The sequence below is a fragment of the Mytilus edulis genome, chromosome 3 (genome assembly GCF_963676685.1).
Source record: "Mytilus edulis chromosome 3, xbMytEdul2.2, whole genome shotgun sequence".
NCBI classification, from domain to species: domain Eukaryota; kingdom Metazoa; phylum Mollusca; class Bivalvia; order Mytilida; family Mytilidae; genus Mytilus; species Mytilus edulis.
Genome location: NC_092346.1, coordinates 73689376 through 73809356, shown reverse-complemented (window position 1 = coordinate 73809356; position 119981 = coordinate 73689376). Strand labels below are relative to the sequence as shown.

Sequence of the window (119981 nt, the reverse complement as noted above, 5' to 3'; positions counted from 1 at the left end):
CAAACCGCAGAACAACAACAAACATATTCATCAACGATAAACACCACAGAAAATCAAAAACAGTGACGCGATTACGTAACTAACGTGCAATCTCGAACTTTATATAATTATTCAACAATATTTACCCAAACAATTTCACATGACTTGACAATGATATGGAAATGCAATTTTATAATTATTTGAACTACAAACGATAAGACATAACAGATTATCCAATCGAAACCATGAATGTACAAAACACCGAGACGCGACGCACAGCAATGCAAAGCATAAAAGAACTAATAACAAAAGCCATGTGAAAGGAGAATTTTGTATAAATACACATGTAGTAGAAACGAAGAGAAAAAAGGCGTCATGAGAAAGTGTGGAATTACTCGAACATTTTAAGAAGAACATAGACCCTCTACGAATGAATTGAGTAATACCTCAGATTAACCGAAGAAACTTCACAAAAATAAAATAAATACTCCTATCTAGACCAAACGTTAGTGTACTTGATATTCAGAATGTAAAATCCAGTTGATTGTCAATGAACAAAAAACAATTATAAGGTCATGTTGCCATCTAATAGTGAAAGGTTATACAAATTGGCTATTGTAGAAATCGCAAAGTTTGTGTTGACAGCACAATTTACGATCATGCTGTATCACTCAAACAAATCAACAAAGTAAATAATCCATTTTCCATTCACGATTTGCACATTTTCTGAACTTTATCATCAGATTATATTGTAAAATATCATTAACCTTTCAATTTATTGAACAGATATATCATGTTAAGGAGGGGTATTTGCGAAAAATACCAGTCGAGAGAATGTTAAATTTCACGAGCCGTAAGGCGAGGGAAATTCATTCTCAAGACTGGTATTTTTCGCAAATACCCCTCAATAACATGATATATCTGTTTAATTACACCGAATGTTATTGTACTAAAACGCATTGATGATCGTGACGTTACAAGCGTCCAGTCGGATAGAGTATTTTTTGGCAAATACCACGACAGAGAGGGTAAAAAAGGCATATCCTTTTAGCAAATACCCCGGCGGCGTTAAAAATGAACGATATTCATTTGATAACAGTAAATTGGTGAAAAATACACTGGCTATTAACCAATCAAAACCCCGGATTCTTACATAAGGTGTAATTAAGTCTGATATTCTTCACTATTCAAAACTACCAATAAATATCTAAACTAAACATTATGCAGCCAGAATTTCCCTTTGGTTTTAATCAGTTCGCGTGTTTCTGGAATATTATATCTTTGGCGTATCGATTAAGGTCAAAGGTTTTGGAAGTAAAAACCAAAGATATAAGAACATATACACTTGCAATGAATAAAACAAAAACAGGTCTGTCTAGGGTAATTGTATTCGTATTTTAGTACAATGATATTATTTATAAAACAGATTACTTACAATTGCGAGGCATTTTAAATTTTGAAATTTTGTTCACCCTGACCTAGATACATACATATATAATACATAAATGTCGTTTTGTACAAATCAATTACTACGATCCATCCGCGCGTTTTGTATACAAAAGAATCACCAGTGAATTTCGTAAATTCGTAGAAGTTCGATGCAACAGATGAATGCAACATAGTCACATACTTTAACGTTACGTGTATCTAGTAAAATACATCATCCATATGCGGGAGCAAAGAGGATAATGATAGCTTCTATTCATTTATCCTTAGAAGCTCCAGCATAAAGGATGTCTCATATGAATAAAGGAACAAGTAACTAAGAAAAGGAACACAAGTGCTTCTCATGGGAATGTCGATACTTTGATTGCATGTTTAAAACAAGATTTCCAATTGTAAATAATATAATCGCAAAAATGCTAAACCTCCGAGGAAAATTTAAAAAAAAATCCCTCATCAAATGGAAAAGTCTCAAACACATCAAACGAATAGATAACAACTGTCATATTACTGACTTGGTACAGACGTTTTCTTATGTAGAAAATAGGGGATTAAACCTGGCTTTTAAGCTGGCTAAACCTCTCACATTTATGAAAAAGGGTCAAAAGATACCAGAGGGACAGTCAAACTCATAAGTCGAAAATAAACTGACAACGCCATTGCTAACAAAGAAAAAGACAAACAGACAAATAATAGTACACAAGAAACAACATAGAAAACTTAAGACTAAGCAACATGAACCCCACCAAAAACTTGGGTGATCTCAGATGCTCCAGAAGGGTAAGCAGATTCTGCTTAACGTGTGGCACTTGTTGTGTTGCTCATGTTATTACAAACCCGGTAAATAGTTTAGTTTGGTAGGTCACATTCGTGAAAAGGGAAGGGGATTGTAGTTATGACATAAGGAACACATCCGATTGTCATCTGTGAAATGGTTATTCTATAACAAATAACCAACTCGTGATGGCGTCTGTTAAATTTACGAAGTGATAATTTCAACTTCACCATTTGGAACTCTTGGTTTAATAGCTTCCCTGTGGACAACAACACTCTATCAAGGAAATCATGATAGGAAATACCAGCCCGGGAATGTCGTATTAATTAAGAGATATATACTCCGTACGCAGGCCTTGCTGGAATGTTCTACATAGAAATGGAAAACTTATTGTTGGGAAGCAAAAGTCGTAAAGTGAAAGTCGTAAAGTGTTGTTATTTACCGACCCTCATTGTCTATAACTAGATGTCAGTCAAGATATAAGGCAGACTTAACTGGATATGTTGCATCCTTTATCTCTAGTTCGATGGGATAGATGTGTTAAACATAGTCACCAAAATTTGAATTATTTAATGAGAGAAAATGAACTACCGGTATATAGCGGAAAGTAAAGTTACAGGATAATTACACCTTCTTATCTTTCTTCCTAAGAAGTTCCTGTATGAAGTCAGCCTCATAATAATAAAGTCGGCAAGAAGAGGGGTCCAATTGGTTCCAATTGGAATGCCGAAAGTCTGTAGTGTTGTTGAAAAGCACGTTACAAATATGTTGTAAATCAAGAAATCAGGTATCAAGATAATGTCAGTTTTGGAGAATTTTAGTTTGAATCAGAGTGATTATTTACAAAGTAGGATTTATCCCTCCCTAAAACAAGATACTTGTATGACAGTCGCTTCAAACTTCGTTATATTGACAACGATGTGTGAACAAAACTAACAGACATAAAAGGTAAAAATGTCAAAAATAGGGGTACAGCAGTCAACATTGTGTTATAATCTTAATCACTACAAAAAAACCAAACAAATATGTATCAAATAAACACAAAAAGGCATAAAACAAAGCATGATTGCTATTTGCAAAAATTCAAGATCAGAATACACAAATTTAACATATCATAATAATGCAATGACGTGTAAGTACAGAGCCACGTCATATTTGTATCAAAGAAACATAAAAAGGCATATCGAAAAAGCACATTGGCAAATATGAAAGGCAATATTACAAAAATGTTTTACCGACAATAGCACAATGACAGGATGGTACCTTCAGATGAACTGTTTTAGAAAAATGACGAGACGTTCTTTGACATACCCCTGGTTTATTAACTAAAGCAATTGTGATTGTATATACATAGAAACGGATCTAATGATACTCCATTCTTAATGGTGACCATAACAACGTTTATAGTGACCTTAAATTATTTTCTATAATGTTTGGAAAGATTGGTAATATTTTGTATACATACAGCTTAATTTTCAATTTAAAGCTTAGTATATAATGTATACATTTATAGAATTGGTTTCTTTCTATACGTTATAATTAAGGTCTTTCCTCTCCGCGAGGAAAGACCTTATTGTTTTTCTAATGTTTTTTAAGGTCTTTCCTCTACAAAGGAAAGACCTTATTGTTAAGGTCTTTCCCCTACATGGGAAAGACCTTATTGTTTTTCTAATGTTTTTTAAGGTCTTTCCTCTCCGCGAGGAAAGACCTTATTGTTTTTCTCCTGTTTTTTTTTTTTTTTTTTTTCATCCAGCATTTGTTTAACATGGCCTCTCCTTGTTTCTATTGGAGTTATCAAGACCAAATATGGACCATCGGTAGACCTCATCATGAAGTATTACCAGATGAGGCTGTGTAGGATTTCATCATCCCCTTTAGAAGTTATCTCCCTTTTATTGGTTTTTTTCGACATGGCCCCCCCTCGTTGTTTTTGAAGATATCATGACCTTATTTGGACAATAGTTAGATCTCATCATGATGTGTTACCATATGAGGCTGCTAAGGATTTCATCATTCCCTATGAGAGTTATGTCCCCTTGAAGCAATTTCTTTCTTTTACATTTTTCTCAAAAAGTATTCAAGATAGAATCGATTTGAAAACGGCAACATGTACAGGGCCAGAGGGCAATGTTAATTAACATATACAATTATTTTGTTGTTAACCCTTATAAGGAGTTATTTCCCTTGAAAAAATATAAACAATTTTTGAAAAATTGTATCTCGAGAACCGGAAGTCGTAAAGACTTGGGACCTACACCAATAATCTTAAGTTCATGTGACCTTTAATTTGCACCCAAGGTCAAAGGTCACCGAGTGCAAAAAAAAAAATTACGCTGCAATTTCAAGCTTTCATATTAAGAAAACGATAAGAGCTTGCTGTATACTTACAGCGTATAAAATGTTCCTCTCGACGAGCTCTACATTTTATACACTGACCTCAAAAGAATCCGACTGTCTGTTCAAAAGTTACGACGGGATGATTCTTAAAAGTATAGTATTGTGTGTATATCTTTTTAAAGGTAACAGATATCAACCTACTATAAACTGCAAAGATGATCAGTAGTTCAAGACCTTCAATTTGAGTTCAATGTCAGGTCATGATGAAATTTCACCTTGACCTTCACATTTTACTATGACCTTGACCTTGTGATATTTGAAAGGTCAAGTGGTCCTGAATTGAATGGTGATAGTCCCAAGTCTCTACGACTTCCGGTTCTCAAGTTTTGTATTGCATCATATATTTGATGATTAATTGTGACCTTGGTGAACTTCGAAATTGTCCCAATTCTTTTTTTATAATGTTGTCCTTCAACTGTAGATCATTTTTCATTTCACAGATTTGAGATATCTATTGTCGTTTTAGAGATAATGCAGTTTGAAGTTTTTCGAGCGGAGGCATGTATTTCTGAATCATCAAGAGCTTACCACTTAAAATGTTTTAGAAATTGAAGAGGTTGACATAGTTATATGTTTGACCAAATACCAAAAACATTCCATGGAAAAAAACACCAAAAAATCAATTTGAAATTTTCAAGTTTTGCATTGACTTTGTAAGTTTCATAACTTCTATTTATAAAATTGATATTGCATCATTATTTGCACTTTGTCAAATGGGGTCATCTGATATATCAAATTGAAGGTCTTAATAAACTCTACTTAAAAATGAAAATTTTAAACCCCCTTTTCATCCCAGGGGGACGGGTGGGGTCATTTAGTGCAAACATTCAAATATCTCAGATGGTAAGGTTGTCGCATATCAAATGAAAGAACATAAAGCGTACATTTCAAATTTCAAATTGACGTCTCCCAAAAATGGGTTGGATGGGGTCATTGAGTGCAAAAAATAAATGTTCTTTTAAGGTAGGGTTGTTGTATATCAAATGAAAGGTCATGATGTGTACATTTGAAATATCAAATTCCCGACCTCCAAAAAATTTGTTGGATAGGGTAATTAAGTGCAAAAATCAAACTTTCAAGAACATGGTGTTGTCGCGTATCAAACGAAAGCTCATCTACTCTGTTCCATATATCATAATTCCGATCTCAAAAATGTAGACGGATGGGGTCATTAAGTGTAAAAAGCGAAAAGTTTCAGAAGGTGTGCTTGTCGTATATGAAACGAAAGGTCGTACAAAGTACAATACGAAAGCATCACTTTTACAGGAAAGACCTTTCAATTGTTTTACAAACAATTGAGATACTAGTTCTCCTGGTTTTTTTTTTTTTAAGGTCTTTCCCCTTTTTTTTTTTTTTTTTTTTTTTTTTTTCATCCAGCATTTGTTTAACATGGCCTCCCCTTGTTTCTATTGAAGTTATCAAGACCAAATATGGACCATCGGTAGCCCTCATCATGAAGTATTACCAGATGAGGCTGTGTAGGATTTCATCATCTCCTTTAGAAGTTATCTCCCTTTTATTGTTTTTTTTCGACATGGCCCCCCTCGTTGTTTTTAAAGATATCATGACTTTATTTGGACAAAAGTTAGATCTCATCATGATGTGTTACCATATGAGGCTGCTAAGGATTTCATCATTCTCTATGAGAGTTACGTCCCCTTGAAGCAATTTCATTCTTTTACATTTTTCTCAAAAAGTATTCAAGATAGAATCGATTTGAAAACGGCAACATGTACAGGACCAGATGGCAATGTTAATTAACATATGCAATCATTTTGTTGTTAACCCTTATAAGGAGTTATTTCCCTTGAAAAAATATAAACAATTTTTGAAAAATTGTATCTCGAGAACCGGAAGTCGTAAAGACTTGGGACCTACACCAATAATCTTTAATTCATGTGACCTTCAATTTGCACCCAAGGTCAAAGGTCACCGAGTGCAAAAAAAATTACGCTGCAATTTCAAGCTTTCATATTAAGAAAACGATCAGAGTTTGCTGCATACTTACAGCGTATAAAATGTTCCTCTCGACGAGCTCTACATTTTATACTCTGACCTCAAAAGAGTCCGACTGTCTGTTCAAAAGTTACGCCGGGATGATTCTTAAAAGTATAGTATTGTGTGTATATCTTTTTAAAGGTAACAGATATCAACCTACTATAAACTGCAAAGATGATCAGTAGTTCAAGACCTTCAATTTGAGGTCAATGTCAAGGCATGATGAAATTTCACCTTGACCTTCATATTTTACTATGACCTTGACCTTGTGATATTTGAAAGGTCAAGTGGTCCTGAGTTGAATAGTGGTAGTCCCATGTCTCTACGACTTCCGGTTCTTAAGTTTGGTATTGCATCATATATTTGATGATTAATTGTGACCTTGGTGAACTTTGAAAATGTCCCAATTCTTTTCCTATAATGTTGTCCTTCAACTGTAGATCATTTATCATTTAACAGATTTGAGATATCTATTGTCGTTTTAGAGATAATGCAGTTTGAAGTTTTTCGAGCGGAGGCATGTATTTCTGAATCATCAAGAGCTTACCACTTAAAATGTTTTAGAAATTGAAGAGGTTGACATAGTTATATGTTTGACCAAATACCAAAAACATTCCATGGAAAAAAAACACCAAAAAATCAATTTGAAATTTTCAAGTTTTGCATTGACTTTGTAAGTTTCATAACGTCTATTTATATAATTGATATTGCATCATTATTTGCACTTTGTCAAATGGGGTCATCTGATATATCAAATTGAAGGTCTTAATAAACTCTACTTAAAAATGAAAATTTAAAACCCCCTTTTTATCCCAGGAGGACGGGTGGGGTCATTTAGTGCAAACATTCAAATTTCTCGGATGGTAAGGTTGTCGCATATCAAATGAAAGAACATAAAGCGTACATTTCAAATTTAAAATTGACGTCTCCCAAAAATGGGTTGGATGGGGTCATTGAGTGCAAAAATTTTTTTTTTTTTAAGATGGGGTTGTTGTATTTTAAATGAAAGGTCACGATGTGTACATTGGAAATATCAAATCCCGACCTCCAAAAATTAGTTGGATAGGGTTATTAAGTGCAAAAATCAAACTTTCTAGAACATAGAGTTGTTGCATATCAAATGAAAACTCGTGTACTCTATGTTATATATATCATCATTCCGATCTCAAAAATGTAGGCGGATGAGGTCATTAAGTGTTAAAAGTGGAAAGTTTCAGAAGGTATGCTTGTCGTATATCAAACCAAAGGTCGTACAATCCAGCATTTGTTTAACATGGCCTCCCCTTGTTTCTATTGAAGTTATCAAGACCAAATATGGACCATCGGTAGCCCTCATCATGAAGTATTACCAGATGAGGCTGTGTAGGATTTCATCATCTCCTTTAGAAGTTATCTCCCTTTTATTGTTTTTTTTCGACATGGCCCCCCCTCGTTGTTTTTAAAGATATCATGACTTTATTTGGACAAAAGTTAGATCTCATCATGATGTGTTACCATATGAGGCTGCTAAGGATTTCATCATTCTCTATGAGAGTTACGTCCCCTTGAAGCAATTTCATTCTTTTACATTTTTCTCAAAAAGTATTCAAGATAGAATCGATTTGAAAACGGCAACATGTACAGGACCAGATGGCAATGTTAATTAACATATGCAATCATTTTGTTGTTAACCCTTATAAGGAGTTATTTCCCTTGAAAAAATATAAACAATTTTTGAAAAATTGTATCTCGAGAACCGGAAGTCGCAAAGACTTGGGACGTACACCAATAATCTTAAGTTCATGTGACCTTTAATATGCACCCAAGGTCAAAGGTCACCGAGTGCAAAAAAATAATTACGCTGCAATTTCAAGCTTACATATTAGGAAAACGATAAGACTTTGTTGTATACATACAGTGTATAAAATGTTCTTCTCGACGAGCTCTACATTTTATACAATAAGCCCAAAAATGTCCGACCGTTTGTTCAAAAGTTACAACGGGATGATTCTTAAAAGTATAGTATTGTGTGTATATCTTTTTAAAGGTAACAGATATCAACCTACTATAAACTGCAAAGATGATCAGTAATTCAAGACCTTCAATTTGAGGTCAATGTCAGGTCATGATGAAATTTCACCTTGACCTTCACAGTATACAATGACCTTGACCTTGTGATATTTGCAAGGTCAAGTGGTTCTGATTTGAATGGTGATAGTCCCATGTCTCTACGACTTCAGGTTCTCAAGTTTTGTATTGCATCATATATTTGATGATTAATTGTGACCTTGGTGAACTTTGAAATTGTCCCAATTCTTTTTCTATAATGTTGTCCTTCAACTGTAGATCATTTATCATTTAACAGATTTGAGATATCTATTGTCTTTTTAGAGATAATGCAGTTTGAAGTTTTGCGAGCGGAGGCATGTATTTCTGAATCATCAAAAGCTTACCACTTAAAATGTTTTAGAAATTGAAGAGGTTGACATAGTTATATGTTTGACCAAATACCAAAAACATTCCATGGAAAAAAACACCAAAAAATCAATTTGAAATTTTCATGTTTTGCATTGACTTTGTAAGTTTCATAACTTCTATTTATATAGTTGATATTGCATCATTATTTGCACTTTGTCAAATGGGGTCATCTGATATATCAAATTGAAGGTCTTAATAAACTCTACTAAAAAATAAATTTTTTTAGCCCCCTTTTCATCCCAGGGGGACGGGTGGGGTCATTAAGTGCAAACATTCAAATTTTTTAGATGGTAAGGTTGTCGCATATCAAATGAAAGAACATAAAGCGTACATTTCAAATTTCAAATTGACGTCTCCCAAAAATGGGTTGGATGGGGTCATTGAGTGCAAAAAATGAATTTTCTTTTAAGATAGGGTTGTTGTATATCAAATGAAAGGTCATGATGTGTACATTTGAAATATCAAATTCCCAACCTCCAAAAATTAGTTGGATGGGGTTATTAAGTGTAAAAATCCAACTTTCTAGAACATGGCGTTGTCGCATATCAAATGAAAGCTCATCTACTCTATGTTACATATATCATAATTCCGATCTCAAAAATGTAGGCGGATAAGGTCATTAAGTGTTAAAAGCGAAAAGTTTCAGAAGGTATGCTTGTCGTATATCAAACGAAAGGTCGTACAAAGTACATTACGAAAACATCACTTTTACAGGAAAGACCTTTCAATTGTTTTACAAACAATTGAGATACTAGTTTGTAGTTTATTTTATTAACGGTAGGGAGTATTTTCATTTTCATCTAATTGTACATTTGATGATATTTTTTCTCCAACAATTATTATCTTTTTTAGGCCATAACAATTAAACAATCCTATCAACCATATCATGAAATCCATACAAAGGAATATTTGATTTTGAAGTTTATCAATTCATCATTTCATTATTACCAGAGGGTTTGCCGCAATGTATTTCTTCATCACGTTACAAACAATTCTATAAATATATATATAGATCGAATGTGATGAAATTTTGTTTGGTACCGAAGGTAGCAATTTTCCCTCATAGCTTCATCTTTTCTACAACATATATGGACATAAACGTGACCTGTTGTAAGAGTTCAATTGTGGAGGAGAAATACTTTATTAGCATTATTCGTATCAACAGAAAATCTAAAAATAGCAAATACATAATTTTATCAAATAAGTTCACATCACTTGCTCCCCGACACACGGCGACATATAAAAAATATAAGAGCAAGTGATGTGCACACACGGCGACATATAAAAAATCGAGGAGCAAGTTAAGTGACGTGAACTTATTTTGATAAGATTGGCAAATCCGCAGACGATATATGTTACCATGTATCATATATATATATTTTTTAATTAATCTTTTATTCTGACTTACTGGCATGCATTGGGGGACAAGGTCAGGAGTTTTGTCTCGAGAAATAACTTCACTATTGAAAGTAAATACCAGAAAATTTTATCAGTGTTAGTGCATGTCATATCTTTCATGTATATGTTTATTTTCAATTTTAACTTTCTGACTTTTGTTTATTTCATTGTACCCCTTCTGTGTAAGTATAGAACACAAAATATCGGGTTTAATGAATAACAATTATTATGTTTTTAATGAACAATACATGCACATAATTTCAGGAAATGAACCCTAATTTTCACAGGACATTTACTCAAATATATGAAAAATTGTATTTAATCTTACAACGTATCAATAAAACTAACCGTTTACTTACATTTTATATACGTCATTACACCTCTATTGATTTAACACTTTTAATGAAAGTAAAGATGATTTAACAATTTACAGAGAATAACTCTACATGATATTTTTATTGTCATGTACGCGACATATATCCTTGGGGTGGTTATCTAAAAATTAATCTATAACCTTTATTTTAAACATGGATTTAGGACGTTTCGCCATATGTATTGACATATCGGTTTGTTAAAGGCAAAAATTCAATAAAGAAATTTGTTAAAAATCCCATTCGTTACTTTTTATCTATCATGTATACAATTGTAATATTTGGAGAGCACAAGACAGAAAGTTTCGTCTTAAGGTAATGTTTTGTAACTATTTAATTATATTCAAGAATTAAACAAGATTTACAGTCTTAATTTTTAAGGAGTTTTAAAATCCGGAAAATGTTTGTCGGTGCAGGTTCAATTTATTTGACAGCATAAATGGGTTTTTTTTTCATTAGTGTTTGCATAACATGTAAGGCGAAGAATAACTAGAGAGTGTTGAAGTATTGATTGTCTTTGGGTGATTTCATTGGGCCTATAAGTATTCTGATGATTTCATTGGGTCTATAAGTATTCTGATGATTTCATCGGGCCTATAAGTCTTTTGATGATTTCATCGGGCCTATAAGTATTCTGATGATTTCATCGGGCCTATAAGTCTTCTGATGATTTCATCGGGCCTATAAGTCTTATGATGATTTCATCTGGCCTATAAGTCTTCTGATGATTTCATCGGGCCTATAAGTCTTTTGATGATTTCATCGGGCCTATAAGTCTTCTGATGATTTCATCGGGCCTATAAGTCTTTGAATGATTTCATCGGGCCTATAAGTCTTCTGATGATTTCATTGGGCCTATAAGTCTTAGGATGGTTTCATCGGACCTTTAAACCTTTGAACAATTTAATGAAGATAAAGTGGACTAGTGGACTAGGAAAAGTGACCCATATTAATAGTAGATACTTAAATAAGAATCGGCGCAATATGCACCAATTTTTTTAATTTTTTTTGTTTTATGGCAGACTAGTTTTACAATACAACAGTCTTGATAATTAGAGTTCTACCAGTATAAGTAGCAATGGGCTGTCATGTTCAAACGTAAATATACAAAGAAAATTTTAAACAAAAAAACAGTCTTAATTGTTAAAATTTACTTTCTTTGTAGTTTAAGTTTATTAAGAAAGTAAATTAAGCGCAAACTGAGCAAAAGTGTTAGCTTTTCTTTATTTTAAGTGATATATTATATAGGTCGACATTCACCTGTATATTTTCTTTTGAAGAAGGTTTAAAGCTTTTGTAATGTCCGTTAAAGGCATTGTATAAATATTCATAATATCAAGATTTTATTGAGTTCAAATTTTTAACACGGACCTTTTACAGACTTAAACATTGGAATTCGAAATTCATTTTCATTTGTGTTGAATTTAAAGATTTTGATACACTGAAAGATTACTATTCAAAACTTTCTAAACATAATAGTCCCCCATAATAAAGGTATGAAATTTCATTCCAAAATTGCATAGAGTAACAGTACAAAATTGAAATTTTCCTCGGACGCTTATTCTAGTTTAGTATGGTGCGTAGAATAATAATCGTGTAAAGTGCAGCTGGGAACACTTATAAAAGGTATGCTAATTAGGTTAGGTTTATAGGCAACCGGAAAATCGTCAAACTTTAAAATACTCTTATGTAAGAATGTAGATTTTCAACTGAAAAGAAATGCATTCATGTATTTCTTTTTCGGTTGATATTTCATGCTGAATATATAATCAAATCATACCTGCATTTAATTCAATTAAATAATTTTAGACTTTCTTTTTAACTGAGAACATTTAATTATCACTTTCAAAAGATTAATACCTTGACAGTTCAAGAAAAGTACAAATGTCTTTTGGATTCAATTATTAATAGAAAAGACTAACAGACTCGGAACAACAAGTTTTCCATAAGAATCAAAGTGCGCTTTTATAAACTTGAAGGCATTAAATGCAATTTCAAAAATAGGACTCTTCATAAAAGATAAAATCAGCTAAATAATTTAATTCAAATGACGTTTAAATTTCTTTAACAGACATGTAAATCTTGTCATTTAGATACGTACAAACGTGTATTTGGCATAATACTGTGTACTTTCGTCCTCTTAAATGTAGTGGATAAAAGAAAATTCAATTTATAATACTCAACATACAAGTAAGCGGTAAGTTTCCTTCTTTAATGTATTGAGACACTTTAATTAGAAAAACAAAGATTTCAAATGAATTGATAATTTTGTACATTTTTATTCATCAAAATCTACTACTTATAATTTTCCTATCACTGAATAACTGAAAAATGTATTGTGTTAATGTTATTTGAACAAATATACTTTTATTAGACTGATATACTATAGAACAAACTTATTTCATGCCATCTTATATAATCTAACATTGCATTCTTCTGACCAGAGACATATAATATATACAAATATTTGTATTATATGGCTCTGTTCTGACTATGAGTCTCTTACGAAATGCATATATTGCTTTGTACCAAGCATTGACTAGACCAGTTAGTACATCTAACCTACGACACCTTTTCTTGAGCCCGCTACAACGAGACTTTCGAGGCAATCAACTGAAGGATAGTATGACAACTGACTTCTGTGTGATAAACTATTATTTCTCAATGTTCTGCATATACTGATCATTTCTGCACTTTGTACACCGTCCGTATTATAGGGTTTAATGTTTCTGTGTGTACCTGTTTTACACCACAAATAGTATGACAGATCAATTGACATTAATTTTCCTGTAATTGGTTACGTAAATAATTTATTAGATACTAATATCCATATTGATCATTCTTTATACATTTGTATTTTAAATCGTATACTTTGGTCTTGAACACTGTTTGCATAAATTTTTGTTCAAACAATTTTTTTCTTTTGTACACGGCCGACACTCGGCTAACCGAGCGTTTGGTCGGTTAATCTATATTGAGTATGCGGCTATATCGGCGGTTGGTCTGTTAATCGGGTTGGCTAAAGTCTGTTAATCAGGTGTTATCGAGAAAATCATTGAAAGTTCAGCATGTTTCATTGTATAACTTTTTAAATATATTTTTATCATAAAAAATATTCATGTCTAACAAAACAATTCAATGTACTGAATCCAGTGGTGTAATTATTATTTTTCTAGCTTCAATGTACGATCTATATTAAAAAAGGAAAAGGCGGGTTACTCATCAATAAATTTATACACATTTTACACACACAAACTGTACACAAAATGACACGTGCATGCAATTTACGTGCATGCAATATTTTGAACATCGAAAAAAGACAGGCATTATGTTTGTTAACCATACTGAAATCATTGTGTGAAAAATCTTCACGAAAATCTGTATTTTGGTGACATAAATCAATCTTTATTTAAAACCTGGTCTGTTAATGGGTCGGATGTATAAAACCCGGTCTGTTAATTGGTCTGTTAAGAGTTATAAATGGCAATAAAAGTATAATTTTATTGCTATATGGGGTGTTATCGGATCAAATGGGTAGACTCAAGACGAGCGGCTAAAATATACCGAAACAACACATGAGCAATGAAACATGAAATATACGGAAACAACACATGAACAATGAACAATTTAAACAATGGAAATTGAAAATTGATAATAACGGTATCAAAAAGTGTAATATTAAAGTAATGTTAATTTCATCCAAGATTGGTCGCATATGTCATGTGGATTCTGTTTAATTGTCATGAATGACACCAATTTGTCATCTACATTGGTAACCAGTATATAAATCAGAGATAAACGTCGTAATGTACCTAAACATCAGTAAGTAAAATATATTAGGATGCTAAAATATAAAGAATAGAGAAAGAATAATGAGTAAGATAAATAAAAGGTAAAAGGAAAAAAAGTCACGGAAGAAACGTGACATAACAATTTAAAGAATACAGAAATAAACAACACCCCCAATCCGAACCCTCATGGTATACACGATAATCTGGATGGAGTAGCAGAATATAGAATAAAAGATAAGGACAGTAGAGAGTGATGCATTGCTAAAAAAGAGAGAAAAAATAATAATTGTTTAAGAATACAGACATGAAACACCCCTGGGTGTTGAAACAGTAACGGATTGCGATGTACTCATATTGGTGACAAATGCTAGATGTTTACATGCGGACAGCTGCCGTTCTCCTCTACACTGATGAAGAAAGGAACTAAACGGAATAAAATGTATTAAAACTTAAGATGACCAAATGTAGCTGCATTCGCTCCTTTCCATTTACTTCTTGAGAATGATTTGTAAACAACATATGATTAAGTAATAGAAATAAAGAACCAATTGGATGATGCTTACGAATTAGGGTTTAACGTCCAGTGTCAAATATCATGTGCATATGAGAATGACAACATGTTATATGTACCCTGTGTTGTATAAGAAAGACACTTTCAGGCAGATTTTAGAACGTGCTACTTTGAACAGACGCAAAAATTGAGGCTGATTGAAAACGTTAATAAATTCATGCATATTCCAGCCGCCAATCCATATCACGCTATATTGAAGTGACACACCCTTCAATAAAATGCAAAGAAAACTGCTCTTACTAGTAAATCACAACCGAAATGAATGACAGACGGACATTTTTACAAAACTTAATGAACAATTGAAATCAAGATATTTGAGGTTTGCGTTATTTCGCAAAGGTTTGCGTTACAACGCAAAGGTCTGCGTTCTATCGCAAAGGTTTGCGTTATAACGCAAATATAAGAAGATTTTTTTTTTAAATGTGTTGCGCTAATTCGCTTCCGTAGGATACTGTTGTACCGTATTATCAATTTTTTTTACTCAGGAACATCTCATTCTTAACTTTTTCTATGGGAAAATTTAAAGGTAGCAAAAATAACTGTGGCTAAATAACTCTTAACTGACACAATTTCAATTGTCCAACCCATTCACAGACTTTGTTCCCATAATTTTCACTAAACCGTGGTAATATTCACGTTATATTACAATTATGAAATATTTACCAATGCAAATTTATTTTTTAGAACCAAAGTACTATTTTGTGTCCTTTAAATGATATGTAAAATTGTTTGTTTCGACTTTTATTAAAAAAATTGCTATGCGTATAAGCATAAATACTACATACTTGCGCGACGCCTTTTAAATTTACTGAAGACTGCATAGACTATTAAATGTTTTTACAAGTGGAAAATGTTCTATGATAGATATCCTTTTGTCAGACACTTTTCTTTTTTTGATTTGGTTCTCATAAAATGCCAAAAATCTGTATATTTAATAGAGTTTAACATTAAATTGTGCGTTTTACTCTTAACAGACGTATAACCAACCCGATTAACAGACCAATCTCCCATATAGCCGCATACTCAATATAAATTAACCGACCAATCTCTCGGTTAGCCGAGTGTCGGCCGTGTTGTAGAAATATCATTTATTTTGATACTCATTTATTTTCAGCTCTTTATGTTAAATCAAAAAAGTACATAAAATAGTCAGTGTGTGAGATTGGACAAATCGAAGGCTCAATAAATACGTGCTCAATATTGTCTTTTCTTCATTAAACCAAAATAAAAGATTTATTCCTTCAATGAAATATTTTATATGAAAATTATGTTAACTGAACATGAATCTAAAGGTACAAAAATAGAAAACTTGAAAGTACGTTCAAAATGGTTTTATATCAGCAAAAGTATTGAGTTTCTAAATTTAAAGCTTATTGTCTTAGTTTCTAAATGTTTATTGTTTCTTTCAACTGAAATATTTTAAATACTTTATTTTAAATATAGGTAACTACAAATGCATACAATAGTCTACAAGCTGTCAAATCTTAAGGAAATCTAAATTTACAAAATAGGATGGAACTTTATATTTGACACAATACAAAAACTGCGTTGTAAATAACTGTCATGACAACAGAACCGGAAGTAACACAAACACCACCACCATCAGAAGCCAGTAGTCAGTGTAAGGAATCGGATATTGATACGGATGTACACGATGAAGACGAAGATTGGGATACGGATCTGGAAGAAGAGAGTGAGTTCGCAATATTTTTGTTCTACCTTATTTTAAAACTTTTTGATCCTCAAAAGTAATCAATATTAAAACAAAGATGGAGATACCAAGGGGACATTCAAAACTCATTTGTTGAGTAACAAGGCAATGGAAAAACCCGTATAACAAAAAAAAGACAAACATGTTCACCAAAAATAACTACACAGGAAACAAAAATGTGGGTTGACTCTGGAAGGGTTGGACAATCCTGCTCTATAAGTGGCACTCGTCGTATTACTCACGGTAGGTTATGGTGATGCCACACGTTTGACAGTTAATTTACGGAATGTCTGTTTCATAAATTGTTAACTGTCTCTGTACCACTTACTAGCATTAAAAACATCTTGACTTATTGTCCTTTGATTGTCTAAATCTGTGTTTTACGTGAGATTATCGGGCTGATAATCAAGAACAGTTTTTGTCCGTTATAGGTAAATCTTTATCGAAGCCACCTATAATTTCTTATAGGTCGCTACAATTCATATATCTATCTGTTCGAATTATGTTAAATAGTGGCAACCTTTTGAATGTGATAATGATTAAAACTTGACTTTATATAGTTGGTTGTGTTATATATTTGTGACCATGTAGAAGTTGAGTTAAACATTAAAACATACCATGTTTCTTCAACTCTTCGCTAAATGATGTGGCCGTGGCTGAGCATATGCATGAGTTAAGAAAAAAGAAGAAGCTATGAATGCTTTGAAGTGCAAAGCTCGTCACAGAAAATAGTTTTTCAAAGCAATCCATAGCATTAACTTTTCGTTAACAAATTGTACAATATATGCAGATAATTTCATTATACAATTTAAGTTTTATGTGTGTCAATGTTATACACTTTGCAGACAGTCAATGTAATTGTAAATGAAATAATATAATAGCTGTAAGCAATATGTAAACAGCTTTTGTATAGATCTTTTTCGAATGCTTACTTAGGTACCTTGTGTATAGAAATAGAAAATGAATGCGGTTGACAATAGACACTTCACTTTAAATGCATATAATTATCATGATACGACCTGCAGTATTATATATTATAGCTACAGAAGTTCACCGTTTTACAAATCTCATGAATCGCCGATTGAGAAGAAAGTTCAAGAATACAAATTAAAAAGCATGAAATTCCAAAAGGATCTACTGTGAAACCATTTGGACGAAACTATTCTTAATGTTATTGTAAAATGAACTTTAAATAGAAAAAAAGGAGATTGACTTTTAGTAGCATCTTGCCACATAGGCTTAACGCATTGCATTTAGAAAACCAAACAAATATATCTACCGTTCTAAACTTCGTACCTCCCTTTTTTTGGTAACATAGAGACACCGCCCATCTATAAATTCGTATTCGTGCCAAAAAACTTATAGAATTAATTTTATTACACGTCAGTTAGTTTAAACATATTTATTCATCATCAATACAAATATATCATCATACAAAATACACAATAATAATAGGATTCGGAAACAAGCAATATATAGCTTATATTAATCCGTTTCCTTGAAATACCAACTCAAGTTAACTATTACATAAATATAGCATGCAATGTTACTATGATATGGAACAAGTATAAACTAAGTAACTATATAACAAAAAAGATGTATAAACAAGAATGTGTCCCCAGTACACGGATGCCCCACTCGCACTATCATTTTCTATGTTCAGTGGACCGTGAAATGGGGGTCATAACTCTAATTTGACATTAAAATTAGAAAGATCATATAATAAGGAACATATATACTAAGTTTCAAGTTGATTGGACTTCAACTTCATCAAAAACTACCTCGACCAAAAACTTTAACCTGAAGCGGGACGAACGAACGAACGGAGCCACAGACCAGAAAACATAATGCCCCTCTACTATCGTAGGTGGGGCATAAAAATAATGTGCTCATTTCTAGCATTAGAAGTAAACTTCGAATACTCGCTACGAAGTCTGTTCTTACCGTCCGAGACAACATTGTGGTTGTGGTAAGACGTAAATATTCTTCAACTGAACTTTATCACAAGTTCATTTAAACTTCCCATGGTCATAGGGGTTGACCTATTACAAAAGATTGAATATGCTGTTAAAATTTGATTTTACTTTGTTCCTTGAAAGTGAATCGAAAATACTCCATTAATAACTAGCTGAGGCTGTTAAATATTCGTCCATGAAACGTGATTATATATAACGTTAGTTTATGGGAGGTATGTAGTTTTATTGGTTTTATAAAGCTTTATAAAGCTTTTTGGATTTCTAAAGAAGTAGCATATCACAAAATAATGTATTCAAAACCCCAACAAAATAAGTTTTTTTTTTAAATGAAATAACTCAAACTTGTAATGCTAAATTTGAAAAAAACCTGTGTTCATAGTACATGGATGCCCCATCCACACTATCATTTTCTATGTTCAAAGGACTGTGAAAATGGGGGAAAATCTCTAACTTGGCATTAAAATTAGAAAGATCATAGAGTCAATGGGATAATTTAGGTCGTCAATCAATGGCCACAGCTACACTATTTTGAAAATGATTCTATCATAGGGAACATGTGTACTAAGTTTCAAGTTGATTGAGCTTCAACTTCATCAAAAACTACCTCGACCAAAAACTTTAACCTGAAGCGGGACAGACGGACGGAAGCACAGACCAGAAAACATAATGCCCATAAATGGGGCATATATGCAAACTATATAATTATATAAGGAGCTTATTTTTATAAATCTGATTAGAATTATCCAATTTGATTTAAAAAAAAAAAAACAAAGGATAAATGTTTTGCTAAAACTAGAGAGAGAAAATGTCTAAACACTAAAAGACCAAGAACATATCAATTCCAAATAAAAGGCGAATGATTTTGAAAAGAAATGTGACGCTGTAAAATCTTCTTCACAAAAAAACAAAATTTTGGGGACCTGAGACGTGAAAGACTAAGACGGAAAACCGACTGCAAAGTAAAACTATTACACGGATTACTAAAAACAAACCGAACAAACATTAATTAAGGCCATCTGCAAACGTAAAAGTATTACGCGGAATGCTGAAAACAGACCGAACAAACATTAAGGCCATCTGCAAACGTACAAGTATTACGCGGAATGCTGAAAACAGACCGAACAAACATTAAGGCCATCTGCAAACGTAAAAGTATTACGCGGAATGCTGAAAACAGACCGAACAAACATTAAGGCCATCTGCAAACGTACAAGTATTACACATAAAGCTGAAAACAAACCCAAAGACAAAATATAGAACAAAAGTTCAAAAACGAAAGACCCGTTTAAATAAAAGGTGAAAGACATAAATGACAAAATATATTGAATATAAAAGTCACCACATAAACGTCGAGAAATGAGCATTATGTTATATTTGTGTATTTATTATGCAGAATTTCCACAACGAGAAGCTATTCCAGAGAAAGAGAAATCGGTAGTGGTGTATGAAAAAGCTTGCAAGAAGTATGGTATCATTATTTCTTCAAGTTTTCTTAGAGGTCTAAAAAAGGGAAAAGTTAATGTCAACAACCAAGGACTTGGTCCATTGGGTGCCAAAGCAGTAGCTTTAAGTTTAGTTGTAAGTTTATTTCACTTCTTTCTCGATGCATAAAACATGAATTGTATCTCCTTTAGACCATTATGTTTTACGTTATTTATGAATCAATGCTATTTCTATTCTGAAGTTTTACTAAATTTGTAGTTTAAGTTAGGATAACAAAAGAAATGTGGTATCTTTGGAACAAAAACTATGATCCCAGGACTTCTCTAGAAAAAAATGCTTACGGTTTAGCTGCATGGATGTATAAATGCTCAGTAATGTCCGTTTGAAATACGGTCTTATAATCTGCATGGAAAGTACCACGATTTGTGCACGTTTGAAAACACTTGCAACAATTTTTCAAACAGTTCATACATTACGAATGCAATTGCATGCAGAAAATCCATGTCCCATTCCAATCGGATGTGGCTGTGTATCTATAGACGGGGAAACTGGAGACAATTTCTATACTCTGGGTTATTCTCCAGGGCGAAACATGTATGGAGGAAATGATACATAACTGAAGCCAATTTGTTATATTGGACATGGGACAAGGAGAATCAGTTTGTAAAATTTAATGTACAGAGAATATTATGTTATTTTTACAGTTTGACAGTACTGTCACTCAACTTGCCATTTCTGGGAACTTCATTGGACGATCTGGAATAAAACTTATTACAGATATGTTAAAAGAAAACGATACCATTACCAGTGTGGTATGTTGGCTTGTATTAATTTTGAACAGTAGAAAGAAAAAACAACTGTATAGGAATCTTTTTTTTTAAGGACAAAATATTTTACACAAATGAGATCAAATATCAGTGAATGGTGTTAGTGGGTAAAAGTGTGAATGAAACTGGGGAAAGTGTAACAGAGACAACAACCCGACCAAAGAGCACAAAACAGCCGGAAGGCCACCAATGGGTCTTCAATACAGCGAGGAAATCGTAAAATATATAGTGAAACGTAGGCTTGGTGACTATACTGTGATTACAAAGGCACATTCAATATAACATCCTGATGAATGATCAGGTTTGCTATCTGTTTGAACATACTTTCTCTTGCCTTGTTTCTCTTCAATTGAAATTCGTTTGTTTAAAAGCCTTCTGTATTGTAACGGACGAAATTACATTTGAATATTAAAATATATAAAAAAAAAAAGAGTAATGAAATAAAATATTTTTCTTTTGTAAATTCATTCACTACGAAGTTTGTTCATACTTTCAGGATATCTCAGAAAATGCACTAGGATCATATGGAGCCGAACTCTTGTCACGGTTGTTAGAAGACAACGCCAACATCATTACTGTAAACATTTCAGGTATTCGTGTTATTTACTAGTACATAAATATTCAGTGAAAAGAAGTAAAAAAAAACGTTATAAAAAGAATTATAAATACTAATGCAAAGCAAATGGTCTTTCACTTATGTTTATCAGGAATTCGTAGTATATGAATATTGTTTTGATTTCACTGCATTGAATATGAAATAAGAAGATTTGGTATGATTGCCAACAAAACAACTATCTGCAAGCGACTGAATGACACATATTTCAGCAACTATATATATATTTATAGATCAATGTGTAGCAAAAATCTGCTATAGAAGGCCTCAGACTTATAAATTATTTAGTTATGTGTTAGCTAAGATTCTTACTTGTACCGATAAACATCTGGGTTTCAATGAAAGATTTTAAAATCTAAAAACAAATCACTACATACACAAATCAAATCGTACAAGCACAAGACAGATCATACTACAGACACAATACAAATCGCTACAGGCACAGGCATAGTCAAGAGCGAACGAGTTATAAATATACAATCTGGAAAGGGGGTCAAAAAGAACATCGCCGTCAAGAAAAGAAAACATAGTAGTAGCGCATTATGTTTTCATTTTATTTTATAGGCAATGGCTTCAACGAGTATGATGCTTGTTTTTTTGGGACCATTTTATCGAATTACGTATGTATACACATATTCGGAAAATACTAATATTCTGTCATGTCAATTTATTTAATGAATTTATAACAGAACTGTTAATGAACTACGTACTTTGCTAAAACATTATTACCTGACCCAATATTATGTTTTACAACAATATTTTCTAATCAGAATCATAGGTTCGATTTTATAGGTGAGATTGTCTTAAAACTGTGAACAATGTCTTTTGAAACTACGTTGAGAAAAGTCCGAGTAGAGGTTTCCATTCCAGCATAATCTAGTTAAGGGCATATTCACAGAATGATTTAAAAAAAAATACCTGAACATTTTCTAATTTGAGATTAAGATTGGATTGATATACCACGTGATCTCAGAGGATACGAGTTAAGAAGAAACTAATTCCCAACCTACAATCCTTTGAGCAATGACAATATTTGGTCCCCATGTGTAATCGGAAATTTAGGATACATTTGAAAAATGGAGTTTTGGTTTAAGCTAAAATTTCAAAAGACTTTCTGCGGTATGATTTAAAACAATACAAAAGGATGAAAGCTGTTTTTAATTTCGCAAAATCTGCAAAAAAAGTTGTTTTATATTTATAAACATACAAATGTAACTAGCCAACAGCAAATTTAACCTCTAACAATACTTACTGAGTTTCAGTTACACCGTCACAATATATTACATGAACTGACTCAGTTCTATAAGTTATATGTTTATTTTTCCTTCGTACAACAGACACATTTTAAGATAAGGAGCTAATTTAACTTATTGGTTTTCTTAAAAAAAAAAAAAGTCCAATACTTTCACTATACTTTGATTATTTCCAGAATTGCTTCTTATAAACGTTATTGTTTCTTTTCGATATTTTTTATAATAGAAATCTGGTTTGAAAACCTTAGATTTGAGCCACAATCAGCTGAGTGACCAGGGCGGTATTATCTTAGGAAAAGCTTTGGGTAAGTGTACAGAAAATATTGAGCAACAGGCTTTTTTTTTATATTTCTGTTAAGATTTAGATAAGTTTCAAAATTAATCTAGTCCTTTAAAGATGATCATAAACTTGTTGAATTGATTTACAAGAAGGTATTACAAAGGCTTATTAGAACAAAACAAATAGAGAACAAGTGTCAACTGTTTAGGTTGAAGTGCGAATCGAGAGAAAGCACATAGTATAAACATCAAAATTAAAGTTTGGTTAAATATAAGCATCCCTCTCTCTACTATAACATATCATAACGGGATTATGCCATTTTGCATCGACTCGTTAGAAAGAAATCACCAATTATTTAAACGTATCTACGCAGAGATATCTACTGGTGGTTAACAGTTGTAAATCCGTTTATATATTGTTAAGGTACAAATATCCATATCGTAGATCTCAGTTCTAGTTACGTTCCAATTACAATCAGGAATAAAATGAACAAGCTTCTGTGTAAGGAGAATCTTTGAAGATTTCCAATTTGTTTGTTTATGTCACTTTAGATTGATAGGGAATATGTTATTATACTTCTAAAAAGCAAAAATCTGATTGCTAAAAAATATAGTAAATCGTAAATAAATGAACAAACAGAGATATAGACATTCAATTTAGGATGTTTCAAATTGGATGGCTTTATTAACACCACGAAATGAAGTTGTATACATTTAATAATAAAGATTTTGCTAACATTAAAACAATATATAGAGTGGAGTTATATTTCTTTCAGTTAACTGGCTCTCCTCTGGCAAATTTTTCATCGATTTAACTATATAAGGTATTTATGTGTTTTCACTTTTAGCCAGCAACGAAACACTGCAAGTTTTAAACCTGAGTTGGAATAATATCAGACAACCAGGAATAAAAAGTCTTTTCGTTGGGTTAAAGGTAAGTAGTATCCTAGTACTAGTATCACAATTCTAAAATGTTTTTTAGGTCGTTTTGAAAATTCGCGAAACTTTTCGTTCCGATTCACTACCATGCACTATGCCGATGCCACTCAATGAGTGAGCGCTGTCAGTCATCTAGGGTATGCTCACCAAGCGGTCAGTGCCGAAGTACTGGCCATGGTAAATTTGTTAACATTTAGAATTGAATAATTTGTCAAATGTATGGTTCTTATGTCATTAAACAAAAACCTATACGGGCTTGACATGCATTTTAAGGTAAATCAGTTCCATACATTCAACCGGTTCATTTTTTACATGCAATTTATTCGACATACTAAATTCTATCGATGATGGTATCTTATCTAAGTTTATATCATTAATGGTTCTTCGATTAAGTAGGATTCATAAGATTTATCATTTTCGTGATAATTCAGTCCACACAGCATGAACAGAAAACAAACGAATCTTGTCCGTATTAAAATCGTTCTACCATTTCCAATCCATTTTTTTAAGGAATAAATTTGCATAATCAAGCGATAATCTTTTATTAATTGATTGTTTATCATTTTAGGATAACACCACTTTACAAGAGTTAGATCTATCATATAATGGGATCGGCGACAAAGGAGTAGAAAGTATTGCTGAACGGTTACACGAATTAGAATCATTGGTTCACCTTGACCTTAGTTCCAACAGAATAGGTCAGCTTGGCATTGGAAAACTGATGAAAAGTGTTGGTCATAACAAATCTTTAATCGAATTGAAGGTAAGATAAACAGATAAGTTGGTATTCCATCTTGTTGAAGACTTTACATTTTCATTATATCAGATTTTTATGATAGAAGAATATTTGCTAAAACAGTTACTTGTAACTGAAATTAGTTTTATGATATATAAATCAGATCAGTACTATATATTATAGAATACGAATTTTTCGTTTAACAAGCAACAAATTAAGTTTATTATTTATAATCAGAGATCAAAGACTAAAATAATTGTATGATTCAGATTTTACTAATAATTTGACAGAATGCTTACTTCAATAAGCATATATATTTTTGCAGTTGTCAAAAAACCCAATTACTGCGGAAGGTGTATGCCTAGCTATTGGTATTCTCAAAGAACATCCAGAATGTGGATTACAGATTTTAGAAATTAAGGTCAGTATCAAAATACAAAAACAAATTATGATCAAAGTCCAATTGCACAATAAAAAAAAGCAAAGACATTAAGAATAACTTATTATCTTGGTAGACTTTTAGTTTGTTACAAAGAAAGCCTTTTAGAATTGAAAAATACCAAAACAAATTCTGTTTCAATTTTTTTGAGGTTGGCCACATTTTTCATCTATTTTGACTAGACTATATGCAAATATTACGTGTGTGTTTGGTGTGAGGGTAAATAAGACCAGTTATACATGACAATATTTAGCAAATTTTTGTTTGAATGAATTTCTGAATCTAAATTCATTTAAAATATTTGATCATACTTATTTTGATAACAAATGTGTAAATTGGTCATTTTTTTTTTCAAAAGCGTCATAAATGAAATGTAGTCAAAGCGCGATAACTCTATGGCTATGATGAACTTTTAAGTTAAAAATTTCAAGTCGGAGTCAAAATCTATTGTGCGCTCCAAGAAAAGTCGTTTGCAGTACAAATTTAAAATCCATATGTTTTTTTCTTTTCAATATTGTTATTTATATTAAACTAATTTACATCTCAACGAACGAAAATTCAAAATTATCATTTAAATAATTTAGTGCGGTGACAGAAGTGTAAAAAGTCGTCTAGATCGAAAGTTTAATCTCCCCAAATAACACACGGCTGAAAATGGTCTTAACTTAAAGACAAATATGTCTTCATTAGTTTTTGCCCTGTCGTCAGAATTTCGTACGGTCACTTTTTTCTAAAAAGGTGTTTTAATGACTGGTAGTATATTGGAGAGTTTCAACCCCCCTTTTTCATAATGAAAAAATGTGTATGTTTGCTTACATTTAATTGAAATAGTTTTTCCTGAAGCTATTTTTTTATGTCAAAATATTCCATTCAGTATTTTATTTTCTTCTAATCTATAAAATTTGCGAAGTTTGGACTATTTGAAATTGAGGTAATTTTAATTGCAAATTCAGACTCAAACTTTAGTTTCCTCTTCATAGTAGTAATAAAAATTATCCCATAATATTTTAAGCATATAATATTTAATAAAACTAATTAGTGATAAAAATTTCGGAACCAAAATATGAAAAAAACCTTAAGAAATCAATGGAAAAAGAATGGAGTAAATATCTTCAATTTCAACACGGAACTCAATCACTTGCCTTCCGTCACATTTTGTGTATTAGTCAATAATTTGCTCTCAAATGATATATGAAATTACTACCTTTTTCGCTATTATATACACACATTTTCAATTACAGTGCACTGATATATGCCACATACTTTGTTTGTATATGTTTATATTCTATGTTTTTTCGTTATAAAACATCAAATATACTTTGTCAGAAAAGTCTTATTGTAAAATCAAAATAATTGACGGATAGTTTCAGTAAATACTCCGTGATATGTCAAGTCCTTTGCAACTTGCTCCATTAAGTTCAAAGAAAAAACAAAAGTCGTTGCATTTTATGCAGTGCATAATATGCCAAATAAAAAAACCTCGATTGAAATTTTGAGTCAATTTACCAGTTTAGGGAAGTCGATTTTTGTATCTGCATTGCATAAAAGATTGGATGAGGTGAACATCAAGCTGTTTCATGCAATAGCTGTTAATTTGAAAAACTCCGTGCAGGCAGTTATTCATCGTTCATGCTACAAAACTTACACAAGTAAACATAAATGTTCCCCCTTTTAGAGCGAGGAAGCTTCTTGTCTAATATTTAATGACGACATACAATTATCTGACTGTTGTCCCTCAGTTTCGGGTATTTGTAAAATTGAGAATGGAAATGGGGAATGTGTCAAAGAGACAACAACCCGACCAAATAAAAAACAACAGCAGAGGGTCACCAACAGGTCTTAAATGTAACGAGAACTTCCCGCACCCGGAATTTGTACACGTTCTAGAATGCAGTCGTTCAACTGGAGCGCTTATATATTTTGTTGCAACAAAACATTTTAGAAAGTAGAAAATTACTCAAGTTTGAATCAGATGAGCGTATTAAAAATGTTTTATCCGTGTCAGATAAAGTTAAAGTTGAAATAGTTTCCCGTCCATCTTTTAAACTTCAATCACTCTGTCATTTTGGTTGCATTACAAATTATTTGCTTAAAACGTAAAAAAAAATCCAAACCCGTGGAAGCAGATATCTCAAAACACGATACTGCTTTTAGTAATTTTATTTTGGCTTTTAATTGGCAACGATTCCTCATTGGTCATTCCTCATGACACCGTTACTCGATAAATATAGATCATTTCTTCCGGCTGATTCTAATTTAAAATATTCTACATGTAAAATGCAGTCTAAACTAATTTATTTCTATAGAAATTCAGTTGTCAAACAACTTCAACAAGTTCAAGGCAAATGTAACATAATATTTAATAGCAAAATAACTAGTATTTAAGATGCCATATAAGCTTCTAGTCAATTGAAAACTTACCTTAAAATCTCAATTTCAACTGTAATAGACACAAATAACGGACAGATATTTCATTCCGCTGCAAGTTTACTTAGAAAAGACATCGAAACTCTAAAGAAGACTATCCAATTTCGGATGAATTGTCTCTTCGTTCTTAATTCAGCCAATGCCTTCGTATTTATTGCAATTCATTCTATGGTTACTCAATGAAAATGCATACAGCCAAGACTATTTTCAGGAAATGGCACCAGAGAAATTGTGGAAATGCTAAGCAATTGTAGAGGCAATCGTTTTTGTTTTACTCCTTTTCATTTAGGATTGCCTTTACAAATGTACCATGAGTTTGGTTCAAAACATCTTTGACGCTATCTAATGTGTTGCCAACCATGAAATTGAGCGAATTCAAGATAGTGCGTACGTCTCGTATAATGTTTCCCCAGCATCTTTGCAGACAAGCATATGGATGTCATCACACCTTCCTAAACCCCCTTTTAGATCTCTTTTAAAATCTTGGATGAATTGATAGGGATGGTTTGAAGCTGGTATTTTTTTTAGAAACAAATGTGTTCGGACTTCCTACAATACCTTGTCTGTACTTGTAAAGAAAAACTCAAAATAAAGTGTTTGCTTTGAGCAGAACCTTTCATGTGCAGACCTGTGGCCATGAGTGAAATGTGTAGAAATATTAAAACATGTATTGTGACGGTTGATGAAAATGAAGATGATGGAGATAATGGTTGGTTTGGTATAAAGCTTGTTGCACTGGTACACACGGTTCCAGTCCGAGGTTAGGGGAGTGTTGACGTGCCCTTAAAAAGTTAAACCCCGCCAGTATCTGTATGTGTCTGTTTCAAGTCACGAGACGGTAATGCAGTGTTTCTATATACTATATTTGTTTCTTTCTTATTTATTTTGTACATTAATCAGGTCGTTAGAATTTTTGTTTGTTTTACATTATTCATTTGGGGAATTGAAGACTATGCAGTATGAATTTTACTCATTGTTGAAGCCCGTACGGGACCTATAATTTTTTTATGTCTCATTTGGTCTCATTTGGAGAGTTGTCTCATTTGCAATCATATCACATCTTCTTTTTTTTTTTATATGGAATACTTTTGAAGTTTGGGGTACGTTGCAAGGGATAAAAGGGGGGATATAGTTACAAAACCTATAATGTAATAGATATTAACCAGAGTTAAATACACAACAAAAGATAATACTATGGTAGCAGTAATAATTGTGAAAAAAAAACCAAAAGCAACGAGTAGTCCATAAAAAAAACCTGAAGTATCCGCAAATTCAATTTGAGGTCATATTTGACTGTAGTGTTCTATGGCTTTGTTTTGATGACTCACCCACTATGATAGTTTAAAAAATAATTTTAAAGTATTGTCCTGCATGACACTTGATTTTTACCTGAAATTGATATTTTTCATAAGGTTAAGGTGCTTTAAACATTTTATAGGTTGAAAACTTGATTTTTGAAGTTTTGTTTATAAAACGTCGTTTTAGGATTTTTTTTGATAAAAAAAATCTCAATGATTAAGGTTTATGTATAAAAACAAACATTACTAAAGCCAAAACAGTATCATTTATATATAGGTAGAGTTTAGAAATAGAAAAAAATGTCAAAATTGAAACCCTCCCAAACTTTCACAGATTTTTACATATGACCTTTGACCTCAATTTTAAAAAAATGTGACCACATCAAGTCCTGACGACAGGCATATTATTATAGTACATGATTTCCTCTTTCCAATGATATATTATGTAGGTGTGTGTTCGGTGGGGAGATTAAATTCCAAAAAATCTGCCTTCAGTCACCGCACTATAGCATGATCGTACAATATAAGGCCTTGATTTAGAATTTGACGACATGAGAAATCCTACAATATTTTTTTTTCTATGAAAAATTGTGGTAAACAACATTTTTTTCAAAACGACATTTCTTCTGCAAAAGCATCAGAATTTGTCTTAGTTTGGTTGAAAATATATAATACAAATGTACTTTTATTATTTTCAGGACATATCCGTACCGAGTGCATTTTCTACATTATTGGAAGAGTTATTAAAATTGAAACCACGTTTTCGATGCAAGCACGGTGGTTTTAGAAACCAAAATGACATATTCAAATTTGCAATAAAACAAAGAGAAGAAAATCTCTTGAACGATCCTTTCATGCAATTAATGGATTATGTTCATCAGAAGAAGTTAAGATGGGTCGATTTATTTTATCGGCTTGATACAGATAAGAATCTATCGATAAGTGAAGACGAATTCCGCAATGGAATAAAGGTAAAATTTCGTTCATGAAAATTTGAAGACATAACATAATTCAAATGTAAATTTTTTATGTAAGCTAATCAATTCTTCGCATGAAATGTTATACATTCGCGATAATTATAACTTGAACTAAACGAAAAAGAAATACGAAAAAAATCAATTATATACATTTTTTTTATGAATAAACTAACATAAGTTTGATTTTGAGGTATACGTTTTTCTGTATGCTTTCAAAGACAAATAGATGGAAATATCAAATATACAATTCAGAATTCAAATTTTTCTATACCTCCAGCGTCAATGACTATTAATTGTTGAAATGCGCATCTGGTACAGTAACAAATTGATACGGTTTATGCTTTTAACTTAATTTGGTCGATACCTCTGTTGTTGGACTGTTAGTCACCGAAGTTATTACCATTTCATTAACAAGTACTTCAGTATTGGTCAACATCCGGATATGTCTTTATTGAAATTTGCTGTTGTGAACTTTTGGAAATCTTTTTTGATTGAACAATATTACCCTCGTGAAAATCTCAGATTCCTTGCGCAGGTTTTGGCTATACTTTTCATCTATTTTTTTGTTATATCAGTTCTTCATTTGTAAGTGGTTGCGTATTTTCATATATTCAAGTTGGTCTCTAACGTCCCTGAAAAGACTTAATTTGTCGAAATGTGCATCAGGTGAAGTAACATTGGTACCGTTAATGTTATTTTAGTTTTAAACTCTAACAAATCTTTCAGAGCGCTGGTATACCAGTAACAGATCTCCAAATAGATCAACTAATAGAAAGATTGGATGCAAACGAAGATGGAGAAATAGACTTCAAGTAAGTAATAGTATTTTGCAGACAATCGGAAAACGAAGCAAAGAAGCAGAACTATGTACTTACAAAAGGATAATGGTCGTCACTCTCTGTATATAGATCTTTCTTTGACCGACCGCAAACGATGTAATGTGTTGGTCCATATTTCTCCCAATGAAAGCCCTCAAGTACAGATATATCACTAAAATGTGTTGGCTCTGAAAAATAGAATCTTTTCATACTTCACCAAAAGTCAGTTGTCAAAAGGCATTATGTTATTGTTAAGCTGGGGGGTGAATCAGGTGTGGATACACGAAAGGGTTAATTAAAATTCAAACAAACTCTCCATGATAGATTAGTGTCGGGAAGGAAGGGCGATATCTTTTTGCGCCAAAAATGAACTCATTTGCGCCAATTCTTCTACTGCGCCACTTTAATTTAAAAAAAATATGACTATTAGGTATCATTTGCGCCAATAAAAAAATCATCTAATTGCGCAAATTTTATGAATATATTTATTTTTACTTTTTATTTGGTATCTCGGTGGCAATAAAGTTGCTATTGTCCTCCTAGTCAGTAAATAAGATTTTTGTTAAACAGAAAGTACGAAAAATGTTCGCCTTTATGTAAGTAGTTCACACCCAGTAAATAGTTTTTGAAAACTACTAAGTGGTAAACAGTCCCTTTTGCCACACATTCCTAAAAGAGGTTAATACATTCTAAAATTTGATAAAGAATTAAATACTGAGGTAGCCTCTATAGTGAAATCTAATACTAGTATATGACAAAAAATAACAAGTCGAAATCGAGAAATGTGTAAGGACTAACAGGTTAAAGAAAACAATTCTTTATAGAAATTATTAAAATATCGATAAAAATAATTCTAATCACATAGTATATAGACATATTACCTATAATTTTCTATATTGTCATTTTATTTTCAAGACCAAATTTAAACACTGAAGGGTAAAATCATCGTATTTCATGTTAATTTCTATAGTGAATTGCTCGAAGGACAGAAAAGGTATGTCAGAAGATTGGAGAAAATATTTGGATCATCTCCGGTTGAACCTGGACAAGCAGGTCGAAGACCTCAAAGTGGCTCCACCAAATCACGCCCATCTTCGTCAAACAAGTCCCGACCATCATCATCGAACAAATCTCGACCTGTTTCGAGAATATTAAATAGACCGTCTTCAAGGTAAATTTAGTTTAGTGGTAAAAAAACAAAAAAAGCCAAAAATTACAAGAGTTCAATAAGAATGATTTGATGCAACAGGCTTATTCGGATGCATGCAGCGTCGACTATTGTTTCTTTTAAAGCGTCAACTGTAGAATTTAAAAGTACTAAGTTGATATTTAAATCTGTATAAAAAGAAGGTTTGTCATGGACCAAAAAAAAAACGACGAAGAGACGAACCTGTCACCGTAACACTTTATAGTAAACTAGAGACCGAGTAACACGAACATTACCAAAAAATATAAGGAGTAACTCAATTGCCCCCAGAACGTTGTATAATTTAAGATAAATGAAGTAAAAGATATATTTGATGTTCACAAAAAATCTGCCTGGCAGGTATTATATTACCTTCGGTCACTTATTCATCATCCGACATAACTTGATGTTATCTGATGTTCAGTACTTCAGTACTTTGATTTGTTATAATGCTAGTGCACTACATGTGATCCTTTCAATAAACAGGCAGCCTTATGTAGATTTTAAAATGAGTGTATACAAGTTATATTGTTTCAAGAAATACCCATGTGAGGTACGAACATAGGAAGTATATGACAATCATGTGCACAAGTTCTGAGCAATTATGGAAAAGTCATTCTGATGTGTTTCACGTTGATGCAAAGGGCCAAAATAGTGGCGTAGCCGAAGTTATAGAAGTGGTGTATTTTTTAATCCAGTCCGTAACAGGTTGTCATTGCGATCTGATACGCAATAAGATTTTGGATTGGTAATGGTAACGTTCGTTGTATGTAAAACTGTCTGTCCAAAGCCAGACTTCTGAGTTAATTGTTGTATTTGCATTGGAAAACTTTTAATAAAAGGACCGACAGTGGGTCATTAGCAGCAATACATTAAAACTCATCAAATACATTTAGAATTCAACATACCATCCTCACTATATTAGTCGCTAAAGATTTCGTACGAGACTTAGTCACTAGTCACTGATTTAGAAGTGTTTTTGTTACTTGAAAAGACCTGTGTCTATGGGAAATATTTGATGTCTCTATCGTTTGTCAATCTCTATTGGACATGTTGACTGACTGTTTTGTTTTTGTTGTGAGATGTGCTGTATTGTTGGTGTTATAATTTGAAGAATTCTATCAACATATAGTTTGTTTGATATTGTTTTTTATTATACTAAGGGACGGTTTCCATTTAGAAGAAAAATTAGTTAAACTTATAAATAAATTTATTTAATACATGTCATACTAATATATTATCAAATTCAAAACAATCACAATCATTAGACCAAGCACTACAGTTAAAATAATCAAATGCAAATCAAGCACTAAAGTTACAAATGGCTATAGTTTATAGTGTCTATCTGTGGTAAAAACTAAGAAATTCTTCATGAACTGATTCCATTAAAAGTGGAAGTCTCTTTGGTATAAGTTGTCGTAGATCTTTGGGAACCTTCTGGTTCAACTTGATGCGAAGGTCTTTTGGTCCAGTCTGTTTCTTCTTGTTCAAGAATGTACGCAAATCTTGTACAGAGTTGGAACTGTGTCTAGTTGATCTCTTCTTAGTGTGCTTTCTGTATTTAGAGTTGCATGGTCTACTGGTTCTGGATGAGTAGTTGTCTTGTTGTTGTAGTTGTTCTGCTTGTCTTTGACCCAGTCTAGAGAACACACTGTCACCAGTCTGGATTGCTGGTGTAAGGGTTGATGTTCCAATCTCTTCTTTGATGTCTATTTCCTGTTTGATGTTTTGTAGTATTGGCTTTACATCCATTGGTTCGTCTTTAACTGTTACTTGGTTTAAAGTAGTAGTGGTGCTAACTGGTTCCTGTTTGATGTTTGTAGTACTGTCCATTGGCTCCTCTTTGGTGACTTGTGAAGTAAGACCACTACCAAAGTGTAAAATAAGGAATTGACCAGTAGGTGCTGTTCTAGTATGGTAGGTGTGTTGTAGTCCCTCTGGTAGTGAGGTCAGATAGTCCTGGACAGAAGCTTGAACTGACTGGTAGTGTGACATCTTGTTGGAGTGCTGATAGAAACTGTTTGATACTTTTGCCAGGGGAACATGGGGTTTTTATCATAAAGTGTTGTAAAAACAAACAATGTGATTGGTTGATAAAATAAGCTTGTTCACTTTCAATTACTAAAATTAATATAAAAATTATCTTTATTGTCTTATAAATGAACACTGTTCACACTAATAAATTTTATAAGCTTGGATAATTTATCAGTTATTTTTTATAACACAAATTATAAGCTTTGATTATTTTAAAAAACACATTAATTACTGGTAATTACTGTGTTTGTTTAATCATTTTATAATCATTAGCAAATGGCTTTTTGAAATATATTACATATTGCATATTGTGCTTTTTATAAATTAAATGTCCTAAATTTCAATTTTGAAAGGCATTTTTTTAAGCTCACAATGCATAATATACATGAATATATATAAACAGAGACACATAATACTCTCTAATATAAATTATCCTTTACAGTGCAGATAATTCAATGTCAAATAATAATTAACAATTCTTAAGTACGTGATAAACCTCGGAAAATTAGGCCAGAGAAATAAATCTCCTGCTCCATCTAATGAATCGTTTACAATATGCCCCCCTTTGTCAAACCATCATTTTCTATTTTAATTTCTTATTTGACCATGAAGGCATATTACTTTTAAAACAAATTTTCCCTGTGCATTCAATATCTAAAGCAATAATTTCTTTTCAGGCACTTACAAAATCTTTCCAAAAATGATTTTTGCATATATATTTAGATATATACTATTTTCAATGTGTTGGCACGTGCTTTTTCTTGTTACTCAAAATCATTCCCGTGGAAAGCAAGATATTTATTTTATTTTTTAATATTGACCAACCTCCTACCTCATGTAGATTTATGGAACTTTTGAAATGTTGAAAGTTGCGTTAAGTATGGTAAAAGGCAACATTGTTGTACATTTTAAAATTATGCCGTTAGTTTTCTCGTTTGAATTGTTAAATACATATGTGATTTCGGAATCTTTTATATCTCACTATATGCGATATGGATTTCGCCGTACGGTAACCTAAAGCTGTTAATTTCTTGTGAAATGTTGTCTCATTGGCCATCATACCACATCTTTTTTTATGATAACTTTTGTGAATTTTTCTAACTAATCAATATAGACATATTAAAACGCAACTAAGCTAAGAAAAAAGAGGGTTGCTTATATTATGCAATATGTAGTATTTATATAGTGTACATGTAAAATATATTTGTTAAATTTGGCATCCACAGACATCCTCAGACCATCCTTGAAAATATGTAAAAACACATCTGTATACATATAGTTCCTATAACTTACGTGAAAATAGAATGACAAATCAACTTTAAATACAAAATACTTAAGTAAAAATGTAAAAGAAAACCATTTCGGTGCCAGTTGTGTTGCTGGCAATAAATACACCGACATTTGTTTGATCCACTGTTTCTGGTGTCTCCTTTACCATTTGAAAAAATCACGAAAAAAAAACAACCTGTAAAACACACGGTCAAATTATATTTCTGATGAGCATGATAATTATGCATAAAGTTTTAGTAGTTTTGACTATTTTTAAGTCTGTTTATTTGGTTTATTTCAGGTCAGATCACCATACAGCTGGTTGATGGAAAATATCAGTTGATAAAAATACAATTCCATTTATAAACAAGATTGCGTCGAAGCAAACGTCGTCTTTCATTTCTTTTACTTTGATATATTCATTCAGGCATATGTGTAATTACAAGCCTGATATGCCTTATTGTTGTATTCATTTTGTTGATTTTTAATGGGAAATATGTTCATTGTTTTCCCTTGTCCTCTACTCTACTTATATTGCTGGTCCATTTAAAAACGAATAACCAAGATTTGTCTGTAGTTTCTCATGAATTTCAAATACACTGAGCAAATATTTATTTACTTAACGAAGAGAAGTTTGCAAATTAGCATTATTTAAATGAATTAAAAACAATATTTCGGTCCATGAATTGAATTCAGGAGAACTACTTGATATGGTTTGGTCATGACAATTTACCATAATAAAAAAAAAAACAGAAGGGAAATACCATACTGACAAAATAAACAGAACTGCATGTTTATCTGCATATAAACTTTATCTTGTTTATTGTATTATAAGTTTATATGCAAGCTACTTTGGTATGTATTCGCATTACTTGCAATGAATTAACTCCACAGTTTCTTCAACCAACTGTCTCTTGAGTTGTTAGTATACTATTGCCCAACCGTTAACCAACTTTAAACAAACTATTGACGACAAAGCAAATATAGCTTTTAATAGAATTTTATTAAATCCATTGGATGTGTACCGATAGATATTTTAGTCTGATTTGATCTGATTTTCTGTGTTTCAACGTCACTTTTAAGCACTAATTTTAGGCTAATTCGTCGCGACCAGTTTTTATTGACAGAGGAAGCCTGAGTGGCCGGAGAAAACCACCAACCTTCGAAACGAAAACTGACAATCCTAGTCAATTAAGATTGGAGTCAAATGCACCCACACAAGCGGGATTCGAACTCACAACCTCAGTGTTTACTGACTAGTGAATGCAGTAGTAACTTCTTGGACCACTCGGCAACAGATGCCCCTTTTTGAGTCGGAGAAAAAGTGTTTAATTCATATTTTGTAATTGACTTTGAACTAATTTTCAGTTATTGCGAGCACACTTAGATCTGACCTATGTGACGTTTGTTTTGTTTTTTTGTTACATTTAGTTGAAAAGGCTATGTAAGCTTGTGCCACCACTTGTCATCTGTCGTCGTCGTCCACCGTTTGTCCGTCGTAAACTTTCGAAAAAATAACATGGCCAAATGTTATTCAACTTTATCTGAATATTTTTTATGTAATGTATTTTAAAAGTTGTATCCAGGAATTTCATCAATCTACATGACTCCTGTTTCTTAAAATCGATCATAGGTGTAGAAGCAGTTTTGGCTGTTTTCTCAAAAACTAAAGCAGCCAAATTTACATTCTTTGGCTTGTATCTGAAAAAAAATATAACAACAAAAAAATGATGGCAAAAAATGATCAGCTGGTCAAGATAATAAGAAAGAAGATGAGACATGATAGAAATGAGTCAACTCTCCACCAGGAACCAAATGACATAGAAGATAACAACTATGTCTATAGATTACAGTACGCCAACGATACGACCTTCAACAATGAGCAAAACCCATACCGTATAGTAAGTTATAAAAGGCACCGTAAAACAAAATGTAAAACGCAAAAACTAATTGCTTGATTTGTGTGAAAAACTAATATGATATACAGAAACAAATTTAACCCCTGAGTTACAAACTACTGGCAAAGTAAAAGTAATTTGTTTATTCTTTTATTTTTTATTTTGGTAAAGATATTGTATGCAAATAGAACTGTCTAACTGTATCCGAACATAACAAAAATGACATGTGTAGCATTTACAATATTTTGAAATGTGTATGACGTCTTTACACTAAATCCATTGGATGTGTACTGATTGATAATGTGGTGTTAGATGCATGATTTATTTTGGTATTCATTGTTACTTAACTTACTTAATCCTCTTCGTGCGTACTTGCACATGAGGCCACTGACAACGCCCTCCACTGTCGCCTGTCGTGTGCCTTTCTTTCGGCTTCTCCCCATGTCATTCCCATGATCTTAGTTCGCTCTCTATTATACGTCGCCATGTTTCTTTCGGTCTCCCTCTCGTTCTTTTTCCCTCTGCTGGTGTCCAACGAAGAGCTTTCCTTTTCGTAGAACATGGCCAATCCATTTCCATCGCCTTTCTTTAATTTCTGCTCTGATGTCTCGTTGTAAAATTAGGGTGTATAGTTCTTTATTACTGATGGTTTTTGTCCAGAAGATCTTGCAAATTTTCGGAAGACATGTATTGTGGAAAGATGACAGTTTGTTGAAGTCAGATTTTATAACCCTCCATGATTTTACATTGCTATTATAGATTTTGATTTTTGTGGACCTGGATATTGATGTTGTTTTCCATATTGTTCGTAATCTGCAGAAAGAAGTTCTGGCTTTGTTGATCCTCGCCATTATATCTTTGCTAGTGCCGTTGTCCTGGCAGATATTAGTACCTAGATAAGTAAAATTTTCACTTCTTCTATGTTGTCTCCTTTAAATGTTATTGGTTTATGGTTGTTTTCTAGTTTTGTCATTAAGGCTAATTATCTTTGTCTTTTGTGCATTTATCTTTAAACCTACAGATAGAGCAGTCTCGTGTAGTCTTGATGTTTTGTTCTGCATGTTTGCTCTAGTTGTTGATAATAGGCATATGTCGTCTGCAAAATCTATATCTTCTAAGATTGTGTTCATCGACTATCTTATTCCAGTTACTATATTGCCAAGTGTTCTTCTCATGCACCAGTCGATGACAATGATGAAAAGAAGGGGAGATATGATTCATTCTTGTCTAACTCCAGATTGTACATTGAACCAGGTGGATTGTGTGCCGTTGTGTAGGACACAGCATCTGTAGTTGTTGTAAACTAATTTGATCATGTTAATTATTTTCTCAGGTATGCCGTACGTTTTTATTATTTCCCACATGCTGTCTCTGTCCAAGCTATCAAAAGCCTTTTCAAAGTCCACAAAGTTTATGACGATGTTGTGTTGCCATTCTATGCACTGCTCAATGATGTTTCTAACTAGTGTGAATATGTGGTCACTGCACCCTTTATTGGCTCGAAAACCTGCTTGTTCTTCCCGCAGGGTGTCATCTAAAGCATCTACTATTCGCTTGGCAATAACTCTAAGGAAAACTTTTGCAGGTACAGATAGCAGAGATATAACTCTCCAGTTGTTGCAATTTTTCATGTCACCTTTCTTGGCAAGTTTAACTAGTAGTCCTTCTTCCCAGTCTACAGGTATAACTTCTTCCTCCCATATTCTGCTAAATACTAGTAGTGTTTGTAGTATTGCTGCTGTTGTTTCTACATCTGCCTTAAGGAGTTCTACACTGATGTTGTATACTCAAGCTAATTTACTATTTTTGAGCTTGCATAATGCTTTCTTAATTTTACAAAGTTCATTTTTTTCTTCTGAGTGATATATCTATTTCACTTTTCTCTTCGGTGTTATCGAATTGAGCTGGTTTGTCTGGTGGTTCTCTGTTTAAAACTTCCAGAAATTGCTCTGCCCATCTTTCAAATTTCTGTGATTCTGATGTTAGTACCTTTCCATTCTTGCTTAAAACTGGTGTGCCATTGTTGCTACTTTTCCCACATAGAGCTGTTTAGTGATCTTATATACAGTACTTAGTTTTCCCTGTTTGCATGCCTCTTCTGCTTCATTTGCCAATCCTTCAATGTATTGTAATTTTTCTTCTCTACCTTTTTTCTTAACTTCTTTATTAAGTTCTGAGTATTCTTTTTGTAGCTTTTCTTTCAACCTTTCTGATCTTGCATGATTGCACTTACTTTTTGTATCTGAAATCCACCTTTTCCTTGTTTTGTCTCTAATTCCAAGTAACATAGTTTTTACTTTGTTCCAATGTTCATTTAGATCAGGACCAATGTTGTCATTGTTTTCCCTGATATTTTGTAGTGTTTGATGTTGGTTTCTTGTGCTGATGTTAAATTTTTGTGTTATCAGGTTGTCTTTAAGGCGGTTGATGTTTTTTCTGTTATGCTGTGGTCTGACTACCTTTCTCAGTTTAAGTTTAATTTTCCCAAGTGGAAGATGGTGGTGGTCACTTCCACAATCGGCTCCCCTTTTGACACAGACATCCATCAGAGACTTTCTCCATCTTCCATTTCTATCTGGTTTTAGTCCTTGCCATTTGGTGAGTTCAATGTAAGCTTGTGAATGTCCTTGTGTGGAAATAAGGAACCGCCAATAACTAGATCATTCAAGCCGCATAAATCTACTAATAATCCACCATTTTCATTGCATTCTCCACATCCATGTCTGCCCATTATTCTTTCCTTACATGAGTTATCTGCCCCAATCTTCGCATTTAGATCACCAATTACAAGACATAAATCATGTGCTTATACAAGGGATTGTAATTTGTCGTAAAATTTATTCTTGTACTTAATACTAGCTTCGTTGGTAGGTGCATAGCATTGAATCACGGACAGTTTTGAGTAAAACCTTGCCAAAATAAGCGTTTCATCCACTGGTTGCCATTCTAGAAGAGATCTTTTTGCTTCCTTGCTTAGTACTAAAGCAACTCCCTCAAAGTGTTTGTTGTCTGTTCGTCCTGAGTACAGTATGGTCTCACTTGTGTCAGTTGTGATCGATCCGTTGTTTAACCATCTACATTCACTGACACCTAGTATACTGATGTTATACCTTCTCATCTCATTGACAACTTGTGCTGTTTTCCCGTCTCATACATGGTCCACATTCCATGCCCCTATGCTGAGAACATTTTTTGGCGTTAAGAGTCAACACTTCTTGTCCCTAGCTGTAATCAGCTTATTTTTACTCTGCCTGGTGATTAGCCATGCGAGAAACCTACTACCTGCAGGATGGAGTTTTGCTGTCTGGGTTTTCTTTCCCATTGACGATTGCCTGCCATGGCTGATGAGTTCCATCTTCCCAGGTTTTCGTTCTGTCTGCTCCGAGGCCTTTGATCTTCCAAGATCAAACCACAAGGCAGTGGTACTATTTACCCATAGTTGGGACAAGGTTGATGAGTACAAGGGCGTGTCCATGCGCCGATGGGCCTATATACTGCATCTCTGGGGACCTTTATGCTCCGATACCCTCTACAACAATTCCTAGAATGCTACATCCTATTTACCATGTGCTGTCGCGAGGAGGCATTGTAGATGTCTTAAATAGTGTAGAGGCTATGTACTGGTAGAAAGACTTACACACTCGGCTTTCTTTTCACCTGCAATGTAGGCTAGCCAGCGGTGATAGAGAGCCTATAGCTCTAACCACACTAGACGCTTACACAATCCTGTAGAACAAACCACCAGCACACGTATTCATCGTGTTTGCCTTTTACTAGCTGTCAATAACTGCAAGTGCTCTCAGATCTGTACTTCGTGTTTTTTTGTTGTTATGATGTACAATTACCCGGCCACGTCCACTCTGTGTTTCTGTTAGATGTATTTCTATTTGTATTAATTTGATGAGTTAAGCCTTTTTCAACTGATTTGTATATATAAAAAAGAAGATGTGGTATGATTACCAATGAGACAAATCTCCACAAGAGATCAAATTACATAGAAATTAACAACTATAGGTCACCGTATGGCCTTCAACAATGAACAAAGCCCATACTACATAGCTATAAAAGGCTCTGAAATGACATTATAAAACCATTTAAACAAGAAAATTAACGGCCTAATTTATGTACAAAAAATGAACGAATTTCAAAAACAAATAAATAACACACGACAATCACTGAATTACAGGCTCCTGACTTGGAACAGACACATTCACACAGAATAAGAAAGGGTTAAACATGTTAGCGGGATCCAAATCCTCCCCCTAACATGGGACAGTGGTGTAACAGTACGACATAAGAACATAAGTATAACATAGTTCGTTCTTGTATTGTATTGTCACATCACTGTCCCAGGTTAGGGGAGGGTTGGGATCCGCTAACAAGTTTAACCCCGTCACATTCTGAATGTTTGTATATATGTGCCTGTCCTAAGTCGGGCGGCCTGCAATTCAGTGGTTTTCGTATGTTGGCTAACAATTTTAACCCCGCCACATTCTATATGTATGTGCCTATCCCAAATCAGGGGCCTTTGATTCAGTGGTTGTCGTTTGTTGCTTTGTTTGCTTCGCATCACGGTGCGGAGATATTAGTTTCAGTCGGCATACACGCCATATTGAAATATTTCAATATGAAATATAGATTCTGATTGGTTGCTTTATGATGCGACTGATATACAGCAACAGCTATTGGCTTAAATGAGATAAAAAATTACAGATAAAGAATAATCCCTTCGTTAATTTTACGGACGCCATCACAAGTTGGTTGATCGTTACGGAATAACCGTTCCACAGATGATATCAGATATGTTCCTTATGTCGAACTACAATACCCTCTCTTTTCACGAATTTAACCTACCGAATTAGATTTTTTACCGGATTTGTAATAACTTGAACATAAGCAACACGACGGATACCACGTGTGGAGCAAGATCTGCTTACCCTTCCGGAGCACCTGAGATCACCCCCAGTTTTTGGTGGGGTTCGTGTTGCTTAGTCTTTAGTTTTCAATGTTGTGTCTTCTGTACTATTATTTGTCTGCTCGTCTTTTTATTTTTAGCCATGGCGTTGTCAGTTTATTTTTAATCTATGAGTTTGACTGGTATCTTTCGTCCCTCTTTTACAGACTTTTCTCGTCTCAGGATAACACATTTAATGCCGGAAAATGTGTATTTCAGTTCCGATCAACTGTCATTAATTCATGTTCGTTTTATTATGCATATATTGCAAACAGAAATTCAATATTGAAATATCAATTGTTTATACGAGTTTATTTGCCTTGTTAATCTGCAATATGCACAATTATTTTTGCTAAACAATGTTCCTATACAATGTTTACAAATATTTTATAAATTCTGCCAATCTAAGCACACCTCCACAGTAGTGTCTATTAGTAGAGTGAACACAATTAAATCATATGTGATATTATTCCTCAGTCATAAGTAACCTTCCATCGTTACTGAACAGCCAGTTTAAAATTTCAAAAAAATAATCTTTATAAATACAAGAATTGATGTAACAAGTCTAAGATATCCGTTTTGTTTCAATCAATATCTAAAAATACCACATTGACCAATATAAATTAACAACCACATGTACACATGTTACCTTAAATCAGAATAGAACGAAGCAGTCCCTAGCTTTTTAGAAAGCTCGAACTTGTACATATTTGTTTTTCGTTCATATGTTTTGTACATAAGTAAGGCCGTTAGTTTTCTCGTTTGAATTGTTTTACGTTGTCATTTCGGGGATTGTATGGTCGACTATGCGGTCTGGGCTTTGTTCATAGTTGAAGGCCGTACGGTGACCTTTAGTTGTTAATTTCTGTGTCATTTGATTTCTTGTGAAGAATTGTCCCATTGGCAATCATTCTACATCTTCTTTTTTACAACTACTTTCTTTCATGATCTTTTGGCTTTTTCGGATTAATACACTTTCATAAATTTGTAGGCTGAAATTTCATTGGCTGGTATAATAATTAAAAATCAGAAGGTAATACAGAGTGTTGTCAGGTCATAGACTGGGCTTCTGGTTCCCTATTCGACTGATATCAAGGAAGTATGTTATTGGGGAGGATGCCAGGCTAGTCAGATCCTTGTAGGCAAAGCTTTGACACGGGTCTGCATTTCAATCAGATTGGTTACAAATCTTATTCACAAAAGTGGATCATGAGGCTTTTTTTTTATACTAGGATGCTTTAAAGTATGTCCTTGTGTGTGTTTTCTTTTGTGTACGTTGGTTTATTTTTTATATTGGGGGCTGGGAAGGTATAGGAGCGCGGGTTAACTTATCATACACATATTTGACCGCTAATATGATCATAGACTGAGTACTATTCATAAAAATAAGGTTAATGAAAGTGAGACGAACACAAGTTCAATATGTTAATATTTATAATCTTCAACAATAAGTAACGACATGTACAAAATACTATTTTACAAAATAATAATGTATGTTATCTATAAATTATAATTTAATTTTTACTAACTGTTATAACTGAGTAAAGTTAGAGGGTTGCATCTGATTAGACCATGCCACTGAGGAGGTAGGGGCATAATATGGGTTATTTAAAGCTGATATTGGCAAAGCTTGGAACACACTTTGTTCTTCTGGGTATCCCGATTGCGGTAACATGTGGTGTCTAAATGATTCTGAATGTCTGAGAGTTGAAAGAAGTAAAGGCTGTTCGGCGATGAATGGCAATGGATAGAAACGATTCAAGCCATATGGCATAGTTAGAGATCCTTGATTGTCACAAGTGATTTGTCTGTTTGGCTGTCCCGACCGTGGCGAAGTATTTGAGTTAATAAGAGTATCATCTGTTCGAGATTCAAGTCCCGTCTTGAACGAGAGTAAGTCAGATAACACTGGTAAGTCACATCCAGAATGAACTGGTCCTAGGCCAGAATGACCTGACATTGGAAATGGTGGTTGGTTCGGATTTCCATGTAAACTATAATGTTCCAAGAATGTTGAAACTGATGTTGGATACTTTAATGCCTGTGATTCTTTGGGAGATTCGAATGCTGATGATCTTAATGAATGGTTAAGTTTATTCGTGGTTCTGTTCACAACACCGTTAGGAATAACTTGATTCGGAGGAGAGATCATATCGTATGAACTATGTAAAAGAGCACTGGATATATTTTTCTTTATCTGTTTCTGTTTCATAGATTTTGATTTTTTCTTCTTTTTTCCTTTCGGTGCTTCTTTTTCGTAACGTTTTAATTCACCGATAATACCTTTCATCACAACTGTTGGAACCATGTTTCCTTCTTTTGATGATGGGTCATCCTCAGAAATACTTTCACAGTCACTTAAACTTTTACTTATATCACTACTTTCATCTTCACTTTTATTTTTATTTTTATCTTCATCGTCCGACTTTTTGTCTTTGCCAACAACATCCTTTCGTCTACGATTTTGAAACCAAATCTGAAATAAGTTCCCAAAAATTAAATGATTTGTTTCATAAGAAGAGAATGCTCAAGGGGTTAACTTTCTGTTAAACTTACAGGGTTGGTTGTTTCGTAATTACTATCTACCCTTTGTATCCTAGTGGATAAGTCTAAGTTTGTCTATTAAAGAAAACAATCTGAACAGTCTAGAAATTCTTCGTCTTGTAAAGTGAATCATGTTTTCATATATTATCTGCTGTTAAAATGTAAAAATAACTTCAAATGATTTTCCGTATAGATTTATAGTAAGCTTTATCTTATGTCGGGGTTGTTTTTTTTTTTTGCTTTTTCGTCATGGCATTGTCATTTTTTTTTTTTTTTACTTATAAGATTTATTATGCCCATGATATCTTTCGCATATCTCGGAGAGAAGGTGGCTTAAACTAAACATAGCTGGCTACCTAGCGATTCTGATTATTTTCTTCATTTTATGTGCTTCATTTTAGATACTTTGGAAGTAGTATCAGTGCATGGTCCAAGGTTTCAAGTATGTTTTTATTTTTAGCTCCTTTTTAAATATCATCAATTCAAAATGAGCTAAATTTGCATACATGATACAAGTGTGTTACACTATAATATAGTCATAAACAGTATAACCTACCTTCACTTGTTCTCTTGTGATGCCCACACGTTTTGCTATCAGCTGTTTCTGTGAACTGTTAGGGTAGCGAACTTTTGCGTAGATACCATTCAGTAATTCTAACTGATATCTGGTGTAACTCAGTCTCTCTCTTGGTGGTGGAGGCGTAAATGGTCGGTATTCTACAAAAGAAAAAGACAAATATATATTATATCAATTATACCAAGGAATTGTATATTTAAATATACAATTCCTTGCTTATACACACAAAACGCCTGAAATCTTAAACGTTTTTTTTTCTTTTGGCGGGAAAGTAAGGGAATCATGAATGATACTAACTTTTCTTCAAATCTTATTTTGATTTAAAAATAAGTTTGTCAATTATTAAAGATTTCAGCAAAATATAGGAAATATATATGAATTTAAGAAAACTAAATGCTAGTGTATTTTTCCTTATAATATTATTTGTTTTATTTCGAAAGAGAATTATTCTTGTTTAAACTCATTAAATTGTCTATTTCTTTTAAACCGGTGAATTGAAATTTTTTTTTTATTATAATTTTATTACGTGTTCATTTCCGGATTTCATTTCTTTTCAATCCTATCTTTTTTCATGGGAAAATTATACTATTTTATTATAAAGTTTTTAAGGAGATTTACTGGTGTTAACATTGGCCACAGACAACAATGCATGTCCTATTTAATCTATTTGTGTCCAGTAGTCGCCACTGAGAGCGATGATAATGGTTCTTATGTCAACACGTTTACAGATTTGTTGTATTAGGGGGGAAATTATCGTTTGGTTATTTTGTTTCTGAGCAACGTTTGCTCTATAATGCAAATAGATTAACGAACAGCAATAAAGATTAAAGAATTGTCATCTCAAGTTGTCTTACAAAAAATAATGAAAGGGTCCGCATTAGATAGTGACAAATATGGTTGGAATTTCCGCTCTAGGCCAGTCCTTTTGTCTTGTTCCTAAATTATTCAGACAAGTTGGTGGTAATAAATTATGAAGAAATTATATATTTAATAAACAATTTCTTGAAAATTATATAGATTGAAAAAAAAGTGTTCCTTTTAAATTTCATTTCAATATAAATAAATAAATTATTTAACAAAAATAAAAGGCGTTACAATAAATAAATATACAACCTACTAATTCAGATAAATAAATAACTGGAATGAAAATAAAAAACGGCAAGTTATATAGTAAAATAGACTCGTACCTTCGTCTTCGTCCTCGCCATCAGATTTCGACTCCACTGACATTGCTGGTGGTGATACAGTTCTCTTCCCCCAGTCTATGAATGGGTTGGCTTTGTCTGGTCTTGTGGCTGTAGGGTAATAGAGCATTCCACCGCTATGGTCTTGGTTAAAGTCGGAACTTCCATGAAACAAGCCTAAAATTTAAAAAAAAAACGACTGTTAATATGTCTGGCATTTTACATTGTAGTAGTAATTTTACGCCACTCATCTATTTTTTATAAAAATCATTAAATTTTGTTTATCTATTATTTGTCATGTCACATTTTTTTAAGTATAAAAAAATGAGAGGTCGTTAAATATTCATGAATTTTTAGAAGTTAGATAATTTGTCTAGTCTAATTTATTAGAATTATTCTCGAAACTCTTCTGTAGAAAAATTATTAAGCAATTAGATTTATACATTTATATTTAATAATAATTGTATCTCATTGCGTTATTTACTTTTGACTCCTTACGAAATTTACAAGTCACAAATTTTTAAGTTTTAGAAAATGCCGCTGTTAAATTATCAACATTCAAATTGTATTTGTTTTATATCCGATCGTCCATTTATAGTGAGACAGTGAGGGTGTCCATTGACTAAAAAGTGAGAAATCTTGTCACCATTTGTTTCCTCACCCATTGATCAAATTTATTCAAATTATCTGTGTCGTCTTGACTTATCTGTTTGAAAGGAGGCATACAAATGACAATCTCTCGTCTCCGAGCAAAAATATAACAATTTCGAAAACAAAAATATGTTAATTTTTGCGAAATATTTTAGTCAGAATCTTGACTACATTGTATCACCAATATCTCCAGACTACTCATTAATATAATAAAGTGCTTTAAGAGTATTATTAAGATTTATTAAAACTGTATTGTGTGTTTAAGTGCAAAATACAATTAATTTCTCGATTATAATTAATTTAATTGACAATTCAATTGTCTCTCTTTGGGAAACATATTTGCAGAGTATTTAGATTAATATTATTGATAATATTATTCATGCAATAATAAAACAAAAGTATAAACTTTCACTTAAAGTAATAATAAAAAACAAAAAATCCATATTTTTGATAATTGCGTCTATAACTATTCTGAACAAATACAAATTACTTTTACTGAAATAATTATTTGTTTGCAACTTTATAATTGATATGAATTAACTAGAACTAACATATGAATTAATGAAATAACGAATAAGCAATTAAATAAGTAAACTTGTGCAAAAATAAAATAAAAATGTATTTATATAATAAGTAACTTATGTTTTTGTGTTTAATAAGTAAAAAGAAATAAAATGATAAGTAATTTACCAGAAGGATGCACCATTCTCCTGAAATTCTCAACCTCCAACATCATGTCAGCTTATGACAACATCTACGTCTGAGGAGTATCTTGAAGGTCCACTTGTAGGAATAATAGTTTTGTTTGTTACACGTTTCTGTAGCTCTTGGTGAAATATAGTTCTCTCCAACGGTGAAAATAAACAGATAATTTTCCTACTGTTTTTCTCTATTATTCCGCACTTCGCACTTAAACGATTCCCGTCCCTTTCTTGAATGATGGTAGAAAACAGTAAATAACATAAACAAATTATGACTTTATGACTCTGTTGATAAATACTGACACGCGTTATGATAGGTGTTGAAATGAAAATTATTCCCAAATTTGATTTTTTAATGGTCCCAAAATATGGACCGACGCTGATTTGAAGGATTGGTTTTTATCAGTGCTATTCCTAGTTGATTATAAACTTTGCTGATAGTGAGCTATCAACTCATTGGTCAGTTAAGTTATGATTGACCAAAACTACCATTGACCATTTTATATATTGTTGAATTGACAGTTCTGTTTTAATTGCATATAGGTTTACTAATACTTTAACGGGTTGTTTTCACTTGTAATTATCAATACAAGCAATTGAATCTTTTGTAATAATTAATCCTCACAACAATACATCAATGGCCTTTTAAGACCAGTTAACTCATTAACAGAATAAAGTTTTCATATCCCTATTGTATTTTAATCCCACCTTTTACAACCAATTTTGCCCATAGGGTAAATATGTATTTCAAATTTTATATTTCCTTCCATATTTATATACCCATAATGATGTGAAAACATGATTTTTAACAAGTTAAATAAATGAAGTGAATTGATCCGTTGGCTAAATTGAAATTTATCACATAATTGCATTAAGAACATGTGAAAATATGTGTTTATTATGAATTAATTAAGTCGGAACACACGATCGGAAAGGGTATGATAAAGAAAGATAGACCCAGAGAGATATATACACATTACAATTCTAAACTTACATATATATGCCATGAAACATTACATTAACACCGACCAGGCTCTAGTATTATAATTATGTCTCTGTTATAATATATGGAAATTGGAATATTTTATAAATAAACTTTAAAATCATATCGATCATAATTGTTTATATATGAGGCTTAAATCTTCTATATAGTTTTGATATCATTTGTGAATTTTAATGTTTGAGTTATTTTAAATAATAGTATTTTTAAAAAAATAAGGATTTTCTCTAATTTGATGTTAAGTGAAAAATTTTCAAGTGTTGATTTGGAAATATATTTTATAGTGACTTTTTACAGGAACATATTATTCATTTTATTTATTTTGTTCAATACTGTTTTTAAGAATATATAAATTTAACTTCCAAAGTGGTTATTTTTAACGAAAAAAATAATTAAAAATAATTCATGTAAGTCATGAACAATTGGCATAAAATATGGTCTTGTTTATTAGAATTAAGTATTCCGTCAAATATTGTATATACCAATAAACAGGGACATATATATAGTACTATCAGTCTCTGGTACTATGTATGTCTCTTCAATAAACAAAGTGAAATTTTTATAATCGCCATGATACCTGTGTGTATAATATTATCCATAATAAACAAGCATAAAGAGATAGTACAATAAAGAAATATTATCAGTTTTAATCTCATAATATATATAATTTACTTCTTAATTCCTTTACAAATCTCTATAATCCATCTTGTCACATTTTAGATCCCCTATATTTGATAAGATCTCGTTTTACAATTTTACAGATTTTTGACAAACCGATTGGGACTACTGGCGGTTTACAAGACCCTTAATAATGAATTATTATCTTCTTTTTTTTTTTACTTTTTCGTAAACATTTGCCATTTACTTGAAAATAGCGATCCTGAAGTATTTTCCGCGATGTTTTCTAATGGGGGCATATAATTGTATATGCCTCTGATAATATGAACCATTTGATAAAAAAACCTTTTCTTTAACATTTTAGGCCTTTACTTTTATAACTTAATATTTTCAAATTTTTCCATTGACCACGGATTTTAGTAGTGTTATACTATAAACATTTTTTTTTTTGCCGAAAACTGGGAATAGAACAGAACCAATTTTCTTTTCATTTTCTCATCGGAGATCTAATGAAAATTAATACAAAACATAAAAATTATTTATGGCTGCCAAGAAATGACTTAAAAAAGATTTTTTTTATAAAAAAAATATTGTATGAGATATATAGCGAAATTTCAAATAGTGCTGCAACACGCTTGACTTCTTCAGTTGACCACACAGCTACCTACCTCGTATGGGTAGACTATTTGACACTAAATGAGCAATGATATATCACGGATTTAAAAGAGGACAAAAGAAGAAGAAATGGGCAAAGTACAGCAACGCTTTATTCCGTAAAATAAAGACACACATTTTGTATATTTTCTCATGCTATACAATATCCAATAAATACGTACACATAGACAATCTTATTAATTCGATTAAGCGTAATTCTCTCAACAAAACAAAACAAAGAAAACAAAGAAATAAACTCTGTAAATTTTTGTAGAGAATACAAAGCCTTTCAATGTTTTGGGAATCAGCGATGGAAAATACTTGCGGCTACAGACGAACAGACACCAAACGGGCAATGGAAAACCAGTCGCCCAAGAAGGACACACAATACAGTGATAACAAAACCAGAAAGGATAGATATTTAAAATTGCTGCCGACAAAATAGATTCCAGACGAAAAACCAATTATTTTGGTTAAAGAGAACACTAAAATAAACCCTGTTTCTCTAAAGTGGCAGAAGACATGTAAAAATGTGAAGATAAGACGCATGCATTTGACGATGTCATATAGACAGGGTGAAAAGGACCACATTGTGATTACAGGAAATATCCGTGGAAAATTGTCAAACATAAACATAATATATGTCTTCAGCTAGATTAGCCGAAGAAGGCAAAAAATCTCATGCAGGAAATGTCAATGTATACATCTAATTTTATTTCTCTGTTTAGTGATTTATTCCTCTGTACAAGAGCTTCTCATGTAGAATGACATGATGCTATATAGATGATGTCCTCATTTTAGTAATTCAGCTTGGTCGTTATGTTAAGCGTAGCCTATATATATAACGTGTATAACATCGAAACGGAAACACGGATACCAAAGATAGAGTTAATTCTGCCGAAAAATTTCGGACTTTATTATGAATTGGTTAATATAAATATGGAATATATATGTCACAGATGGTCACGGATATGTTCCAAATTTTTGTAGCCACAACTATTTTCCTCAAATGTGATATCACCGGATGAGACTTATCACCAAATTTGTAACACGACGGGAGCCACTTAAGGAACAGGATCTGCAACTCATCTTGAGCATCTTAGATCTTTACCAGTTTTTGTTTGTGTTCGTGTTGCTTATATAAAAAAAAAGAAGATGTGGTACCGGTATATGATTGCAAGTGTGACAACTCTCCACAAGAGACCAAAATGACACAGAAATTCAACAATGAGCAAAGCCCATATCCCATTGTCAGCTATAAAGGCCTCGAAATGATAAATGTAAAACAATTCAAACGAGAAAACTAAAGGCCTAATTTATGCACAAAAAAATAAACGAAAAACAAATATGTAACACACCAACAAACGACAACCACTGAATTACAGCCTCCTGACTTGGGACAGGCACATACATACAGAATGTGGCGGGGTTTAAAATGTAAGCGGGATCCCAACCCTCCCCTTAACCTGGGACAGTGGCGTCACAGCAAACATAAGAACGAACTATAAAAATCAGTTGGAAAAGGCTTAACTCATCAGATGGATAAAATAGTTATAATTCTAACAAAAACACAGAGTGGACGAGGCTGGGTACTTGTATATCCCAACAACAATAAGACTAAGTACAGATCTGAGAGTACTCGCAGTTACTGACAGGTAGTCCAAGCCACTAACAACTCATAAAGAAAATCATCCATCTAAGACTAAATTATCAATCAGTACACATCCAACATCCAATGGATTTAGGATAAAAGATGTAATAAACAGTTAGTGAAAAAGATGACCTTATGAAGTCTTTATTTTTGTATGCAGTGGTGTAGACTTGTTTGGTCTTTGATTTTTTAATGGATCTTTTCGTGGTATATATAATTGTCGGTTATCTTCGGATTAAGACTTTTGATTGTACCTTTATGAATCTTCTCCCTTTTTCTTTCTTGTAATTATATTTTTTCCCCACATCGAAAACTATATCGCAAACCTTAGAAAAAAATTTCCTCGTAGGCTCTATATTCTGATTTTGTAAATAAGATTTAAATATCAGCATGGATGCAAATGTTGATAATGTCATAAAGCAAATTCCATATTTTAAGTTGGAAATATACTTTGTAATACCACAAGTGATCAATGCAGCAACTTGCAAATAAAACATGCAGATACTATATATGTATACCAAATATTTTTTACGAAGCAGTATCACGTTGTTGCCGCTGAGCTATATGCATGAGCATAGCAACGAAATCAAAGAAAACGAAGTGAACAAAAAAGAAAGACAAAAAAAACCCCGAAAAAACGGACAAAATAGAGTATAATCAACCACGAGACTTACAGAGCACGCTGACACTTCTATAATACTAAAATTACGAGGTCCAATTTGTCAGCCGTCATCGGGTAAAAACGACAAATCAAAGAATTTAACTCTATATATAACTAATATAGGACAATGGTGTAGATTAAAAATTACACCACTCCAGACCCTTTTGTTTTCAGCATAATTAATATTGCCAATAATTAACAAGTTCCGGTTGAATCCGATACCGATACAAATAGTATATTCAGCTATTACCTTACCTGTACGTTCCGCATTTGACAGGCGCACCATCAAACGGTGTATTTAGGATTTTGCTATATACACGGGTCATAATCAAAGGACTGACACTTCTAAATTCAATCATTGTCAAATTGTTCCCTATTGTAGTTTTATTCAGCAAGACTTTCTAAGATAACTAATATAGGACAATGCTGTTGATTAAAAAATACTCCATTCCTGGATAGGCAGGACCTTTTGTTTTCCAAATAATTAATATTTCCAATAATTGATAAGTTCCAGGTCGACGGGTTCAAACAGAAAGATTTGAAAGCAGAGAAAACTGTGTATCTTATAATCGACATGACTTATCAGATGACAATACCAATTACTAAAATAAGGCTTAGGCATAGTTATATACTTTAATTCAGTCACGGACCCGCGATATCACGGGTGTGTACTTGTATCATTTTATTTTTGGAGGGGAAAATCTCGGTAATTTAAACCTTGGACACAGACAAAAACATAAACACGCATTTACCGGACTTTTAGTTTTATCTGTAATCTTTTCTTTCTACGCCAGCATCAAAGCCACTTCCTTATAGATGGAGATTTGCGAATACAATTCCCGTATCGTTCGTATCTCTTCACTATCCACTTAGTCTGTCTTTATACATTTGTATATGTTATAATCCAATAGTTTGCCAAAACGCAATATGTATCTCTCAACAATTGTATATAAAATAAAAGTCTTTGAGATACGATTTTATTCATTTTTCGCAGCAACACAAAATTTAGCTTAACTCCTAATATAATGATATCTCTGTTTTATCAGTTCTAAAATGTAACTCGAAACAGATCACTTTTAGGCCTTTGTCTGTCTCTCTCTGAAAATCATAATAAAGTGTGTTAAGTATTGCATTTTAGTTCAGATTTAGTTGTTACTAGTAACTACAGACATATAGACTGTTAGTAGCTTTGAACTAGCTGTCAGTAATTGCGAGTACTCTCAGATCAGTACTTATTGTCTTTTTGATGTTGGGATATACAAGTACCCGGTCACATCCACTATGTTTTTTTGTTAGATTTATTTCTATTTGTATCCATCTGATTAGTTAAGCCTGTTTCAAATGATTTTTATAGTTTGTTCTTATGTTGTACTGTTACACTGGTCACTGTCCCATATTAGGGGGAGGGTTAGGATTCCCCACTAACATGTTTAACCCCGCCACATTCTATGTGCCTGTCCAAAGTCATGAACCTGAAATTCAGTGGTTGTCGTTTGTTGATGAGTTTCATACTTGTTTTTTCCTATTTTTTGTACATATATTAGGTCAATAGAGTTCTCGTTTGAATTGTTTTTAATTTGTCATTTCGGGGCTTTTTATAGCTGACTATACGGTATGAGCTTAATCTTTGTTGAAGGCCGTACGGTGACCTATTGTTGTTAATTTCTGTGTCATTTGGTCTCTTTGTGGAGAGATGTCTCATTTGCTATCGTACCACATCATCGTTTTTATATGAAAAACAGAGCTGTTATTTTCTTTTTGCTTAAGATATACAGTTTACTCTAGACAGTCAATTTTATACACTGATTTCAGATTAACAGCATTGCTACGAAGAGGTTCGCGTATTTCAGTGTGGAATCTGAAAAGTGGTGTGAACAGAAGTTTTGAGAAATAGCTATAGGATGTGGTTTGGTCTTAGAGTACTTTCAGTTACTGAAATCTAATTCAATGCCAATTTCAACTAATAAACCATGTTTTCCCAGGCTAGATTATCAATCAGCACACATAAATCAGATTGAGAGAAAAGGACGTCATATTTTTTTTTTAAAAGCACGAAATTGTGCTAAAATATAAGATATAAGCAGACAGAAATTTTAAAAACACACAAATGCTCTTTAAGATGTTTTTTGATGTTCAACAATAGCGATTTTTTAATTTTTTTTATTACCAAAATGTTGATACTGACATTTTTTTCTTTCTTTAAAAACAAATATTCAGAAAATAATATCAACATTCTCGTAAATTACCCTGAAATCTCGTTCTTGATATTTTATTCATACAAAAAGATTTTTTGCAATATGTTTTAGCATGTTTGGATAAAAATATAATATGAAGGTCCGTGTATCCCGGAGTAACAATCTCAAAAGTAAGAACATAAGAAACTGAAAATATTTTTTATAAAACTTAAACTTTCATGAACCTATGAGGAATACTCTAAAATGTCTTCAAATAAAAAAAAAATGATATTATTAGCATACCCATGGACAATGATTTTGAAGGGAATGTTTCCTTCATCATTTTACTTTCTTGCATCTAAGTTAACTATTTGTTAATTCTTCGCCTCTTATACATTTTTAAGACACAATTTATACAAAACGTATATTTAGTCAGCATTATGCATAAATTGGCTGGATAAAGAACAAAAATAAATAAAGGCCGAGAAACACCCTCCTTTTAATAGTACTTAAAAAAATATTTCAAGGACCGTGATCGATTATTATATTTTACGCAACTTTAATATTTTTGAAAGTATGTTTTAATACGTATTTTTGTTAGTTTCAAATGTTATAATAATATAAGTTTATAAAGTGTTAAATCCATAACAAAAAACGTTTTTATTCCTTTAGAAATATGGGCGTGTCATATTGCCAAATTGCCATATACCGTCGCCAATTTATTTACCTATCACTTAGTTTGCAACAATTTAAAACTTATTTTATCATGTTGACAGGGAAATACGATGATAAATTTACTTGCTAATATTAAAATCAGTTGTAAGAAATCACAAGCCTTTGTTGATATGTTTAAAAGTGATAGTTTTAATTATTAACATGAAATATCTACATCGTTATGGACTTAAACTTATCTTCACAGCTTATTCAAAGCTGATTGCAAAAGTCGTTTGACAGATTGGGTAAATGTCTGTATTATTTTGGGAGTAACTAAAAAAATACACACAAAACATCTTTATTATGTTTGCAAATATCTTAGTTACCAGAAGTTAGGATGAATAACACAACAATGGAACAATAAAGAAAACAAGAGGATGCAACTTTGAGCATTTATTTTCCTATATCAAGCATTATGAATGCACCCACTTGGTCCTACTCCTGGGATGACGGATGGGAAAGGACTGCTACTAGAAAAGAATATGCTGTCACGAAACTATAGCAGACAACATTCTCCTTTCCCTTCGTGTTTATGATGTTCATATACTCTTCATTTAAGAATTGAATGCTCCTTTTTGTAACTTCATTGGGGTGTAAAAGCGTTGACCGAAGTACATTTTGTATGAAGCGCGCGCGGAAAATGTGCGCACGGTCAACTCTTTTACAACCCTATGAAGTTACAAAAAGAAGCATTCAATACTCATAATTACATTTTTTAGCTATGATCATGAAAACACGATTTTTTATCAAGTTTTTATTTAATTCACCTGTGCACTTTATTGTGGGACCTCGTGTCATCATGACTGATAAATATTGTGTAATGAAGTTGGTTAAGGAATAACGCGAAATTGTAGAGTAGCCAATCAGGATCACGTATTATAATGAAACATACTAATGTAATTATAAATAAATACAATTTTATATCATTGTATTCTTACTTCTAATACGCAACACGAAGGGTGCTACTAGTTGAACAAGAACTCATCACTCTTCTCGAATCAAGTTATTTATCTCAACCATATGTTTGTTCCTAAAAGGGTTCGTGTTACTTCAGTTTCCGGTGCTGTTCGGTAACGAACTTGTCTATCCTTTTACATGAAACTGGAATTTCCTTTCAGATTTTCTTAGTAGGTCCTGTACTTCACCGCTGTAACGAATAACATCCTATACATGGTTTGAATCTCACCAACGGATTTTATTTTTATTGGCCAAAGCATTGTCTGACTTATTGTTTTAATTGCACCATTTGTATTTTTCGGAAGAGTCAGGAACTTTACCATACAATAGGTCGCCTACGGACCTTGCAAAGACTAATACGAATGTATACTACTAGCAACATTTCCATGAGCTTAATTGGGGTCAACTTTGAGTGCTCATATCTTTGTAGAAAATTGTTAAAATTGAGACTTACCCTACTCCTCTTCTATCAAAGTTTACAAACAGTGTAATTGTCTGAAGTTTGACATTCTTAACTGAATAGTACTTTTGAATACATAAATGATTGAAGAGTAAGAAAACACAAACTTGAAAGATAAATCGCGATTTTGTTTAACTTTTGATTTTGGTCGAATGTTGTGTTGCTAATGTTTATGATGTTCATAGATGCATGTCTTATTTATTTAGCATATCTTTAGCTCTCTCTCTAAATGCATTAACAGTCACTGTGATGTCAAGTCATCCACTTTTGTATGATGAAAAATAAGAAGTAAAGGATATAATTACAAAACCAAAAAAAATCGTTTTGGAGACCAAATAAAGATAAATTTCATAATAATAGTTCATATTCATTTTTATCATATATGATATATTGACAAAAACAAGTCATTGAATGCTCTGATATCTGACGGTCTCTTTAGGACTTGATTGGGGCCGTAGAACGCAAGATCGCAGTTCATATAAAAGTATGGAAAACGCCGACCAATTAAAACTATGGCGGCATGTATCTGCTTCGAAATCGTCAAGTTCAGCTGCCCTAACAAAGTAATAAAAAACACGTCAGACTTCAGAGCAACCTCGGAATAACCAAAAACTAGTCCAGATGGGACATTAATATAAGGCTACGTCTTTTTTTAGAGAATGCTAAATCTTTTTGCTAAGTCTATATTTATAGAGGCTCCACAAAAATTACAGACTTAACACTTTTCCGCTCGTTATAAGATTAACTTCCACAAGATTGCGCGAAGATAGATTTACTTAATCCTGTAACGAGTTCTTAATCCAACACCAATTTTACGCCAATTTGAACGTCTATGAAAAACTTGATATCATATAAACAGGCGAAGTAATATTTAATTGTATATTTTTAATTTGAATGTGTTTTAAGAGGATAAAACCATACTTGTGGAAAACATGATTACAATTTTCTTCCTCCAATACACAAATATCTTTTAAATTGAATCTTATAAATACGAATTGGTTTTAATCTGAGATTTAAAGTATTGTGTCATTAAGTCCGTACAATTACACTTAAATTCAAAATTCATAACTGATAATCTATAGATTAACTTTTTAAGATGTATTAATTCCAATTACTTTAATTTGAGGTGTTTTAGCTACTTGTGGTTCGATACACTCAAGTCGAGTAGGCCAAAATCATGTCAAAAAGACTTCATTGATCGTATAAACTACCAGCAGGCAACTTATTTTCGCTTCCATCATGTTTTTCATTTTATTTAAAACAATCTCAGTGGTCTTGTGGCAGAGAGGTCATATTGACTTCTTGCGGTCATTGATTATCAAACAAAATAATTTAAGATGTAAGCAGTTTCTTCGCTGAACACACATCATTAAGAAGTAAGAGCCGAACGACTGGTCAGTTTGTGATTGGGAGACATAAACATGTTATCAAATATATGCATGTATAGGCCATGATGTCAAGCATTAAAAAACAATTTCTACAGTTCAATCTTGGTTGAACACATCTATAAGCACTGGTTTAGTTTAAGCTCTGTTTGCATGGTAAACATGCAATTGACGTAGCACATTTTATGGATTACAGATAAAGATGCATTGAATGATATATAGGATGAATCCCAAGTCATTATCCTCATCCTCTATTATTTGAGAATTTGAGAATGTTCAATATCTTGAAAATGATTGAGACCCAGAACGAAGGAACGATAAGATAGGATAAAACAGACGGTGCTACTGACGATACCGACTGCACAAAGTAAACTATAGACATTCAGTTAACTCTAGACGTTGTATTTTGAGATGCATGGTTAAACGATCTTTAACACAGAGAACCACAGTACTTATTTCATGTTTGCTCAACACATGTTTCTGAGTCAGCTTTAATTGAGTATGCTCGGTTTCAAAATTTGGAAAGTCAGAAAAAAGATAAGTTTGAGAGCATTCAAACCATTTGGACCTGAATAGAATAGCCAAAACATTGTAGGAGGAACTTTGCCTATGATTGACATGTTTATTATGTTATTCTTGATAATGTTTTCTTTTTGAAGTCTAGGTCCATGATATCAAATGTGAGATGTTATCACCATTAGATCTTACAAATTAGTTGGTAATGAAACTAGCAGTAAATAAATAGCCCTTGGTGATATTATTCCCAAAAGTAACATAATAAAAATACCGAATAACAAGGAAATTCAATTGAAAGTGCATTATCAAATGGCACTGAAAATCAAAAGCTCAGTTAAACATGTTGAACAAGTAGAGAATAGCTGTAATATTTCTGATTTGGTACAGGTGCTCCGTAAGTAGAAAATGATGGATTAAACCTGGTTTTACAGCTAGCTAAACCCCTCACTTTATGGCAGTCGCATAAATTTGCATTATATTGACAACGATGTGTAAAGAAAACAAACAAACATTACAGGTAAAAATGTTAAAGTAGGAATACAGCAGTAAACATAGGGTTATAATTGGGGGGAAAAAAACGTTCAAGAGCATAACAAAATAAATAACAAATATAAACGGAGAAGCATAAACCTTCCACGATCAACTGATACGTTTACTATAGCTGTGATATGCCATTGTTGTTTTACTTTTGGAAGATCAATAGATGTGGAATCTAAAGAGGAAGAAGCTCTTGGTCATAAGGAATGAATGAATACATCTCTAATTAGAAATTCAGTGGAAATAATTTGAATCAAAGGAAGACTAGAAAGAAATAAAATAAAAATTGAAACAAAATTCAAAGAACCATGTACCATGTTTGATAATGTTTTGCCAAGAAAAACACTCGGCAAAGACAGAGGAGGTGACACTCTTTTTGGGATGTGGGATACAGGGTGTTAAAAAGGGGGATATGGAAAAAAAGAAGGAAGTGGGATATGACCATAATGGGGGATGTGATGAAAACAAAGAAAAAAGAAGAAAAAAGACTTGATTTAGAGGTTATTTTAAAAGTGAATACCTAAAGGATGTCAAAAGCAAATAATATCGAGTTTATCAAGAAAAATAAAGTAATGCAAATGGCAATAGCAAACACTCTATGTGTATTTGAACTAAAGAAATGCATCACAGAAGTGTTGATGTCAAGAAAACCAAAAGAAGATGTTATTGATTCAGACATCGACGCCAACCATCGAACATCTGTAGTAGCAGTTTCAAGCAACTTGCTATTCTTTGCTGATCTTTCGAAAGAGGCTTTTTTGTGTACTTTTCGCATCATTGTAAATATAACGGAATTGGATGACACTGTCGTACAAAGTGAGAGGTTAAGCGCTATAAAACCAGGTTTAATCAACCATTTTCTACATTTGAAAATGCCTGTACCAAGTCAGGAATATAACAGTTGTTGTCCATTTGTTTTTTATGTATTTTGTCGTTTGATTTTGCCATGATTAGGGACTTTCCTATTTGTTTTTCCTTTGAGTTCAGTATTTTTGTGATTTTATTTTTTACTATTGGACCAAATAAGTTGAAGGAACTTTACACAGGGAAATCACTAGCTCTGAAACTTGATATACTAGTAATAGTCAGCAACATGATGATACACGAGGACGTTCTGATGATGATGAGAGTGGTAGAAATGGAGGGATATCTAACATCAACTTGCAGACTTTTGAAAGCGATGTCATTGTTATCAAATTAGACACATGTAGTACACATTAATTTTACTTCGATAAGGCTGCATATATTTATTGATATAAAGTCCAGGCAATTGAAATGTATTGATGAAAAAAACAGAAATTTCTGTTGTTGCAGGATCTGGTCAAACTGGTCGGAAATATGGACCCTGTTTGGCATTATCCTTTACTCAACCATCCTTTATTGTTGCAGAAGGTAAAACATGTTTGTGATTCTGTTGACACCAACAAAGGTATGGTTAAGTTGGTGATTTATATGACTGTTTAACGTGCAGTGGGATGTACAGTGCCTGAAAGTTTGAATAAATTGAAGAATGATTATTGGTTGCCTACAGTCCTTAATTGGAAACTATCCCGTATTGTTCGTGAAATTAAGCATAAAGTTATATCAACAAAGATAGTCGAAGATTTTTTTTTGTGACGCGAGACATAGTCGTTACTCCAGATACACTCGAATTTGCTGTTTCGTTCTCTTCAGTTTGTACAGAACTTATGAAAAAAACACATCTTTTCCGTATCTATACTTCACGAATCCTGATTCTTTCATTGAACGCCCTAACGGATTGGTGCGTTTTCCGGCAATTTTTTGTCAAAATGCCAAAAATCAAGGAAATCAAAACCACTCAAGCTGATAGAACACTCTTGGATGATTCTGGAAGAAATATGCGCAAAGCGCAGAACACCTCTCTTTACAGACAACATAACACCAAATGCAAAGCAGGAACGCTTCCATAGTATGCATATATATCAGAAAGAGACACACACTTTGAAAACTGATTGATTGAAGAAAAAGAAACTGGTGAACAAGCATCACTTATAATGTTTCCAACTTGAACATCGTTATTTCTGTCTGTTGAAGTTTGGAATACAATCAACAACAAAAAAAAGGTTACGCGACTTCATATATGCATACAAAACTACGTTAGAAACACCTGTTGGATCCGACGATGTACGTGGGGATATGTTTGTAAATTCTCCAGGACACCCCTTTACTTGTAAAGTAAGTAATAGGTAAGTAAGTAAGTAAGTAAGTAAGTAATTATTTATTTTAGTGACATGTGTATCATAACATACATTTATACAATTATCTACATAGCAATTTGAAATTTACACCCGGCTCCTTGGACCTAATATCACTTTAGCAATATTTTTCATATTCGAAAACGTAAAAATACAGAATTAGACGTAATTTTTTTTTTCTATGAAGGAATGATGAATTTACAATTTTGACTGTATGACAATGAGCATAGATCACGTGGAGATGGATTCTGGAACTATATCTGATTCCATTGATAAATGTTCAATCCAATCTAATAAGTATATCTGAACTTCATTATGAGGAAATTATTGGAAAACCCCAGAACAAAAACAGAAGTGGAGACAAACAGGATAAAGAAATCAAAGCAGTTATGGGGATACTAGTAATACAATAATCTGGGACACGACAAAGACGGACACCAAGTTATTTAAAACACTATTTAGCCTAAAAAGAAATCAATAATCATCAATCAATGATTTTTTAAAATTATTATTTGCCATTTCAGATCACTTTATATATTATCTTGTCCCATAAGATTGTTATATCTCCATATCTTTGTTGCTGTCTTCATCGTGTTTGAATTTACTGGGTTTTTTTGTACAGGGCTTTTCCAATAAGTGTAAAAAAGTTCCCTGTAAAGAATTTTAGAAAAAAAGTGTTTCATTTGAATTCACATTTAGCTTCGCATTCAGAGATAATTTCTCCATCACATGGTCTATGCTAATTGTCATAAATCTAGCGTTACAAACAGAGGGGTTTCCAGGAGAATTCATAAACTTCGTCCGATCTAAAAGGTGTTTGTTCCATGGTTTTGCATATATTTAGATGGCATTTTCTATGTATCTTTTATTGTTGATTTTATTCCACACTTCAAACAGACAGTAGTATCAACGTACCAATTGGACTCATTATTTGTCATGAATTGTACATCAGTAATTCTTGTTCATCAATTAACAATTGCTTGTTAATTGTATCACACATTGTGTCTGATATGAAGATTCCCTGCTTTGGTTTTTGTGTTCCGTTAACTAAATGGGAGTTGCTTTAAGCCTTGAATGCATTTATTTTCATTGTCATCCAGGTGTCATCACATATTATTTTTTTTTCGAATATTTTTTTCTCTCACAAAAACCTTAAATGATATTGTTTCTTTAGGTTGTAGTGAGACACTGAACCAGTAAAATTTAGGTAAGGCAAATATGTGTTTATTCATAAGTTCTGTACATACTGAAGAATAAACAAGGCAAGAAGACCGCTTTGGATTACTCTGAATAGAGCCTTATTGAAAACCAAAATCTGGGATTTGGAGATTTGGAAAAAAAGTGGGAAGTGGGCAAAACTGTGAGAAAAGTTTCCACCATACGAACAAGGTGTGGGAAATGAACAGCCCTTTGTCAACCCTTCAAGATAAATGTTAATTTGTCCAAAAGTTGGATAAGCAGCAAATGAATAAATTATGTATATATGCTTACATATAAGAATGAACGGAGTTGAAGATAGCAAGATAAAGAAATAACAACCTATCAACACTAACAACTATAAAGACACCTAGACGACATGACAATATTATCAATTTTCATTGTTAAACCCATATTAAATATATAGCAAGCTATATATGAAATGCATCCAACTGACAAATGAAAAACAATTCAAAAGAGATTTATATGTAAAAACCAATAAACGACAAGCAAATATAATATAGAGCAACAAACGACAACCGCTGAATTACAGACTCCTGACTTGGAACATAAACATACAGTTTATTAATACTAGTAGTCCCCAAACCCTCTCTTTAACTTAGACAATGTCGCAACAACACATTAACAAATTAAAATTAACTAACTAAACAAAATAATAAACAGAGAAAATATGACAAACAGAAGCAAACGACATGCACTCAAGTACAGGCTCCAGCGGCTCTGTCCACAAAACAATAAGAGTAAAATCAATTGTTAGTTATAAAAGAGCAGCTGATTTGGAACAGCACATCATAAAAACCTACAATAGATCTCAGTTGAAAGGACATTAACTCATCAGATCGATGCAAAGCTATATAAACACTTATGACACAAAGTGCAGATCTGAGAGTACTCGCAGTTAACATTTAAAGCCAGCTTCACTGATTACGACTGAATTTTGAGTACAAAGTCTCCAAGATGATGATCTCAGCATTACTACAGGTATAATGATACATGAAAATAGGATCACGATCATATAAACCCTGTCAGACGGACTTGTAACAACCATTCTATACTGCAAATATACTAGTATTTGATCTATTACTAACAAATCTGAGAACCAGATAAATTGTTTTATTCCTCATAATAACTGTAACAAGAATATGAGTCCACGGGACACCATGCCCCTGTTTATACACATACATTTCCTTTTTTAGTTTACAGCGAAAATAGAATACCCTGATTAGACATATATTTCAAGCAACTCGCATCATAATTAACATGTGTACTGAGTTTTGAGCTGATTTGATGAAGACTACAAGGAGACAAAATTATTACGTGCTTTCAGGCAACCAAACTAACATGATCAGTGAGCATCTTCATTTAGGCCATTACTCAAATATGGATATATCATTAAAAAGTCACATTGTAATGAATATGTGTACTATATTTCGATCTATATGACCAAAGCTATGGTAACATTAAATCTTAATCGAGACGGACGGATGCAGACCGGAAGAAAAATGCACCTTTACTATTGTAAGAGGAGCATAAAAGGATGTGATAATGATACCAGAACTATACAGCATGCATAAGTGATCAATGGAGCATAAAAATGAGGTCAGAGAACGAACATGTGCTCGTCCTAAATATGCATGAAATGTTCGCCACTTGACAGAAATTTTGCAGCAAAAGATCAACCAATCAGACAATAAGACAACTGTTTACAAAAAAAATAATTATCCAGATCTACTGAAATATGAAGATTTATTGAAAGAGCTGATGGCCACAGCCTACATCACCAGGTTTTATTTCTTGCACATAATGTCGCAGGGTAAAAAATAAAACATGAAATCTTTAAGCTTACATACGGTCTAACTAAAACTATGTTTTTGATAATGCAGAAAACAAGAAAACAGAATATGTATTGATGCTAGTCATGCCATTAGTTATTATACTGGACTAGGTATAAGTGCAGGTCGTGTTAAAAAGTAAAATCACAAAAATACTTAATTCAGAGAAAAATTCAAAACAGAAAGTCCCAAATCAAATGGCAAAATCCATCAAATGAATGGACAACTGTCATATTTCTCAATCTGAATTGTTATGTTATGATGGATCAAACAGTAAAGTTATTGTTGATAGAAGACATACTGGTACTTGTTGCATAACCACTGTTATATTCTGAAGTTTGTGAATTGTAATTTCTTCCTATAAATTTGTGACATAAACCTTACCATTTGATCCCTCACTGGAACTTCCTGGAAATATCTGTGAGTGTCTGATCGCAAACTTTGGTGGAAACTTTTTGTTTTACTGAATCAAATTTTACAACAGAAATCTATTCTTAATCCTCCTTGCAACATGATATAAATCTCCTGTTAACTTATTGTCATAAGACACTTTCTTATGAGGAAAGGGATACAACTCTAGTTCACTGATAATCTTTAATGTATTGAAAGTATTATGTTAAGATATTTGTGAAAATTTCATAATCTGTACAATAGAAACATAGGATCATTGAATTAAAACAATAAGAAATGGTTAAATTCGTAGGAAAATAATTATTTCATAACAAATTTTTACCTAAGCCGTATTTGGCACAATTTTTTTGGAATTTTGGATTGTCAATGCTCTTCAACTTTGTACTTATTTGGCTTTATAAATGTTTTGATATGAGCATCACTGATGAGTTTTATGTAGACGAAATGAGCGTCTGGCGTACTAAATTATAATCCTGGTACCTTTGATAACTAATTAAGAGAGGTCATTTAAAATTTTGTGAGTGAGAATTGAGCTGTTTGTATTTATTTTCAGTGTACAAATAACAAATTGTAAAATCAGTTCGCATTAGAATCAGATAATGGGGAATTAAATTTGTCATGTGAAATACAAAATGACTGTAAACTTGTTTTCATTATTCAACTACATGTTTAAATAATCTCATTTTTACTTCACTATGTATTTTGATAACTAATTGAACTTGGACATTTTACCTTGCCTACTTCAAATAAGATAATAAACTCTTGAAATGCATTATCAAAATACAATAATTTTAATTAATTAGGTTGGAAGTATGTGTTTTAGGAAGGAATATGAGACATGAGATGACTACTGATGTCGAACAAACAACATACGATTTGTTCTTATATATTTGAGTGCTAAAAATTTTAGTCTTCCTAATAAAAATATATAACAAAATAATTGTATTTGATATTTTATTACTGGATTGGTGACATTGCACCACACATATCATTAAAACATTATAATAGTTATCACATGAGCATGATTTAATTTTCATACGTTAAGTTGAACAATCAACAATACATACTCGTCTTTGACCATTATAACTGTATTACCTTCAAAACAACCAATACAATGTAAGATCAATCCCTGGATGCACCAATTTATAGGAATGATATACAATGCAATCTTTTACTGAGACATCCACTTATTATGGACAATATATGTAAGACATAGATGCCCTTCCCCTCAAATATATGACACACTATTTCCCTTAGTAATCATTGTGATTTTAAACAGCATAAATATACATGGGGACAGCTGTAGAAAAATACCAGTGATACATCATAATGATTGCTGTGAAATAGACCTTAAACCATCACTCAAGCATGAAATGTAAGTTAAAGTGACCTAAATCCTGTCAAATGACAATTTACTATAAGAAGACTTAAATAGTGAAATATCACTGATATACTACCCTAGCTTTTGGAGTTAAATCAAATGAACTCAAATATGAAATGCCACCATTGTACTAATTAAGAAGACTTTAATTATGCATTTTGTTTGATTTATACCCAGCCAAGTAACATGTATGTGATATTTACTAATAAGATTCTGAGCTGCAATGTATTCAAGATTGTGGTATGTATCACCATAGATTTATGAGAAATGGACCTAAGCATAAAACTATGAGCAAACAAATGTATAGATGGACATGAGTAAACCTCTATTCCCATTGCACAACAGAGGAAGGGGTACCATAGTTATCCCATGTAAAATAAAATAGTGATTTTTTTTATGCTCTGATATCTCAATTCATTAGAATTGTCACATAAAATTATATTTGTTAGATTCAGACAAACATATAAAGTAAATCTTCAACAAATAATCCCTATAATAAATCACACAGTATGAATATATGGTGATAGGTAAACAATGTTATCATACACCTACATTGTTTGTAAATAATGCAGAGTACTTATACAAGGACCAAGGTTCATTAAATTTACAAAATACAAATTGAAGGTCTGATGCCGGTTGGTGTTTTTTTTTACCATGCTTCCAGAACTTCAACACTGAAACAATTTTCAAGAATTTTGTAACAGATGCTTTTACAAAACTAGTCTAGAATCATAACTTTGGAATCTTCTGTATATGTATCCAATGTAAACCAATGCTAATTGATCTGTATACCTGCTCACATAAACTGTAGGTTTGTGATGACTTTGCATTTAAATACCTTATTCCAACCCAACAACATTTTACAGTTATAATTCAATATTATCAAATTAATGAGAAATTGCACAATTCTTTCATTCCTTAATGTAAGGTACCAGTCAACTGATAATAAAGGATATTTATAATATATAATAGTACTTTAAAAAATCAACAGTGAAAGGTAATCTAAAATCTAAAACTGAAACTAGGAAACTGTGCAAAATAGGAAATTGAAAGATAGAGAAATACTTGCTTAAAGTAAACCATGAATATCTGAATTTCTCAAAAAAATATTTTAAATCAAATTCAATGTATGTATGGAATACCAATTAATGTAATGAAAAATAAATATATGAATGATCAACATTATAAATACAATAATAGAAAGTAAAACAAGAGTAAACAACTCCAATGTTGGTGGTCCCTGGTGAATGGCATGATAATACCCAATGATCTACAGAATTATATTTTACAGTACATACGTGGAAAAGAAGTACAGAAATGAAGTCAATACTTTTAGGTACATATCAGTCTTGTTGAATTTTTGGTCTCTAAAAATAGCAATATTTTAAGCATGTACATAATTCAGTTTTAATAATGATTGTCAAAGTAAGCATTTATAGGGCATAAAAAAATAAGTCATATTTTTCCTTATACTGTTTCCAATTATGGTCTGCACGCTTTAAATCTAGGTAATTATATGACATGTATGAGGTGATACATGTATAAAACTATCCCAAGTTTGTATCTGTAAATCAAATGCATTCAGAAACTTCTGTCATTCATGTTTGGTGTTCGATAAAGGCACTTTAAAAATGTAATAAAAGATAAAAGTAAAAGCTCAAAAGCATTCTGACAAACTAGATATTTCAAAGTACTTATCAAGGGGGCAATGTATGTTTATATAGCATTTTCCATTCAAATGTTAGTTATTGCTTTAAAAAATAAGAGTATATTTGATACTACAATTATGCCTGTGACAGTGTGTGGTAAAATTACATATTCCTGTCCAGTTCAGTTGAAATAAACTCAATTTCTTATCACCTCATAGGGTCAGAAGGGATGCTAAATATGGTTCCCTTTTTTGAAGTGTGTCATGATCATTGCACTTTACAAACCCTTGCAATAGTTCGTTAAGAGATTTTATGGGGGCCTGTTGTGAGAATTTGTTTTTGCTCCCACTGTAATAAACACTTTTTATTTCAATGAAAGTCCATTTTACATCTCACCACCTCAGTAAGTTAACTTTACAGAACCTAGCACTATTTTTTTTTAATTGTCCTTTATACAAATCATATATTTGCCACAGGACATTCTTATGTATATAAAACAAGAGGCTCTCAAGAGCCTGAATCGCTCACCTGAATTTTTTTGGTTTAATCTCTCATCAATGATTATTTTGGCTTTTCAATTTATTTAAATGTTCTTTGAATCGTCCTATTTTCTTCAAAAGCAAAAAAAAATCATTTTCTCCTATGTTCTATTTTAGCCATAGGAGCTATGTTTCTTGACATACAAGGAAATGAAATATAAAATTTATACTAGATACTCTGAAACTCTGAAACTCATTTAGCCTAAGTTTGGCTGAAATTGATACAGCAGTTTCAGAAGAGAAGATTTTTTAAAGTAAGTCAACATGATGAACAAATTGTGAAAAAAGTCTTTAAAGGACAATAACTCCTTAAGGGGTCAATTGACAATTTTGGTCAAATTGACTTATTTGTAGATCTTACTTTGCTGATCATATTTGCTGTTTACAGTTTATCTTTATCTATAATAATATTCAAGATAATGACCAAAAACTGCAAAATTTCCTTAAAATTACCAATTAAGTGGCAGCAACCCAACAATTGGATGTTTGATTCATCTGAAAATTTCAGGGCTGATAGATATTGACCTAATGAACATTTTTACTCCATGTCAGATTTGCTCTTAATGCTTTCGTTTTGAGATATAAGCCAAAAACTGCATTTGACCCCTATGTTCTATTTTAAGTAACGGCGGCCATGTTTTTAAACGGATCAAAAATCAAAGCACACACTTTGTGCAGGATAATCTAAGGAACAACCATGCTAAGTTTTAACCAAATCCATTCAGTAGTTTCAGAGGAGAAGATTTTTTAAAGTTAGCAAATATGATGAACAAATTGTGAAAAATTGTCATTAAAGGACAATAACCCCTTAAGGGGTCAATTGACAATTTTGGTCATATTAACTTATTTGTAGATCTTACTTTGCTGATCTTTTTTGCTGTTTACAGTTTATCTTTATCTATAATAATATTCAAGATAATGACCAAAAACTGCAAAATTTCCTTAAAATTACCAATTAAGTGGCAGCAACCCAACAATTGGATGTTTGATTCATCTGAAAATTTCAGGGCTGATAGATCTTGACCTAATGAACATTTTTACCCCATGTCAGATTTGCTCTAAATGCTTTCGTTTTTGAGATATAAGCCAAAAACTGCATTTGACCCCTATGTTCTATTTTAAGTAACGGCGGCCATGTTTTTTGACGGATCAAAAATCGAAGCGCACATTTTGTGCAGGATATACTAAGGAACAATCATGTTAAGTTTCATTCAAATCCATTCAGTAGTTTCAGAGGAGAAGATGTTTGAAAAATTGTTAACGACGACAGACGACGACGACGACGTCGACAGACGACGACGACGACGTCGACGACGACGATGACGACGTCGACGTCGACGACGACGATGGACGCCAAGTGATGAGAAAAGCTCACATGGCCTTTTAGGCCAGGTGAGCTAAAAATGGAAATTTTGTTTAAATCAAAAGTTACTACTATGTTAACCTTATGGTACGGATGACTTGAATCAAATTGAAGAGTGAAAGTTTGTAAATTCAAAATTTGTTACTAAGATTTTTACTTTACCAATATTCATATGAAATCTACAGAGAAAAAACATCATTATCAGCATTCTCAATGTATAGAGATGAATAATAAATGAATGGCTACACAATTTTTTTTTTTCAAATTTGAAAAATATATGATGGTTTATATATTAAGGAAAATAATACCAATTTATGATAGAAAATATCACTTCAATTGCACTTGATAAGTATGTGTAGTGTTCAAGACTGATAAAACTGAAATGGTCACCTAAAATATTCTAAACAGACTCATTTTACATAATAAACCCATTCAATAAAGTTCATTTAAGCTGCATAAATCTCTTTGGAGACAAATAACATGTAACATGTATAACAAAAACATGGTAACTGATAAATATTAGTACATTATTTGCTTCAACAAGTGTTGATAAAATAGTGGAGAATAATTAGTGAACAAAATTTAGATTGATTATTCACTTCATATTGAAATTAATTTTGTCCAATTTTATATAAAAATAAAAGATGTTACATTTTCATCTGACCAGATATAAAGCACAGATGGTCCCAGTCAAGACTTCACTATGTATCACATTCTTCCTCACTATCCATGGTTTGTCTCGCTCTTTGGTCCTGACATGGATGGAATATATCTGAATCAGTAGCAACTGGTTTCACTTTTCTAGATTTTTGTATAAAAATCTAAATTTTATTCTTATTTTTGGTGGTGGATCAAATAGAATGTATTAAATTCCATTCAAATAACAGAGTTATGCCATAAATACAACAAAAACTATAAAAAATACAATTAAAACAGCAAATATTTTGATCATCAACCATCTGTTTGAAGTCACTGATTGAAAGTATTTTAATATTTCCCCATGTGCTGCTTCAATGTTCATTTCTGTATCCTCAACATTAGTGTCAATTCTGAAAATAATAAATGAAAAAGAATGTTTTATGTTTAACATGAATGTGTCCAAAGTACACGGATGCCCCACTCGCACTATCATTTTCCATGCTTAATGGACCACGAAATTGGATAAAAAATATAATTAGGCATTAAAATTAGAAAGATAATATCATAGGGAATATGTGTACTAAGTTTCAAGTTTATTGGACTTCAACTTCATCAAAAACTACCTTGACCAAAAACTTTAACCTGAAACATGCACTTTCATTTTCTATGTTCAGTGGACCGTGAAATTGGGATCAAAAGTTTAATTTGGCTTAAAAATTAGAAAGATCATATCATAAGGCACATGTGTACTAAGTTTCAAGTTGATTGGACTTCAACTTCATCAAAAACTACCTTGACCAAAAACTTTAACCTGAAGTGGGACAGACGGATGAACGAACAGACGGACAGACAGACGGACGAACAGACGGACGAACGGACGGACGCACAGACCAGAAAACATAATGCCCCTCTACTATCGTAGGTGGGGCATAAAAAGTAAGAGTTATCTCCCATTTAAAAAAGTTACGCACATTGCTTTCTTTAGTGGAAATATTGAATTGTGAAAATTAAATATGTTGGTACTAAACTTTTATTGTCAAAGTACTACTGCATGAAGATAAAAAGGTTTAATGATTATTTGCCATTTGTAAAACATTTATGAAACATATTAGTTCAATATGATGAAATAAAATTCAGACTAGCATTACGTTTTCCTATACTAACAGCATAAATGATTAATTATCATTTAATAATAGAATATACATTTTTCATATTTCTTTCTTTCTTTCTGAATTCAGATTTCTCTTTGATAAACATAATACTACTGAACCTATGTGAGTTCATAAAACATGATTTTTCGATTCTTACAAAAATATTTCAAATTATTGAATATAAAAACATAAAGAATCATTGTTATTTTTACACAAAAATGTAAAAACACATATTAATAGCTGAATTATTGATTCTGTTTCTTGTGACATAAAGGTTGAGTAATAATGCAATGTGGGGTGAATCAAATACTATTCCTTAAGTATGAAACTGAGAAATGTGCTCCAAAATAGTTATACAGTTATATTTTTTTCTAATGTTGTTTTTGTCTTCTAACAACCGCTATGGCCGTTATATCAATAAGATAAAGCAAGTTAAATGTTACTGTGTTTTGTTATTGACATACTTTTGCTTCTTTCATTGTGATTTTTTAAAAGTTCCCTAAATTAAAAATTGCAAGCTTTCTAAACCATTGGAACATAGAGTCCTTGTTTGAGAAAACTTGGTTGAAAAAATAGAAAATGGCTAAATATAACCAAAATAATCTTCAAATGTACCTTTGAACCATTTCTTCCTGGTCTTTGACCATGTGTGCTAACTGTGAAAATATTGAGCCCAGTTCCACTATCGTTGATTCTATACTCTGCATTGTGTTTGCCCTATCCTCTATATATGTGTCCTGAAATTAAATTACATTCTTTTGAAGAAAGAAACCTATTTATTTTCATTCTAGTTTGATGTTTTCGTTTACTCTATAAAAGTGTTGTTGTCAATGTAGCGGTCTATAAAAGTAGTTTAATCAACATTTCAATATTTTTCTACATGAACACATAAAGCTTCATAATGACACCAACTACTTCTTTAAATATAAGTCCTTGTTAGCACTGAAAGGTAAAAATTGCTTTAATTCATCAGTGGGAAAAATATTAAATATTACTTGTATAAAGCATTGGTTGTAGTTGATTCAAAAAAAAATCTGGACAAAGGCAGATAACCCATGATGACATCTTTCAAAAGTTACGTAATTTCTTGACAAGTACAACATCATAAAATATTCGAGCATATATTTAATTGATAAATTTTATGGATAAAATATAAAGACATTGTCCAATAAGATTCACAGTCTTCATTAAGGAACTAAATATATCATGGTAATGAAATTCTGTTATGTAATAACATAAAATAAAGACAAAAGTTTTTTGTATATAGTTTTTATTTAAGTATGTGTTTCCAAATTCTATCAACTGTCAAAATAGGGAAAGGATTTGGGTTTGATCTCCTGTTGAATAAGTTAGTTTTTATTATTATTGTTATTACAAGACATTTTTAAAGCACATTATTTAATAATAACATTACTTTAAGCTCTTTGCATAAGTAAGTAAGTAAGCTCTTTACACTTTAAAAATATTCACAAATTTGTACATACACGAAACTACAAAGTAAAAAATATGTTTAAAAGCATGCGAAATCAAATCAACTATAAAAAGTAGACTCTAAAAACTTCATCAGATTAGTTAACTAGAGGCTCTAAAGAGCCTGTGTTGCTCACCTTGGTCTATGTGAATATTAAACAAAGGAAGCAGATGAATTCATGACAAAATTGTGTTTTGGTGATGGTGATGTGTTTGTACATCTTACTTTACTGAACATTCTTGCTGCTTACAATTATCTCTATCTATAATGAACTTGCCTCATTAGTTTCAGTGGAAAATGTAAGTAAAAATTTACAAATTTTATGAAAATTGTTAAAAATTGACTATAAAGGACAATAACTCCTTAGGGGGTCAATTGACCATTTTGGTCATGTTGGCTTAATTTTAGGTCTTACTTTGCTGTACATTATTGCTGTTTACAGTTTATCTCTATCTATAAAAATATTCAAGATAAAAACAAAAACAGCAAAATTTCCTCAAAATTACCAATTCAGGGGCAGCAACCCAACAACGGGTTGTCTGATTCATCTGAAAATTTCAGGGCGGATAGATCTTGACCTGATAAACAATTTTATCTCTGTCAGATTAGCTCTAATGCTTTAGTTTTTCAGTTATAAGCCAAAAACTGCATTTTACCCCCTATGTTCTATTTTTAGCCATGGCGGCCATCTTGGTTGGTTGGCCGGGTCACTGGACACATTTTTTAAACTAGATACCCCAAAGATGATTGCAGCCAAGTTTGGATTAATTTGGCTCAGTAGTTTCAGAGGAGAAGATTTTTGTAAAAGATTACTAAGATTTACGAAAAATGGTTAAAAATTGACTATAAAGGGCAATAACTCCTAAAGGGGTCAACTGACCATTTCAGTCATGTTGACTTGTTTGTAAATCTTACTTTGCTGAACATTATTGCAGTTACAGTTTATCTCTATCTATAATAATATTCAAGATAATAACCAAAAACAGCAAAAATTACCTAAAATTACCAGTTCAGGGGCAGCAACCCAATAACGGGTTGTCGGATTCATCTGAATATTTTAGAGCAGATAGATCTTGACCTGATAAATAATTTAACCCCTGTCAGATTTGCTTTAAATGCTTTGGTTTTTGAGTTATAAGCCAAAAACTGCATTTTACCCCATGTTCTATTTTTAGCCATGGCAGCCATCTTGGTTGGTTGGCCGGGTCACTGGACACATTTTTTAAACTAAATACCCCAATAATGATTGTGTCCAAGTTTGGTTTAATTTGGCTCAGTAGTTTCAGAGGAGAAGATTTTTGTAAAAGTTAACAGACAACACCGGACTACGACGACGCCAGGTGAGCTAAAAATGGATTGAAAGAATTATCAAATAATTAGTAAACATTTCAATAATTGTTAACTAAACAAAATATTATAAATGGACAATATTCTTAAGGTTGGTTGGTGATTAGGATTTTCTTTCAGAGGGTCTCAAAATTTAAAATGTTAGTTTTTTTTCCAACTTGATAATTATTCAAAACGTGTATTCAAAATTTCAAGAAGCTCTGATTTGTAGCTCTTGAGAAAAATAAGACAAAAATTTTATGGGACAGAAACAAATTTAAACTAAAATATCCCTACTCTTTTTTGAAGCAGGGGAATAAAGATATTTAGTCCAAAGAAATTTTTAATGAATTCCTGCCTTTTAACATTTTCACAGGTTGGTATTTTCATATATGTAGACATAAAACTTTCTATTAAACAAGTGTTTATATACCTGTTGATCTATCAATTGTTGCTGCTGTTGATGTTGTTTAGAAGAACCATCCATGTTCATTACAAAATCTCCACCACCAGATGCACCATTATATGTAGCCTCATCTTCAAATAACACAGATTTTTCTGGGGAAAAATAAACATAATTATTTGGAATATCTACTAATTTTCACTTCTTTGTACAGTCGATTCCACTTAATTGCATACCGCTTAATAGCATAATTCGGTTAATTGCATAGTTTTCTCCTGCACAAAACCATTTCCCATTCATCTAATGTTAAATTGTCCGGTTATATGCATAGCTCTACAAGTGGCCTTTCGGTTTATTGCATAGAAAATTATTGCCGTCTAGATATGCTTAGTTAAACTGACGAGATTTTTGACCGGAAACGGTCATTTGGTAAGTATATTTTTCTTGAATGCATCCTTATTTTCGTTATTATTTCATATTTACTTTTGTGTTATTGAAATAAAGTTTTAAAACAATTTCTTTTGTGTTTATATTATGAAATTTGATTTAAAAATAAACCTCGATGTCTACACAGGTAAAGTTTCCCATGTTCTATTTTAAGCCTCGAGGTCATAAAAATGTCAAACAGATAATTGTTGTAAAAACACTGACCATTCTACTTCAAAGGGTGTTAATAATTGATTGGATTTAAACAATTGTCCATAGATTACATTTGGGGTTAATTTTTAAAACAAAAACTCCTGCTAATTATCGATCATAACCAATGTGAACTCTATTGGGCTTGGGGTGATCTGTATTAATGTTAATATTATAGGGCATTTACATATGGTTAAAGAATTTTATACATCAATCATATGTTTTTAATATTTTATGAAAAGAGCATTTACTTTTAATTATTATATTTTCTCACTTTCAACACTTGTGTCAAGCAATTAACCCGTACAGGGCCCCACCATTACTGCTTTGCATATACGAAACTAACAAGTTGTTACTTCAGTGCCCAACTGCATATCAACAGCAATTCATTACACATCTATTGTTAAAATAATTATAAACTGTGAAGTATTGTTTAAAAGTTTATTTTAATCAAAGCCTAACAATGTACATTGTACATATGGGTCATAGAAACAAATCTATTTTTAGAACAGTTTATTTTCGTATCCCAGGTAAAGGAAAGTCTGAATGCAAATAAACTAAAACTAAATGTGTTTATAATCTTTATTTAAAGAAACAAAATAAAATAACACATATGACACTAGAGTAGACATAAAAATTTTATTAGAATAAATCAACATTCAGTATATTGTATGTGGATTACAGACGTTCATCTTTCTTCAGGGATTTCTTTTACTGATCTGTTCTATCGATGTTATTTGACTCTGTCATTTGGCATTTCGGATATAAGCATACTCCGCTTTATTGCATAATTTTGTCTGACAAATAGGCTATGCAAATAACCGGAATCTACTGTACTATATTTTTATGAACATGTATCAAGATTATTCTCCTTAAATCTGTACAGGGAAGTTTTAGTTAGCTCTAATTTTATAGTTTTATTGTTGATATTCACCCCAATTTGTAACTAGTGTTAAATTATGTATTTATATGACAGAACTTTCTTGGTATTCCTAATTAATGGAAGAATTTTATACACATGAGTAGTATACCTAAAACGACAAAGTTATTATTCATTTACCTGTATATATTATTAAAACTGTTATTTTTTCAAAAGTGATTATTTTCGAAGGGTAAAATAAATCGCGGTGTTGTCTTGCCATGGCTTTGTTTGGACTTGTTTGTTTGCTTTTTGGCCTTGAATGTTTGTCCCTAATATTTTATTAACTGTGCTTTTGCATTCAGGTATAGCAGATCAAATTTATTCGTTCATTTGTTAATTTACATTTTTTGATTGAGTTAAGCCTTCCAATTGATATTTTATCGTGTGTTTTTCTATGTTGTGATGTTATGCTATTGTTTCAGTAAAAGGGAGAAGGTTTGGTACCATTGATACGTTTAATCCCGCTGCAAATGTTTGCACCTGTCCTAAGTCAGGAATCTGATGTACAGTAGTTGTCGTTTGTTTATGTAATTTATACGTGTTTCTCGTTTCTCGTTTTTTATATAGATTAGACCGTTGGTTTTCCTGTTTGAATGGTTTTACACTAGCAATTTTGGGGCCCTTTGTAGCTTGTTGTTTGGTGTGAGCCAAGGCTCCGTGTTGAAGGCCGTACATTGAACTATAATGGTTTACTTTTATAAATTGTTATTTGGATGGAGAGTTGTCTCATTGGCACTCACACCACATCTTCCTATATCTATAAAGGTTACATTGAAGGAGTACACCGATGTGTTAATTTCGGCCAACATGTACCAAACCCAATAAAGTCAAAAAGATTTTTCACTTATAACTACAATTTAGTGTAGATCAACTATTTCATGAAAACTTTCAGAAATTTTGCTTGTAAGGAATAAATACTCCTGACATCAAGACATGTATAAATAAGACTGAATATATAAGTTTGAATTATATTATTGTAAACACTGAAACTATTCTAATGTGCAAGGTATAACAAAGCCAACAATGTAACTTCAGATAGCAAAGCAGTTGCAGACAGCAGATAGAGAACCTTAAGTATTGTAAATTTGTTATATTTTGTTGCTACACTACTTACATTGTTGAAAATTTGATTGTAAAGCGATTAAAAAAAGTTAAAAAAGAGAAATGCCAAGTGGTGACAATAGCTCAACTTATCTTTTTGGACCTAGTCAAGCAGAAAATTAATTACAATGACATCAAGCAAAAATTTAAATAATTTTTTTAATTTAGAATATCTACTGCAATGTAATTTATAGGTACATACCTCTACTGCCAACTGATGATGGATGCATTGCATTTGACTGTGAAAATTGTTCTCGACGAGATTTTTGGTGTTTTAGATTCTGAAGAAAAGTTATTATACATATCAGACATACATACTATGATTAAATATATTATATTCTTGTTAATAAGTTTAAAATCTTAATATCCAAAAAGTTGGTAAATAGCAAACACAATTATAAAGGACAAACACTTTTTTTCATATTTACAAGAGGACAAGACACACAGTTTCATAATCCTGGAAGGGTGTCAAGAAAATATTGGTTTTTGATGTTTACTGTTTTTTTTATTAACAGTATCATTTTAAACAGAAAAATATTTGGTTCTTCAAGCATTAAATTTTTGTTTGGCTCAATGATTTTTTATTACATATGAATACAATGATATTGGAAATACCAGTTAGTAAAATTTCACTCACAAAAAAGGATAACACACTCAGAATATTTGAACATTCAGATATGTCAAAGTATAGTGTTTATGACAAGGTTGAAAATAAGATTGATAATAGACTATATTACTTGATTCAGAAATTGAAATTTCTTAATTACTAGTTTTCCTACCTCTGTTCTAACTTCCAGAACTCCTTTGAAGTCATTTGACATATTTGCCAACTTTGACTGAAATTAAGAAAAATAAACATTGAAATCAGTGAATCATCAAATATATTAGTATAATAGAAGTAAAGGTTATTTTTCGGCAATCCACATTCATTCTGATTTTAGCTGACAACAATGTCAAACAAGTGTTTTATAATGAACAAAATGTAATCCTAGTAATGTGAGTACTTTGTGCCTTTGGTCAATTTATTAGTTATTTTTTCCGATCTGCTTAATGTTGTACTATCACACCTCTCTCACAGGTTATGATGATGGTTTAACCGCACCACATTCTTTGAGTCTGAACCTAGCCAGGGGCCTGTAATCCAGTTGTTGGCATTGGTCGATATCTGTCATACATATTTTTCATTGATTGCTTTTAGCAGAAATCAGGTCTTTTGATTTTAGATGTTTTAAATACTAAAAGATAGTTAATGTCCGGGATGACATGGTATTCAAAGTGGAAACTGGATAATCAGGCTTCTGTTAAAAATTCTGTATATGAGAGAAGTTATCATACTTTTCACTGTTCTCCAAATGCCCTTATAGCATTGTGGTATCATCTTATTTGCCCACAGTTCTATTTTAGGTGTAATATATTTCTTGTACCACCAAATCATGGTACGTCACATCCGGTTGTATACGAAAATAGGTTGAAACAAGAATGTGTCCAAAGTACACGGATGCCCCACTCCCACTATCATTTTCCATGTTCAATGGACCGTGAAATTGGATAAAAAATATAATTAGGCATTAAAATTAGAAAGATAATATCATAGGGAACATTTGTACTAAGTTTCAAGTTGATTGGACTTCAACTTCATCAAAAACTACCTTGACCAAAAACTTTAACCTGAAACATGCACTTTCATTTTCTATGTTCAGTGGACCGTGAAATTGGGGTCAAAAGTTTAATTTGGCTTTAAAATTAGAAAGATCATATCATAAGGAACATGTGTACTAAGTTTCAAGTTGATTGGACTTCAACTTCATCAAAAACTACCTTGACCAAAAACTTTAACCTGAAGCGGGACAGACGGACGAACGAATGAACAGACGGACGGACGAACGAACGGACGCACAGACCAGAAAACATAATGCCCCTCTACTATCGTAGGTGGGGCTATCCTAGGTGGGGCATAAAAAAATATTCCCTTGAATTTGACAGTTGTAGGTAATTAATCCTACATTTTAATGCAGTAAAACATTTCTGTGTCATAAACATATGTCTTGGGTACATTTTTTTTTTTATTTGGGGTTTCTTTAGAATATTTTGTAAACTTGAGGTTACATGGTTACTAAATTGAGGGGAGAATTTGATTGATTAACTTCCAATGATGGTTCTTTTCTTATATGCAATGAAATGTTATGTGAATTTTTTTCTATAGTACTGGACATGATAAAACTTTACTCATGCCAAGTATTTCTTTATTTGAAACAAAGATAAATTGTGCACATTTTTTTGAAAAGTGCAAATTTAACAGACTAATAGGGTAAAATCAATGGTGGTATTACACCTAAGTCTAGCGGCAATGTTATATATCTGCCACACAGTGTTCAACAATTTCAGTTAATCAAAATTTCATGTAGACAGCAGTTTAAGCAGTAAAACTGATAAATAATATATTTTTTTCTCATTCATAAGTGTATTATCATACCTGTAATGACACAACAACTGTATTGGAATGAGTCTGCAGATGTTTTCCATTCTGCTGTTTGTGATGTTGTACAAACTTTTGTAACTGTGCTATCTGTTTGTTTAAACTATCAATGTCCTGTTTTATAATATATGTTAATTCCTGTATCTCAACTGGCTTATCATCAAATAAGGATTTTCTTCTTGCCACTTTTATGAAAATAAATTGTAACACAGAAAATTAAATGATTTTTTATATACAAAAAAATTACAAATTTACACATTATAAAAGTACCCATTCTGGTTTTAATCTGTCTATATATATATAATGATTTTATCAATTTTAAAATGGTCATTAAAAAAAATTAAGGCTTTCTAAAGCTGGTTCTGGAATACAAGCCATCAAATTATTTCTGTTCTCTTTGTAGTACATATTTAATTGGAAACTGGTCACATAACCAATAACCAATATGTTAAATAATTAGAATATGTCTTTAGTGTCTTGAAAAAAATGATCTTAAACATACTGCTTATAACCACTACAACTCAACATAATTTGTTATCAAAGTTTTTAATATAGATATATACTCACATATTGTAAGTTTTTCTAACTTTGTAAAAGTATTAGCAAGGTCTCTTCCTATACGCCTGAAATAATACACTTTTATTAATATAATTCGTGTAATATTCAATGCATAAATGAGTATTGTTCAACAGATTATAAACATACAAGTAAAATTGGCAAGTGTGTCTAGAATAAATGTCCAATGGTCTCAAGGGATATTCTTGCTGCTAAGATTTTGCTTTCTTGCACATTTTTTTATTTTGCCTGAGCAAGAAAACTATAATATATGTGTGCGGGAATTTTTTGCTACATTGAAGACCTGTTGGTGAACTTCTGCTGTTGTTTTTTTCTATGGTCGGGTTGTTGTCTCTTTGGCACATTCCCCCTTTCCATTCTCAATTTTATTATATAAACTGATGTGGAAAAAGCAGCCATAAAGTTATTAAAATTTCAAAATGGGTAATTAATCGCCCAATAATCTTAAGCTTGTTATTTATGTAAATATTTGATATATGTAGAACATTTATTTGAATGACATTTATAAAAATCTGGAAAATGACTTATTTTAGAAAACCATAAATATTTTTTAATAAAAGAGTATTGCCGTTTCTCAGTCCACTATTTTAGCCACAATATATGAATAAGTTTAAGACACTTACTAAATTCAAATCAAAGGATATGTTTAATGTTACAGCCTTTTCTATAGTAGAGTATGGTGGAATTGAAAACTCCATACTCTTAACAAGAAATCAATTTCAAGTACTAATGTTTCTAGATAAATTCTAAACACACAAAAAAAGAAGACAAACTTTGCAATCTGTGTAAATTCACTTCTTTGTCTAAGAGGACTCGGTCTTTGGATGGCTCCATTTATCTGTAAATAAAAACCTCATAAATTCTAGGCAAATATCGTAATTAAGTTATTTGCAAAAAGCATATATACTAACAAATGTACAAGAGCAATCAAAGCATACATTAATCAAGAAATGAGCTGTCAAATTGACAGCTTACCAGGTTTCTGAATTGTGAAGGCACTTTCAGGTTTGTTTGACCTGTCACACTCTGTGCCTATTTTTCTAACCTTTAAAGCACCCTTACCCATAAATGGCTAAAGTCAAAATTGTCAATATTGAACTTGACCTTAATTTTTTAGTAACAATATATTAAAATTGTAAAAGAATTGATGGAATACATTGTATGTTCACAGGCTACTGGACAGAAATGACATCAAATGCAACTTTTCAAAGACCATAACTTTTGAATGGTAAGTGAAAATATTCAATATCAACTTGCCCTCCATTTACATTTCAAAATTTAAAGACCATTGATTAAATTTTTCATAAGTAATTGTACAGAAACTGTTGACAGCAACTTGCAGTTTGATGCTGTTTTTAAAACTTATTACAATTGATCTATTACAGACTGTACAGCATTGCCATCATTATGCATGCCATTTAAGCATACAGTACACACACACAGTGATTCACTTAAAAATCAACATGTATTGTAATGATGTAAAAACTTTCGGATGTTATCAACTCCAGGTCAAGACAAAGGGGTTCAGTGATTCATTGTGAATCGAAGCAATAGTTGTCATATTACATGTAATTACATATTAGAATATTTTTGACTGAATTAACTGTGTGTACTGTACATGTAACTGATTTCATTTTACAACTTTAAATCATTCCTGTTTTCTAATAATTATATATTGCAATTATGTTTATGGTTGTTGTCAATTTTAACAGCTTTACAACAGTGATTATACATCTAAAACATAAATTACCTGTCTGGTTTGTAAAACTTTACATGCTGATAAAAACTCCCCTGTACGGTCACGACATGACATTTCTGGCTCAACAACTGACTTGGTAGTAGGAACTGTTGGATTGCTGGTTACAAATGTGCTTCCACTGTGTTGTACAAATCCGTTTTCTTGTTTTAATTCAGAACCAGAATTATTTCTCCTACGTCTAGCTATCATTGGACAGCATTTACAATACGACTATCTGTAACTTTGAATTTTCTGTTAAAAAAAAAGGAAATTCAAAAATAGACATGATTGAAATGAAATGCTTAACAATCGCTAAAAATTAATTTAAAATAAATTATTAAACAGAAACAAAGTTAAGATTCGACTTACATGTATACAATCATATAACTTCAATATGTCTACATACATGACAAAGATATTAATGAAATATCCTGAATTTTACCATTTTGGATGTTTTTTCTACCATATAACATGATATAAGTCTATAAATAGACGAAGTAAATATAAATATGTACATATGTATGTAAACTGGTTTTAAACAAATAGTATGTCACCCTAGTTAACATCCTGGTTATTCATCTTTCTAGTTTTATTTTATTTGTATTAAGTCAAACTCCAAATGTCAAAGACAGACCACTTGGAACAAGTGCTATTTTCCAGCTTAAGATTAACATTATTTTTCTCAATAACGATGTTTTGGTAGACTAATACCATATATCCTGTATTTATATCACCTTATCTCTGTCGCAAAGCATCCTACTAACAGTTTTCTTACATTTAAACTCCTAAAAAATGGGCTTAAACCAAAAAAAGAAGAAACTTATAACTGCATTCTTACTGGTTTATAATACTATAATCCCATTCATACAGGAAGTATATAAGTATCTTAATAATTTGTCTACTGACATCATAATCAAATCTTTACATTTGTAATAACAACAAACTCCAAGTATACATGTAAATGTACTAACAATTAAATAATATGAAGACACATTTTATATCCAGTTTGATTAAGGACTCTGGTAAATTATTGAGTCACAAATAAGCTTTACAACATCTTAGGTACACACAATGTATGAATACACATGTTCATAATAAAAAGTGTTCCAAAATTGAATTGACTTAACATCAAGGAATAAGTTGATTTAAGAAATACTGGGTAACATGAAAATTTGTTTAAATTTTTTGAAATTGAATAATTTTTTTTTTACCTTTACAAATTTTCTGGCAACAACTTTCTGAAAGCCAGCATCATCAAAAATGCATTGGAAATACTTGTGACATGAATTAAAAGCTTACTTGTGTGCAAACCAGAAAAATGCAGTAACCAAGTTAATTAAGATGCTATTTACTCAAAGATATATCATGTACATGTATGTCTTGCCTGTCAGCAGAAAATTCAGAAAAAGGCAATCTGATAGACAGCAACATTGCTCATTAATTCAAAGTCCCTGAACCATGAACTAGAGAGTAGTTGACAAATTGATACATGTACATGTATGTACATGTACTGTTAGTAATGCAAATATAGAAAACACCCATGATCTATGAAAAAGAGTCTGAAAGTAATTCCTATCAAACAGACTTAAGCAGAAAAACTTAACACTGTAAATTGCAAAATTAATTCAAAGTTACTAGACTCTGACCTAGAGGGAAGGGCCTTGAAATTGTAGTTGAACTGATTTGACATATAATGTACATTTGTATATAGATATACGCAATGTACTGATATATATAGTAAGGCAACTTTACAGAATATATCATTGATCTATCACAAGTAGTTTTATCAAACTGACATAAACAGAAAAATGAATAATTGTTGACACCCCCACCAGAAAAGCAACTCCTATTTTTCCCCTTAAATGCAGAATTTATCCATAGGCTCCGTCCATAGGACACAGATGATACCCTGCATGCATACAACATAACAAGGGGACATAACTAGAGAACTGTCATGACTGTAATAGTGACACCACCCAAATTAGAACTTGATCTGAGTTTTATGGTTATTTACAAGCATTATGTTTAAAGTTCCATAACATTTGGTTAGGCAAATTAAACATGGAGATTAGAAATCAATTTTTTGATGTAGAGGGTCAAGAGTAATTTTTTAACTTAATTCCCACTCCACCACAATGAGAACACAAAAACTTGGCATTGAGAACTAGTGTCTGCACTCTGGGTTTACACATAGGATTTTTGAAGGCGAGTCCACTGACACACAGCCTCACAGGTTCATGATACTGAGCATACATGTGATTCTTCCGGCGGGAGTTAAAATCTCCCGCTTTTCAGACCCTCTTCCGTCCCTCCCGTTAAAATTTGAAATCTTCCGCTTTTTGAAAATGTCAATCTCGAAAAAATTTCAGTAGACATTTCTGTTTACAAAATTAATACAGACAGGGAATAAGTCCGAGAAACTCTAAATTGATATGGGAAAAGTCCGAGAAAATCGGAAGTTTCCTGTAATGGAATTTGTGTCAAAAAGGTAAATAGGAAAATAGCCTCGAGTAATCAGTGAAGGTGTTAAGGATTAGACTGTATATACAACAATAAAAGATGATTGGCATTTACCTAGTAATCAACTAAATATTTAAATAAACATGTCTGGATGATTAAAAGTGATACTGACAATGGAACAGTTGTATCAACATCGACTTTAATAAATTTTGATGCTGTTGAAAACATGGAACAGATTTAGTTTATACTGAACCTCAAAGACAATAAAATCAACTCAAATATGATATGTCTTCTATCTGGTCCAATACCTAAATAAGTGTGTTTGTCTTATAATTTGACAAATGCAAACTGTATGTTATCACCAAATACTTTTGCCCCAGCATCAAATAAAAGAAGACACAGTATATATCTAGCCAAATTAAGATCATGCTTACTACACTTCATGCAAAGCTGACTATGGTGGCCCTAATTACTTGACCAAAAATATGGAGACAGCCACCAACCAGATAGCCCACAACTTTATCAATTCAACACCTTCTGTTACAAACATGTTCAGTAGTGGTACAAAAGTTGACAATGTGGCTAAAGCAGATATACTTTTTGCCAACTATGTATGATGGCTGATCACTTTATCTTGAACTATATAAAATTATGATGAGTAAATATTTGAATCCCCCTTATCTTCTATTTTACTAAGTTAAAATGGCTATGTAGGTGCTTGTAGGTATGGAATCATTGTTGTGTTTTAACAAAAAAGGAAGATATGGGTCATTTTCAAAAAATGCCGAATTTTGAAATTGAAAAAATTATTAAAAGTTACTTATTCAAACAACCCTCTACATAAGCAAATCAAAACAAACAGTACTTTAAGAACAACATATTAAAAGATGCAATCTTAATGATGTCATACAAAAATATGTTGAAACATTTTTTGATCGGTGGTACATTATTTTGTCTATCCTGTTACCATTTTCAAAAGAAATTTTGGGTTATTAAGAAAAGGTTTAGATAAAATGTTAAGCTTGTTTTACGTAGACAATTAGATGGTTTTCAAGAGAATAAACGTCTATATATATTCATTCTGTAATATAATAGATTATTTGCCAATTTAACAGGTTGTACTGAAAAATGCCTCTAAAAATTGGTTTTCAAAGGTTGTAAAAATTACCACCAGTAATGCAAGTCTAAGATAGCAATTTATATTGTTCGGCATTTTTTCACCCTTTCAAATAAACCCAACATCAAGTAAATCCCTCATAAGTTAGTTTACTTTTCTCTATATTTCATTGGTAACAGGAACGTACGTTTCTGATATATTACTATATAAAAGTCTATCCTGTTACCGATATCAGTATTGCACCTGCGAATGCTTAATTGGGAAGATTAATACGTTATAACCTTAAGATGACTTCAAACAACGAAATATTTCATTCGTTTTGCACCTATATGTTAAGATAAAAAAATTAACGACGTTTTTGTCTACAATTGTCTATCCTGTTACTGTAACCATAGCAACCATAGTAACAGGATAGACATAACAGGATAGACAAATTTCTTCGTTTTTGATTGCTGTTGTGAAATAACTACTCCCTTTGGTGAAGTGATTATGTTTTTCTATTGTGAATTTGGTTTCCAACACGTTATTGCACTTTTTACAAGTATACTGTTGGTGTATTTAATCAAAATTGGTGGTAACAGCATAGACATGAAAAAAAGTACGCTATATTTTTTTCACTAAATGTCTTGAAATTTCTTTTCTCTACACTTTCGTTCAAGAAACGAGGCGTTTTAAATGTAAAGATTACTTTGCACTTTTGAGATCAACACTGACTGATTCAATATTCATAGGGAGAATAATTTCACGGCTGATTTAAGTAGCGGTAACAGGAAAGACATGAACCTCCTGTACGCAGATTCAATTTAGTTTGTAGATAATATGTTACATACAATGATATAGAAGCTACGATTTTTCGTTAGAGTAATATTAAACGTTCTTAAAAAGTCCCTTTTGCAGATATCAAGGCGATCAGAAAATCGCAAAAAAATCATTTGAAATGTGTTTTTCTGACACTGTACGCAGACAAATACCCCCAAAATGGGTCTTAATTGCAGTTTAATCTTATCAAAATAGATGTAAGGTGTGTTTATTATTAATGTTCTGAATCACAAATCCGACAAGCTTTCATTTAAACCATTACAACTGAAATTTCCATTAGAAATAAAAAAGTTAGCATGGGTGTACTGAAAATTCGACATTTTTTTAAAACGACCCATATGCAGTTTAAACATGCAAGAAAAAATCTTGCGTATGTCTATAAAAAGGTCGATAAAAAATCTCCAGTTATGAGGCCCAAACTCCAGCTGAAAATTTCCAAATCTCCAGTTGTGGCTTGACAACTCTGTCACATGTATGACTGAGAGTCTGGAAGAAAATGATGTGTCAAAATTATGATGCATGTAGATGTTCAACACTGTATTGCTATCTTGTGAAGCACTGCTATTTGGTCTTATTTCAAAATAAATATTAAATATAAAATGAAATACCTAACCAACTTTACATAAATCCTGAAATCAGTGAAATCATGAAATGACAGTTCATGAGTTGAGGTGAATGACAGCTGTCAAATAGTATCAAAACAGTGACCAGAACTAATTTGAAAAAAATAATCAAGTGGGAATAGACTTGTTGGGATTAAACTATTTAAATATCATATAGTAAAAGTGGTTCTAGTTACAATAATACTTGAAATAAACAGAAAGTGACTCCTGTTTCTTATGTTTCTTTCCACCACGACTCAAAATAGACGTAATTTCCGCTTTCCTGACGCAAGCGCAACTGTTAGAATGCATTGTGGGTAAGTCTATCCGGCATTTGGTTGTCTAACCGCGGACTGTTCGGACGTGAAAAGACGACTGTCCCAGAAAACACAATTTCCCAACCAATCTAAAGACAACAAGACAGTCAGACACACTACAAAAATGCCTCCAGCCGCAAACAGCCAGGAAATTTATTTAAATGGTTTGTACTTGCTTAGAATATTTAGAAAAAAATTATGAAACATCAGAACAGCTGATGTGTGTTGAGTTATCTCCCTTACAAAATTCGTCTGCATTTTGGAGTGCGAGTGGCCAATATTTCATACATTATGAATCTGCATGTTGAGAAAATAGTTATGACTGATTTTTCCTCTTATGTAAGTACAAAATTGCATGTCTAAATCAATATTTCCTTCCCCATTATATCATAATTCTAGAAAGTAGTTGAGAAAAGTAACTTTTGGAAGAGCCAAAGGGTTTCAAACCTTAAATCATGAGGATTTTTCACTTAAAAAAAAACATGATTGGCATGGGATTCACTGTTATAATATGTTTAATGAGTAACTGTATGTTGATAATTTTAACATTTTAACAATTAAAATTAATTGATAGATTTTCATCCCCGCCCGCCCCTCTGAAATCTTCCTGCCCCGGTTTTTTATAATTTGCAAATATTAGGATTTCCGGATTTATTAATTTTTGTTACCGGTAACCATCTATAATTTCATTTCATTCAAAACTTCCTGTTTCAAATTGCGGTTTTCCTTTTCTCGTTTCTTAGAGTTATCTTACTAATGATTAAGTCAACATATTCTTCTACTCTATGATGACAACATCATCTACCGAAAATAGAGATTGTTATAGAGATGTGCATGAACTATTTGGGTTACGATTAATATGCTTTGTCCAAAAACACAAATCGCGGTATGTCACAAATGTTTGTGATTAGAACACCTTTGATTTTTAGTTTATTTATACAATGACTTTGTGTCAGGATATTTGGCCTGTGAATGATACCCAAAGCGTGAAACACATTGGTACAAAAACCTAGACTGGAATAAAGAAATTGACACAAGCATGAACTTGTTAAATTGATGATCGTATATTGAGATAAAAAAGTTGACAAACATACGCATTTTAGTAATTTATACTCATTTATAGCAAGCCCTTAGATTTAGAATTACCCATGGCTGTCGTCTTTTGTTGACAAACAGCAAATATCCTCTGTCCAAATACCCTCGATAGAGTTATTAAACAACTTCATGTTTTATATTGTAACTATATTTGCATCTTGCATAAGGACCAACCCTATTATTTCAACACTGTTTGAGTTTTCATTTTATTCTATACTTATATTTCATTTTATTCTATACTTATTTTTCATTTTATTCTATACTTATATTTCATTTTATTCTATACTTATATTTCATTTTATTCTATACTTATTTTTCATTTTATTCTATACATATAATACTTGTGTTGCATACAAATGCATTTGCTTCATTTCATTGGGACTACACATGTACCAATGCTTAGAAAGCAACAAAAAAAATTTTGTGTGGGGATTGCAATTGAAGAGAGCATTTCTGTACGTTTTTGCTATTTACTATAAAACATGTAAAATAGGTTTTTAAAGCGGCAATTACATGTAGAACAGTGGTTGCCAATCAGAGATATTTATTGAAAAATTATATATGGAACCTTATGCATGTACATACATGATATAAGTTTTATTACACTTGCATATATATCATGTATATGAAGAACACATCACAAGAGGGTTTCATATGAAATAAAATTTAAAAAATAAAATTCTCCCACCCACCCCATTTTTTTCATAAATTTGGATGAAAATCTACTAATTGATTTTAGTTGGCCTTATAGACACAAATGTTGACAGATTGATTTACTGATTATACTGTAATTATATGAGGGAAGGCAATGCCCTTTACTGTCAGGCGTATACTGTAATTATATGAGGGAAGGCAATGACCTTTACTGTCAGGCGTCAAAATCATTTTGGGCTACCATTAGCATCAAATTTGTTACCATTTTATTGTGAATTATCAAAAAAGCCTCATCATAAGTCATGAGAGGTCCCAAATAACTATCCGATACCTTTACTTTGGAAAGAAATTATCGTGATTTTTTATTGACAAAGAGAATGCACATTTTATCTTCCTGCACCTTTAATTACCGTTAAAGTCATTGGTAAGATTTTTATCCATTATTCATCATGAAGGTTCCCACTGTATGACCCTCTTATTTATGTTTTTAGTGAAAAACTCTATAGAGAAGACATTGTTAGAAAGAATAATGATATTTGATGGCGGAATGGGAACCATGATTCAGCAGCAACGGTTTGAGGAAGAGGATTTCAGGGGTACTGCATTTGTTGATCATCCCAAAAGTTTGAAAGGAAACAATGATTTGCTTAGTTTGACCAAACCAGACATTATTTATAAAATTCATAAGGTATAATTTGTAAATTACTGAATGTTATTTAAGTTGATGCTAATCATGCTAATAGCTTGATTAGATCAGATACAGTTTTAGTACATGTAGGTACATGTACAGGGCTCAGGCTGCTAGGTGACTATGGTTAAGAAGTTGCTTTCCTTAGTTCATCATGATCACCTCACATTTCTCGACATCAATTCACTAGGGTGTTTTCAACACTTGCTTTTGTCATCTGCAATTTTTTATTTAACCTAGTGAAACAACATTTTGTAATTATAAACGACATTCAATAACTTAAACAATTATTTTCTTTGGAAACTTGATGAAAGCATTGACTTGATACAGATTGGTTATATACTGTTTTAAAGAAGAAACAAAAATAGTGATGATTTTGCTCCTGTACCTTACTAAAGAATGTACATCACAACAATCCGATTTTGGCACATTTATTTCTATGGAAAACTTACAACAAAGGCTACCTGGCTTTTTTTTTAATCTTATACAGATATAAGATGATGCTATGCATGTTTCATTTTATTTTCTGATTTATGGATGTTTTATGGTAACATATAGAATAAGATGCAGATGGGCATATCATGTTACTCAAGGACTAATGATACAGTTGTTTATTCAGATACTTTTATTAAATTTAGTCTTCAGAATCGCAAGAATGAATATAGAATTAAATTACATTTGATACTTTACATTTCAGGATTATTTTGAAGCAGGAGCTGATTTCGTTGAGACAAACACATTCAGTGGTACCACCATTGCACAAGCAGATTATGGTTTAGAACATATGGTATGAAATAACTTACTATTTTCCCGATTTATAAGCTAATTCACATACATACACACTGATAATGAGATCTTATTGAACATTCTTAAAGGACACAAAAACTGCACAGAATTAAAATATTGTTTAGCACAACAGCATTTCTGCTTGTATAAACGTTTCTCTTAACTTACTGCTTGTGAGATGTATTCTAATGATTTTGGTGTATGTTCCATGGCACAAGTAAGCCCTGGTTAAAATATTTTGAAAAGTTTATTGTCTTTGTTTACATATTTCTGTTACATTTGCAGTTATTAAATGAGTTATGAAGAAAAAAGCCTATGTTATTTGAAATGGTAAAATTTATATGGAAAGAAATCAGTGTAACAAAAAAGAAATTGCATTTCCTATTTCATTAAAAATCACATTGTTAGATCCTGAATTTGAATTAGATTTTAGAAGAAGGTTAGTGTATTTGGCATTTTATCTGGTCTTGTTTAATGTTGGTTCCAAAAATAAGATTAATACAGTTGCAAAAATTTAACCACTCAGCATTTACTTTTGATATGTTTTAGGTATACAGACTAAATCATGAGTCAGCAAAACTAGCAAAGAGAGCTGCTAATGATGTCACAGCAGCCACAGGTAACAGTAGAATATTTATCATTAAATTCCAGATAAACTAGGGGGATTCAGTCTAGGTTATACTCAGACTTTCCTCTCCTTATAATTTAAATTCAGGTTTTGTTTATCTAAATTTGTAATTAAATTTAATTTATATTGTTGAAAATGTTTAACATACATGTATATTTATGTATACATTGGCTTTCTTTATATCTAAAAATTGCCAGAGCATTTAAGAAAAAAAATTTCCACTTTTTTTATTTCAGGTGTACAGAGGTATGTTGCAGGAGCCATGGGACCAACCAATAGAACCTTGTCAATTTCACCATCAGTAGAAAAACCAGATTTTAGAAATATAAGTAAGTGTTTAGGTATAAATAGGCCATGTTTAGTTATTTTTTAATTCTCCAACTCTGCTTGGTAAGCAAAAAACCTGACACTGACTTGCATTTTTCACCAAGTTGTGTTGAAATTTTGTGTTGTTAAAATTTACCCCTTTCAGTAGTCAAAGAATGATAACTCTAACATTTTCATAAAAACTTTGATTTTTTACCTCCTGATTGTGTGTAGTTTAGACCAATCAAGCATTGGCAGAATAGGGAAAAAAATCCTTTAAAGAGTTTTATTAAGAATTTGAAAGGTATTGTGATGTCATAACGTGAACAGTCTTATGATATTCATTTATAATTCTTAATTGTATGGGTTTCCATATATAATGTGAAAATTTTCTTTCAATGTTATGTTTGGCTTAATGTTTTGTTAGAATTAATGTAGTTTTGCTTTGAATTGCAGCATTTGATGAATTAGTAGATGCCTACTATGAACAAGCTAAAGGTTTACTGGATGGAGGAGCAGATGTTCTACTTATTGAAACCATATTTGATACAGCTAACTCTAAGGTATAAACATGTTGTTACTTGTATCAACATACTTGTTTGAATCACATTGACATTTAATTTAGATAGTTATTAACATAAAAAAGTATAATCTGATTTTTGTATTAAAATGGATATAGAAAATGAAATTTTTGACCTGGGTTACATCCCAGTTATATGGTCATATAAGGTGAAACATATGGAAAACTTCATTTTATTTTGTCAGTTTATAGATTCTTATTAAAGGAGGTCATATTCATAAATAGTCCTAGGAAATTTGAATTGGATGAAAATTGTCAGTAGGTTGAGAGCTGCAATGTTTTCATTATAAATACAATCCATTACTCCATCAAAAGTTATGTTAACATGAATAAGAATCCATTGAATACATCTGCACTCTGGTACAAATTTTCTCCATGACAATATACTATTAGCATTAGGATATGCAGTAGCAATGCAACATGAATACAACATTATTCTTTATTTCAGGCAGCCATTTTTGCAGTAAATAAGCTTTTTCAAGCAGAAAACATTGAGTGTCCAGTATTTGTAAGTAGCCAATAGTCATTGATAGTAGAATATAAAGAAAGTGTTAAATAAAATTCTCTATTATTTAGATACTGTTTATGAAAATGATGTGAATGTGCATTCAGAATAACTGTTATCTTTTAAATATTGACTGTTCATGTATGATATAGTGTATTTACTACATGTTAATGTTCCAGTTTATGGTATAAAATATTATTGGAAGTTTTTAAAGAAATATGTTTTGTTAATGAGACTTTTATTTATGGTCAGGTTTAGTGCTTTCATCATGTTCATCACATACACTTTTCATATAAGACTATATATAATTTATAATGTTATATTTACAGATATCTGGAACCATTGTAGACAAGAGTGGGCGAACACTATCTGGACAGACTACAGAAGCATTTATCATAAGTGTATCACATGCCAATCCTATGTGGTAAGCTATGAATTGGTTTGTGTATGCATAATTCATCATTGTGCCCACCTTAATGGATTACAACTTTTCTTGTTTTGACCTGTTTGGTGTTTGTGCTGCAAATGATGACACATCAGTATGCAACATAGTATTGATGTCTAGTGAAATGTAGGAGGTTAACAAAAATATTATAGAAACCAGGATTAAAATTGGCTTATATTTGTTTCTAAATGAATGTGAATTGTACTTTGTTTACCAATAAAATAGATCAAAAGAGTTTTTTGGAAAATGACGCAGTCATTGTTCCATAACTGCCGACCTGATTTCTCTGCCTACCGCGCTTGGTTTCGTATTTACTAATTTCAATACAAACTGGAGGAATGTGCTTGTGTTATCATTATGCATGAGCATTGTGTAGTAATCAGCCAGGAACCAGTTTACAAACTAACTGGTTTCTGTTTGTATTCCACTACAGTCGAAGAAAGTGTTGTAGTTTGACAGGAACCAGTCCAGAATTTTGTAAACTACAAAACGTAATCGGTTATTATCATTCCGTTTTGGTGTTTCATACCGACTTATATGGTTTGAATAAGCTTAAGACCCTTCAAACATTAATGTGATAGGTATATTAAAGACTGTTTTACAAAAGGATGAAACTGTTTTGCTTTAAAAGTCGTACTATAGTGATATATGTTATGTACGGATTTCCACTCTCACCGGTTAATTTCTTCTTTTACACGTGCTTTTGAAACTTCCTGTATAAACATCGCAAGTTTTAAAATTGTTTTTTGAGTGAATTAAACTTATTTTAACAATCACGAAGCGTTCGGGAATCATTTCAAGCAGTTTCTTCTTCTCTTTGATGATGGAAAATAGGCTTTCTCAAGAAAATACCGCAAACGATCGCAGAGGAATTGAAACGTACAAGTCAAGTCGGCACCTGGTTAAATTGGCATCTAGTCAAATCGGCACCTATTTGACGTCAATTCGGCTTCCAATAATATTTATTATAATATTTTCTATTCAATTAATTAATAACTGTTACCAAGTACATAGTGAATATTAGGTAAACAACGAGACCAAAGTGAATATGTTGTTGTGTATAAAAGTAAACAACGAAGCTATTGTTTTAACCATTAGACAATTATTAAAATTAAATGAAAAACTATGAGTCCCTTTCAATAAATCAAACTTTCATGCCAAATAATTAGCAAATTTAAGGTGGTTTTTTTTCAGTAATGTTTAAACAGCATTAAACAAACAATCCTGTAAAAGACTTAACTGGTTAAATAATGCATAAAAATATCCAATAAGGCTATTTTATTTTTTTCTGGGACGCCTTCCTAAGACGTTCGTAGGAAGGCTTCCTAAGAAGGCGTCCCAGAAAAAAATTAAAATAAGCCTTGTGGTCATAGGAAGGTGTCCCAGAATAAAATTTAAAAAGCCTTGCCAGACGTAATAATTATTTGGACTACTCATATATATCATTAAAAATACACCAAAAAATTCTTGTAGTTGAGAAAAATAAATACATTCAAAATGTACATGAACATCCAAAAAAGTGAAAGTTAGTATTAACTCTTTTTGCTTTAAAAATTTACAACTGCATTTAAGTATTGAATGCTTTCTTTTGTAAATTCATTGAGGTGTAAAAGCGTTGACCGAAGTACTTTTTGTATGAAGCGCGTAAGCGCTTCATTCTAAAAATGTGCACACGGTCAACGCTTTTGCAACCCTATGAGGTTACAAAAAGAAACATTCAATACTTATAATTACTTTTTTTAGCTAGGATCATGAAAACACGAATTTTATAACTTTTTTATTCAATTCATCTGTGCACTTTATTGTGGGACCACGTGTTATCATGAATGAAAAGTTTTATTGAGTGATGCAATTGCTTGAGGAATAACATGTGATGTGCAGTTAGCCAATCAGAATAAAGTATTATAATGAAACATATATCAAATGTAATTATAACAAAATACATTACGTTGTAAGAGTTATCTCCCCAAACACTGTTTTTCTTGTGGCCACCTCTCCTTCGTAACCGTAAAAGATTTTATTTTACCAAATTGCTCGTTACATATTTAGGATAAGAATATTCGTTTGAACCATAGCTCTATGGGGACTCCATATGAGAGTTATTCCCCCTTTTTCATTTGATTCAAGCGATATGCATTTTCAACTGGTAAACCATAACTGATAGAGACCTAGGGTCTTCATGAGGTCATTGGTACTAAAAATGAAAATGAGGTCAATGTCAAAGGTCAAGGTCATATTATAAATTTTGATTTTGGCTTATTTTCACTTCTTTTCAAATACTGTATGACATTTTGACAAATAATTTTTCATAAATTATTAGTTGCGACATGTCCTTACTTGTATATTTTGGTTGAAAGGCTGCGCATACAATAAAGGGAGTTTTTGTCCATCTTACATTTAAAATTACGCGTCAAGTGGTAGTACTCATTAACCAAACATATTAAAGACCTAGGATATTTTGATTCAAGGTCCATGGTTTGTGACCTTGAAATTGAGGTCAAGGTCATAGGTTAATAGGACGTCATAAAGCCATAGGAACTAACATTTTAAACTGATTTTTCATATTTCAATATAAAAATAGATCTTTTCTAGTGGAAAGACTTCAATTGTTCTCTGAACAATTTGTTTTTAATTTACATCATATTTTGTGAGAGAAGGGGGTTCAGACTATGTGGTATCAGGTCTGTTTGCGCCCAATACACTTTCGCACCTCGCACGTTCACACCCAAGGTCCGTTCGCACTCTACTCATTCGCGCCCAATTTTAATTCAAATTCAAGTTGAATAATTGGAAAATCATGATTGTTGTTTTAAATTGCTTTGGTGTAAATACTGAATGTATTTTTAGCTTGGTATGAGTAAAACATTGAAGATTTTAAAGGAAAAACACAAAAGATAATTGTTTTTAAGCCCTTTGATCTGAAACAACAAAACAATAAAATATAGGAACCAAAATATAGCAATCCACTATTATAACCAAAACATGATAAAATTTATTCAACACACAGAAAAAAAATAGTCAGAATCTCACTTCATTATGAAAGAGGTCAATGAAACAAAGTATAGCAATACACTAACCAAAACATGATTAAGAGTTATTCAACGCTAAATAAAACGTTGACAAAATACCACTTTATTTAGAAACGATTATTATTATCTTTAACAATACGCTATCCAAAACATGATTAAGATTTATTCAACACAAAAAAAAAATGCTGTCTCACTTTATTTTGAGACAATGACAACAATTATACTTATAAGAAAACACTTGCTTACAGAGTTATTAAACACAAAACCAATTAAGATTAGTTGCGAACATGTAGGGTGTGAAAGTGAAAGGGGGCGAACATGAGTTGGTGCAAACGTGAATGGGCGCGAACGGACCCGGATTCAGCCTATGTACCAGTGAGAAATATAGAAGCCTTTCTACGGTATTTATTTGTACAATTCAGGTAGTCTTGACCTATTCATTTGTCTTAAAAAAAAACCCAGCCAGTTGGCACCTTCACTTCACACACACACATATACGAATATCAATTATATGCTTACGAGACATGTTGCATTGTTAAACTAATTACGGTATGTGAAAATCAAGACTTGCATAAAAACTATCCCAATATTAGAGACAGTGGCGTCATTTTTCTTCAGAGCTTTCAGCTCTTTGATTAATTCTCAGTTCACTATATTTTTCTTGAATTTTCAGCTTGGGTTTAAATTGTGCCTTAGGAGCTGTTGAAATGAGACCATTTATAGAAGCAATCAGTAACAACACTACAGCATACACCATATGTTATCCAAATGCAGGTAATGTACTACTAAATCCTCCAAGTAATTTAATTGAATTCATTGATCTTAATAATTCTAATTCAGATTAGTCAACATTGTTTGGTCACTTATGATAATTCAAAGAGATGCTACCGAAAACTTATCAGATAGTTTTGTCTTTATAAACATTTATATGGCCTTTCAAATAACAAGCTGAAAGTATAAAAATCCTTAGAATTTTATTTTTGTCTTCTATAAATATATCTTCCTGATTATGCATGAAAAATTTCCTTCTGGACATTAACGTTAAAGTACTTGTCTGATGCCAGTAATCTCATATAAGTGATTTTAACAATCTTTCTCTATTTTCTTCTATTAAAATATACAATTCGGTGTAACAATGCTACTTATACATTTTTTTTGTTTTTATTTTTCTAGGTTTACCAAACACTTTTGGAGATTATGATGAAACACCAGAAATGATGGCTGGACACATAAAAGTAGGTATTGCTAAGAGAGGTCTCAACTTAAACTTCAACATACTAATGTAAGATGTTTTGCTTTGGAGTACCACAAAATTCATGTGGGCACAAAAGTAAAGAAGGATATGCCTTAGCAAACATTATATTAACATTTTAGATTTTAGCATATAAGCTTTATAGCATAATTAGTAATCGTCTTTTTTCTAACTAAAATCCAACCTCCTCTCTGTCAGAGAATATCATTTACTTTTCTCTGTGTGATTCCAATCCTGTTACAAGAATGATATACCACATACTACACTGATTTTGTAATTCAAATTAGATCAACTTTTATTAAAAGGAAAAAAATATCATTCAAAGATTTATTTTCTAACTTTAAATTTTAAAAGATTTACTATTTTATGTTTCATTTAAAATATTAGATCATTATTTAAAGTTATATATTTTGTAGGCATTTGCTGATGATGGATTTTTAAACATAGTTGGTGGATGTTGTGGAACCACACCAGAACATATAAAGTAAATTACTATGATTATAGATAAGAAATACATAAAAGATTTGAGTTTATTCACATGTTTACCCCTGCAATTATACCTTAATAACGGAATATTTTGTACTGCTTTTTCGTTTTGTTATTTTTAAACTAAGAGATATTTTAATGACTGGAAATGGAACATAATTGACCTTTCTGAAATTGATAACCCTTTGTTGAAGAGATATTGAAAGGCAGATAACTTGTACATATATTGCTTCATTTTATAAATAAGCTGTCATGGATGAAAAATTTTGTTTGTTTGTGTATGAGTAATTATAGATTATCAATGACAATTGTGTTAAATGGCTAAGAGATCACATCTTGGACAAGGCACACTCTTTTCCAGATTTTGAAATGGTAGTCAAATGTAAAAACTCTAACCCAACTACCTTATCGTGAGAACCTGAAATTCTAAAGATTGATTATCTGAAAAAAAGTTGAAATGAATCACATTTTGTGCTTTATTTTTTTATTCATTTAAATTGAAATTAAATGTTCTTAACGTTTCTGTTTAAAGGGCTATTGCTGACATAGTAAGAAATAAAAAACCGAGAGTTCCTCCAGAAGACCTGAAGTCAGGATACATGAAATTATGTGGTAATAACAATATGTCAGATTTACTATTATTATGAACATATTAATGACTGCTACACTCATTTCATTGGATTATTATACCCCCACTATAAGAGTGGGACTTTGATGCATTCACCTTGTAAACTGTTCCTTCACTTTGTTCATCCAACAAATATTTCTGTCACACTTTTCTCTCAAGGGGTTGTATAGTGCTAACACTATTTGCATTGGTCAAACACAGACTTTCTGTTTGTAAATACTTTGGATTTATTTGTGCCACATGTTAAAAGAACTTTTAAAAACAAATAGTCACACTTATCTCCAGGTCTACATAACACAATGACGTTATATTTGTTTATCTAGGTAGTAATGAGATTTAATGTATGAATTTTATCATTTGTCCGACACCTACTTCCTGTTTTCTGACCTTTGAATTACCTGTGGAGGTATAATTATTACATCACTGCATGCATTCATATATGATTAGATGCTGAGGAAAAATTGTACTATAAAAGTGTCATCTTTTATCTTTAAATTTAAAAATGCTTAGACATGTCAATTCAAAGGTCTTGTTTTAAAGATTGTATTATGTTTTACAGGATTAGAACCATCCTACATTGGACCATTCACAAACTTTGTTAATATTGGAGAAAGATGTAATGTAGCAGGCTCAAGGAAATTTGCTAAACTTATAACTAAGGGGGATTATGATGTAAGTAGATATGAAATTATTGATATTATAAAATATTTCAAAAGTTATTGCAGAAAAACATGTAAATGCTAGTCGAAACATTAGAAACTGAAAGGCGTCAAAGAGCTTTTCCTTCATCAGGAATGCTCAAAGCTAGATATTTGCAAGCCTATGATGTATAAGAACCGTAACAGTTGAAGAGCTATATGAACTAAGCCATCATAGGTGAACTCTTGAGGGAGATGAAACCTTAGTTTCTGAAGAGTTACTTAAAAGAATTTCTTTATTCATGAACAGAAAATTTGTTATAATTATGGCATTTGAACATTTTGAACCTGTCATTTTATTTAAATTTCATTGCATATTTTTGTAGGAGGCACTAAGCATAGCTAAGACACAAGTAGAAAATGGAGCACAGGTATTAGATATCAATATGGATGAAGGAATGTTAGATGGGATCAAGGCCATGACAAAATTTGTCAACCTAATTTCATCAGAACCAGATATTGCAAAAGTAAATATTTTAGTATAATAACAGGATGATTCTTTCAGTTAATTTTCTTCTTTTTTTTTATTAGAAAGCAAAATCATCAATGATAATACCAACATGAACTAATGTACAGTGTCATTTATTCGGTGAAAGGAATATTGTTTCATATGAACACAAACTACAGAGAATGCTTAACGAGGTTGCGTCTTGGTGTGATGACTGGAAACTTGAAGTCAATCGGTCGAAAACTAAAGTAGTGCATTTTAGAAATCCTTCGATACCTCGGTCAGACTTTGATTTTGAATGTGGAACTCACAACTTAGAATATATTGACTCATACAAATATTTGGGACTTTGGTTCGATGAGTTCTTAACACTAGAAAAGGCAGTTACAGAGCTTTCTAAATCAGCCAGTAGAGCTTTGGGAGCCCTTTTTGGTAAATTCATAGCGACAGGTGGTATGACTTGGAACGTTTATCACAAACTTTATACGACGATGGTAGAACCAGTTCTATTCTATGGTAGTGCTGTTTGGGGATACAAATCCCACAGAGTAATTAACAATGTACAGAACAAAGCTGCAAAATACTTTCTTGCAGTTGGGAAGCGAACCTCCAACACAGCGGTGCGCGGAGATCTTGGACTAACCTCATGTTATACGAAGCAAAAACTATCATGCCTACGTCTAAAATGTAAGATCATACGAGTTAACGATGATAGACTTATATCAAAAGTAGCAGCGTGGGCCTCGCGGCGACGAAAAGGGTGGCATCATCAAATAGACAAACTTGCAAACGATATACATGTTGCTGATATTGTACATAACACCACTATCAGTGTTAAAACGGCGATGCGCCTCATAAGTGAAAAACTAACGAACTTTGACCAGGCTGATTTTGAGAAAGATTTATATGATGACAGAAACAATGCTAACGGCAACAAGCTAAGGACTTACCGTATTTACAAGCAAAGTGTTAAAACAGAACAGTATATTCTCTCGCTTTTACCAAGAAACGTAACTCGAACTATGGCATTATTCCGCAGTGGATCGCTACCCCTAGCTGTAGAGACAGGGAGATACACCAGACCGCAGATTCCATTGAATAATAGACTATGTAAATTTTGTAAATTGAATGATATTGAACACGAAACTCACTTTTTAATGGTTTGCACTCTGTATGAAGACATTAGATATGAATTGTTTCAAAAGGCACGTCAATGTATTGAAAATTTTGAAAACATGAGTACAGAGCTCAAGTTCAATGCTTTAATGACATGTAATGACATTCAAGTAACACTGTCCTACTCTATTCACAAATTTTATGTCAGGCGAAAAAGTTTTTTATAACATATAATTGTCCATAAAGCCTATTCTTTTTATCCGGGTAAAAATATAATTTAAAGAAAATATATATTAATTAAGGGAAATAACTTTTGGTACATAAATAATGAAAGTATGTGTATTGTAATAGTTTCATGTAATATGTCGATAGAACATTTTAAATATATTTTTTGAAAATTGTTGAAAGTGGTTTAAATGTACTGATGATTCAATTTACTTTCCCTTTTTTTATCACTTTTATTAATTTTAAATTATAATATATAGAAATATTTTATTCTTATCGCAGTTTTACACATAATTTTGTTTTAGTCTTTAGACACAATTTTTAAACTAGGTGTATTTAACATTCTTACATTTCTTTAAAATCTAATTTTTATTAGTCCGTTTAATTTATCAGGTTTGCAAGGTTTTTTTTTTTTTTATATATTATTTCTTTTTTTTTTACATTGTGTGATTGAGCTGTTTTATATGTATATAACAGTGTCTCATAAGTCTTTTTAGGCTGGGTGTTGATCTTTTTTTTTTTTATGTGATTGTACTTGTGTAAATATTTTACTATTGTGTAAGATCAATACGTGACACTTTAATAAAATAAATTTATCTTATCTTATCATATACGTGTGATTGTGCTTTCAAGGACACATTATTTACATACTCTCTAATGCATTCATTAAGGTTTGTAAAATTTGAAGAATTTCGGTTACTTCAAATAATACCCTCAGCTCAAAAAAGATACAGATTTTTTTTTTTGAATTCTGCATAGTATTATACATTTAAACATAGTCTTGTAAGCTTTTTAACAATTATAGAATGTATACAAAAACAGATTGATAAAAGTGTCATGCACATTTAAAACATAACACTGAATACAGTCATGCATCAGTTAAAATAAACACGTTTCTAGAAAGCTTATATTAAAAATCTTACATGGAGGTGTATGACAATCTCAAACAGATGCCCATGAGACAAACATCCCTATGAGCAGCAGTTTGTGACATCTGACATTAGTTTTGATTAAAAAAAAATTAACAGTTGCTTTTTTATACTGCTTGTTTTCAACAATAACACTATATTTCACAATTGCTTAACTATGTTTAAAATGTGAAGCAAATTCATGCTGTTTATTCACATATACATTTAATTAATGTTTCCATTTAGGTGCCCCTGTGTATAGATTCCTCAAACTTTGCTGTAGTTGAAGCAGGATTAAAATGTACACAGGGAAAGTGTATAGTAAACAGTATCAGTTTAAAGGAAGGAGAGAAGGATTTCTTAGATAAAGCCAGTAAAGTGAAACAGTATGGAGGGGCTGTTGTTATTATGGCATTTGATGAAGAAGGACAGGTATATTTGTTAATTTGGAAAAGTTGAGAAATTAGAAGTGTTCTCGCTCTCTTATTGAATAGAATAAAAAGCTTGATCGTAATAGGATCTGTATTGTTTTATTGTTCAATATTTCATTATTACTTCCAGGAAATTTGTAATTTTGTTTAGTTTTTTGTTTTTCAAAAATATGGTAATAATAACCAATATTTTACTAGTTTCATCAAAATATTCTTTAACAGAAGTAAAAAAATATGAAATCGGTTATTGATAGATTTAATATAATTATTTTACAGGCCACAGATACAGATAGGAAAGTAGAAATCTGTACTAGATCGTATAGATTATTGGTGGACAAAGTTGGTTTTAACCCAAACGACATTATATTTGATCCCAATATCCTAACCATTGCTACAGGGATGGAAGAACATAATGGATATGGTATCACATTTGTTGAAGCTACCAAGAAAATAAAAGTAAGACAATGAGATATATGTTGAGTAATATATCATTGAATATGCTGTATACATATATTTATTTAGTTTTTCCTTTATTTGCAATAACTAGTAGACTTTGTGTAAATAACTTTAATTAAAGAGAAATAAATAAAATAGTTGTTAACTTCACCTTTCATTAACGTGAATAGATATTCCAAAATTAAAGTTTTATATATTTCATACTAGTACGATTTTAACGATAGACCTACTATGTGACAAGTATTGAGTGGATTGCTGAAAGCCAAAATAGTTTAATTTATAAATAATTTTATCTAAAGATATAAGCTAATCCTACATTCAAATTATCAAATCTTCAAAAAGATATCTTAGATTTAAGAGCCTTCTTAATGACCGCAAAATTTTTTTGCGGTTGTAGATTAGTATGACGTTGGCATTGTTGTCGTCGTCTGAAGACACATTGATTTTTCGCGCTATAACTTTAGTTTAGGTAAATAGAAATCTATGAAATTTAAACACGAGGTTTATTTATGACCACAAATAGAAGGTTGGGATTGATTTTGGGAGTTTTGGTCCCAACAGTTTAGGAATTGGGCCCGTTTTCAAATTGGTATTAAGGTCCATAGGGTCCAAAATTAAACTTCGTTTGATTTTAGCAAAAATTTAATTCTTGTTTTTTTTTTATATGCTGAATCTAAACATGTACTTAGATTTTTGATTATGGGCCCAGTTTTCAAGTTGGTCCAAATCAGGGTCCAAAATTAAACTTTGTTTGATTTCAACAAAAATTGAATATTTGGGGTTCTTTGATATGCTTGAATCTAAACATGTATTAAGATTTTTGCTTATGGGGCCAGTTTTCAAGTTGGTCCAAATCGTGGTCCAAATTAAACTTTGTTTGATTTCATCAAAAATTGAATCCTTGTGGTTCTTTAATATGCTGAATCTAATCTAGTTAGATTTTTGATTATAGGCCCAGTTTTCAAGTTGGTCCAAATTGGGGTCCAAAATTAAACTTCGTTTGATTTCAACAAAAATTGAATATATGGGGTTCTTTGATATATGCTGAATCTAACCATGTATTTAGATTTTTGATATTTGGGCCTGGTTATCAAATTGGTCTACATTGAGGTCTAAAGGGTCCAAACTTGGAACTTTATTTTATTTCATCTAAAAATTGAATTCTTGGGCTTCTTTGGTATGCTGAATCTAATCATGTATTTAGATTTTGGATTTTGGACCATAATAGGTAAATGTCCAATTAAAAATTTTTAAGTTTTTAAGTTTAAGTTCTTAGACCACATTCATTCTGTGTCAGAAACCTATGTTGTGTAAACTATTTAATCACAATCCAAATTCAGAGCTGTATCAAGCTTGAATGTTGTGTCCATTCTTGCCCCAACTGTTCAGGGTCGAACTCTGCGGTCGTATAAAGCTGCGCCCTGAGGAGCATCTGGTTTTAGGGTTATTTTGATAATAAAAAAAAATCTCTGAAACGTCATTAGGTCATATTTTCTCATTTGATTCTATTTTAGTATGCTGATTTGATAATAATTGTCATGATTGCAAATTTTTTACTCATTTAATTTCATATTTATATTTTTAATTAAATGAAAATCCCTATGCTTTAGAATACTATATTTGAATAAGAGTTTTTTATTTGTAAATTTACATTGCAGGATTCATGATTTTTTCATTACTCTTCCATAGTTTAGATTATATTGGCCTGGGGAAGATTTCTTTTAACAATTGAATTATGGATACACTGCATTGTTTTATGATATACTAATACTGATAACATTAACATTTTAGGAAACATTACCAGGTGCTAGAGTTAGTGGAGGTGTATCAAACTTCTCATTTTCATTTCGAGGAATGGAAGCTGTCAGAGAAGCTATGCACAGTGTATTTCTCTATCATGCTATCAAGGTAAAGTCTCTGAACAGATATAAACAAATGAATACTAGTGAAACAAATTATGAAAATCAGCAGTAAATATTGATAAAGATTTGTACATAACCGTACAGAACTTGTAACAATTAAGGACAAATGTTTTGACTTCTTGACTGTTTGTTGAATTCATGAATTTCTACAATACAAGTAAGAAATGTAGCGGAGTAAATTGCATATAAGTAGCATAATTCATCTAATATGAACCTTAATGTCCACATAAACTATAAGCTGTGTTTAAGCCTCAATAATAAATGTGAATTGAAAAATAAACATAAAATCATCAAAATAGATGTTGATTAAAATCATGTCTAAATCAACCAGAAACTTTTGGTTATAGGTACCATACATATTTGTTAAATTTGAAAATATGATAGAATATTATTTCACTTGTTATATATACCAGTTGGAGATTATCATATCAGAAAAATGTATAAATTGTTCTGCATGCACTATTTTGTTTATCATAAGTATCATTTACCATATGTGAATTATGTCATGGTCTTGTATGATGAAATTGGTTATTAAATCATTGGATTTTCAAGACTGATAAGGAATGTTAATGAGGCAATGTGTTATTAACTATTTATATAAAAAAGAAGATGTGGTATGATTGCCAATGAGACAACTATCCACAAAAGACCAAAATGACACAGACATTAACAACTATAGGTCATCGTACGGCCTTCAACAATGAGCAAAGCCCATACCGCATAGTCAGCTATAAAAGGCCCAGATAAGACAATGTAAAACAATTTAAACGAGAAAACTAACGGCCTTATTTATGTAAAAAAAATGAACGAAAAACAAATATGTAACACATAAACAAACGACAACCACTGAATATACAGTCTTATTATTTTTATTTATTTTGAAGAATGGAATGGACATGGGCATAGTAAATGCTGGATGTTTGCCTGTATATGATGATATAGAACCTAAATTATTGGAGTTGTGTGAAAATCTTCTCTGGGATAAGGATCCAGAGGGCACAGAAAAACTGCTAGTATATGCTCAGGTGAACTTAATTGGTGGTCAATATATACACTAATAAAATTTTTGAATTAAATCATTTACATGAAATAAAAAGGTTTATAGTTGACCAGTTAATATTTTCATAAAAAGGTTCTACCACTGAATTCAATGTGATACCATATCTATCCACTCAGACAGTTAAAATATACAAATTTAAAACGCAAGGCTTACCAAGCGTTAACTGTTGAGAGTGTATAAATGTCATATTGCTCTAGATTTGGTGGTGGAAGTGTTTCTTATAATATTTAAACAATATGCAAACAAATTCAATCCTTCCTTTTGATCGATCTGCAAGAAGATGTGTTCTTTCTATGTGACATCATCAGGCATGTTCACCTTTTTCATGACGTCTCAATAGGAAATTCATGGAAAGCACGAAATTTGACGATAAACTTTTTGACCAATGAAGAACTGAGATAAAATGAAGCACAAATTGAATAAATAAAGATTATCGTCAGGAAAAGGATTATTCCTGTTAGAATTGAGAAATGTATATATAGATAATGGGTGTTCTTCATAACAACATAGTTTTAATGGAAAGTCCCAAGATGGGTTATATCACAAGACAATATAGAACTTTAAAACATTTTTCTTTTTGAATTTTTTATTTATAAATTCTTTAAACTGTTTCAAACTGTCTCAATTGTACATTTGTTAAACTTAATTCTTTGTCTGTTTTCAAATGGCTGTTCTGCTTCCTGACAGAATATCTTTGTTATTTGCAATATTAACCATTAATAGTGGCTGCACATACATGTCTTGAAGCCAGTACTCTTTTAATGTTTCAGTTATTCTTTTCCTTGCTTACTTCATATTTCATGTGAAGCATCACTTTTTTGCATGAACACGACAACACGTTAACTTCTTGTGTAATTATGTTATATTCCAATTGTTTATTAACAGCATATTATTTCCATTATTAGGGAATGAGTAAAGATGCAAAGAAAGGTGTAGTTAGTGATGAATGGAGAGAAAAAGATGTGGAGGAAAGGTTGCAATATTCACTAGTGAAGGTAAGTAACAGTTTACCATGAAGGAATGCATTTTTATAATAATGAAACATTGACATTAATTTTACATGTTAATATTTGATTCAGATTGACAGAGCTTTATTAATATAGATGAAACAAGATTCAGGCTGTTGTGTTGTATCAAAAAAATAATTTGGGAGATTATTTTTTCAATTCAGAAGTTATCAAGCTTCTTCAGTCAAATATGAAGTTCAGGATTTAACTTTTAATCATCTGAGGTTCCATATATAATATTTTACCTCACATTTATTTGTATTTTAGTGAATTGAAAAAATTAACTCACTGAAACTAATTTTTTTTATGTACATTTTATTTTTAGGGTATAGATAAATTCATTGTTGAAGATACAGAAGAGGCCAGAGCTAATAAAGATAATTATCCTAGACCTTTGAATGTTATTGAAGGTCCTTTGATGAAGGTAAAATTAAAGTTTATAATCCCTTAGTCTCCTTATTTATTAGTTCTATTATCATGTATCAAGACTATGATAAGTTCTACGAATGTTCACACACAACTTTATCTTAACCTTGATAGAATTTAAAGTTCAAATCTTTGTTTACGGTTTATTTATACTTAGAAACTTTTTTTTTTAATTGTCAAAGATGGAACATTACCTCAACTGAATTGCTTGAAAATAGAAACGAAAATGTAACTATATTAATGTTGATGGAATATATCTATATAGGGTATGAGTGTGGTTGGTGATCTGTTTGGAGCTGGGAAAATGTTTTTACCCCAAGTAATTAAGTCTGCCAGAGTGATGAAGAAAGCTGTTGGACACCTCATACCATTCATGGAGGAGGAGAGACAACAAAAGATTGCACTAGGAGGGGATGATGATGAAGTATGTACCTTGTTTTGATTGTTTTGTAGTTCAGATAATGATATAGTCTAAATAGTTGTTTAAAATATATAGTGTTGTAAACTTATTATGAGAATTTATGGATTAAAGTTGAATAAGTGATCAATATGAATAAGAAATAATCTGTTATTTAAACCATCATGGACCAAAATGCATTTGTAATTTTGCATGTGCCCCATTTTCTACAATTTATATAACGCATATTTGAACTGTACACAAATAATGGGAATATCCCATAGAAATGCTATTTGCAGTAGGTATATTGTCTTAATACAGTGTGACTTTGTGTTTTAATAGGGGAGTCAGTATACAGGAGTTGTTGTTCTAGCCACTGTTAAAGGAGATGTACATGACATTGGTAAAAACATAGTGGGAGTAGTATTAGGATGTAATAACTACAAGTAAGTTACAAGAAATTTAATCACCAAAAAAGGCCTTTTTCTAAAGATTTTGTTTTACATTGGAAAACATCACTTTTCAGATGATTTTTGTATAAAATGAACGGGGCTGCATTCATGTTCAGTCTTGACCTTTATATATGTCATCAAGTACAGCCTACTTTTAAATATAAAGTCTGGATACAAGTGCAGGCACTTCTATTAAGGCAAAAAAGGTAAAAAGGAGCACAAGTGTTCCAACTCTGAAGATTTCAGTAATTTTGCGTAATTTAATTATGCTACTACCTGATGCATTTGTATTGCATTGTCAAAAACATTCAATATTTATGTAGCTAAAGTATTATACTTTCAAATAAATAGCTTAAAATTTACTTTTAAACAAATTTGTAAAAATGATTTATTAAGGGCACAAAAGGGGTTCCTACCGGGGCTACTCCTTTGTAATATGAAAATTAGAAGTTGTAGTTTAAAGTTTTGCATTGTTTACATTTAGTAGTGCTGACAATTTAATTGTGACATTGGCTTCATAATATCAAAAGTCTAGGTAGACACAATCCTGTGTTCAAAGTTATTTTTCCGTAATCAAAAAAAGATAATTTAAGTTTAGCTTACAGGTACAGTGACAATTTTTATGCCCCACCTACGATAGTAGAGGGGCATTATGTTTTCTGGTCTGTGCGTCCGTTCGTTCATTCGTCTGTTTGTCCCGCTTCAGGTTAAAGTTTTTGGTCAAGGTAGTTTTTGATGAAGTTGAAGTCCAATCGACTTCAAACTTAGTATACATGTTCCCTATGATATGATCTTTTTAATTTTAATGCCAAATTAGAGGGTTTATCCCAATTTCACGGTCCACTGAACATAGAAAATGATAGTGCAAGTGGGGCATTCGTGTACTGGGGAAACATTCTTGTTAAAACATGTTTTTGTTAAAAAAATTCTTAATTATATTTTTGTTTAGAATTAAGTTTAAACATATTTATTTATAGTGGATTGGGAAACAAGTTTTGCAATTTATATAAATCACATTGTGGGTGCGATTGCTGCCTTGTAGCGGCATTAGCTTACTCTTTTTCGAAATCTACAAGGATGTCTTTAACGTGCAAGAGATATCGATACCTCTTAACATGGGTCAGCCATTTATCGTCCCCTTCCGACGAAAATCATCGTTTCCTCAAGACCATACTCGCAAATGGTGTCAAGGGAGAGCCGAAAATTGAGATCCTTAAATTTTCATCCCAAATGAGAATCGAACCAGGATTGTTCTCGTCAATAATGATGTAACTAGTTAACACTTTAAATTACAGAGTTATAGATTTAGGAGTAATGACACCATGTGAAAAGATCTTAGAGACAGCAATACAAGAGAAAGCAGGTATAGATTTCTACTTACAGTGATATTTGTAGCATAGTATAAGTGTATATCATGGTTATTAATATTTTTTACCAAGTAATTTGCATACTAAAAACAAGACAAAAACATAAGATCTGTTGCTGAAAACAGCTGTAAATTTTAAAATTCAGCATTAATGGAATAATGAAGAGTCTATATATGATCATGTATGCTGCCTTGACTGATTTAAAATCAAAATGACTGAAAAATCTACACAATTGAGAAGACCCAAGCTTAAGATGTTGCTACCACATCTGAATTTGCTTTATTTGTTTTCTGTATGATAATTTCAAATATGTTCCTTGGGAATTTTGTAACTATTAGCTACAGTGTTAAGCATTACCAAGTTTTAGGTATTGACCTTTGAACTGAACATGTTCATGCAAAAGGTATCTACTTAAAGTACTTTCTAACATTGTTATTCCTCTAAGGACCAATTGTTAGAATACTGATTTTATTCAATCTCTTCTCTTTACAGATTTTGTTGGGTTGTCAGGATTGATCACTCCTTCACTTGATGAAATGATCTTTGTTGCAAAGGAAATGGAAAGAATAGGAATGAAATTGCCATTATTGATAGGAGGCGCCACTACATCCAAGTATGACTTATTAGAATACTTTTTTTTTCAAAATTACTTGACAAGAACACTAAAAGAAAAATGGTTAAAACATTTGTAAAATATTTTGATTTAGTATCGCTATATGGCATGTATGGTATTATTAAAACAAGATTAAAATGAGTTTGGAATGGAGTAGAATTTGAACAGATTAATTTCATCTCATGTGAAATATTGTGCAAATCAGATAATATTGTTTTAATAGACCTATCCTTTGAAACAAGGAAACATGGGAGACATACACAAACTTTAAATTCTCTGTTGATTGTATTTCAGAACACACACTGCTGTAAAGATTGCTCCAAGATATTCACAACCAACAATACATGTACTAGATGCATCCAAAAGTGTAGTCGTTGTAAGTACAGCTTTTAGCTATAATAAACGATCCTTAGCAATTGATCACGTATTTAGTATGCAGTTGAGACTAAGATTGCTTCTGGTTGGTATGTTTCACCTTGAGCAATATCAGATGGAAACATTCACTTGAAAGGTATCTCTTTTTTTTACTCCTGGGGAGTATACATTGGTACATTTTACTTGGTTACTTTGTGTGAAAATTAACAAGCAAGTAAATATCCAAATTTGTGAAAATTGGGGTAGTTAGATTGCTTTTGATATCACAGGTTACTAGGAATGAAGAAAAGCTTGTGAACAATAAAAACATTATCAATGATTTTGCAAATTCAACAATTTTAAAACATCAATTTGAAATGAAATGCCAATATGTATATAATATTTTGGGGTGAAAATGATCAAAGTATGTGAAAAAATATGTATACAATAACATACAGTTTCTTATACAACATTTTACTTACAGTGTTCCTCTCTGCTGGATGTTGACAATTTTAATGAATTTACAGATGAAATTAAGGAGGAATATGAAGAAATAAGAGAAGAACATTATGATTCTTTAAAGGTAAGTAAGAATATTCAATGCTTTATTGTGATGTAAACTAAACAGAAAATTAACCATAATGTTCAAAGAAATGAATTTGTTCATAATTTATGGGTATTTTAATTCAATAACAACTCTTTGGTCCTTTGACACCAAAAATAGGCTATTGCTACATGTAGTTTGTGTAGATAAGATTTTCATATATTTTAAACATTACCCCTGTCATAATTTAATATTTTGGGAATTAATGCAATTAACATTGAACAAGTTGATCCAATGCCAATAGCTGGTAAATACAAGTCTGTGTTGAAGGAACTAATAACAATTTTGTTGTACTGTGAGTCTGTGAATTCATTATTATTCGTTGGATACCAATTATCATGAATTTCGTGGGTACAAGTGAACTACGAAATTAAGTGTTCTGCAAATAACAAATTCTATATGGGCTTGTACCCAGATTTGGACAAAACCATTAAATTAAATATCTACGAACATGCAAATTTTTCATTGTCCACAAAAATTGGTACCCACAAAAAATAAATGAATCCACAGTATCAATAGTAGATTTGTTGTTCAGCTTGAATAGTTCTTGATTATTCTGGAAACAAAACAAAAATGGTAAATTTTGATGATATATAAATTCTCTGCAAAATTTGAATGTTATAATCTTCTCTTTCAGGACAGAAGATATCTGAGTTTACAGAAAGCTAGAGAAAAGAAGTTATGCATAGATTGGGTTAATGATCCACCAGTAGGTCAGTTGATAAACTTTATTTATTGAAACTTTCTCACAATTGTTAAAATATAATGCTTTTGTGCACCTATTTATTTTTTTAATAGTTTCCCTAACCAAATCCTGGTCTTTGCAAGGGGATGAGGCATTATTTTGTTAGCCATGCTCACAGTACCTCTAGTTATGATTATCAGTATGATTTTGTTGAAAATTGATACACGCTATGAAGTTCTAAATAACAAGTAACTATCATTAATTATATCTGTTTTTATGCCCCACCTATATGCCACACCTACAATAGTAGAGGGGCATTATGTTTTCTGGTCTGTTCGTTCTTCCGTCCGTCCGTCCGTCTGTCCCGCTTCAGGTTAAAGTTTTTGGTCAAGGTAGTTTTTGATGAAGTTGAAGTCCAATCAACTTGAAACTTAGTACACATGTTCCCTATGATATTATCTTTCTAATGTTAATGCCTAATGCCTAATTATATATTTTTTTTCCAATTTCATGGTCCATTGAACATGAAAAATGATAGTGCGAGAGGGGCATCCATGTACTTTGGACACATTCTTGTTATAGTCTTCCTTTCCCATCAAACATCAATTATTCCATTAATCCAGATCTGTTACTATCATCAGATCTGTGGTTTTCAATATTGTTTTTTCACTTTTGTAAATAAATGTTTATTTTACTGATTCAAAAAAAGAAAAATATTATCAAATTAGAAAACAAGACCTGCATATTTTATTATAGGCTTGACAGTCATAAAGTCGAATATTCTAAAAAAAAAATTGGTACATTTTTGGTGTCTACCAGCTTTGAACAAGTTATGGAGATTATTATAATTGCTTTAATAATCAACAAATATATATATATATTTTATAGGAAGGCCTACATTTTTTGGAGTGAAGAAATATGAAAATTATGATTTAAATCATCTGGTGCCTTACATAGATTGGAAACCTTTCTTTGATGTATGGCAGCTGAGAGGAAAGTATCCAAACAGAGGTTACCCTAAAATCTTCAATGATAAACAAGTTGGTGAGTGAAATAAACAATATGGCTTCCTGATTTATTTTCTCATAGTTGAAACTGAATTTTGGTATTTAAAATTTCAGATGAGATAAAAAGAAATAATAATTTTTTAAGGGAATATCTCAAAATATTAAAAAAAAACTGTTGGCAAATTTTACTAGATAAGACTTAATATTAGTTGGTTATTATGAATAGTTCATCTTTAATATTGATCAATTACATTTGGAAATCCATTAACATTTTTTACCCTGGCTTTTATTTCTGTTGATAAGATCTACCTTTTGGATAACTGTTGCACTATTAATAGTTTTGAAGGACTACTAAATTTGTAAAAGATTTCTTGACTTAAAGATCCATCTATATATTTTTCAAGGACCTGAAGCAAAGAGAGTGTACAATGATGCACAAACATTACTGAAGAAGTTAATAAATGACCAGAGATTGAAAGCTCATGGTGTGGTAGCTTTCTACAGAGCTAACAGTGTAGGAGATGACATAGAAGTATATGGTGATGATGGTCAGGTCATAACTGTATTACGTGGACTTAGACAACAGGTAATACAGTCAAACTATATATACATATAATAGGTGAATGTTGTATGAACTAATTAGACAATAAACTATAATGGCCTGTAGAAAAAATGAATATTAAAAAATTGTTGAACTAAAAAATGTCAATTTCTTGAGGATGCAGGCTGAAGTGAGATAGTGTCCAACAGGGTTGACAATTTTGGATATTCATTGCTTCAAAGTGGCCACAACATAAGTTACATTAAAAAGCACTTGCATTTCTGTAGTTCAGATATTAATGAAAATACTTTTAACTCAATATACAGGCAATAATATTTCTAACATAGACTTTCATACTGTTTAGCACAAAATACAGGATATTTGAATCTTCTGAATACTCTAACTATGATGTGATGTTACATTTACAGGCAGAGAAGGATGTAAATGATAAGAGTGCCTATTTGTGTCTGTCTGATTTCATTGCTCCAAAGGAGTCAGGAATGGTAGATTACATTGGTTTGTTTGCTGTCACAACAGGTCATGGAGTCCAGGAAATATGTAAAGAGTGAGTTTATTAATTTATTTAGTGTGGAATTTGTCCTAACAGCATCACTTTGAAATAATTTGACTTTGTCTTGTCTAAGAATGTCTTTATGTTTTGATTTGTGGTATATGTTTTGGAACTCATACTTTTTAAATTGAGAAAGGAAATGGGGAATGTGTCAAAACGACAACAACCTGACCAGAGAGCAGACAACAGCCGAAGGCCACCAATGGGTCTTCAATGTAGTGCGAAATTCCCGCACCCGTAGGTGTCCTTCAGCTAGCCTCTTTAACCTATATCAGGGACATAACAAACCAAATCAGAATAAACAATTAATTTTTAACTATTTATATTGATGTGCTTTGGAACATATATCACAGAGCCTCATCTGCTTAATTATGACCACTAGTATGATATCCCAATTTACAGCATTTAAATAGCAAATATGGTCATGTAAAGCCATTTTTGTTTTTAAAAATATACCTTTGAAAGGTAAATGATATTTTTCTGGATGCTTTATACAAGGTATTTTCAATTTATCTAGATATGAAAAAGAGTATGATGATTATGGAATTATAATGACAAAGGCATTAGCTGACAGACTAGCTGAGGTAGGTTAACCATTATAGATCCTTTGCCACACATTTCTTGCTTCAACAACAAATTAGTTTTTGTTTTTCTACCCCTGCCCATAGGATAGGGTATACTGTTTTACCTCTGAACATAACATATATCTATTGCATTTTTCTTAACATTACAAGTCCAAACTTCAACATATATTACAACATACTCCATCTTGTGATTGGAAAGGGGGAGGGGGTTAATTGATGAACAAAAGTTTACATTACATCCTTAAAATATAAAAAAACAACTTATGTTGACCATACAGTTAATAAGTTTTATGATAATGGTAATGAAATTTTATATCAATATTTACAGGCATTTGCTGAAGAGATACATGAGAAAGTGAGAAAAGAATTATGGAGTTATTCAAAGGAGGAAGTTATGGAAACACAAGATTTACTCAAAGTTAAATACAAGGTGGGATATTTTACTGATGTCTTAGAGAAATTAATTGAATTATAATATTCTAGGTTGAGAACCCCTATTATTATAATACTTGAGAAAACATTCATCCAATTGTAAGAGAAATGATGTTTAATAGTGTATAGCAGACATCATTTTTTTAATTTTTGGAGACCATCTAAGCTGTCATTATAACAATCATGTATTGTATTTCTAGGGAATTCGCCCTGCTCCAGGATACCCAAGTCAGCCAGATCATACAGAGAAAGAGACTATGTGGAAGTTACTTCAAGCCTCAGATGTAGGAATACAGTTAACAGAATCTTTAGCCATGGACCCAGCAGCATCTGTATCAGGACTATATTTTAGTCATGGAAAATCATCATATTTTGCCACTGGAAAGTTGGCTAAAGATCAGGTATTGAACTTGTGTGTTAATTTGATTTCCCCCTGATTTATGAAATGATCCTAACTAGTAGGAAAAGGACATTTTTTTACATGATTTTTTTATTTGATTACTTTACTTTGTTTGTATTTAACTATAGAGATCAGATAATAAGTCCCATGACAGTGTATAACAGTAAAACATGGTTAAAAATTTCATCAGTGACAGTTGGTTCAAATAACCTTTATACTTTTTCAAAAGTTTTAAAAATAGTTTACTAAATCTAAAATATTTTTTTTTCTCTCTTTCAGATTATAGATTATGCAAACAGAAAAGAAATGAAAGTGTGTGATGTTGAACGATGGCTGGGATCAGTGTTGGCATATGATGCCTGAAAATGAATGAATGTATGTGTAGTGAAATGTAAATCAAAGATGAACAAAACAATGTCATGGGATATTCACTCTGTAAGAAGGAGATTTGGGACCATTTAGATATTGTTTTAGATATATTTATGCCCAACCAACAAGTGGCCATGACAGAGAATAGTGCATATGGAAATCTGAATAGGAAAAGAAATATGTTTGAATATAAAATAACAATATTTTGTGTGGCATTTTGACTCCGTGACTGATAACGAAACAAAACAAATGCAACTTATTCCACATTTAGAGTTTTGAAATAATGCTGTGATATGAAATAACATTACAACTTATATTAAGTTATAAGTTCTTACAAAACAATTTTGGTTGAAACTTGATTAATTTTATGCAAAGACTTTGACTTTGAAAAAAACCTGTGATTCATTTAGTTTTGTTGACACCAACTTGTATCGTCATGGATATTTGATTTAGTGATTTTGCTAATGTATGCATTTAGAAAATATGTAATTTGTTGAACATTTAAATTCGTGGTTCACCTATATCAACAAAACTGACAACAATTGGTATACCAGGAATATTAATGAATCCACAGTATTGTAAACTAAAAGAATTTGTAAGGTTGTAAACAGTTATAACCATACAGTTCAAACATATTCTCTTTTGACTCATCACTACAAAACAATTTGTAAATTTAATTAATTAAAATCAAAGAACGCTTTTCTTTAATATTGATTATATTGTTCTGTGTGTTGACCATTCTCTCCCCTTAATTGATATTACAGTACCTGTTTGAAGTTGTGACCTCAATGATTTGTAATGTAGCTTTATGAAGTACTGTTTTTTTTATTTATGTTTACTGTGGGTGAATAAACTGTAATCATATAATTGATGATTGAACTGTAAAATCATGAATGTTTCCATATGATTGTTTGCTTTTATTATGCATTTGTCTTTATGTTTTTATACATTAATTGATTGTTTTTATGAGTTTAAGAGTTATTGGTGGTTAATAATTGAAACATTTGGTAGATAAAATAATTTTTGATATTTTATTTTTGAAATGGCACTTGCTTCATTAGTTGATGTGTTCATTAGGCACTATGTTAGCTAATCATGTATTTTTCACACTGAAAGCTAGTAAGAAATTATACAGCACTTTGATTCTGTTTTCTGGTATTGTTCACCTCAGACAAACCTTCATCTCTTAAACCATTTTATCAAACTTGACTACAATCATTCTTTGGATGTCATGTTTGAAAATCATAACAAACCAATAATTAAACACCAATCGATCAATCTAATAAAAAAAGATACCAGGCCTTATAATTTAACATTCCAGACACATGTTTCATCCAGATAAGACTCATTACTTGGGCACAAATCAAAACAGTTAAACTGTTCGGGTAGAAAAAATTAATTAAAAAAAATCTTTTAAAAGGGCACTAGCTGTCAAAGTCATGATCATTGATTTGACTCAATTTATTCCCCTTTATAACAAACTACAACAGTCAACATATATCCAATATATAGAAAGTCTCAAATAAACAATTTACAATGCATAGGATCAATAATATGCATCACCTTTTTGTGTGTATTTTAGTTTAGACGCCATCTAATTATCCATCATGGTGACCCCTGAGGACTGGACGGTCATATACCCTATATAAACATAAACATAGATATAAATAGATAATGAAGTTGTACAATTGGATGTGAATAGCAAGTGGGTAATTCAGCAGCGATGTTTCTTTGCTTATTTTGACATAATTGTACCAAAGTGGCTTCTAAAAGTGACTATTAATTCCCATTTCTCTTTCATTAATTATTGAATAGAAAAAAAAATCACATTTTTTTTTTATTATCTTGTATCTAGTGTTTCTGCTAGCTTCTTACTTCAATATATATTCTTATATTTATCATGAAATTTATAACATTTGTTTTCATGTCCGTATACATTTTTGCATCTATTTGATTATTTTTATTCTAATATATTTGTACAAGAAAATCAATAAACCCTACAATATTGATTATTTTTTACTGTATGAAAAATGTTTTCTTATGAAACCTTTGATATTAATAGACATCTGATAATAAGAATCTATTATTTTATGTAACAAGAAAAAAGGAATCTCTAGCTAGCTTGGTTAATTACTTGTGCTGATAATTTATGCTTTTGTATATAAACAGAGTGGTATAAACTTGTAGATACCGGGAATACATTTAGTAGTATGTGATTGCTTTTTGTGCCAGTGGATGCTAATGACATGCAATTGATTGTACATGTACCCCTGCATATTAAGGTGCTCTTTTAAATGGCATAACACATTTAAAATATTAAAGAGTATTTTTTTCCAAGTTACTAATGAATGCTTTATAAGGGAAATTGGCTCTTCTTAGCCTTCAAGTGACAGTAATTAGAGACAACTTTGATTGGTGAACATTTAGAAACCTTTCTGCAAAGATATTATTTGAACTTATCAAACAACTGTCCACTAGATTTCATTCAAGGATGACAATTTTCTTTGAACCTAGCCAGCTCTTGTTAATGAAATAGTAAATTTAAATAGTTGACAAATATACTGTTAAATCAAATACAATTTATCATTTCAAACTTTTAGAAATAATATAGTTTTGGTATCTTGCTTAGATAATCCATTGTCCGACTTTTAATGATTCTTTATAAACCTGTGATAAGCAAATGATCTCTAAGAAATTGCACATAAATGTGAGCAATACAGGCGTCTGGTATTTTAAAATGGTTAAGATAGACAATCATATATTGTTCTTTGGAATGTAGAGGTTTGATTTCTGACATTTCTATGCTGAATGTTCTAATTAGTTCATAATGTGACATTATATGCAGTTGTTTTTTTTATGTTTGGTATCAATTTTTTTTCATCATGTATGTTGTTGAAAATTTTATATACAGATTGGTTTATTTGCAGCTGTTTTATTATCATCGATTTTACATTGAGACAATGTAAGTTTTCATAAAAAAAAGTGCAATGTTCAAACAGATTTTAATGCAATCTTTTTCTAAAAGTATCAGTTAACTCTTCCTTTTCTTTTTTTTAGTTTCAACCTATTTAAAAAAAATGGAAAATTAAACATTCATATCAAAACCAACATACTTCCCCATTGTTAAGTATATATGTATCAATAGAATAAAGAAAGAGTAACAGAAGAAGAAAAATGGAGATATTAATTCGAACAGAAAAAAATGTACAACCTTTAATGGATACATATGCTTCTAAGCACTTTGTTATCTATAAGTATTTTTGTTTAAAAGCAAAACAGTTTTAGGGACTGCCAATTTATACCTTCATATAGTGGTCTCCAAGGTTGGATATTTTGTGATTCGTGTAAGCAAGATATTTAACAAAGGGTAAACTGTTAAAAGCCAGTTTTTGTATCTATTTTTATACATCTATTTTAAACAATTCTGTATGATTTCAAAAATTAATTCAGATGTTTTATTTGTATATTGTTATTGCATATTTATTGAAATAAAGGTTTAAAATTTTAGATTTTTCAAATCTTATATAGTGAAAATATAGATTACAGTATTTATGAAGGTAAAAATAAATAGCCTATCTATGCACTGAAATAATGTTTAATAGCCATGGCTGTTATACATTTGTTATTGTTGAATCTTAAAAGTTAGATTCACATAAAGATAGTATTTGTGTGCTGCTTTCTTGGATTAATTGTTTCCCCTTGATGGAGCAAAAACCTTGTTTCCAGTGTCCGGTCGGCGTCAACAAAAAGTAAAATCACAATAAAACTGAACTCCTAGAAAATAAAAAATGGAAAGTCCCTTATCAAATGGCAAAATCAAAAGCTCAAACACACCAAACGAATGGATATCAATTGTCATAATTCCCGACTTGGCACAGGCATTTTCTTATGTAAAAAATAGTGCATTGAACCTAGTTTTATAGCTAACTAAACCTCTCATTTGTATGATAGTCTCATCAAATTCCATTATATTGACAACAATGTGTCAACAAAACAAACACATAATAGCCGAACATGTCAAATATACAGCAGTCAACATTGTGTTATAATCTTTATCACTAAAATAACAAAACAAATCTGTTACAAAGAGTCACAAAATTGCATACAGACCAAGCATATTAGCAAAAATTGAAGACAAGAATACACAAATTTGCCATGTTAAAATAACGCAATGACCAGATGTATAAGTATATAAACATGTCATATATGTAACAAAGAAACA

The 119981-nt window shown here is 31.7% G+C and overlaps 4 protein-coding genes across 8 annotated transcripts; 2 read left to right on the top strand and 2 right to left on the bottom strand.

Annotated features, from left to right (window-relative positions):
* The first annotated feature begins 11059 nt into the window (after window positions 1-11059).
* LOC139517351 (leucine-rich repeat-containing protein 74B-like) lies at window positions 11060-36435 on the top strand. 4 transcript variants are annotated; one of them, XM_071308295.1, is made up of 14 exons: window positions 11060-11133; window positions 16624-16873; window positions 20261-20445; window positions 21015-21122; window positions 21634-21727; window positions 22315-22370; window positions 23230-23308; window positions 24131-24216; window positions 24790-24984; window positions 25283-25378; window positions 29820-30092; window positions 30825-30910; window positions 31887-32087; window positions 35707-36435. In XM_071308295.1, the coding sequence occupies exons 2-14, from the start codon at window positions 16744-16746 to the stop codon at window positions 35729-35731; spliced, it is 1614 nt and encodes a 537-aa protein (XP_071164396.1). In that variant the 5' UTR covers window positions 11060-11133; window positions 16624-16743; the 3' UTR covers window positions 35732-36435. The 4 variants fall into 4 exon arrangements, with proteins under 4 accessions (XP_071164396.1, XP_071164398.1, XP_071164395.1 ...); XM_071308297.1 differs by lacking the exon at window positions 11060-11133 and adding an exon at window positions 12428-12444; XM_071308294.1 differs by lacking the exon at window positions 11060-11133 and adding an exon at window positions 12859-13015.
* Window positions 36436-43719: 7284 nt separating this feature from the next.
* On the bottom strand, window positions 43720-48262 carry LOC139514942 (uncharacterized). The gene is made up of 4 exons (XM_071304528.1): window positions 47904-48262; window positions 46566-46739; window positions 45358-45518; window positions 43720-44733 (listed from the first exon to the last, which is right to left on the bottom strand). Exons 1-4 carry the CDS (start codon window positions 47947-47949, stop codon window positions 43789-43791), a joined length of 1326 nt encoding a protein of 441 aa, XP_071160629.1. The 5' UTR covers window positions 47950-48262; the 3' UTR covers window positions 43720-43788.
* A 21738-nt stretch (window positions 48263-70000) lies between these two features.
* Window positions 70001-87587, bottom strand: LOC139517393 (syntaxin-5-like). Of its 2 annotated transcripts, none has more exons than XM_071308377.1 (10): window positions 87485-87587; window positions 82302-82541; window positions 81325-81389; window positions 80543-80598; window positions 79973-80160; window positions 78279-78335; window positions 77702-77780; window positions 74871-74995; window positions 72256-72377; window positions 70001-70899 (listed from the first exon to the last, which is right to left on the bottom strand). In XM_071308377.1, the coding sequence occupies exons 2-10, from the start codon at window positions 82497-82499 to the stop codon at window positions 70740-70742; spliced, it is 1050 nt and encodes a 349-aa protein (XP_071164478.1). In that variant the 5' UTR covers window positions 82500-82541; window positions 87485-87587; the 3' UTR covers window positions 70001-70739. The 2 variants fall into 2 exon arrangements, with proteins under 2 accessions (XP_071164478.1, XP_071164479.1); XM_071308378.1 differs by having other exon boundaries at window positions 87493-87572.
* A 27-nt stretch (window positions 87588-87614) lies between these two features.
* LOC139517350 (methionine synthase-like) lies at window positions 87615-119266 on the top strand. Its single transcript, XM_071308293.1, has 34 exons — window positions 87615-87768; window positions 89845-90041; window positions 90739-90828; window positions 91377-91446; window positions 91692-91784; window positions 92218-92324; window positions 92790-92849; window positions 93176-93270; window positions 96994-97094; window positions 97494-97555; window positions 97989-98056; window positions 98591-98670; window positions 99246-99358; window positions 99711-99851; window positions 102328-102513; window positions 102789-102968; window positions 104760-104876; window positions 105775-105915; window positions 106856-106945; window positions 107283-107381; window positions 107649-107807; window positions 108123-108226; window positions 109528-109595; window positions 110092-110212; window positions 110507-110588; window positions 111051-111149; window positions 111808-111883; window positions 112744-112899; window positions 113267-113448; window positions 113832-113968; window positions 114492-114558; window positions 114887-114988; window positions 115191-115391; window positions 115670-119266. The coding sequence occupies exons 1-34, from the start codon at window positions 87729-87731 to the stop codon at window positions 115751-115753; spliced, it is 3768 nt and encodes a 1255-aa protein (XP_071164394.1). The 5' UTR covers window positions 87615-87728; the 3' UTR covers window positions 115754-119266.
* The last annotated feature ends 715 nt before the right edge of the window (window positions 119267-119981 follow it).

Bases quoted from the DNA above. Each gene is read 5' to 3' on its own strand.
- LOC139514942 (XM_071304528.1), bottom strand. From the start codon at position 47,949: ATGATGTTGGAGGTTGAGAATTTCAGGAGAATGGTGCATCCTTCTG. The intron at 46,740-47,903 runs GTAAATTACTTA...TTTAAATTTTAG, and splicing joins GAGAATGGTGCATCCTTCTG to GCTTGTTTCATGGAAGTTCC. The intron at 44,734-45,357 runs GTAGGTTATACT...AACTTATTTCAG, and splicing joins TCACAAGAGAACAAGTGAAG to ATTTGGTTTCAAAATCGTAG.
- LOC139517351 (XM_071308295.1), top strand. From the start codon at position 16,744: ATGACAACAGAACCGGAAGTAACACAAACACCACCACCATCAGAAGCC. The intron at 20,446-21,014 runs GTAAGTTTATTT...TTATTTTTACAG, and splicing joins CAGTAGCTTTAAGTTTAGTT to TTTGACAGTACTGTCACTCA. The intron at 30,911-31,886 runs GTAAGTAATAGT...TAATTTCTATAG, and splicing joins GATGGAGAAATAGACTTCAA to TGAATTGCTCGAAGGACAGA.
- LOC139517393 (XM_071308377.1), bottom strand. From the start codon at position 82,499: ATGATAGCTAGACGTAGGAGAAATAATTCTGGTTCTGAATTAAAACAA. The intron at 77,781-78,278 runs GTAGGAAAACTA...ACTTTTCTTCAG, and splicing joins TTCTGGAAGTTAGAACAGAG to AATCTAAAACACCAAAAATC. The intron at 74,996-77,701 runs GTATGTACCTAT...ATTTTTCCCCAG, and splicing joins ATCATCAGTTGGCAGTAGAG to AAAAATCTGTGTTATTTGAA.
- LOC139517350 (XM_071308293.1), top strand. From the start codon at position 87,729: ATGCCTCCAGCCGCAAACAGCCAGGAAATTTATTTAAATG. The intron at 111,150-111,807 runs GTAAGTAAGAAT...CTTCTCTTTCAG, and splicing joins AACATTATGATTCTTTAAAG to GACAGAAGATATCTGAGTTT. The intron at 114,559-114,886 runs GTAGGTTAACCA...CAATATTTACAG, and splicing joins TAGCTGACAGACTAGCTGAG to GCATTTGCTGAAGAGATACA.